Source organism: Gossypium hirsutum, chromosome A02 (genome assembly GCF_007990345.1).
Source record: "Gossypium hirsutum isolate 1008001.06 chromosome A02, Gossypium_hirsutum_v2.1, whole genome shotgun sequence".
Classification (NCBI taxonomy): Eukaryota; Viridiplantae; Streptophyta; class Magnoliopsida; order Malvales; family Malvaceae; genus Gossypium; species Gossypium hirsutum.
Genome location: NC_053425.1, coordinates 6,312,568 through 6,444,845, shown reverse-complemented (window position 1 = coordinate 6,444,845; position 132,278 = coordinate 6,312,568). Strand labels below are relative to the sequence as shown.

Below are 132,278 nucleotides of genomic sequence, written 5' to 3'. Positions count from 1 at the left end.
GTTGTTTTTTCTATTTTGATTCAATGTGATGATGTAGCATTCTGATATTATGTTACATTACATAATACTAAAATAGAAAAATTTTATCAAATTCAATAATTAATGTGAATTAAAAAATTTAAAGACCAAATTAAAAATTTATTAAATTTAAATTTTAAATGTTGTCTTATCCTAAATTTTAATCTTTAGACCATAATATTTAAGCTCCAAACATTTAAGTTCAACTTAAAGTTTCTTTAAATTAATGTATGGACGAATTTTTTTTTATATTTTTAATTTTTTTAGTAGAATAAATCACCTTTAAACGATTATATTAACACAGCACATTAACTCTTCATAGAAGTAATATAATCCGTTTGAATTAAATTCTGCATTGAACATAAGGTTCTTCAAACAATTAGACTATTGTATAATTTGTGACAGTAAACTTAATCATATTGATGATACATATTAGAGTGCATATTATTAACAAAATTTTATTTTTCAAGTTGAAAACTACTAAACAACAAAACTTTATTAAAAGAGTGAAGTAGGTAATTTAATTAATTTAAATAATAAATTAAAAAAAAAACTCCCCTAAAGATTTAAACTTGGTGCACAAAGTATTAAAATTTTAATTTATCAAATTACTTTATCAATAGTTATTAAATTTTAAAAAAATATATTTAATTTTTTTAGCGTAAAAAGTAAGTGTATCAAGTGATTACAAAATAAAGGTAAAATATACCATAAATATATGTACTATTTAATTATGAAATTTAATTTTTATATTTTTATTTCAATAATTTAATTCCTATACTTTTTATATTTAAAAATCAATTCTAATTATTAACATTATTAAGTTTTTTATTGAATGAAAAAATACTCACTTAATAATAATGTAACTAAAAATAATATTATAATAAATTTAAATTTAATAAAATAATTTTAAGAATATTAATATTAGTTTAATATAAAATTTAAATTTAGAAATGTATAAATACATATGGCATTAACCTAAAACAAAAATAAAACAATGGCTAGAAATTGAAACACGCGTAAGAAAAAAAAATAATTTATGATAAAGTAAAATTAATAAAAAGTTGTTAATGCAATGTCGGTAGTATTTACAATGGTTGAGGGTATATTAAACATTTAGGTTCAAGTATTATCATGCATAAATAATATGTGTCGGTTCACACGCATAATATTTTAAGTTAAAATATTATTTATTATAGTTTAAGTTTGAATATATTTTAATTTTAATTAATTAGCAAATTGTATTTATTGGCATTGTTATATATTTGTTGGCACCATAAAATTAAGACACTTCAAACCCAAATGAATAACTAGAAACTTCACGTATTTATATTAATAAAAAACACATTATTTCTCTTATTTTAATCAGTAGTCGAGGGTTCGATCATTATTTTAGGTATAGAATAGTTTTAAAACTCGTGGCCAATATCTACTCCTTAATAAGTCTATATAATACGAAAATTAATTACTAGACTCGCTTCAATAGATACAATACATTATTGGCGCAAGAAAAACTAAAATTACCTTAAATATTCAATTTTAATTTTTAATAATGATTATTACTTAGGAAATCTATTGTATAAAATATCAAATCTATGGTATTAGTAAAAAGTACAAAAAGATATTATCGATGTAATAAGACCTAAAAGTATGGGTCATTTTGTTTGCATATAAAAAGTTTTACAGAAAATATTTTTTATTTTTTTTATATTTGTTTCACAAAAAGTAACTTTGTCAACGAAAAATGACTTACAGTTCAACGTAAAGTAAGTCTTTTTTCTTATAAATTAGTTTACTCTTTTGAAAAGTGTAAGTCATTTTTCAGAAAAGAGCTCATCTATAATTAGATTTGTTTTTATATCAAAATTAACTTAAATTAAGCTTAATATTATTATATTGATAATAAATTTTATTTTTATTTTTAAAAATAAAATAAAATAATATAATATATTTCAATATTATTAAAGATACATATTTAATTATTTATATTTAGTCATGTAATAAAATTATTAATAAAATTTATTAATTTAATAAAATATTTAATATTTCAATTTTTGTTTTAATAGTAAAATTTAAAAATAATAATTTTAAAATTTTCATCACATATTATTGAAATTATTCAATATTAATATTTTAATAATAAATATATTAATAATAAATATTTTGTAATATAAATGTTAAAATATGTCATAAGTCTATGTATTTTTCAAAATTCTGTACTTTTATTTTCAATAATTTAGTCCCTCTATTTTTCATATTTGAAGATCAAATCCATTTGTTGATATTATTATATTTTTTTGTCAATTTTATTGATGTCACATTTTTGTCAATTGAAGTCTCAATATGCAATTTTCTAGATTTTTTTTAGGTTGCTCTTAACAATTTTATATTAGAAAAACACCCTAAAGTATCTCTATTATTTTCTAAAAAATAAATTTTGCTTAGTTTTTTAAGTGAATTTACGTCTGATTAACTAACTAATTTAATAAAAAATTATAAATAAATATAGATATCCACAACGAATAAGAAGTGAAAAAAAGAGAGGACAAAAATACATGAAATGTGGATCGTTTTATATTTTGTAAAATATGAAATTATTAACAAAATATTTCAAATTTCATGCTAATATTTTATTTTATTTTTTACAAATCAAACAAAGCTTTTCTTTATTGTAAATATCAAATATCACTTATAATCTCAAACACAAGTAATCACTTTACAATAATATAGATAAACACCTCAAGCCATCAACCGATAAGTATTATTGTCTGAATTGAACTATCTTGACTGGACTAAAATTTAGTTTAGAGAAAAGAATTAAATTGGTTAACTTAAAAATCGACACCAATATTAGATGAATCGAACATTGAATCGAGCATTTAATTGGTTGAATCTATTTTTTAAAATATTTTTAATAATTTATTTAACCAAATCGAATAAACTACCGAACTGGACAAGTTAGTTGGACCGCTAAATCAATAGCTTGAACAGTTCAATAATTGGTTTGATTTTGAAAAACTTACCAACAAGTAGTTGGAAGAGGTAAAATTGGACGTCCTCCCCCAAGCATTTGGATGAGATTTAAATCCTGAAATCATTATTGTTGACAGAACTTTACTTAAATATCATTCCGACCCTAATAAAACTAGACTCAAATCATAAAACCATCACCACCACCTGAAAAATATATATGTATATATAAGCACAATATTTCTTTTCCTTTTTCCACAATTGTCCTTAATTTGGTTGCTATTGTCACAATTACTCCACTTACCCCCCAATTGATTATCTTTTGTCACAATTGCCCTCAATTAATTAGGTCTTTACCAAATTACCCTCAATTATTTCCCCTGCTTTTATATTCTAAATTACCCCTTCGTTTGCTCTTATTTTCTAAATTACTCCTTTCACATATAAATTTTAAGATACGTATAAGATGTGACAGAAATACAATTTGAATTTCTTCAAATTATGATGAATTTAGAAATTAAAACAAATACCTTCAGAAAAAAAAACCCAAAAACAAACAAATAAATAATCACTAGTTTGGACTGTCCACGACAAATTATTTGTCTATTTGTAAGTTAAGACCCGACCGTATCGGAGGCATTATTTTTTATTTGTATATTTTTTAATTTATTATTAATCCGATACTTATTTAATACATATCCACATAAAAATAAAAGTAAACATTTTTTGAAATATTTTTTTAAAAAGTAAACTAAATAGATTTTGATATTCAAATTTGTTATCCATAAAAATAAAACAAATTTGGATAATATCTAAATTCGTATTCACTGTCCGCAAAAGTAAAATGAATTAAAATAATAAATATCCGATAATTGATATATGTACCTGCTTTAAATATATTACAAATAACAATTAGAAGAAAATCAATCAACTTTTGTCTGAAAATCAAATTTAATAATATTTTCTTATACCAATTTATAAAGGTGTGGAGAAGGTATATTACAAGGTTGAAATGAGATGAACTCTTGTAATAATAACAACAATAATAATAAATAATAATATATTATTTGATTCGAGAAATTTGATTTGCCTTGGAACTAGATTCCACTATATTAATATTAAAATATCTCTATAACTGAGGCTTACAAACTTTAATTTTGATTATTTTATATTTTTCATAAATTTTATTCGAATTTTCTACCAAAAAAACTTATTTAAATTTAATTGTTTTATATGTGATTAATATTTTTTTAACAATAATATTGATTTTGTCAATACTTATCAAGTTTTACAAATTTCATTGAGTCTGTCATAATTAATATTTAACAATAAAAAATATTTTTATTCAATGAAAATTATAAAAAAATAATCATAGCAATGTCTTTTACAAGTTTTAAAATCAATTAGAATTGGAATAGACTATACATGTCAATTATGACGATTAATTTAATTTTGACAAGTGATTGAAATAGACTATACATGTCGATTATTGATTACAAATTTTCATTGTTGAACCTATCGACTTAATGTACCTCTAATATATATTATTTTTATTCTTAATAGTAAAATTTTAATCAAAACCTAAACCAAATTCTAGTTATATTGTCAACTAATTATTGATATAGTGGTAAATGAATTGTATTTCTAAATTCAACCAGATACTTTCCCCTTATTTAGAGGTGGTGATTGAACAGTTTTAGATTAGGTTATTTCGAGTTTAGATTTTTTTAGATTTAAATCTATTTAAGTATAATTTTTTTTAATATTTTACTTGATAATATATAAATATTTATGAAATCTAAAACATCAAAATTAGAGAATAAATAATCCAGTATAAATTTATATTAAGCCAAATGCAATAACAAATAATTAAAGAAAACAACTTGAAAATCAAGTACTAATATCACAAACTTTTTTGTTTGTGTGATGTGTGCTAATCTCATTTTCAAGAAAAATATTTGAATAAAATTAATAATTAATTTTTTTATAAAAATATATAATCTTAGTTGGATTATTTTTTAATTACTAAAATTGGATTTCGGCATAAATTAATCTCAAGTTTAAGTTTTTTTAAGTTTAGATTTTCGACTTTTTAATTAAATCGAGTTTAAATAGATTTAGGTTTAGGTACTAAGACTCAAACTCATTTTGCCACCTCTACCCTTGCCCCTAATAAAATTTTTTTTCTATTCATGATTCAATGAAGTTAAGCAATTGAACGTTGATTAAGTCGATTAAAACTTAAATTGACAAGTTAACTTAGTTATGTCTATTAAAACCTAATTCGGCCAATTAACTGATTTAAGTATCAACTTTTCGATTTTTTTAGTTGAATCGACCGAATTAACCGATTGCTCTCTCTTAATCCGATCGATACAAAGAACAATCCTAATTATGAAAATTTTTGAAAATACAAGGGCATTTTAGTAAATAATATCCCAAAAATGCCCCTGAAGTTGACCAGAATCACAATTATGTCCAGATTTGGAACACAAAACCAGTGGCAATTGAGAAATTAAGTCATACTCAGATACTTTGTGTTCTTCCCCAAATTCGTAGTCCCCTCCCCCCCCCCCCGGTTCCTGTCCCGCTCTCAAAGCCCTAATTTTTTTTCCTTTTTTTTTTTTTGTTGTTGAGACTTTTCTCTCTTCCCTTTTGGAATTCTTAAAACAGGCAAGTTCCCTTTCCCTGCTTCTTCACTTCATCGGTTTTTCAAGTTTTAGGGTTTGTGTTTTTTTGAAAAAAACTTGACTTACGTTATTCTGTGTTTTGCGTCACCGAAATGTTGATACGTGTTCTTTCTCGTTTATGTTTGTTAGTGGGTCTTATGGATTTGGTTTATTTTTGTTTTCATAAACGTTGGTTCTTTTCTTGTGGGGGTAGAATTTAGGATTTAATTTGGGTTTTAGGTTTTCATTCCTGTTTAATTGTTTTACGGGTTTGAAATTTCTTAACAACTAGGGTTTTAGGTCTTAATGCGAGAAAGATAGAGGGAATTTATTTGGTTTTCTCTCATCATGGTAACAATGTCAAAGGAAATGATTACTTTATAACTCGTATTGATATGCATGGTTTTGTAATTTTCGTTTTGTCATTGAATTATTCTTATTCTTTGGTGTGTTCCATGGACTGTGGTCTCGGTTTTTTTTAGTTTCAATGTGATGATATTCTCGAGATATTTAGTTATAATTTCCGGCATGAAATTTGGTTTGGTTGGTTTTTGTTAATGACAATTATAAAGACTTATTTCTTTGAAGCCTTGAATTGAAAAAGTTGAACATTTAATTACTTATACTGTGGTATTATCTTTTAAATTCATGTCAAAGAGTGTTACAAGTACATTGTTTTTTTTTATCCCTTTTAGTTGATGCTTAATTTTTCGTAGAGACTTTACACGACTGAGTTCATGCACGCAAATAAATTTTTCTATGTTAAATGTGTCATTGGTTATGATATATAAGATTTTGATTTCTTGGGATTCCTGACTTTGTCAAATTGGGTTCTTAATTGTTGTAAATAAACTATTACAGGGCCCATGAGGAGGTGGGAGATGAGTTTCTTGTCTGATGGATGAGCGATCATCCATCTCGGAGGACTAGTACTGGATTCTGTTGTAATTTAATTAAACTAGCTTATCAAAGCAAACGTTAGTACTTTTGTGTCTGAAGCGTATTCAACCATCTCCAGTCTGGATTTTATTGGTGATGGAATGCAACAAGGAAGAGGCCTTAAGGGCCAAAGGCATCGCGGAGAAGAAGATGCAGAATCAGGATTTTTCAGGGGCTCTTAAAGTTGCAATCAAGGCGCAACAACTTTTCCAGGAGCTGGAGAATATTTCTCAAATGATAATGGTGTGTGATGTACACTGTGCTGCTGAGAAACCATTGTTTGGTAATGAGAAGGACTGGTATGCCATACTTAAGGTTGAGCCGACAGCTGATGAGGCTACAATCAAGAAGCAGTATAGAAAATTTGCCCTGCAACTTCACCCGGATAAGAATAAGTTTCCTGGTGCTGAAGCTGCTTTTAAGTTGATTGGGGATGCTCAAAGGACTCTTTTGGATCAAGGAAAAAGATCTGCACATGACATGAAACGCAGAGTGACTGTTAATAGACCGGCTCCAGCAGCAGCATGTCGTCCCCCGCAGAATCCAAGTTGGCACTCATACCCGGCTGCTCAAAATAATTTCCATACCAACTTTTCTGGAATGAATTCTCAACAGCAGCGACAACCAACTCAAGCAGGGGTCTCTAATGGCCAGCGCACTTTCTGGACCAAGTGTCCGTACTGTACAGTTAGGTACCAGTACTATACAGAAGTACTTCACAGATCTCTTCGTTGTCAAGCTTGCCACAAGAACTTCGTTGCCTATGATTCAGGTGCAGTCCCGCAGGCGAGTAACGTGACTCAGTCAAATTTTCCTCGACAAGGAGTTGCGCATAATCAGAATGCTTCCAGAGTTGATCCAGGAACTCAGAGGAAGTTTAATTCTGAGAGTGTTTTTACATCCTTTACTCCTAAGGCAGCTGGTACTTCAGATGCCAGAACTGAAAAAGTGAACGGGAAAAGAGGAAGGAAGCAAACTGTTGAATCCAGTGAAAGCTGTGACAGTGAAAGCAGCGTTGAGTCTGAGGAGGATGAGGTGATTGATGGAAATGGTGAAGTTTTATCTAAAAAGAAGTTTGATTCTCAAGGAGAGCAGAATGTGCGGAGATCTGAGAGGCGTAAGCAACATGTTTCTTACAAGGAAAATTTAAGTGATGATGAGGACACGGTAAATCCTCCTAAAAGGGCCAAGGGAAGGGAATTGCCCTCTGAAACAGAAGAAACAGCTAATGAAGATGAAGCGAAGGACCACAAAATGGGTAAACGTTCTGAGGCAAGCCAATCCAATGGTAAGAAGGAAAGTGGGAAAGGAGATAATCTTAAGAAAACTAGGGAAGCTTCTGCTGATGGTGTTAAGGGAAATTCAAACCCCACCATTGATGATCCTGTGTTGGATACGAGTTGCAAAGAAACAAAAGAGTCGGAGGTTTTTGTATACCCTGATCCTGAGTTTAATGACTTTGACAAAGAGAAGAAAGAAGGGTGTTTTGCAGTAGGGCAGATTTGGGCATTGTACGACACACAGGATGCCATGCCTAGATTCTATGCTCGGATCAGAAAAGTCTTCTACTCTGGGTTCAAGGTGAGGATCACGTGGCTAGAACCAGATCCAGATGATGAGAATGCAGTACGATGGGCTAGTGACGGTTTACCTGTTTCTTGTGGTAGGTTCAAGCATGGGGAGCCTGAGAGCATTGAAGATCGTCTTATGTTTTCCCATTTGATAAGTTGGGAAAAAGGACCATATAGAGATACCTATAAGATATATCCAAGAAAAGGAGAGGTTTGGGCCCTTTTTAAGAACTGGAATGTCAACTGGAAGTCGAGGACCGAGAAACATGGATATGAAGTTGTTGAGATCTTATCAGAGAATGGTGAAGGTGTAGGTATACATGTTGCTTACTTGAGTAAGGTCAAAGGCTTTGTGAGTGTCTTCTGTCCAACGAGTAAGGATGGAGTTAAAACAATTCTAATTCCGCCCAATGAACTACTTAGGTTTTCTCACAAGGTTCCATCCTTTGTGCTGACCGGTAAAGAGAGAAAGGGGGTGCCAAAAGGTTCTTTTGAACTTGATCCAGCTTCTTTACCTGAAGAAGTTTTCGTTCCCAAGGGCTTGAAGGAGGAAGGTGATGGCAGAGATCCTAGTGTTTCAGAAATGGAGGATCCAATGGCAGGATCAAATGATCCTGATCCTTCAGCTTCGGCTCCAAAATCCTTTGAAATTCCAGAATCAGAATTCTACGATTTTGATGCTGACAAAACCGAGGAAAAGTTCCGTGCTGGTCAGATCTGGGCACTGTATGGTGATGAGGATGGCTTGCCAAAGTATTATGGTGAGATCAAGAAAGTCGAGTCCTCCCCTGTTTTCAAAGTACATGTGAGATGGCTTTTTTCTTGCCCATTAGAAACCACGACTCAGTGGCAAGATTCAGACATGCCAACTTGTTGCGGGAGATTCGGGATTAGAAGGGGTTCCCAGACCTACACCTCCACCGATTCCTTTTCTCATTTGTTAAAAGCCGAGCCTACAGATACGAAGGGCAAATACAATATCATACCTAGAAAAGGTGAGGTATGGGGATTGTACCGGAACTGGACGCCCAATATCAAATGTTCGGACTTGGAGAACTGGGAATATGACATAGTGCAGGTTTTGGAGGAAACTTATTTCCTCATCAAGGTTGTAGTTTTAGATCGCGTCGACGGCTTCAATTCTGTTTTCAAGCCCCGAGTAAAAGGAGGATCAAATGTTACAATCGAAATCCCTCGGGTGGATCAGATTCGGTTCTCTCATCAGATTCCGTATTTCCAGCTAACTCATGAGAGAAAGGGCAGCCTAAGAGGATGTTTGGAGCTAGATCCTGCAGCACTGCCACCACATTATTTTTCGTTCTAGCATTTTGAGTAGCAAGATTATTAAGTTTAATGCCGTCGGTTTTTGTTTCTTACATTTTATATGTGTACTTTACATGATGATGATAATGCTTTTTCAGGACAGTGGTTCTAAAACAGGACAAGTTTGGTTAATGTCTTTTAACTACTTTAGGTGTAACTGGATGCTTATGTTCTTTAATCTCATTGAATCTTGTTTTTGCTATACCGGAAAATGTAACATCAAATATGATCTGGTAATTGCAGATCAGTTGCTTATATGTCCAGTTACTGTTTGAACATTTTTCAGTGTTGTTGAAATTGAACTGGTGTATTGGATTGAATTGGAAATCCATGATTTAACTAGCTTGGTAGTATGAAATGATAAAAGTATAGTTGAATTTATGTTTAAAATTTTTATTTTTGTATTAAAATGTAAGAACACAGTTTTTTTGTTAATTATTTATTATATTTAAACAAATTTAATATTAAAATTGTTTTTTAAAGAAGATAAGTTTAATCGATACAATTAAAACGATGTGTTTAATTAAAAGTAGTAGTTAAATTAATTTAATCAAATGATATGGTTAAAGAGTTTTTTTTATGCATTTTATTAATTTTTTTATGATTTTTATAAAATTTTATAATTTTTTTATTCTTTTATGGTTTTTATAATTTTTTATTCTAATTTTTAATAAAATTTTAATATTTTTAATTAAAATTTACTAATTTTTATAACTTTTATTTATTTTTATTTATTATAATTTTTTTTGCCGCATGTCACACTGTGATTGTGACACGAGATGGCTTTAACTGAAAAAAATTAAGGACAGTTAACTTTAATGATCAACTGTTAAAACTAATGGTCAAATAACCTTTTTGATATATTTTAACAGTTCAAGTACTCGACTGAATGTAAAATAAAAAAGAAAAAAAAGAGCAAGGGCTTAATTGTTTTTTTTTTAAGTTTGAGAGTCTTTTTGATGCATCTTGACAGTTCAAGTACTTATTAACTAAGTGCAAAAAAATGAAGAAGCAAGAGCTTAGTTACCTTTTTTGAAAAAGTTTGAGGGTTTTTTGATGCATTTTGAAATTTTAAGTACCCAATTAATTGCAAAAGAAAAAAAGTAGGGGCTTAATTGTTTTTTCTAAAAAAGTTTGAGGGTTTTTTTGATGCATTTTGAAAGTTAAAGTACCCAATTGAGTGAAAAAAAAGAAAAGAGTAAGGGCTTTTTTTTTTAAAGTTTGAGGGCTTTTTACACCATTAACTGATTAAATAAGTGTCATTTTAATTTGGATAACAAGTACTTATTTTTTTGTATAATGTTTTCGTTTTAAATATGATGAATTACAGCCGTCATCTGTTATGATGGTCAAATTTGTGACATCGATATTGGATTCGATTATGTACCAGCCTAATCTATAGAATTGATATTCAACCGGAGCATAAAATTGAACAAGCTTCAGTCAATAATTAAAAGGAAAGTGTTTACTTCAAACTGGATGAGAATCACGAGCTTGAAATATAGATATCTAATGTCACTAAACCCTATTAGATATGATATATTTGAGGTCAAAGGTGACATGGATGTCAAGGAAATGCTTAATAGGCATTGCTTTAGTGAAAATGTTATACTAGAGTTATATGTCCACTTTGTCGATGTTGAGGAAAGTGGTCCGAGTTTAACAACAGTTCCAGTAAATTTATTTTGGGAGCAAGAAGTAGAAAGTTGAACCACAATAGTGCAATTACAAAACTCCTATCAAGAAATAGCAGAATCATCAATGAGAAGACATTCTTTAGTTTCAGCCCTCGATTTCAGGTTTGGCGTACAGTAGGGGTTAGTTGGTAACCTGACATGAGATTTTATGAGTGCTTTTGATTTCAACTTTCGAATGCCGATGTTCTATGTTGGAAACACTTATGCGGGTATGCCATCAAGTTACACTGGTGGACAATATGCAAGTAGTATTGGTTTTAACATAAGGTTTACAAGAACAAATTATATACTCCCTACAACCTACACCGGTGAAGGGACATGCAATTGGATTGATAACGAAGAGGGACCTAAGAACAAAGAGAACGAAGATGGAGTTGAAAATGAAAAGGGATTTGAAACCAAGGATGATTCAATCTGAGAGTCTGGGCTGGATGGTTTGGAAATTGCCTTATTTTCTAAACCGGAGGCTATTCCTACTTAAGCAGAAGGGAGTGGTTCTGACTGTGAAGGTTCAAACAAGGCAGGAAGAAACCATCCAGATTTTACAACATATACACCTCCACCCCACATACTTAATGTTGGCTTTGATGTTGAAGGTGGGTTAAAATTTCCAAAACTTCCTCATAAAAGAATGAGCCATGCGAGTTCGTCTACAGATTTTGACAATTTACAAGTTGGAAATGAAGTTTTCCTGCAAAGATGTTTTTGTTGTTGTAGTAAAATGGTATAACATACAACATGGGGTCAACTTCCATGTTATAAAATCTTGAGTCGAAAAAATATGAGGCCAAGTGCGCAATGCGTAACGGTTGATGCCCATGAAAAATCATGACATCTCTGAGAAAGAAGACGGGGTTCTAGACAACAAAGAAATATAACGATCCACGTACTTGTGTTTACGTCATAAGATCATTTGAAATTGGATTTTGACCCGATCTCTGATATTTTCTTACATATGGTGAAATACTTGTGTTGTTGCAAGTATGTCACAAAATCATTCGAAATTGGATTCTGACATGATTTTTGACATTATCTTACCTATGGTGAAAGCGAGTTTTAGGATTCCAATGCCGATTTTGATTGCCAATATCCGTAGTTAATACGATTACATTGTATCGTACTACAATGCATGGGTTGCAAAACAGAAGACTATGAAAATGATGCATAAGGGGTGAGATAAATCGTATAATGATTTGTGGAAATGATGCAAGGTACTGAATCAGTACGTACTAAGTATTATCATTGATTTGCAAATGGAACCTGTGTATAATAACAATTTAATGGCCCAAGGGAAAAATAATTTTCCGTTGTTGTTTTTTTCGACATTCAAGCAAGTGGAAAAATATTTGGATAGATAAAAGGCAACCACATTTGGTGTGAAGAACTGATGAAAAATATTATAGAAATTGCAGAAAGAGAGAACTCTATATCTGTAGTGTGTCACTCACGCCCAAATCAAATATTTCATGTTACGAAGTTTCATAAACCCAGCGAAAGTTATTTATCAGGGGATCGTATTATGTATACTTGAGACACATGACTTGTGACAGCCCTAATTTGGCCCTAGTCGAAAAGTGGTTTCGGGATCACAAAACCGAGTCACAAAAATAATTAAATGTTATATTTTGTGTTTATTATATGTGAAAGTGCATGTGTGAAAATTTCATGCTTTGATTTTGTCATTTGAAAGTAAAATTATGAAATAAGACCTATGTGAAAATTTCTGAAAATGCTATAGGCCAAATTGTAGTGGCCAAATAATTTGTAGTGTAAAATAGAAGGATTTGCATGTCAAACCTCCCATTTTACATGTAGTGGCCGGCCATCATGTTGGTGGTAGACAACATGTGAAAATTTTTTTATTGAAATTATGGCATGAGTATGGCACAAATATTATATGCCATTTTGTGTCATAAATTGTTGGGTAATTAGAATAATAAGAGTAACAAAAGGAAGTGAAGGAAAAGTTTTGTCCATCCTTGTTCATGGTAGCTGAAAATGGAAGAGAAAGGAGAGGAAAAGACCTCTTGAATGTTCAGTCACTTGGGGAAGAAAATCCAAGGTAAGTTCATGGTGCTTTGCTTCTATTTTGATGTTCATGGGTTTTTCTTGTTTCTACCTTAACCCATGAAGCATATTTTTGATATTTGGTTGTGTTGTGAGTATTCGGTCATGAATGGAAATGAGAGAAATGGTTGTTGTTTCATGTTCTTTTGATGAAAAATGGAGAATAGATGAAGTTGAGCCAAGCAAATGAGCATGCATGTGCCTTAGATGCTAAGGGGAAAAATCGGCTAACATGTTGTGTATATTATGGCCGAATGTGAACTTGGATAATATTGAGTAATGTTGTGCTTTAAAATGATGAAAAGAAGATTATGCTTAAGTGAAGTTATAGGTATGTGATGATTGATTTGTGATATGCATGTTTAAATAACATGCATGCAAGGTATGTGTGAAAGAGTGAATTGGTAATAAATCTGCTTGGGACAGCAGCAGTAACGTGATTTTGGAAAATCACCATAAATTGTGAGAGATGAGTTAGAAGCTGAATAAATTATGTAATTAAAGCTTAATGAGTCTAGTTTCTTATAAAAGAAACCATGTAAGCAAAATAATTGCTGATGATGAGATATTTGAAGTGATGTGGGACAGGGTCAAAATGACTTATAGATCCTCTGTTCTGTTTTTATAAAATAATTATAAATTGTACAAAAATGTTTATAAGATTAAGTTTATATTATTAGACTCCTTAATGAGTCTAGTTTCAAATGAAATAAACGAGAACATATTTTGAATTTTTTACAATGAGAAATTTGATTCGTAGTGAAGAGTGGTCAGATTAGTCAAACAGTGAAATAAGGGAAACTTTAAGAAAAATCTGGTATTTATTGGCCAAACCAAAAATCCTGAAAATTTTATGGGTAAAATATATATGGGTCTATTTTCAGAGAAAATTAACGGAACTTGATTTGGATTTTTTTAGCTCCAGTTATAAATGATTTAGTGAGTATTGCTCAGGAAGACAGCTTGCAGTAAAATTATGATTATGTGGTAAACATTGACAAAAATTTGTTAATGAGCTGCTTATTGATTTCTTATAAGCTTGCTATGATCAGTAGGTGTGAAAGTTGAATATATATATATATATAGTATATTTTGAAAGTGATGCTTGAATAGTCGAATAATGACTAGTTTAAAATCTTTAAATTTTAAGCTCAAGAGCATAGAGGGGCAAATTCGGATAAGAGAAAAGAGAAAGTAATCGAATAGCCGTTGTAATCATTCAGCAACATTCGAGGTAAGTTCTTAAGTGTTTAAGCTTGATTCCTTTTTATATGCCCAAGAGTTAAATTAATATGGTAAAGGGAATGTAAATTTTATTTAGTTAATGTGCCGAATATGTAATGATTTAAGGCTATAAGCCGATTATGACTATTATGCTTAAGTTGAATTGGATTTGGAAATTTAATGCACTAAATGAGTGTTACAATGAATAAACTATGCCGTATATGTGCAGGTAGAGATATCACGATTTGTGATTATTAAATACCTAAAGGAAACCATGATGTGTATAAAATTATTATTATTAGTCCTTTGTGATAGCCGAATATGGCTTGGCACTAAAGTGATTAAATGTGAACTTCGATGAGGTAAACCATCAAAAGTGTGGTGCTATAAGACTATGGGCTAATACGATATGTGGATTCGTTCCGTAAAGTAAATTATTCAAGTATGCGATATGTACTTAGGCATGTTAAATCGATTGGAATTGAATCATGAATGTGAATTGAGAAGCATAGTTAAAAATACCTATGACATATATGTGAGTAAGGGTAAAACCATCGTAAATTATCGATAAGGATGGGCTATGTGCGGAACCATCTTATAATTGCTAATTTGAAAGGTTGTGTGCGAATCAGTGAGCAATATGTATATATTAGATGAATCGTGACCTTTTGGTTCTACTTGAACTAAGTTGCGCAATAAATAATTTATGCATATGACTTATAGTCGAATGGTCACTATGGGTTAAGTTTGAATGGTGAAATGGAAATGTGATATGTTGAATGAGATGTGTTAATATATAATTAAATATGCATGATATTTGATGTGTATCCGAGCTTAAAGACCCACAGGCTTCGTGCTGGTAAAATATCCGGGTTAAATCCCGCAGGCTTCGTGCTGGTATTATATCCGGGATAAATCCCGCAAGCCTAGTGTTGGTATTGTATTCGGGCCTTCGTGCCTAGCAGGCTTTGTGCCGGTGATGTGTATTCGGGCCTTCGTGCCTAGCAGGCTTCGTGCCGGTGATGTGTATTCGGGCCTTCATGCCTAGCAGGCGTAATGCCGGTGAAATGATATGTTATGTGAATTCGGTGTTCCTTGTAAGATAAGGGTTTAGCTGAATGTTAAAGATGAAATGATAGTGTATTGTATCATGCTTATATGGCCTAATGGCAAGTATAACATGTTGGTAAATATTGCTTTTATAATCGAATGATAAGTTTGAAATGAATGTGAGTGAAATGTTATGCATAAGCTATCAAATGTTAAGTGTGAAAATGAGATGAAAGAAAAATGTTTGAGATGTATAATTATATATATGTTCGAATGATGTTAGTACTCAATTGATATGAATATGTTATATGGAACTTGTTGATTTGATTATTCGGGCCTTTGAGCTTAGCAGACTATAACGTCGGTAAGATACTATTCGGGCTTTCGAGCTTAGCAGGCTATAAAGCCGGTGAAATGATATCGGGCCTCGAGCCTAGCAAGCGAAATGCCGGTGATTTGAGAAAAGCTTATGACTAAGGTACCTCGTGCTAGATTGTCAAATGAATACATTTAATACGTAAAGTGGGCCAGGTACGCAGTATGTACTCATATGTGAGTTTGATTTGAAGTGAATCATAAGGGAGTAATGTGATACGTACGTAAATAAATGTTAAAACTATACCTATGATCATTATACACCTGGTCAGGGTGTGAAAGTATGTGAGGGTATTTGATAAAAATATGTTATATGAATTCAGATTAAGTGGGATAAGAATGCTGAACGTGCATTATGTGCTTGTGTATATTAGGCCAGATGACAATATCCCTAGAATTTGGCCTCTTAAGAAATTAAATAATCGAAGTATAATGGCGTTTATTTGTTTGCATTGCTTAAGACTTACTAAGCTTATGAAAGCTTACTCCGTTGTTACATTTCTCTTTTTTATAGATTGTTGACTTCAGTTACCTGCTCGGGTTGGAGTTCGCCGGAGATATTATCACACTGTCGAGCTCACGTTATCGGTGTAAGTAAATCCTAGTATTTCGAGTCTATGGCATGTATAGGGTTTTAATGTTTTGGACCTCGTAAGCTCATATATATGATAGATTGCATGTGAAAAGAAAAGTTTTAAATTGATTGAAATTTTTCAGCACGGTTTTTGTGTGATTGACTGAGTTTAAGTCGGGAAACACCTCGAATCCTGTTCCGGTGAGGGATACGGGGGAGGGGTGTTACATAACTTGTGATTGTGAGATATTTCAAACACTTCATTTTCCATACGTGCATAAAATTGTTGCATGCACTTCGGCACATCTGGATTGCATGAGCCATGCTGATGAAGTGTACAAACTGAAATGCATATATAAAGTATGAAAATCTGAGTTACCACCGGTCCCAAATGAAAGTAAGTGGCGGCCTGCTTCGAGTATTTCATTCGAGTTGCTATTGGATATTACTTTGTATCGCAAACCAAAAAGTCAAACGAATTTTAGTCAAGCATGCAACAATATGGATATTCTAGAGAAGATAGACCAACGGAGGTTATGTGGTTATTGTAGGAACCCTAGGCATAGTAAGACAACATGTCCATACTTGAAGGGAACATTGAGAAGATGACCGAATTAAAAAAAAATATTCATTTTTTATAGACATACAAAAAACAAACAATTTGTTCATTTTTTCATTTTTGGGTAAATTATAAATAAGTATATTATTGGTGTAAAAATACAATAGAATACAATATAAACAATTTTTTCATTTTTTTTCCTTAAATTGTAAATAAGTATATTATTGATTTAAAAAAAATAAACAAACACTTTTTTGATAAAATGTGAAATAGTATATTATGGATGGAAAATTTTAATACAAACTAAATGATGATTTACATGACAAAAATTTAAAATGAAAAAATAATCTTCGTTGTTGGCCCAAATGTGTGCCGTAAATCAGTGGATGTCGGTTACGAGGAGGATTTTGTTATGGTTGGAGTTCCAGCTCATCATCATCATCTTCACTTCCATCTCCACCTCTACCTGGATCTTCATATTCATCTTCAACACTGTTTTCATCTTCATCTTATTCTTTCATGCTAGGATGCATTTGCATCCTAGGTTCCTATCGTATAACATCAGTGGTATTAATAGGGGTTGCAAAGATAACCTACATCTAAAGAACAATGATATTGGGAGTGTTTGCGAATCGGCGGAGAAGTATATGGCATTGAATAACCCCATTGTAGACAGAATGCTGGAATTATATGCGATGGCAGATACATTGATGTTGTTGACAACAGTGACGTGTAATATGCTCTTAGGGATGGAGGTGGTGCAAAAAATATTTCTGGAGAAGGTGTTGATACATGATATGATGGTGTATGATGTGGTGTTTGTGTGAAAAATATGAGGTTAGTAAAAGCATAAGAAAAATATGAACCACATTGATCAGGATGTGGTACATCTATTTGTATAGTATTTGGGGTTGGAGTTGATGATGATGAAATCGACACATGTACGATGGTGGCCTCATGCGGGATCGTGTTGGCCTTATATGACGAATTTATCTACTCCTTTCTATTAGAAAAAAGTTTGTGTTTTTAGATAAGTAGATTCTTAACGTTTTTCGACTTTTAACAAAACGATTTTCTTCGTTATTCTCGTACCACAAACTACTTCGAGTGTAGGCTCGAACCAATCAAATTAAAACACATGGGGTGAAAATGAAAATTCTCTCTTCAAAATAGAAACAGACAAAATTGTTATCCCATAAATATATATAATAATTGGGAATGAATTCTCTCTATTTTTCGGTAGAGTAACAATAAGTTTAAGTTATGTCAATAGCTCTACCGTTGTCATCTATTTATAGGGAGAGAAGGTAGAAATGTTGTTGAACTGTAGATGATTATTTCAAATAGAAAAATAACTTCCTAGTCCAATTAGGAGAGAAAGAGGGTTTTAGGGTGTGCTTCTCCTTATATGTATTATGATGGAGATTTGGACCTCTCATTGTATTGAGTCCAATTATATGTGTTTTCTAGACTTTTAACCCAGCACTTTATAATTTAATCTAACCCAATACATATTTTTCTATTTTCTAAAATAAACATTAATTTTCTAATTACATAATTTTCTAATCCCAATTTTACCCCCGATAAAATTATGACAATGTCACCCCTAGTAAAATTTTCAATAAAATATATCTAATATTTCACAACTCAACTTGTTTATTATGATCGAAAGGTTTATTTTCATTTTCGAGTACTAAACAACTCAAAAACATAAAACTCATTCTCTAAGTAATCCATGTACATCTGCAAATGAATCATTTCTCATTTCCATTCTGATAAAACCAAATTCATTTCTGAATGATTTTATTTTTCATTTCGGAGAAAACCATAATCATTTTTGAATGTTTTCCATTTCTCTATTTCTATTCATCCTGTTTATTTCGATTTAAGCACACAATCATTTATGATTTCAACGAGCTAACGGGGGGATCGATTGGGCATATGCAATTAGGTCTCAAATGATTTATAAATGAATTCTGACTTTTCGCCTATTAATTATAAACTCATTTAGTCACGAAGTCATTCCACTATAATATCATGACTGAACTCTCCTTAACGAGATACCATTACGAATGCATCAACTCAGTGCTCGTACATTATCATTGTCATAAGTGTATTACCAGGGGCGTAGCTAGAGGGGCTGGCATGGGCCCCGGCCTCCCCTAAAATGTAAAATTATATTTTTGGCCTTTTAAATTTTTTAAAAATTTTAAATTAGTAAAGGTAAAATTACACTTTGGCCCCCCCTAAAATTATAAAAATTTAATTTAATCTTTTACAAATTATAAAGATATAAACTATAGAAAATTAAAATTTCATCTGGCCCCCCTTAAAAAAATTTTCTAGCTTTGCCCTTGTGTATTACCCTCATAGGATATCCTTAATATCTTTGAGATAATATCCGCTTTTCCAATATGATCCTATTTTATCTCATTGTAGCAATTACATATTCTTTCATGAAAAGTCAACTACTATTAAATAGTAATCAAGTTGATCATCACAAAGACGAATGACTCATTGCAACGTTTACTTTTCATCAACCATGTAATGCCTATGAGATGATATCATTTACCCATGTCATTTACTGCAGAAATCGTACACCTAACGTACCAATTTTTGGTTCCTTATCTTTTTGAACTTAGGCTTTTACTTATATAAAAGTGCATGAGTCACGCATACATAATCCACCATCCACTCAAGATTTAGGTATGCCACACTATGAATGTCACAAGTGAATAAATCCATAAACGGATTCAAGATCTATTCTTTTTAGGTCCAGTCTGATTTACTGTCAGTCCAATCAGTCATATCTGTCTTTATCTTCTGGGAGATATTCGCTCTAATGACCAAGATAAGATATCTCCATAATTGGACTTGATAGACAACATATTAATCTTTCAATCAGTTTGCTCATTTTTGATTAGACTAATGACATGTTTAGGTTCGTCTATTAATACAAGCTGTCTCTTCGTATTACGATCTAACCACATAATACCGCTTAGTGCCAGTTAAACATTAGACAACCAATAGATAACATTTGCTTCAATTTTGCTTTGCGTACAAAAATAATGTGAGGACGATATACAAAATATTAATGTAATTTATGAATAATTTTATTAATGAATCTATTTGAAAAAATTACAAACGTACTTAGACGAAAATACTACACTTAGGGTACCAGATCCAACATTTTCCTCCTCCAGCAATAAATACGGCTTATAGTGAATTCTAAACTATATTATGTAATCCAAAGACGTCGCCAAATTTGATTAGACAAATGGTTCGCGCATAAGTATGAAATCGTACCTATATTCCCAGATATAGATATATTTGGCATGAAATTTAGGCTATTCTTCATTGGTTCTCCGCTGCAAGTCGATCTTGTGAAGTTCATTGAGCTCTTGGGGTGATGGCGAAATACTTTGTATAAACCTAAATTGGCACATCACTCTATTAGATTTGTGTATCGCAACCACTGCAAAAACTATCAATGACATATTGACATGCCAGATATTGTGATTCGCCAAAAATTTGATCGGGATGCATTCTCGAATTTTCGGATTAGAGTATGACATCTATTCAAACTATACTACAAAATTTTAAATTTTATTACGTACTTAATATTAGATTTTAAATCCTTATGTAAATATTATATAATAGAAAAATTCAAACTAACCTCGGCTTCTGATGGTTGATCTAACAATATCTGTATATCTCCGAGCTCGTTCAGTATACCCACATAACTCACGTCATTATTCTATTTATTCAAATAATATATTATTTAAAAAATATAATAATGAAAAAAAATATGATAATTATATTATTAAATGAATCTTACTTTATTACAAGTGGTAATTGATAAGGGAAATTTACTCGGAGACGTAGAAATGGTAAGTGGTACTATGCCCATGACTGAATAAGGAGTATATAACCACTGATTTTAATTTTGTGCTTTCGTTGCCCGACGTATCTCTCGATACAATATGATCAAGACAACTAATCCCAACTGAGTCACCTGACTTCTTTTAAGTCGACTAGTTGTAGGAGCCACCTTAAATGTACCAGATTTTGAGATTTGTCTAGCATTAGATGACCCTTAATTAATCCCAGTATGAATGCTTGAGCGAATTGTTGCCTTTCAATCGCATTAGAGGAGTTGCCGAGATGTGAGAAATTGTCTTCTAACCATTTAATTTTTATCCGACTACCACTAAACTTGATTGACACCTCGTCTAATAGTTAGTAGCAAAATCCGCTCCAATCGTTAATGCGTACTACTTTGTAACGACTAACCCATCAACTGAGTTATAATACTACATCCTTGAGTGTGGTCTCCAATTTTTCCAGCAAAGCGCTAATAAGCGTGGTCTCCAATTTGGTTCCTTCGAGCATACGAGATATGTATAAGAATCCCGCCTCTTCCAAGTGTTTTTCAATAACGCGTAGTGTCCTTGCACTTAAATTGTGTATATACATTTCGATAATCTGATCTTTAGTCTCATTATATAAATATAAAAAATATAAAATATTAATAATATTAACAAGTTAAGAATTATATTAATTAAAATAAAAAATGTAATAATATTTTTTTACTATTTGTAATTAGAAGTCAAAAATGTGTTTCTGATCCAAACGAATAAGAGTCATTGACATTTTTAAAATTATAAAAATTAGATAAAATTAAAGAAATTATAAAATAAAAAGTTGAGACAAAAAGAATTTAAGAAAAATTAAATGAAAAAATTTGAGAATAAAATAACTGAGAGAATAGATGAATAAGACCCAAGCGACTTTTTCAATACCTTTCCTAATTTAACTAAAATGATAATAATTTTTTTCTTTTAAATTTTTTCATCACATAATTTTTTTGTTCAGTCAGTGTGTTATTATTATAATTATTATTTACAAATAAACTGGAAAAGCAAAATGAATATTCTGTCGCTCACTTTGCAACACTCAACACAACAATAAAAGCTAATGTTAAAATATGGTGTTGAATTGTCTCCCCCTTTTTTTCCCTAATGTAAAAAGTGTGCTTTTTAGGGATTTGATGTCGTTTTGGCTTTTCTTTAACGAATTGACAGATGAATTGAAGTGAAAAATGGGCAGTATTGGAGACACGAATGGGGAATTCAAACCCTCTGATATTAACCCAAGCACCGATTTTGCAGATGGCGAGACTCAGCCTTTTGAATTTGACTCACAGTTTCCCGTCTCTCCATTTTGTGGTATGTTATCTTAATCTTTGACTTTTCACTTAATATTCTAGTATTAGTTATTTACGCTTTAAACCATTCGAAATTAATGTGAATTATTGGTTTGGAAAAAAAAAAAAGGTGACAGAGATGATAATGAGGATGATGATGAATTAAACTATCTACAAGATACGGTTCCTTTAGATGATAATAATGTTGCAGTCGAGGATGGTTTAGAGACCCAAATTCTAAACCTTGGTGAGGAAACTCAAGTGTTGGACTTTGGTGGCGAAACACAAGTGTTGGATGATTTAGATTACTGTGAAAATATAGAGACCCAATTGTTGGATGCAGTTGATGTCAGTGTTGTTCTTGATAGTGAAGGTGAAGGAACCGATGGAACTGAGGTTTTCGATGATGGTGATGAGGTCTCAGACGATGAGGTAGTAATTGGAGATTGTGGTCGATCAATTGGCCATGAGGAGAAGGAATCTTTAGAGCAATGTAGAGCATCAACCGAAGAATGCAGGAGTTCGGGTAAGTTATTCTCCGACTTTTGGCTAATATTGTTGTATTGGCTATGAGTTTCTGTATGTTATGTATGCCAGGAAGTTGATCTTGTTGTCTGAACTGAAGTTATGGTGTTGTGCTTGTGTTTCTTCAGGAATCTATGTTCCTACAGCAACACCGGATGTCAAAGCTGTGTCGGAAGGGAAACCTGGTATGTTTTCTATGGCCTGTTCATGGTTGGGAATGCATGACTTTCTCGATACTTTGTGGCTCTATTTAAATCAACTCCTCGTTGTTGTCTTAGGTGATTACTTTGACAATTTGATTAGCGGTTCAAAAAACTTTGAAGCACTTCTGCTTATCCTTTGTGTTCGTCCTGCATATGTCTTCGTAAAATTTGTTTGCAAGATTAAACTACCATCATTAGTCAATGCCCTTAGGAAAATTGCTGTGATAAGTTCTTTTTTTCATTGAATGTGATGACGAGTTCCAGATGTTGATAAAGTAACATTCTCTTTTGAAAGCACTTCTTAGAGCGATTTATTTTCTGTAGTTAATTCGCATTTGCAAGCATTATCGTTTCATCTTTAAATATTATAGGATGGCAGGAAGAAATGATTGGTCAATTGTATTAGGTATGTGGTCTTTCAATTTCTCGATTAACATAGCTTGTTTTCCATAGGATCTGTCCAAAGGTTTACTTCAGTTCGTGCAGCGTCCCTGCGGGCCTCTGGTCTTGCAGCTCGTAATGTGGCATTACGGGAAATGAACAACGAATCTTGTTCTAACCAGACAGATAGCCGGTTTTCAAACCAGTGCACAGTCAATAGTAAGGGTTTAAATCTGAAAGTTGTGGAGAACATTAGTCAGCGACAAGATCAGAACTTGATCAATTTCAGGGTTGGTTGTCCAACTGCAAGAAAACTTTTTGCTGAGGATTGTTTTACTGAAAATAAAGAACTTTCTAGGAGCAGTGAAGATGCGGATGCAATACAAGATTTGCTTGAGGCTCCTGATTGCGATGGTCCATTAGCAGGTTTAAGTTATATAGATTCTCAAGAACCTGGGGAGTTATCACAAGCTAATGCACTTGATTTCGTGGAAAGATTTGTAAATGACAAATTGATGGAACTTGATAACGAAATTGATTTTGGAAAGAGTACAGGGGGAAATTCGAAACTTATTTCGTGTGCAAAAGGGCTGCAAAGTTTGGCCAAGAGAACTATCGAAAGAAGCACTGCCGGTGAAGCAGGGAATTTTGAATGGGATGATTTTCGGGAGGACGAAGGAGGGGGTGACATCTATCGGAGAATGAAGGAAGAATTCTATGGTAATAGAAGCCAAGCACAGAAATCTTCTACCAACCTACGGAAGCCTAAAGGAAAGAAACTAAATGAATCTTGTAATGTAGACCAACCAAAGTCTGGTGATAAAAGGACGGCTCATTCTGAGTCAAAATTATTGATGTGCAAGTTGAAAGATAATGACAAGACCTTACAAGAAGGTCAAATGAATTTTGGAAAAAATCTTTCCAATGAGTTTGATGAACAGTTTAACTCAGATTCCTCGATAGGACAATTGGAACCTACTGGGGCTAAGACAGATGCTGCTGAAGAACTAAATGATGTAGGTTTTGACACCCAGATTGCTGCTGAAGCTATAGAAGCCTTATTCAATGGGGAGGCGGCTACTGAACCAAAAGCTAATCAAGGTGTCCAAAGCATATCTAAGGGCTCCTCTAAAGCTCCATTTAGAGGAAAAGAGGGGAAGAGAATTTCTTCTACATCCAGAAAGGGTGTTTCTTGTTCTGATGCTACTCGATTTACGAGACAATCCAAGAGAAGTAAGTTGAATGAAGATTCTTCAGTTTTGCTGGAGAAACATTCCAAGAATGTCGGGAAGGAATCCTCTGTCACAACTCCAGTCAGTGATTGTAAAAAAGGTAGAAAACGGATTAAAGAGGTTGGTTTCCTTCAAGAAAGTAGAATTGGGAGTACGGATGTTAAGTTATCTGGAATGTCAAATGCTAATGGGCAGCTTTCTATATTGCATTCTGATCAATCTGGGGAACATGGAAATGGAAATGTCAAATTAAGTATCGATGTTCATTTGGAACTGATTTCTAAGAGTATTGGCAATCATGTACCAAGTTATCCCAGAAAAAGAAGATCCTCTCGGAAAATGCCTGTTGGCCTTGGTGAGTCTGATAAAATGGAAGCACAGCCCCGAAAACCTGCTCAGCCTGATGACAATGGAAAACCAACTGCTATGCAGAAAACGTCGAGAGGAAACAATAGAAGCACATGCATTCCATCATCCACTAGGAGGACTGCACGATCATCTGTGAATACTTGCCCACTTCCGTATTTTTCAGACCAGAATTCAGAAGGGAAATTGTCTCATCAAAGTTTGGATAAACAGGGTTCAGACGCGGATGAACTTAATTGCAATCTTTCTGACAAGAATGGGAGGATGATATCAAAAAGAAAAATTGGGCCCAAGGCAGCAAAGGCAATCACACATGCTGGTGGAAATCCTGGTGCAATTTCTTTGTCAAATGCAGAAAATTTAACTGTTAATGTTGATTCTGAGAAATCACCAAAAGAGAAATCGAGATCACCTGGTTCTCTATGCACTACTCCAACTAACCATCTGACACCCATCAATGCCGCATCGCCTGTTTGTATGGGTGAAGAATATTATAAACAGTCATGCAAGAAGAACCTGTTAAAAGCTTCACTTATTAAAGAACTCAGAAGTTTATGCCCGAATGAGGCTGAACCAATTTCCCCTTTGAAAGATATGAGGAAAAGAAGGAATTTGGCCGATGTTCGAGTCTTGTTCAGCAACCACCTAGATGAGGATATACTTAAACAGCAGAAAAAGGTACTAGCTTTTTTGTTATTTCGTTAGACCTGTAAAGCTATAAATGCTCGTTTAACTATATTTTATTTCTCGATTTGTCATCAGATCTTGGCCCGCCTAGGTATTCATGAGGCATCAACTATTTTAGATGCGACACACTTTATAACTGATAAATTTGTCCGCACTAGGAATATGTTAGAAGCGATTGCTTCTGGCAAATCAGTTGTCTCACATTTATGGCTTGAAAGCATCGGACAAGTTAATATTCACATTGATGAAGAAGCTTATATATTGAGGGATATCAAAAAAGAGAAAGAGCTTGGCTTTTGCATGCCGGTTTCTTTAGCACGTGCACGCAAGCGGCCCTTATTACAGGTGAGGTTTTCTAGGTTTACCTATTGCATTGGTCTTTTGTTCCATCTCGATTTTCACACAATAGTGGAAGCTATGCAGGGCCGAAGAGTTTTAATCACCCCAAAAACAAAGCCGGGTAAAGAAACAATCTCACGATTGGTGACTGCAGTTCATGGTCAGGTATTTGGGCAGTTCCCTCAGAAATACATATCCATGGATATTTTATCATAAGAATTTATTTCCTATTCTATGTTTAATCAACAATTCCAGGCAATTGAGAGAACTGGCAGATCCTCTATGAAGGATGACAAAATCCCAGATGATTTGTTGGTTCTATCATGTGAAGAAGATTACGAAATTTGTGTTCCTTTCCTTGAAAAAGGTTATAAGGGTTTCTTAAATTAGCTCCGTCTTCTTTTTTCTTGTAAAACTCGGTTTTTATTCAAATTTCTCGCTATTATGCTTTCAGGGACAGCCGTTTACAGTTCAGAGCTGCTACTGAATGGAATAGTTACTCAGAAGCTGGATTACCAAAGGTTCGTATTATATCATCATGAAATACTGTTCTCTTTGATTCTTTCATTATGCTTTTGTTACAATGGAGCATGGCTTTTAATTATCATTTTGCTCTGACTTATTTTTTTTAAAGTACTCGTGTTTGATGCATATCCGGACATAGTTATTAGGATCTAAACCCTCCAAAACATGACATACATGTGTACCATGTAACATAGATACAGAAATTCTTGATCTGGATCCAAAAGGCTGTCAAGATAATTGTGCTAGCGATTTTATCTGATGATTTCTTCCCAATGGGTTTTCTTCATTGTTCCATATCGGCTATAAGAGATGATGAGCTTTTTGCTTTCGTAACATATATTGTATTTATCGGCAGGCATCGTCTCTTCGAAGATCATGTTAGACGAACCCGATCAACCATATGGATGAAGAAAGACAATAAGTTCCACCCTGTGACAAAAGCTTAAATGAAGCTTTCTGGTTTCTTACTTTTGTTTCTAGCTTCCTCTGAATTTTCTTCGTGTGTTTTCCGATTTCTTCGGCACATCGTTTTTGTAGGCATCGAATTTAGAACACACAGTGATCTGTACATGTCTTAGAAGTAGTTTAGCTGTGTAAATGCTTAAGATGTATGTTTCATTTTCTTTTCTCTTCAATTTTGTCCATAAATTTGACATCATGTATATTTTTTGGTGTTTATTTGCTGATCCATGTACTTGGGGTCAAGCAAATCGGTTCAAGCCACCACCTTCCAGGGAGATAAGTGTCTTGAGTTTCAACCTTTACAATATTTTTCTTCAAGTTGCATATCTTTTTTTATTTAAAGTAAAACATGACGTAATATAAAAGAATATTTTAAAATTAATACCTAATATGAACGATGAATGCATCAAATATTATAAATATAAAATATTTTAAACATAATGCAAAAAAAATATATATATATTTTAAACATAATTATGACTCAATAAGATAGAATGCTTAAAATGAAAATATATAAATTGTCGGTTTTTTTTTATTTTATAAATTTGAATAATGGTTTTTTTATAATTTAATATTATTATATCGACTTACTAAAACAAACCTTACACGATTTAATACTATATTTATTGATTTAACAAATTAATCTTATTTAGTGCAAGGATTGTTGAGTATAATAATCCCCTTGCAATGCTTACAACAATGATATTCGAGGGTCAAGAATTGTTTCCTTAATCATAGAATTATTTAACAATATTTATAAAAAAAATGTCAATATAAATACATATAATGTATTTTTTAATAATTTTTTTAAGGAGAATCGAGGAATTATGGGTTGATTTAATAGCTTCAATTAATATGATAAATTAAATATTTTTCTATCTTACATTATACAATTTTAGAAAATAAGTAAAAATAAATTTTAAAGAATTTAATTCCAAAGAATATATTAATTATGCTATTTTTTCTAGGAAAAGAAAAAAAAATTTACAATTTTTTTAATATGTAAAAATTGAAAACATTTTAATTTTTCGTTTCTCTTTCTGTTTACAGCTTAGTCCCAACATCGCTGATTTAGAGACCCAGCTCGTCAATTCATTAGCATCGCCGACAAGGGCTTAATCGCCGTCGGCGGCAGCGGCGCAGCCTCATTTTGCAATTTCTGGTTTCCGAGATTACTCCTGTTCAATCCTCTTTCTCAAAGCCACGCAAGGTCACTTCAATTTTCCTTTTAAACTTCTTTTTTAATGATTTGAAGTTTTTCTTTTTTAATGATTTGAAGTTTTAGTTAAGTATTAGATATCAGTGTTCGTAGTTTTATATTTCTATACTTAGTACAATTTAGCTGGATCAGAAATTAATTTTTTTGTTATTTTGAACATCTAACTAAGCAAAGAAGAAATTATTTGCAGCTAAAAGAAAAAATGGCAATAAAGTTTCTTGATTGGTATTTGAAGATTGCAATTGGGTCAGCTATAATTGGAGGTTCCATGGAGTTATTCATGATCAAGACTGGCTTCTGTGTGAGAACTCTCCATTTCCCCCCATTTCATTTCTGCATTTTATGATTTTGTTCTTTAAAACCCTAGAAAGGGTGGTTATTGTTTTTTCCTTTCTTTGGTTGCTTTTGAACTTGTCTTTGAGATTCATAAAATCCCGGTTGAGTGTCTGATACATGTATCCAGCTTATTTTAATATATTCGGAGGATTATAACCTATATAATGTCGGAATTTTTGTAAAAATAATGAGTAGGAGCAACACCCGATATTAGTTTCATGTTATCATTGTTAATTGGTGGATTTTTCTTGGAGTTACTTTGATTGTCTCAAATCTTAATGCCAATCAAATAAACTTTTAGACTCCAGGGTGATTTTCTTTTGAACATGTTCAAAGTTTTCTCTTTGTAATGTATGGTTAATTTTAAATTCTAGGTCATATAAATGGATATCGAAAGCCGGTTTCATCTGTGAAATCGTAAATATGGATCTAATATTCTTATTTCCAAGTGCTAATTTCTTAAATTTATGTTAAGAGCAGGGCTAATTTTATTGTCTTAATAAGATAAAGCAGTGTCTTGTTGCTATTAGCCTATGATTGTATGATTAGTGACAACAAGCATCAGTGAATGTTAGTCTCGATGGATGCTTAATGATGGGTTGAAATAGATCTGGTTTGAACTGTTATCTTCAATCCTTACTAATCAACATAAAGGAAGCTGGATAAGGTATCTAACTAGGTTGAGGAAACATAAGGGCTCCACTTTGGCCAGCAAATGGTTGTACAAACCACTTGGTCTGTTTGTAATGCCATGTTGATGCGTTTTGTGTATTACTCTTGATTGAACCTTTACTTTTCTTATGTTGTAGATGACAAAGTGACTGTTCTAGAGTCGGAGAAGCGAGCTTGGGAGAATTCCCCTGAAGCTCAGGCAATGAGAGAAGCTCTTAATCCTTGGAGAAATCATGATGCACAAGAAAGAAAAAGTTCCTAATGGAGGCCACCTCTAGGGACAGATTCTTGATGCTGTTTGATTTGTTTTGAATAATAGATGTACCTGGCAAGAAGTTTGACACACAACTAACTATGTTCACTGGCATTGATAATGAACTGATCCTACCATGTTTTGATCCCTTGTCTGAAATTATTTCGGTTAGAAAATTTCTTACTACCTGTCTTGTAGATTAGTTTTATTTATTGATAGGCTAAATTTTGGAATGAATATAGTCATGAAGGTTGATTTCCGCTTTCTTCATATTTTTGGCTATGATCTTTATCTGAGAGATTATTTAAACTACTGTGTTTGGTTTCTTTTGTTCGTACTTAGATTCAGCATGTGTTTGACACAAGTATGTTCGATTTTTTCTGACACTGATCACCGAATCTTGAGTAACATAGGTTCTAGAAAGGCCATTAGTCAATTACCATAGTTAAGAACATTACAATCAATTTTGAGCAAGAGAGTTGGCAATGGCATCCATATACTATTAGACAATTATAACTAACCAAGGAAAAGAACATTGAAAAAAATACATCCTTGCACTTCTGTTTATGTATAAACATTGCATGGCTGTATAATTTAACTTCTTGTTGTAAGTAAAACTACTTCACAATAGAAGTTAGAGTTTAGCTTAGCTGGTTCATGTAATTGTCAGGGTTCAACTCACATGTGTCTGCCCGAGCATGAGGCTCACACAACAGGTTCAGTACATGGATATGGGTTACAGGTTTCTTGACATTAGGACTGACCCACTAACTGAAGTATTCTAGAAGGTTTTGGAAGACAAAACTTACCTAGAGTTTCTAGAAGCCTAGCTGCTAAGTCATATATAGTTCTGCATCCTATTTAGTTTTGAGCTTCCTAGGAATCTATGGTCCAGAGATTAAGTTTCTTTCTAGAGGTTGTGTAGATCAAGTGTTATATCTTCCGTACACTTGTAACGATATGGGTTAAGGGGATTCAACTATAAATAACGGTCTTCCGATCCTCGTTCGAGCAGTTACTGGATTGAGACACAGTCACCCTGAAGAGAATGCCGACATGATCATTTTACAGTGCAAAGTAGGAATTGCTTCTAGACAAGTATGTGATTATGAAAGTGTAGTGTGGTTTTTTTTTCAAGTGGACAATGAATACTCGTTTGTTTCTTTTGGTCTTGTCTGTCATTTCTCTAAAGGTGTCTAGTCATGGTTTGTTGGTTGCTTGTGGCATCGTGTTTGTGTTTTCCTGTGTATTTTGTTTCGTTAAAATCGTGTTTAAAATATCTTGTATTAAAATAAATTTTAATCGTTTTAAAAATATTTTGTATTATTATATAAATACTAACCATTTCTTTTGAAAGATGCATAATGAGTTATTTGGTCTTTCAATTAAAAAAAATTATTTTAGCATTTCATTTATATTTTTGCATTTTTTAGTTCTTAAAACTTGCGCAATTTTTTGTTCAATCATCCAAAATAAATGAAATGAATGAAAAAGTTTATATTTTTTTAACTTTGTTGACGTTACATGGATTGTCACGTGGATGATAAGTTTACATTTAATTAGTTTTTTAAAATTTAAAATTTTAAAAATTATTTTTAAAATTTAAAATCATTAAAATTATTTAAAAATACATTTTTAAATATTTTTTAAAATTTTAAAAAATTAATTAAATGCTTATGTGTCATGTATGTTTAGCAAAATTTACAAATGTAGTTTTTCTATCATTTTAGATGATTTGACAAAAAATGCAAATTGAAAAGTTAAAAAGAGGCAAAAAAATAAATGGAGGATTAAAATGATTTTTTTTTATAAAGTTGGAGTGGGTTTGCATTAGAGGTGAGTAAAATCCAATTTAATTTGAAAAACTCGATAAATTTTTTAAATTTGAATTAAATAGTTTGAGTTATTTGAGTTAATCAAGTTATTTGGATCAACTAGAATAAAAAATTAAGTTTTTCAATTTAACTCGAATATGAATTATACAATTCGAGTTATCTGAAAATCTAAATAAGAAAATGTAAAATTACGCCGTTTTGATAAATGTTTATCTTTTCTAAAGTTAAAAGTAAAAAATATTAAGTTAAAAGCAAAATTATGTTGTTTTGATAAATGTTTACTCATTAATTTAAAAGACAAAACCATTATATTGTTTATATAGTTAAATAATTTTGTACTTTGTTTATTAGTTAAATAATCGGTTCATATAAACGCAATATTGAGTATAAATAATAAGATTCGTTAACTCGACTCGACTTGACTCAAAATTTTTTGACTCGATTCGATCCGATTCGAAAAAAATTCAAATTGAGTTCGGTTGCTAAAATTAGATTCGTCAACTAGACTAACTCGAAATTTATTGACTTGATTCGACTCGACTCAATTAAATACTCACCCCTAGTTTGAATCATGTTGAACATGCTTATCTTCTCGCAAAGACAATCATCTATATAGCCCAAATAAAAAATCGAGAATTTACTCATCTAAACAAAATTGGAATTTATTTTTTATTTAATTTATACTTAATTTTAATTTTTTAACTATGTAAAAATAAATATGTTGTGTTTGAAATAACTTTTTTTAAAGAAATATTTGTAGAAGGGTTTGAAAATTTATGTCCAAAAGTCATTAAACCGAATTTATTAAGTTAGAAATAAAATCTACAAAATCAAAATCTAAAATTAATATAAAAAAATCGAATCAAATCAATCCCATTCATTGTCTACATTAAAAGGAAAAAAAAAACAAAAATCCCAACTTTAACGAAAAAATGGTGCTCAATACGGTGAAAAGAAAAAACAACATCATTAAATTCTATGAATCTGATGTTTGTGGCTGTTCGTCAGTAGAACCCAATAGCTAATATATTAACTGTTTTGAAGTATTTCAGCCACCTTTATATTGATTTCAACATTATCTTGACTTTTATTATTAAAATCATGGTTCGATGGCCCAAAAAAAGTTGTTTTTTGCGATTTAATAATTTTAATTTCTCTAGAACATTGTTCGATAATGCCAAAATGTTTTTTTTCTAAAAAAAATAGTTTATTAATTTTTATACTTTATCATCAGTGACGGATTTAGAAATACAATTTAGAAATTTAGAGGGCGAGAATTAAATTATACATTTTTTATTATAGTAAAAATGTACTGCGTCATTTTAATAATTTATATTTTATAATTTTTATAGAAATAAATCAAAATTTTATTATTTTTGAGGAATCAAAAGACAATTTTATCATTTCTAATTTAAAATTTTATAAACTATAAGGAACTTAAATGAAAATTTTTTTATTTTAGGGGACGAAGCCCGTGCCAACCCCCTAAATCCGCCCCTGATTAGAGGACAACAATTCATTCGAATTTTTGTGATTCAAAAACTAAACTGAATTGAATAAATTTAAGTTTTAACGAAACCAAACTCAAATCAATCATTATGGTTTAATTTTTCAATTTTTTTTCTTAACCTGACTCTAATTTTTAAGTCAAAACATAAATTAAAATTTTATTAGAATAATATTCGATTATTCTAATAACTAAAATACAAGCAATAGGAGGGTGAGTCATCCTAGCATCATATTAGTAGAAGATTTACAAAGCGAACTGAAGCAAAGAACATTTGCAGTAAGTTGGAAATTTGGTTTCATTGAATAGGGTGGAAATAGACAGGTTTGGAAGTGATTAATTAGTGGATTATAATATTGTTTTAATGGAGATAGTCAATCCAATAATCATGTATCTTTAAATAAAATTGGATTGCTTCACTTATTAGTTAAGAACATATGTTCCAAGTTGATTTGTTTTACCTAACAAAAAACCCAGTGTTCTGTTCCCTTTGGACTTTTTGACGGTAAGAAGGACGACAAAAGTGGAAACGTGGGTCGTCACCACTTCCAGATAATAGTAGGTAGCTGTAATTTTTGTAAAATCAAATATGAATGTAAGTTTTATAGAGTTATATTAAGCTTGAACCGAAATTTGACTCGAAAAAAATTCTTCTTGTACACATTTCTAAAGACTCTTTTGAGGGGGTCTATAAGGGAGATATTCTGATTTTTATTTTTTCCTTGTTCCTCCCTATTCTAATTTTCTATCTCGTTGGGTCTTCCTACTCTAATCATCTATTTCATTTGGTGAGTAGAATTTGATTTGATTAGAAAAAATTAAAAAGAATTTCAAATTTCGAGTTATTCGAATTATTTGAGTCAATTCGAATAACTCGTTTCGAGTTCCGAGTTCGAGTTGAGTTGAGTTGAGTTGAATTTCACAATTCGAATAACTTGAATAATTTGAATAACAAATTAGTGTAAATACCCTTTTGGTCCCTGTCAACTTTGAAAAGAAGCAAATTTGTATCTCTTTCAATAAAAATTACAATTTTTTTTCAAAAATTTAAAATAATTTTTAAAATTCAAAATATTTATAAAAATTTCAAATTTTATATTTAAAAAAATCTAAATTTTTTAAAAAATTTCTAAAAAATATATAAAAAAGTTAAAATTTTAAAAATTTTCTAAAATAATAATTTTGAGACCTAATTAATGATTCAAATTTATCATACTATAATAGTATTTTTATTTGATATGTTTAATTTTTAAAATTTAACTTGAACAATTTAACTTAATTTGACTCGTCTCGAATTTCATTTTGCTCAACTTGATTTGAAAAAAATTTCAAATTGAGTTAGAATAATAAAATAGGACTTGTAAACTCAACTAACGTAAAATTTTTACTTGATTCGATCAAACGTTCGCCCCTATATGCAAAAAAAGAAGATGAACCGACCAACGGAGCGACCAACTAAATCTCGTACCAACAATAAGTATGTATATTTGTTCTAAAATCCAAATCCATTTGTTATCTATATTAAATCTGAGTGCATTATTTTAATAAATTAATGAATTTATTTTTCGAATATTTGAATATATTTAATAGGTATAAAAATATGTTTAAATGTTGATTGAGTTTTAGTTTTGTTGATATTGATATTGTTGTCAATGCAAGAGGACATAGATTCGAATATACTAAAACATATTTATCCTCATTTTTAAATGTTAGTTATTTAAATTTACATCTATTATTTATAAAAGTAAAATAGAGTATAATGAAATTTCATACCAATTATAAATCCACTATGATTAGTGATAAAAAAATTGAAATTTAAAATTGATAAAAAAACGAAAATTGAAAAAAAAAAAACCAAACTTTTGTTTATTATAATTATTTAAGATTTGTTTTTTGAAAAAATAGAGTTTTTCATTATGTATCAATTCATTCAAATCTTTAGTTTTTTTTATATAAATATAAAAATTCTTATATTTTCATATTTTTATTTTTCTAATTTTTAATTATTATTATTTTACATTTTAAAATTATTATAAATAATTGAATGAACAAATATCAAGCCCGGCCTTGGAGGTTGTTTTGAGAGTGTAGTTGCCCAATACTGGAAGGGACCCAAAAAAATATTTTTTCAGCTTTTAATGTGGAAAAAAATTCAAACTAAAATAAATTAATTAAATGTTTAGGGTTTTCAATTTTTCACCATACATACTTCATTTAACTTCAAAATTTTTTCAACTTTTGTTATATTACATTTTATAATTTTTTTAAAAAGGATTCAATTTATTATTTTATCTAAGATCCCAAAAATATCAAAAAAATCCTAAATACAATCAATTAAACCAAATCGAATTTTTCGATTTTCTCAACATAAGAATCTAACATCATGATTTATAGAGAGGAAGATGGATGGATGACATGAAAGCCCCCACTAATAAAAATTGGATGGCTCAAGCAAAAACCTAACACCCTTTTCAGCACCAAAATAAAAAATAAATGGGTATAGTCAATGCTTCACTTGACATTTGACAACAACACGTTCATTAAAACGATATAAATACATGAATAAAACATTTAGAACACACACACCCCATAACTTCTAAGTCTCAATAGAACAGTAGTACACTACTATTGAATAACCATATGGACGACAAGATGCTCGATATTTCTTGTTTCTTCCTCATCGAAGATAGCGGCGACTCCGAGCACGATTCCGAATTATCATCCATGGATATAACTACGGTCACGGTGGCTGGCAGTGGTGGTGATGAAGATGATGCGGAGTCGTGTAGCTGTGATACGATCAGTACAGAAAGACTCGATGATTTTTATCAAGCAATTCTTAAATTTCTTGATGATGATGGTGATGATCAAGATTTGATTGATTGTAATGATGATCAAGATGGAGATGAAAGACCTGGTTTGGGTATGGACTTGTGCGGGGAAGCCATGGATGGAATGGAAGATAGGCTGTTTTGGGAGACTTGCATGGCTGTTGGATACCCTTGATTTGAATTATTTTCTTTCTTAATTTTCCTTCTTTCCAAACAGGTATTGTTTGTTCGCTTTCCATTTTTGTTCAGGTTGGTCATCATTTGTGATGCATGTAAAGTATAGGTAAAATATTAAAATCAATATTTATATTGGCTTTGAGTGTTTTTTTTTTGGGGTTTAAATGAAAATTATTTAAAACATTGTATATATAATGTGTTTATATTCGATGCAATAATGTATATATATATTGGTAACAAGATAAAAACAATATCAACTACTAATTATAACAATAGAAGTAGGGTTCGATAATAGAAAATATTTGTCTATTCGTATTTAAATATCAACCAATGGTGGAGCAACATGAAAAATTGTAGTGCCAATGGAAAAACCTTTCATCATATTAGTTAAAGCATCAGCGGCAGAATTATTTTTTTTGACACTTGTTTAATTATCACTCTTCACTCGTAATTCCACAGTTCTTGGATTCGCAATATCAAATCTCTGTATATCAAATCTCTGTATAATTTTTTGAAAGCATAAAATAATCAAATTTGATTTGATGTATCGAATCATCTTGTACAAGTATAATTTGTAATTTCCTTTTTCATAATCATAGGTCGCTTAAAATTTTGCCAACTCTCGTGGGTATCCAAAGATTCAATTCAACATCCTCAAATACCCACAGAACCTCTAGTTTGTTCACATGTGACAAAATTGTCAATGAGTTTATTTATTTCTGGTTAAATTTTGTTATTAGTCTCAATACTTTGTAAAAGTTGTAGATTTAGTCCCTATACTTTAATTTGGTCAATTTTAATCTTTGTACATTTTAAGTTTTTTGAAAATTTAGTCCTAACCCAAACAATAACAGTTAAATCCATTAAGTTTAATTACTACTCCTATTCTATGCATATACAATTATAGACTTAGTTCACATTCTCCAATTGGATCATTCTAAGTTCCTATACTTCACTAATTTGATATTTTAGTCTTGACGCAAATGACGATTGTTAATCCATTAACTAGATTTTAGTGAGTAATATATGAAAATAATAAGCTAACATGACATTACACATAATATAATATGCTCATTGCATTAGATTTTGGAAATAAAAGAACTTAACTTAATGGATTTAACAGCAATCGTTTGGTGTGGATTGGAATCTTAGATTTTGAAAAGTATAAATATTAAAATTGACCAAATTAAAGTATAGGGACTAAATTCACAACTTCTATAAAGTACAAAGATTGATAGCAACATTTTAACCTTTAATTTTCTTTTTTATCCTTAAATATTTTTTTTATACAACCTTATTTCCATTTCACATCTCCACCTAGCTGATACACTTGGATCCATAAACAATAAATAATTAATCAGTAACAAAAATAAAGAAAAATATTATATATTGTTATTTTAATAAAATCATAATTTTATATGATTTTATAAAAATAAAATAATTTCAAACTTTTATTACATATAAATTTTAATCTAATATCTTTAGTAGCGAATTTTTTATCCTCACTTATATAATTATTTTTGAATTTAAGTACATATTTTATCATTAATTTTAATGTTTTCACAATTAATTTTATCAGTATTGTTGCTTTCAATCTTAATATATCATTGCTTTTAATTGGTTAGAATGTGATTCTAACCTTTGAAATGCAAAAGAAAAAAAAAGGTTTACTTTTCTTAGAATAAAACATACATTTATGAGATATTTTTCCACAAGTAATGGAAAGTGATTCCCTTAATAATTGGTGAGAAAATTAAGCTCCGTTTGGTTCCTGAAAATATTTTCTATTTTCATTTTTTGAATTGAAATACAGTCAATGATTGCAAGAAACAAAGTATGAGTATAAGTGAATGGGGAAGTTGGCACTTTTTCAAGCACTACGAAAAATAGAACAAAAAACAGGAGGTTGCAAACTGATTATACAGTTTTATTTCCCTACGTTTACGGAGCCTCACTCAATGATATGAATCCACAATCTTTAAAATGAATACAACCAGTGAACCTAGTTTCAACATTTTCTATTTTCCATGTGTTAGGATTTCGACCTGATTAAGTAACGAATAAGAAAATAGCAGAATAAATTGAGAAATTGAACACACAAATTTAACGTGGAAAAACCCCTCCAAAGAGGATAAAAAACCACGGCCAAAGATAATTTTACTATAATGGCAAAAGAACGAAGAGTACAAAATATGGAGATAAAAACTAAACCCCAAAAACCTGAAAACAAAGAACCCACAAAACGTAAACACAAAATTCTCTAAATGTGTTATGAGTTCTAATCTCTAATGGGTGTAACTTCTAAGGTTGTAAAAGAGCCTATTTATAGGCTAAGTTCATAAGTCAAATAATAGTAAAATAATCTAAATTAATCAGTGTTTGATTGAAACAAGTAAACAGAGTTTAACTGAAAGACTATTTTTCAAATTTGACTGAAAATAGGAGTCATATTTAACAAATCTCCACCTTGACTCATATTTCTACAATGCCATCTTTGCCAAAGCCCGCCACGAGCCTATCTTGAACTATGCAGAGAATTAACTGAGTCGAATTTGTGCTTAGAAACTGGAAGACTTCTAGCCTTCGACTTGTACACTGCCAAATCAAAACTAACCCGGGTCTGATTTTCACGAACACAGTGCCCTAACTTTTCAAAACCTGCATCTAAAAGAGAATCTCTCTTCAACGAAACAGTCATACCTTTTTCCCTCCTATGACCAAGTTGCCTCCGCTCCAAACAAGTTGACTTCAACTAGTAACGGACGAGGGACGTCCGATTTCACCGGTCACTGTATAACCTTCCAGAATATAAAGACTACCGGTTCTTTTACCTTTTAACAAAACGAGAGCTCCACAAGATACTTTAATACCCCTCGACTCGATGTTGATTTTGCATCCTTTCAAGTCTAAAATACTTAACGAGATGAGATTCTTTCGTAAATCAGGTACATATCTGACATCTGAGAGTGTCCTAATCGTTCCATCGTGCATCTTAATTTTAACAGTACCAATACCAATTACCTTACTAGATGAATTGTTTCCTATGCGCACAACTCCACCTTCAATCGAACTGTATGTGGAGAACCATTCTCTATTGGGACACATGTGGAAAGAACATCCTGAATCTAGGATCCACTCGGACGTGAGCTTGGTGTTATCACTTGTTGACACTAACAAGAAATCATCTCCATTTTCATCGGCCAAATTAGCACCAGCTACATCTTCCTCGTTACTCTCAGCAGTTTTTTTATTTCGCAGTTTATAACAATCTGCTTTGACGTGACCTAACTTTTTACAATAGCGACACCTTTTATCTCGTTTATTTGATGCTACCAAAACGGAAGCTTGCCTATCTGTCTTACTATCCAAATGAAGCTCATTGTCGAGTTTGTCTCTACTAAACAAATGACCCTTCACATCTTCGAACGAGAGTTTGTCTTTGCCATAAATCAGGGTCTCCCTGAAAGACTTGTATGAAGGGGGTAAAGAGCGCAATAATAGCATAGCCTGATCTTCATCGTCAATATGAACCTCAACATTTAAAAGAGTAATGAATTGACTGATATGATCTCTAAGAAGCTCACCTTCGTTCATGTGAAACGTAAATAGACGTTGTTTCAACACTAAACGGTTAGCCAGAGACTTAGTCGCATAAAGAGTTTCTAACTTTTTCCACAAGGTAAATGAGGTCTTCTCCATCAATACCTCCTGCAATACCGTATTCGTGAGGCACAACTGGATTGCAGATAAAGCCTTTTCATCAAGCTCTTCCCATTCTGTTTTATTTAGATTCTCAGGTTTTTTCCCGATAACAACCTTTTTCAAGCCTGATTGAACTAGAATTGCCATCATCCGAACTTGCCACAGATTGAAATTTGTCTCACCATCGCACTTCTCAATTTCAAACCTTGTCGTTGTCATCTCTGAACGGGCTGATCTATAAAAATTGAACTAGCTCTGATACCACTTGTTAGGATTTTGACCCGATTAAGTAACCAACAAGAAAATAGCAGAATAAATTGAGAAATTAAACACACAAATTTAACGTGGAAAAACCCCTCCAAAGAGAATAAAAAACCACGGGCAAATATAATTTTACTATAATGGCAAAAGAACAAAGAGTACAAAAGATGGAGATAAAAACTAAACCCCAAAAACCCGAAAACAAAGAACCCACAAAACGTAAACACAAAATTCTCTAAATGTGTTATGAGTTCTAATCTCTAATGGGTGTAACTTCTAAGGTTGTAAAAGAGCCTATTTATAGGCTAAGTTCATAAGTCAAATAATAGTAAAATAATCTAAATTAATCAGTGTTTGATTGAAACAAGTAAACAGAGTTTAACTGAAAGACTATTTTTCAAATTTGACTGAAAATAAGAGTCATATTTAACACCATGAAAATGGAAACAAAATGGGTCTCTATTTACTGAAACCAATCATTCATTGTTTCAAAGTAAGTTTTTATTTTTGTTCTTATTCCACAAACTTTACTTTGCATATCCTTTCCCCAACTTTTAATAGTCATACAAGTGTGGTATTATTAGGTTTATATGTTATATCTCACATGTCGTGATAACAAGCTATTTGAAAAGTGTCTGTAGCTAATTCTCTGATTCCACCCGGGCATCTTGATGACTAGCCACCTCGGATCTCTCGACCTAAGCATGGAACCTAGAGTACCCGCTCACTCCTTGGGGGCCTATACTACCCATCAACTAGCCACTCCCTTAGTAAGTGTCCTTGAGAGGCACCCACTTTATAAGTGTGAACACGCCTCTAATGATTAATGGACTCCACCTAAGCATAACAACCTCATACTATCATTAATAGAATGGGACATACGGCGCCCATCTCGCACCCATTGCACACTTTGATGGCAATTCTCTACAACGGCCTATCATGTCACATTAGCAGACAAGAGGATCTTCACTATATATATCCTCCCATATGATGATAAAGGGATCCTTTTCGGCCTCTCTAGTAACCTTGAAGCATTCTTTCTCTCTAGCTCTCTTCTTAGTTTTCAAACTATCATCTTATCCCTTTTCGACTGTCTGTCTCATTAGGTGAACCGATCTCTTCTCCACCACCACATCCTCCTCCTTATTGTACATTGTATCAACAATTCATATTTTCTTTTCTTATATTTTTTAAAAACATATTTTTCATTGATATCAAATTTTAGTATAAAGATAATTTCAAGACATATATACAATATAGAAATACACTTGAATTTTTACATACAATGCAATGAGAAAAAATGTTGCATATCTTCACTATCTTGAGTTAATATGCAAGCTATTTTTCAAACGCATTCATGTAATAGATTCAGTTCAAATGGAGTAAAATCATACCTTTTGAATTAATTTGAATATTTGTTAATAAAAATATTATTAAAAATATTAAAATACATGTGAATTATCTTTTATTTAGTAAGGTTAATTTTGTAAAATAACATTACATTTCTAAGAAAATATTGAAAGTACTAAACTATCATTTTCTTAAGATTTTAATCAAAATTTTTTAATATATCAAACATTGTAAATAACATTTTTAATAATATTATTTTTATCAATCACAATTTATTAAAACCATAAAATGGAAAAACACGAAACTCGCAATTTGTGTTCTTTGGGTTGAGAGTAAGCTTGGTCATTGTTTTGTTATGTTTGGGACATTTTGGTCTCTTGCTTTCGGGCCTTTGGTGGCTTTAGTGTTTATATTAAGTTGCATTTGAGTTATGGAACAAAATTTTTTGAGGTTTTTAGAACTATATATGTAATTTAACTCTATAAACTATTGATTTTCGATTTGATTAATTTTATTGATTTAATTAAATAAATTATTAAAAAAATTAAATAAAATCGATTCAATCTATATATCGATTCATAAATCAATCAACTTTTTTTTATTGATAATTCGACCTATTTCCTATCTATGGAAATAGTGGAATTTTCTTTTGGAATTTTTTTTTTTGAAAATTTACAACATTTTCGTCATTTCAAACATTATTTATTCATTTCACAAAAAATGAAGCAAAAGAAACACTAAAAGTTAAAAGAAGAAGAAGAAGAAGAAGATATTTTTAAAAATTAATTAATTAGACCAGACCTACCCGTTTATTCGTAGCGTCTCCGTCAACTAATCGAACCACCCACCTAACCTAACTAGGGTTTTTGTTGTCATGGAACAACCTGCATCTTCTCCCAACACAACGCCACGTGGCTCTCCTCGGTCTAAGGATCCCCAAATGGATGTGCATCTTCCGGTGACCGAACCCGACCTCTCTTTTTCCTCCGTTTGGGACTGGGGCGATCTCCTGGACTTCACCTTAGATGATCACTTCTCTATCTCCCTTGACGACGGTAACATGTATCCTCCCCCGTTTGAAGCGTCTCCTTCAGTCCCGGATCCGGATCCGGAGCCAGTGTCCGGACCCGATCGTGTCAGGAAGCGGGACCCGAGGATGACTTGTTCGAATTTTCTAGCTGGTCGAGTGCCTTGCGCTTGCCCCGAGATTGACGAGCAAATGGAGAAGCTTGAAGAAGAAGAGGCGGGGGCTCCGGGAAAGAAGCGAGCCCGAATTGGACGGGTCGGGTCAGGGACGTCTCGGTGCCAAGTTCCGGCTTGCGAAGCGGATATTGCTGAACTTAAAGGTTACCATAGAAGGCATCGAGTTTGTCTCCAGTGTGCGAACTCGAGCACCGTTTTGATCAATGGTGAAAGCAAGAGATATTGCCAACAGTGTGGCAAGTAAGCTCTATTTGACTCTCTTTTCTTATTTTTCTGCTAATTTTTTAACACTGCCTTAAGCTGAAGTTTATCTGCTTATGAATTATACTTAATTGTTGATTGTTGAGTGTTTTTTTTTGTTTGATTGAAGGCATAATTAAAATTACATTTAATTTTTCCGAAAATAAATAGAGAAAGTAACAATCGAGTGTTGCCATGAAGTTGTAATTCAATTTCTTGTCTTTCCCAGTCTAATGGCATTTGCAGATTACAATTAGGTAGTCTTTGGTAACTTAAGATTGGATTTTGATTCCTATAGATATTTAACAGAGTAGATAGTTGGATGCCTTTCAAATATATAATCTATTGAATCTCAATTAACTAATACATAATGTATGCGTATATTTCTCACAATTTATATAGCAAATGCATTCCAAATCCAAGCCTTCAAATTCATGTTCCTAAACATTGTATTAGGATGTGTTTGGATAACACAGAGTAATTGAATGACACTGTAATTACTATCCCCTTTTGTAATTACAAAGAATTGTAATTCCTTAGATGTTTTTGGCTGATAAAGTGAAAAAACATTGTAATTCCCAATATCATATTTGATAGTTCAAATTGTAATTATATAATTACATAAGTTATAGTTTTAAAAAAGATTAATTAATATAAAAAATTATTAGTATGATAAAAATAAGTTCTAAATAAATAAATATGCTACATGCTAATACGATCCAACCTTTTTTTTAATGCTAGACTAAGGTAGTGTTGTTAACATGGGAAGCATTTTTTTAGAACGATAAATCTCTTCTCAACCATATTTCGAAGCCTTAAATGTCTTTAAAGTAAATAGTTTGCGAGCTGTCTATGATGCTTGTGTCTGGCATCATTCTCTCAAATGGTATCATATCCCATGATGTGATGCAAGAATAACTTTTTCTATTTGCATAATTAGCATTGACCTTAATATATTTGGGTTCATAGTCTAGATAGTTTGTAGCTTTAATTATAAAAACTTAATTTGGAGAAAGACTTATACTAGATTATACCCCTTTTTATAATACGTAAATTAAGTAAAAAATGATATAAACTTTATAATATTTAACATTTATAAATTTCTTTTATAAATTGTTCAAACCTTTTATAACACTTCTTATAAATAATATAATTTTTGTAATAATTTTAGAAAGTTATTTTTTATAAATAAGTTATGATAAAAATAACTATAACAATTTTTTTATGAATAAGTATACTATTTTTATAATATATTGCATGGACATATAAATAAGTTATGTCCATTCTTTTTGGCCATGACTTTTTATAAATAAATAAATTATAACACTTTTATAACATGTAAATTATTTTTATAATAAACTTTTTGGTCATAACTTTAAATTTTTCAGATTTAAATAATATATATTTTTGTTATAACTTTATAAAAGACACAAATTATTTTTATAATAATTTTTTTAGGATTTATAATATAAGAAAATTTTTTCCATAATTATCTCGGACACTCATATGTGTTCATTCTTATAATATAATTTTTATAAATTGTATAAATTTTTTTTTTAAATTGGATTTGAGTGTAATTACTTGTGTAATTATTCTAATTCTCACCCTCCCCCTAAGAATTGAAAAGTGTAATTGGGGTGCTTCAATTACACCCAATTCGGTGGGACCCATCAATCACAATAGTTATCCAAACATACTATCATTGTGTAATTACAAGTAATTACACCCAAATCCAGTTACTAGGTGGTTTTCCAAATATTATCTTAGTGTTTTTGGTTAATGGAAGACTAGAACTAGAAGTGATATATATTTTTTTAATTTTTAGAGTTTAGACAATGAATGGTTATTTTTGGTTAAATGTTGCAGCTTGAACCTTACTGTATCTTTTCTTTCTTCCTTTATTATTATTTTTTTGTTATTGGTATTTCTTGTATTAAAATGTTTATTTGCCTATCAATTACTTGTCAGGTTTCACCTGTTGTCGGATTTTGATGAAGGTAAAAGAAGTTGTCGAAGGAAACTAGAGCGTCATAACAATAGGCGGCGAAGGAAGCCTGTTGGTTCTAAGACTGAAGTCAACAAAGAATCTCTAGGGGCTTTGCAAAGTGAAGACATTGGTTGTGATGGTGAAGCAGGAAAAGGTTCTATAAATTTGATTTATGGCAGCTTGTTGTGGAATTGAATGATCCTTTCTCGTAGGACCTGTAATTTTTCCTTGTTGAAAATAATTTATTATTTGTGATATACAGATGATTTAAGCTTGAGTGGCCAGACAGCCGAAGAACCTCCCTTTGAGTCTGAGGATGGGCTTGTTTCTGCAGATTGCTCAGCTCCCATGTTGCAGACTGTTAATAATGATAGCACTGTAGCTCTTATTGACACAGGAACTGATGGAGGGAAAGAGGACTTGAAGTTTTCCATTTCTACTTCTTACCATGACAATAGGACTGCTTACTCATCCATGGTGGGTTCTTTGATTTTTATATGCTAGCTGTGTTGTACATTCAATTTTGTTCATAGGAGGAAGCTTGCTGGTAATATATATACTGATTTTGTGTTTCATTGTAGTGCCCTACAGGCAGGATGTCATTCAAGCTTTATGATTGGAATCCGGCAGAATTCCCACGAAGACTTCGGCACCAAGTATTTTAAAGAATATTCTTACAGTTTAGTATTTAAATAAATAGAACCATTTTTGTTGTTAGAGACCTGAGGAATTGATTGATATATGGTTAAATTAATTGCAGATTTTTCAATGGTTGGCTGATATGCCTGTTGAGTTGGAAGGCTACATCCGCCCTGGTTGCACAATCTTGACTGTGTTTATTTCAATGCCAAAGAATATGTGGAAGAAGGTAATGGTTCAATCAGTTGGCTTTAATTTAAATCATTTTAGCTTATATCAGGTCTATATTTGACCAGGCAGACTCGTCATCACACACATCATAGTCGAATTTGAAGCCAATAACATAAGAGAAAATTATTTGTTTACATTTCCTTAACTACATGGTTTCTAGAAGTCTTGAGTTTTAATATGTATTTATCCGCAACAATTATTATTTGGTATTATGGTTTATTAGATTAAATAACTTAGAATGTACATAAGATACAATATATTATAACGGTGGAAATTTGATGCTTACTGTGGATGCGAAGCAAGAATTATCTTCATGAATATCTACTTCGTAGAAGTTTAAGAAAAATTTGTCTTGTTCTCGAATTTTTTATGCCCTGATTTGTATTCCCTTAATGTCAATAGTCAATGTGAATTCAGGCAAACATTTTGATTAATTAACCTCATTTTTTCTTCTTTCAAACCCTAAACCCAATGACCGTGCAGTTCTGTCCCTCTCTCAAGTTTTAGGCAGATTCGTCAGGAAATTAACCTCATTTTTTCTTCTTTCAAACAGTTATCTGAAAATCCAATGACCTACATGCATGACTTTGTCTTTACACCTGGAAGGATGCTGCATGGGAGGGGCCTCATGACTATTCATCTTAACAACATGATTTTCCGTACCAGTAAAGGTAAGAATAAAATGTAAATTTCACTAACAACCTAACACATGATTTCCATTTTATTTAACATTTTAACGCATTTGAAAAGCCTTTAAGTGGATGATTAAAATTTCTGGAAGATAATGTAGAGTGGGTGAATTTGATCATCATGTGTGGTCATTTGCTACCTTCAACCAAGATGTGTGCAAGTTGCAGGATTTAAGATTCTTTATAGTGGATTAGGCTTGATTTCATATCTATTCTACAATGCCTTGTTCCTGGTTTAAATTCTTCAGTCTTCTAGGTGGCTGCATTTGATTTATTTAGTCGTCTCAGTCCTCGAAGTGTGATTAAGGTCTCTTGTGTGTGTAGGTGGAAGTTCTTTGGTGAAACTTGACATGGGGGTGCAGGCCCCAAGACTTCATTATGTTCATCCTTCATGTTTTGAGGCTGGCAAGCCAATGGAGTTTGTTGCTTGTGGAAGTAATTTGCTGCAGCCCAAACTTCAGTACGGACAATACCTTCTTTTTTCTTCTCTTTCTTGCCTTTATTTCATTTTTTCTTTCTTTTGTTGGCAACTCTTCTATAATCCCTCAACTCCCGTATATGATCCCTTTTTTTCTGCATGAGGTTGAAGTTTATAGGTTGGGGCTATATGGGACATTTCTTTGAAATTTCAGGGCATCATTGTTATCATTAATGACGGTGGTTTTATTACTTAATATTTTTTTTGGGGAAGGGTGGCAGGTAGATCGTATTGGACCTATTTATATATTTCAACTCTTCTTTTGTGTTGTGCCAGAATGGTCTACTGTTGTAATATAATGCTTAAGAAAGATGATAATTATTTCCAGGTTTCTAGTATCTTTTGCTGGAAGGTATCTACCGTATGATTATTGTCTTGCTTCCGCACATGTCAATGCTACAGAGGGTTCTTCTAGTTGTGATCATCAATTATACAAAATATACGTCCCTCAAACTGAATCAGATCTCTTTGGCCCCGTATTCATTGAGGTGGGTATCGTGAAAGTTCTATCTCAATATTTGGGTTTCTTCTCAGAGAAATTTGACAAAGCATTACATTTTAAAATCCGTGCTTGTCCATCTTGTTAAATGGATAGAGGACTTGCATTCAATACTTTTTTTTTGGCTATTGCCATCAGGCTATAAGATTATTACAATTATATGAAATAACCTTTTTTTCTTCCCCAAGATGAGATACGACAAATTAGTATCAATCTGAGTGAGGTTTTAACATAATATATTTGTCATACTGGGGCATTTTTTCTTTAATAAAATTTATGGATTTGTTTTCTAGGTTGAGAATCAGTCTGGATTATCAAATTTTATTCCCGTCCTAATTGGGGACAAGGACGTTTGTTCTGAGATGAAGGTGATACAGCAGGGATTTGAGCAGGGGTTTGATGCCTCTCTTTTTTGGGGAGGATCACAGATTTCTGCCAATAAGTCGTCATGTGAAACATCAACTTTGCGACAAAAGGCATATTCTGAACTTGTTTTAGATATAGCATGGTTATTGAGGGAGCCTAAATCGGAGAATTTTCAAGAAACTATGGCTTCTTCTCAAATTCAGAGATTCAATTGTTTATTGAATTTTCTCATACAAAACAAATCAACGGTCATTTTGAAGAAAGTCTTACAAAATCTTAAGAATGTGGTGGAGGAGGCTGGGTTTAATGGAACCGATGATCCTGATACAAGGTTATTAAAGAAGTATATGGATTACGCTAGAGATATCCTTAAAAACAAGCTTCAAGAAGGTGAAAGGCCAGTGCTTCTTTCAAAGTACATCGAGCAAGAAGGAAAATGGAATTCTCAGAGCAGCTTAAAAAATGATGGCCTATTTGTCCCAAATGGTTCTCAGGTGAGGACTGAGAATTTTGTTGCATACGCCAATATAATTTTCTTTCTTTTAATTTAAGCACAATGGTTTTGTATATCTTTGTAATATGCATGTTGTTCTGACTTCTCTTTTTTATTAAAGTACCCTGTTCCACAGTCGTGTTCTGTGCTTATTAGGACATGGGTATGGAGATATGGACTGGAAGAAATTGTGTTTTGAGAACATACTAGTATCTGACACTTACTGCAAGTCCAAGTAACATAAGTTTGCATTGTCTTCATTTTGGCTACTGAGGAACGCACATGTTCCGTTATGAAAGATAAGACACCGTTGAGGAGAGTATTAGAGGGGTTTTGGAAATCTCCAATGTCATTTATACAGCTTTTACATATAATACATATTTTGCTTCTAATAATGATGTTTTATTTGCAGGACTTGGGGGAAAGGACTAATGCTAAATTCCAAACAATGATGGCATCAACTACTTTGACTCGAAGTGAGACTGTTCCGCTTTTAAACAAAGAAATTGTTATGAATGTGAACCTTAGCAAGGAGCGCCCCAGAAAATCGTGTAGTACCATTTTTGCCACCACAACATTGAGATCTTGTCCGGCCTTATTTGTAGTTGCTACTGCTGCTATTTGCTTGGGGATCTGTGCAGTCTTTCTCCACCCTACCAGGGTTGGTGAGTTTGCTGTAACGATACGCAGGTGTTTGTCGAAACGGTCTTACATTATCGAATGAGGTCTCGAACAAAATTGAGTTATGCACCGATCTCATATGTAAATACTTGAATGTATGTTCTTGATCCGGTGACATCAATCTGTCCGAAAGCTTCAGCCTTGTCATTTTGCTCCTCGACACATGCTACCTGGATTCAGAGTATCAGGTACAGGTATTTGCCCGTCAGGGATAGACTCAATTTGTTTCTCTTAAGTGTTTTCATATATTTAGAGAATCAGAGTTCGGGTAACATTGTCACGTGTCTGGCAAAATGGGGCATCTGGAAGCATGAAGGTTGTTGAATGTAATATGAATGAGGGTAATATTTGATATAACATTGTAAAATCTTAAAATTTATCATTGCTAAGCAAATTTGGGTGTATTATAACTAGTGTTGTATTCATAAATGATTAACAAAGCGTTCTCCATGTTCCGAGAGAAATAAAACAGTTGTAAACGAACTGCCCCTGAAGCTGAAACTGAATAGTATTTGCTCAGCCATATCTTAATTTTTAATGCTCTTAATGTACAAGTTCCTAATGCCACTCCAACTTGAAGTCCATTAATTAAAAATATTTAAATAAAAAGTTATAGTTGAACAAATGTTAATAGAATATGTAAAAATAATAAATTTATGAGTAAATTGTATCATTAGGGTGTGTTTGTGTGAAGAATTTGAATTTACTTATTTAGATAACTATATTGGAGAAATTTAAAGTTTTTTGAGTAATTTTATATGGGAATTTTATTTGTTCCAATTCCACCTAAGTAGGTGGTTTTTCAGATTTCCTCATAATTTTATTTGATTTATTACATATGATCCCATTATAAGACAAAAATTCAAACTTTAAAAATTATTTTAATTTAATTATAATATATTTAAAATTTTATTTTATTAAAAATATTTATAATTTTTTTTAAAATTTTGACAATATCCTTATTGAATATTTTTTATATTATTATTTTTAATATAATTATTTTTTAATTTGTAAATTTTCGTAACATCATTTTTTTAATCAATTATTTATTCAAACAAAGCAATTGCAGATCCTAGCAATTTGAAATTATAAATTCTAAAGTGCTAGAATCTTAAAATTCTTCATCCAAACACCATCCAATTATTAGTGTGTGTTTTTAGTCAACAAATTACAAATACTTTCAACTTCATCACTAATATTTTTGATTGGTTTTATTTTAGTAATTCTAATGGATAAATCACTCACCTTTAAATTGTTAACGAAAATGATGACATAATTTTTTAAATATTTATATAACATTTAATACTCAATGTTTATACAGCCTATCAATTAGATCTTAATTTTACATAATTTAACAAATTTAACCCTCAATATTTACAAATCCTATTAATTTAATTCTCAAAAATTTCTTTATCTTAGAAGTTATAAACTCAAATTTTAGAAGTTAGCCAAATGGAAGTGAAAATATAGGGAGAGGTTGAGCGGTGGAAAAAAATGTTAGGTTAGGTGATAATGAGAGTTAAACTTTGCTATTAGATTATTTAAGCGGTATCTATATTTTAATTTGATTAATTTTAATTTTTATAATTTTTAAATTTGTTAATTTCAGTTTTTATACTTTTATTATTTTTTAAAAAAATTCTAATTATCTTAAATATTTTAAAATTTTAAATTTAGCGATTTAATATTTTTAAAAGTTTCAATTATACCTCTAATATATTTTTTTTAAAAATCTAATTAAATTTCTCATAATATTTTAAATTTTAAATTAAACATATATATATGTTTTAAATTCACATTAAATTTCTTTAAATATTTAATTAAACCTCTCAAGACTCATGCTACAATTTGTTGCTGTTTTTTCTTTTATATATTGTAATAAACAGTAAAAATATTATGGAGGACTTTATATTAAGAGTCAAATTGTATTTTACTTTCTCTACTTAAAAAATAAAAAAATTAGTCTTTATGTAACGTCCCCCTACCCGAGACCGTTGCCGGAGTCAAGCAGGAGACATTACAAAACTTATCTTAGCACTTAAACAGTTTTCGTAGTAAACTATCCATCTGCATCACGGTCGCTAAAAAAATCATATCTAGAGTTACGAAACTCGAAATCCAATTCCGTAAATTTTCCCTGAAACTAGACTCATATATCTACTTACTAATTTTTTTTCTAGAATTTTTGGTCAGGCCAATTAGTACAGTTTATTAGAAAAAGTCTCCCCTGTTTCAGGGTTCGGCTACTCTGACCCTTGTGCACTACGAATCAAATTTCTTCCTGTACAGAAATCCAATGACTATGCCATTTGTTTCAATTAAAAATATACTCAATAAGGAATCCATACATATAAAGTTTGAGTCCTAATTCTTAATACACAATTTATGGTGAATTTCTAAAGTCAAAACAGGGAATCCAGAAATTGCTCTAACCCTGTTTCACCAAAACGTAAATATCTCATAAAAACAACTCTTTTACCTATTTTGTTTCTTCCATATAAAAATAGATTCATTAAGCTTCAATTACATATTTTATTCATCATCTAATTCACTTTATACTATTTTTGGTATATTTTCAAAGTTGGACTACTGTTACTGTCCAAATCTGTTTTAGTATAAAATATTGATAACTAAGTTTATAACATCTTCATTTCTTCTCTTTACAATATTTACCAACACTTCCTCTTATTACTCTTCACTAACATATCAAAACATACCATACTTAAGGTTTTGGTAACATTTACAAAACATACCAAAATATCACTTAACAACTTAGATACTTTCAAAATGACCAAAAGACATCCTAGGTACAATGCCATTTTCCAAAAGATAGAAACTTCACCAATTTGAGTTCGGGGATCGGCTTCTATGCTGAGTCCTTATACTTTCGTACCTAGCCTGCGCACGGAAACAAACCGTACGCTGAGAATACTCTCAGTGGTATTTCTATAAACAATAGCTTAATCAACTTTAAAACATGGTAATTCAAACACATTATTACTATGATTCAATATCAATCAGTACTTTAATAACCTTTACTTTATTTACCCTTATTAACATAACTCGGATACACGGATCCAACCCACACTCCGGGATAAGCACATAGTGCTTCATCGGAACAAATCCGGAACTTTAACAGTAGTCGACACATAGTGTCTCATCGACTCAATGTCGGAATATCCCAATACTTCCAATTCCTATGACATGTCAACTATATCCGGCTAGCCATACACTGTTAATAGGGTATTCAAAATCACATTCATTTCAATATGGTAAAAATACTTACCTCATTCACATTTTCATACAATATAAATATCAAATATAGCAATAACGATTAAGCTCGGTTTATAGAAATACAAACCACTATTTATCGAATTTAATCGATATCTTCGTTCACTTTCTCTTTTCCCTTCTTTGATGACGTATCCGGTGCTACGTTTGCTACTAACAATCATACAATTAAAATTATCAATATACTAATTCATAAAACACATTTTCACTTTCTATCAAACTTTTACAAAAATTCCAATTTCGTCCTTTTTCCATTACTAATCTTTTTCTTTAACTTAAGCTTCATATTCTCTTTTAATCAACTCATTAACAATTTCTAACTCATAAAATTCATTATAAAACATAAATTTTGAGCTCTGTTCAACTTAATCCCTATTTAAACCTAACTTAGAATTCTTTTAATAAATCACTCAATTTTCACTTCTAACTTCAATTTCTATCAATTTAACCCATAAAACCTCAATTTATTCAACTAAATCAATATCTAAAATTTTCTATTTTTCTTCATTTTGACCTCATACATGTAGAACTTTGAATTAGGCATCCATAAACATAAAAATTATAAGAAAATAAGCTAAAACATCTTACCAATCAAGCTTTAGGGCCGTAATCCTCAAATTTCCCTTTTCTATTGCTTTCTTTCTTTCTTTCTCACGTTTGCTCTTTGTAACTCTTTCTATCTTTCTTTTTTTTAACTTACTCATAAATCTATATTCAATATAATAATATTAATAATATAATATTATTCTAATAAAATAACTTAATCTATAAGAAAACCACTTTAACACATTTAATATCTTTACCAACTATTACACATGTTATATCATACATTCACACACATGGCACTTAGGGTCTAATTGCTAGATTAGTCCCTTTACTAATCTTTAATCTATAATTAAACTTTTATACCGTATGCAATTTAGTCCTTTAAACTAAATTCAAGCTACTTCACTTAATTAAACACTAAATAACCATTCAACTATAATTCATAAATATTTCTAATAAATATTCATGAATTAATTTCACGGAAACAGTACTCAAGACTCAATTTCCGATACCGTAACTTTCAGTTCATTACAATTCTCTCCCCCTTAATAAATTTCGTCCTCGAAATTTACCTGAAAAGAGATAGGGGTATTGAGATCTCATCGTTTCTTCTGGTTCCCATGTAGCTTCTTCAACACTGTGACTTCGCCATAGCACTTTTACTAAAGGAATATGTTTATTACGTATTTCTTTTACCTCTCGTGCTAGAATCTCAACTGGTTCTTCTTCATACGATAAGTCAGGTTGAATCTCTACATTCTCGGTCGTAATAACATGTGAAGGATCCGACCGATATCTTCTTAGCATAGAAACATGGAAGACATTGTGCATTTTCTGTAGTTCAGGAGGTAAGGCCAATCGATATGCTACTGGTCCAATTTTCTCAATAACTTCGTAAGGCCCAATAAAACGAGGACTTAATTTTCCTTTTTGACCAAATCTTAGAATTTTCTTCCAAGGTGAAACCTTTAAAAATACTTTATCCCCGACTGAGTATTCAATATCTCGTCATTTCAAATCTGCATACGATTTCTGTCTATCAAAAGCAGTTTTCAATTTTTCCCTAATTTTCTTAACTGTACTTTTCGTTTCTTGAACCAATTCAGGTCCAATCATCTTCTTCTCATTCAGTTCTGTCCAACATACGGGTGATCGGCATCTTCGTCCATACAAAGGCTCATACGGTGCCATCTGTATACTTGACTGGAAACTATTATTATATATAAATTCGGCTAATGACAAATAATATTCCTAGTTAGACTCAAAATCAATCATACAGGCTCGAAGCATATCTTCTAAAATTTGTATTACCCGTTCAGATTGACCATCAATCTGTGGATAAAAAGCTGTACTAAAGTGAAGTCGAGTACCGAAAGATTCATGTAATTGCTTCCAAAACCTTGATGTAAACCTTGGATCTCTGTAAGAAATTATTGATTTTGGAATACCATGTAATCTAATGATTTCCCGAACATAAACCTCAGCAAGTTTCTTTAACGACCAATCGGTTCTCACAGCTATGAAATGAGCTGACTTCGTAAGTCGATCAACTATTACCCAAATAGCATTCTTTTTACTTGTAGACGTCGGTAATCCCGTCACAAAGTCCATCGTTATTCGGTCCCATTTCCATTCAGGAATATTGATAGGTTGAAGTAATCCTGATGGAACTTGATGTTCTGCCTTCACTCGTTGACAAGTCAAACACTTTGCCACATATTCAGTTATATCCTTTTTCATTCCCGACCACCAATACAATTCACGCAAATTACGATACATTTTCATACCTCCAAGATGAAATACAAATAGACTATTATGAGCTTCTCGAAGAATTAACTCTTTCAACTCAGAATTATCCGGAATGCAAAGTCGATTCTGAAATCTTAGACAACCATTTCCATCAATGCTAAAATTTTCTGTTGTACTATTTTGAATCATCTCTCTTTTCTTTAACAACTTATCATCTTCTAACTGTGCTGATCTGATTCGATCAAACATTACTGGCTTTATTCTTAATTCAGTCAAAAGACTTCCATCTTCAGTGATACTAAGTTGTGCAAACATTGCTCGTAATTCAATCGCAGCTTTTCTACTCAGTGTGTCGGCTACTACATTAGCCTTCCCTGGATGATAGTCTATGACACAATCATAGTCTTTCAGAAGCTCTATCCAAAGCCTTTGTCTCAGATTTAATTCTTTTTACGAAAGCAGATACTTCAAACTTTTATGATCCGTATAAACATAGCACTTTTCACCATAAAGATAGTGCCTCCAAATCTTCAAGGCAAAAATTATAGCTGCTAATTCTAAATCATGAGTTGGATAGTTGCGTTCAGGCGGTTTCAGTTGCCGTGAAGCATAAGCAATGACTTTCCCGTTCTGCATCAGTACACATCCCAGTCCACTCAATGAAGCATCACTGTACACTACAAAATCTCTTTCTGATTCTGGTAAAGTCAACACCGGTGCCTCTGTTAACATTCGTTTTAATGCTTCAAAACTTTTCTGACATTACTCATTCCAAACAAATGGAATATTCTTCTGTAGTAGCTTGGTCATCGGTAAGGCTATCTTTGAAGATCCGTTGACGAATCTTCGATAGTAACCAGCCAATCCGAGAAAACTTCGTACCTCTGATACATTCTTAGGAACTTTCCACAGAATAACTGCTTCAATCTTCTTTGGATCCATTCTAATTCCATCCGCTGATACGACATGACCAAGAAACACAACTTCTGATAACCAGAATTCACACTTGCTTAATTTTCCATACAATTGCTTTTCTTGTAGTATTTGCAAAATAATTCGGAGATGTTGCTCATGGTCTTTTTCTGACTTGGAATACACCAAAATATCGTCGATAAAAACTATTACGAATTGATCCAAGTATGGCTGAAAAATTCGATTCATAAGATCCATAAAAGGAGCAGGGGTATTTGTCAGTCCAAATGGCATTACTAAGAATTCATAATGCCCATACCTCGTACGGAATGCCGTCTTCAATATGTCGCACTCTTTTACTTTCAACTGATAGTATCCAGACCTCAGATCAATCTTTGAAAATATGGAAGCTCCTTTCAGTTGATCAAACAAATCATCTATTCGGGGAAGTGGATACTTGTTCTTGACAGTCAATTTGTTGAGTTGTCGATAATCAATGCACAACCGCATCGACCCATCTTTCTTTTTAACAAATAACATTGGAGCTCCCCATGGTGATGTACTAGGTCGTATAAAACCTCTGTCCAATAAGTCTTGCAACTGTACTTTTAATTCCTTAAGCTCAGTAGGTGCCATACGGTACGGAGGTATCGATACCGGATCTGTACCTGGGTAGACTTCAATCACAAATTCTACCTCTCGATCAGGGGGTAATCCAGTTAATTCCTCAGGGAATACATCAGAAAATTCACATACAGTCCGAATTTTACTACACTGACTTTCAACTGAATCCGAATTAATCACATATGCTAAGAAAGCATTAAAACCTCGATGAAGAAGCTTGCTAGCTTTAATGGCCGAAACAATACGAATTGATCCACTAGTCCGAATACCATTTACTTCAATCGTATCTTCACTTTCATTCTGAACAATAAACTTCTTCTTATAACAGTCTAAAATCACTCCATGTTCTGATAACCAGTCCATTCCCAAAATAACATCAAAGTCGCCAAATGGCATAATCAACAGATCAACAGGGAATATTCTATCTTGAATCATTAACGAACATCTTCGACATATATGGTTCACTAAAGTAGTTTGTCCCAGTGGACTAGACACTTCTATCATAACTTTAGACAATTCAGACTCTAATTTATTTGTCTCAACTACTTTCGTATTAACATATGAATGTGATGACCCAGGGTCTATTAAAGCATAAACGGGTGCTGAATTCAATAAGAATATACCTGTCACCACATCGTGAGCATCTTTCTCTTCTCGAGTCCTCACAACATACGCTCGAGCTGGAGCTCTAGCTTTAGATTGTTGTGTAGCACTCTCACTAGTTCTTCTAGTACCACCTCTAGCAAACGAACTACTTCGGCCTGATCCCCGGCCTCTAGAAGCAAATTCAGATCTTTGCACTACTGTCGGTGTTGTTCCAGATATCTTTGGGCAATCTTTAATAAAGTGATCGGTAGCTCCACAACGGAAACAACCTCCAGTCAACTTTCTACATTCCTCTTTGTGTCGGTTTCCACAATGCTCACATATTGGAATTTCAGTATTCTGAACTGGACTTCGGATACTGCCAGTAGACACAGTAGTCTGTCTTTTCCGACCTCGATCACTTCTTTCCGATCGAGAACTAAATCTCTAATTACCTCATGATTCCTTTGACCGCTTAGGCTGCGGACTTGAAAACCATTCCGGGACGTTTTTCAATTGAACGAGCAATTTCAGACTTTTTATCCCTTCCGAGAATTTGTTCAATCATCTTAGCTCTTTCCATTAAATCCGCAAACTCAGTGATTCTAAGAGGCATCAACTGTAGTCTAAATTCATCACGTAATCCTCTTAAAAATCTTTTACATCGGTCGGCTTCAGTCGGTACAAACTCAGTGGCATATCTGCTCAATCTCAGAAATTCTCGTTCATAATCCACTATAAGCATCTCACCTTGTTTCAGTGTTAAGAACTCTTGTGTTTTGTCCTCTATGTACATTTCTCCCAAATACTTATTTTGAAACTCTTTTTGAAAGAAGTCCCAACTTATCTGTTCCTCAAGTACATTCTGAATCACTGATTCCCACCATACTAAAGCTTCCTCTTGCAGTAATGAGAAAACACACACTAAGCTTTCTTGTGGTGTACATTCAAGTTGCTTCAGAACTCTCTTTGTAGTCTTTAACCAATTTTCAGCAGTAGTCGAATCAATTCCCTTTGCACCCAAAAATTCTGTAGCTCCATATTTTCTTAATTCTTTAATTGGAGCTCTTCGGGTAGTAGGGATAGAGGACGTAGTAAGCATAGTTCCTACCTCTTTTTGAAGGGCATCGGCGATTATTCTAAAGACTTCAGTATTATCACTTCTAACATTCGGTTGATTTCCTACTGGATTCACACTTGGAGTTGTAGACTCCGATTCATTCACATTATACGATTCATCATCTTCACTATACATCTTTTGATCAGTATCCTCAATGCTTTTATCAGACATTCTTAATGCTATAAAACAAAAATATTCAACAAACATATCAGCATCCAATCCCAACTCAAATTTGACTCAGTAATGGCATGTACCTCTAGATTCACATTGACATTCGATTTAGTCCTAGAACCGACTAAACCTAATTAGCTCTGATACCAATCAATATTGTAACGTCCCCCTACCCGAGACCGTTGCCGGAGTCAAGCAGGAGACATTACAAAACTTATCTTAGCACTTAAACAGTTTTTGTAGTAAACTATCCATCTGCGTCACGGTCGCTAAAAAAATCCTATCTCGAGTTACGAAACTCGAAATCTAATTCCGTAAATTTTTCCTGAAACTAGACTCATATATCTACTTACTAATTTTTTTCTATAATTTTTGGTCTGGCCAATTAGTACATTTTATTAGAAAAAGTCTCCCCTATTTCAAGGTTCGGCTACTCTAACCCTTGTGCACTACGAATCAAATTTATTCCTGTACAGAAATCCAATGACTATGCCATTTGTTTCAATTAAAAATAGGCTCAATAAGGAATACATACATATAAAGTTTGAGTCCTAATTATTAATACACAATTTATGGTGAATTTCTAAAGTCAAAATAGGAAATCCAGAAATTGCTCTAACCCTGTTTCACCAAAACGTAAATATCTCATAAAAACAACTCTTTTACCTATTTTGTTTCTTCCATATAAAAATAGATTCATTAAGCTTCAATTACATATTTTATTCATCATCTAATTCACTTTATACTATTTTTGGTATATTTTCAAAGTTGGACTACTGTTACTGTCCAAATCTGTTTTAATATAAAATCTTGATAACTAAGTTTATAACATCTTCATTTCTTCTCTCTACAATATTTACCAACACTTCCTCTTATTACTCTTCACTAACATATCAAAACATACCATACTTAAGGTTTTGGTAACATTTACAAAACATACCAAAATATCACTTAACAACTTAGATACTTTCAAAATGACCAAAAGACATCCTAGGTACAATGCCATTTTCCAAAAAGATAGAAACTTCACCAATTTGAGTTCGGGGATCGGCTTCTATGCTGAGTCCTTATACTTTCGTACCTAGCCTGTGCACGGAAACAAACCGTACGCTGAGAATACTCTCAGTGGTATTTCTATAAACTATAGCTTAATCAACTTTAAAACATGGTAATTCAAACATATTATTACTATTATTCAATATCAATCAGTACTTTAACAACCTTTACTTTATTTACCCTTATTAACATAACTCGGACACTAACGGATACACGGATCCAACCCACACTCCAGGATAAGCACATAGTGCTTCATCGGAACAAATCCGGAACTTTAACATTATAGTACACAAAGTACTTCATCGGAACAAATCCAGAACTTTAACAGTAGTCGACACATAGTGTCTCATCGACTCAATGTCGGAATATCCCAATACTTCCAATTTCTATGACATGTCAACTATATCCGACTAGCCCGACAATGTTAATAGGGTATTCAAAATCACATTCATTTCAATATGGTAAAAATACTTACCTGATTCACATTTTCATACAATATAAATATCAAATATAGCAATAACGATTAAGCTCGGTTTATAGAAATACAAACCACTATTTATTGAATTTAATCGATATTTTCGTTCACTTTCTCTTTTCCCTTCTTTGATGACGTATCCGGTGCTACGTTTGCTACTAACAATCATACAATTAAAAATCATCAATATATTAATTCATAAAACACATTTTCACTTTCTATCAAACTTTTACAAAAATTCCAATTTCGTCCTTTTTCCATTACTAATCTTTTTTCTTTAACTTAAGCTTCATATTCTCTTTTAATCAACTCATTGACAATTTCTAACTCATAAAATTCATTATAAAACATAATTTTGAGCTCTATTCAACTTAATCCCTATTTAAACCTAACTTAGAATTCTTTTAATAAATCACTCAATTTTCACTTCTAACTTCAATTTCTATCAATTTAACCCATAAAACCTCAATTTATTCAACTAAATCAATATTTAAAAATTTTCTATTTTTCTTCATTTTAACCTCATACATGTAGAACTTTAAATTAGGCATCCATAAACATAAAAATTATAAGAAAATAAGCTAAAACATCTTACCAATCAAGCTTTAGGGCCTTAATCCTCAAATTTCCCTTTTCTATTTCTTTCTTTCTTTCTTTCTTTCTTTCTTTGTAACTCTTTCTATCTTTTTTTTTTTTAACTTACTCATAAATCTATATTCAATATAATAATATTAATAATATAATATTATTCTAATAAAATAACTTAATCTATAAGAAAAACTACTTTAACACATTTAATATCTTTACTAACTATTACACATGTTATATCATACATTCACACACATGGCACTTAGGGTCTAATTGCTAGATTAGTCCCTTTACTAATCTTTAATTTATAATTAAACTTTTATACCGTATGCAATTTAGTCCTTTAAACTAAATTCAAGCTACTTCACTTAATTAAACACTAAATAACCATTCAACTATAATTCATAAATATTTCTAATAAATATTCATGAATTAATTTCACGGAAACAGTACTCAAGACTCAATTTTCGATACCGTAACTTTCGGTTCATTACACTTTACATATTAGGTGGCATGTCAAGCATAATTGTTTGGTTAATTTATTATTTACACTAGTTTTTAACAGTAAAAATAAATAAAAATTTTAATATAAAGAATTAGTTTATTCTTTAATCTAACTTATAGAGACTAATTTATTCATTTTTATGTAAAGGGACAAAATGAAATTTCACTCCTAATACAATAGCTTTTATGATACTTTCACCTGTAATGAACTTATAATAGCTATAAACTTTACTAATGACAATCTCATCATTACCCCTACAGAAAAAAGAAATATCTTCGTTGCATTAATTAATTTTAAGATAAATTATACTCAATGTTACTAAATTAGTAGTAAGTTTATGTTTCGATTCAATTTCAAAAAGTTATAAACCGGTTATTGAACTATTTAAAAGTTCTTATTTAATTCACTAAACTATTTAAATGTTTTTATTTAAGTCATTACACTATTAATTTTCTTAAAAAATAAGTCCGACTAATGAGCTCCAAACTGTAATTTGATGATTGGTACGGTAAATCAATACTCATCGACGAGCTACACAATATATTTTAGATCCAAGTCAATCTAAAGGTCAATATTAGAGATCGAATAAAACTTTTTAAATTTTGGTTCAAAGATTCATAACATTTAAAATTGTTTCACAAAAAAAATGAATTGTAGAATAGAAAGGAAATGAGAGTTTTCGATTAATACAACTAATGCAAATAGGAAAGACCATATAACAATAATTCTAATAAATTAATAATTTTAATAATCATTTTATAATTTTTTAAAATTTAATAATTAAAAGGTAAGTTTAATAATAATTTAACGGAGGATATTTTGGGAAGCCAATCTCAATGGGATCCAAAAATAAAATTTTATTCACAGCGATGGTTTAGCTGATTCCACCGTCGCATCACGTTATGTTTTCACCCTACCAATCATTACAGGCCTCAACACCAAGGTTCTCCATTATTTCCTTTTGTCGTCTCTGGGTACATCTTGATCCACTTATTTACAATGATTAAAAAGATGAAATAAATAAAAAAATTAAATACCTAAACAAAGGTGCATTTATTTCAAATAAATATTTTCTATAACACACGGAATAGGGTTTTCTGAAAAAATATTTATTAATACAATATTATTTTTTAAAATAAAATGGTTTTGGTCACTTATTGAAAAAAAAAAGTTTTCAATTAAATTTTTTGACATAAATATTAAAATATTTATTAGTACAATATTATCTTTGATAAAATGTCAGTATTACATTTTTAAATATAAATATTAATATATTAATAATCTAAAATTTGTTTATCATTAAACTATTAATTTTAATATTAACATTTTAAAATTAACAGGTGATCAGAAAAAGTAATAGTGAACTTTTCAAGAATATATCATACCTGGTCTAAGTATAATAATTTTCTAAGTGTAAAATAGAAGGGAACACCTACAATTAAACAAAAAATAAATTATAATAATGATTAAATATTAATATTTGTATACTTTACATTATAACACATTTATTACTAAATATTTATAAATTATAATCTATATATTTATAATTAAAATACTAATATTATTTTTTTCAAAAAAATAATATTTCATTTAAAATAATTAGTAATGCTAAAATTTATTATTAAAAGAATAAATAGATTTAATTATGTTAAGAATTTATTATGAAAATAAAATAAAATATATTATTTAAATATAAATACATATTTAATTACATTGAAAACTATAATATTTTTATCTAATCTTTTTTTTTACAGAAAGAACCATGTTATTTGTAAGATGTTTTATTTGGAGATCGTCTCTTTACTTTTGAGATAAATATAAAAATTATATGTGAATTTTAATAGAATTTGTAATGTTATCCACTAATTTTAATTTGGTACATTTGTATACATTAAACTTTAATTTGAATTCAATTTTTATATTTCATTAACTTTGTTATTCATGAGGCATAATTTCCCGTTAATTCATATGTAAGTTATTGATGTAAAATTTTATTAAGTTAAAAAATAAACCAATTATTTAAATTATTTCCACCTAGATTAAAAATAGATTTTGAGGAATAAGAAACTATTTCACAAGTGTGTTTATTTTTTTAATCCATGTGAAAATAATTTAAATTTATTTATTTGTTTGTTATTTATCCTAATAAAATGTCATGTCAAAAATTTATATATGATTAAATGAAAAATTGTGCCACATAGATAGCTAGATTAGTGAAATGTGAAAATTGAACTAAAATTAAAATTTGATGTATACAAATGTACCAAATTAAAGATGATGTATAACATTACAAATTTTATCAAAGTTCATGTATAATTTTAATATGGTTAAACTATAAAAATAGTCACTTTTGTTTGCCTTAGATTACATTTTAGTCATTTACGTTATCATTTTGTTACAAAGTGATCACTATACCATTAAGTTTCGTTACCTCCCTAATGGCGGTCCTATGTGGCAGTGTAAATTAAACTTATTTAATTAAAAACTTATTTTTATCCCAGCAACTAAATATCTAAGTTGGCATTTAAAACTCACTTAAACTGCCACGTAGGATTGCTATTAGGGAGGTAGCGGAACTTAACGGTATAGTGACCACTTTATAACAAAACGATAACATAAGTGATTAAAACGTAACATTTCAAATATAAATGACTAAAATGTAATTTGAGACAAATAAAAGTGATTATTTTTACAATTTACCCTTTTACTTTTCACCAGAGGAAGATAATTTCCAGAGAAAAATACATTATCTTTCATTTACCAACCTCTTTTCTATGATTTTTTCTTCTTCTCAAAACCATTTTTTTGGTGGCAAAACAATCAAGCAAATTCCCCCATTACAAAATATTAACAAAATTCAGTGAAAAGTTAGGACTAAATTGAAAAAAAATACTTTTTCTACATATAAAAGAAATTCTAAATTGAAAACCAAAATTGAAAGAAAGATTAAGATGGATATGGACATTTATCAATGAGTGGAATAAAAACATTGGCCAAATTGGCAAATACTCCCATCAAGTTGACAATTTTAAAGATGTTTTGCGTAGGTTCTGACTCAGCATGTCTGCAAAAAAATTAACCTATTCACTTGCTTTACTCATATACAGCTAAATTTGTTTTGTTTTTTCTATTTTTTTGTAAAAAACAAAATTTTGACTGAATTTTTGTCATTTTGTTGAAAAAGGGACTTACTTTTTTAAAACACTGCGTAGGCTTTCTTTTTTTAGTAGTCTATCAATGATTTTGGAAAGAAAAATAATTCGTATTATTATGTTTTAAGTTGTGTAAATATAGTTTTTATTAATTTTTCCCAAAAAGTATTTCATATATCACTATTTTTAAAAAATATTATTTATTAATAATTTTCATATTTGAAATAAAAATAGTTTAATAAAAACTTCTTATAAATGTGTAAATCTTATTACGATAATACTCAATTTTAAGGTTTTTTTATGCGTTTAAATTTTGAAATATTAGTGTAATTAAGTTTAACCGATTTTAAATAATAAAAAACTTAATTGAAAATTCGAAGTTAAAAATCAATTTAATTTGAATTAAGTTTCATCTTTAAATTTTGAGCTTAAATTAAGATAATCATCTAACTATTTAAATTAAAAGTTAATTTAATAATTCATATTGCTTAAGTTTCTATCAGAATTGAAAATTTACAATATTGATTAAAACTAAAAACAAGATACTAAAAATTAAAAAAATTAATTTAGCATGTGAGCTACTCTAATTAAGCATGAAATACATGAAATTAGTTTATTAGAACTCGATAATGATTATGCTAAATTCTCATTAATCTCATTAAGAAGTTTAAAAATTTTAATTAGACTCTAATTTTTTTTAAAAAAAATTCTCATTAAACTTTTAAAATTTTTGAAAATTTTACTAGGCTCCAAAATTTAGTCTCAAATCTCACCGCTGCAAATAGATGAAATTATTAATAAAAAAATTAAATTATTTTTTTAATCTAATATATAAAGATTAATTTATCTATTTATTGAATAGATGAATTATTAATTATGAGATACTTACCTAAAAATTCGTTGAAACTTTAATTGAAAATATATCTTGAAACAACATATTTTTAAAAGATAAAAAAACAAGTGCATAGTAATTTTATAAGTTTGGTGTTTAAAAAGAAATCAAGTTGCATGAAGAAGGGTCCAATTGAAAATGGCGGCTTAATGATTGAACTTCCGTGGGTGAAACTACTACTGTTAATAAACATACGATCAAACCACGTCAGTGACAGCTTCGTGAAAATCCCAGCTCCCAGCTTATCTGCTAATGGCTGCCTAATCATCTTCCTTCAATAATACACAACCAGACAAACTAATTATTGAACAAATCTCGATAAAATATGGGTCAGTCAAGCAATGCACCATAAAATATCTAATTCCCACACCCAAAAAGTGAAAAAAATCTTACTGGGTGAATGTGTATATAAACCCCTCATTTTTTAGACCTTGTTTTTCACTCACACCATCTGTTTCAAGTTATTTCAAAGTCTCTCTGGTTTTTTTTTTTTTAAAAAGAACCCAGAGATGACAATTCGGCAGTTTAAAGATGTTGAAAGTGGTGAAATCAATGGGCTTGAAGATTTAGAGAAGCCATTGATTGTTGCAGATGATGAAACAATTGTTGTTCATCATGAAAATGGATCCATTTGGATGGTTTTGCTTTGCACATTCGTTGCTGTTTGCGGTTCATTTGAATTTGGATCATGTGTAAGTTCCTTTTTACTAAATAAATTCATGTTTTTTTTTTGTTATTAGAGCTTTTTTCAGATCAAAATTTTCTGTTTCTGGGTTTTCTTTTTCCTCTAGGCATTTCCATGTTTAAACAAAGTTCATGGTTGCTAAAATGTTTTTTTTTTCTTCTTCTTCTTTTTTTTAAATATTTTTAGGAACCAAAACTAGAATATGAAAAAAATCCCACACAAAAAAGAAAAAAAGAAACCAAAAAGGTTTGTTTAGTTTAAGTTTTCTTTTGGCAGGTGGGGTATTCAGCACCAACTCAATCTGCTATCAGTGAAGATCTTAATCTATCCCTATCTGAGGTTAGTTCCTTTCTACATCAATGCATCCATTAAATATTTTATTTTCAAGAATGTCACACTAACTTGTTATTGAAAAAAATTTCCAGTTTTCAATGTTTGGTTCTATCTTAACCATTGGTGCAATGCTTGGTGCTGTCACTAGTGGTCGGATTGCAGACATGATTGGTCGAAAAGGGGTATGTTATGTTTCAGAATTGAATTGAAAAAAAAAAAGGTTTATGTTATAGTTGTACTAAATTTCTGCAACTTTAATGGTGCCAGGCAATGAGATTATCAGCTGGTTTTTGCATCACTGGATGGCTTGCTGTTTATTTCTCCAAGGTTCTACACTTTGGTCCTCATCTCAATGAATTTATGATTTTTGGATAACTAGTAGTACCTAAATTTGCATGATCCTATTGCAGGGAGCTGTTTCACTCGATATTGGAAGGTTTTCCACTGGATATGGCATTGGAGTTTTCTCATATGTGGTACTATTTTTTTTTCCTGAGAAAATATGCATTTCTTGACAAATATACACTGGTAGATAATGTTTTCTAAAGTTGTGCTAATAATTTTCCCACTACACAAACAGGTTCCAATCTTCATAGCTGAAATAGCACCAAAGAATCTCAGAGGAGGGCTCACTACGTTGAATCAGGTGAGAAAGCCTGGTAGGACCGTATGCAGTGATTTAAATAGCGGCCATGAATGATATGCACTACCAGATATTACCCGGAATGCTGGTGAAATCGTAATTTAAATCCCTTTTCTTTTTCGTTTGCAGCTCATGATTGTTACCGGTTCATCAGTTGCATTCTTAATAGGAACAATTATACCATGGAGGGAACTTGCTCTAACTGGTAATTCTAATTAAGCCTTCATGATTTTTAGATCAAAACTGAAAAAATAAAAGACTATTAGAGACTAAATGTTGGTTTTGATTTTTGGAAGGACTTGTGCCATGCATTTTCCTGTTTGTTGGCCTCTGTTTCATACCGGAGTCTCCAAGATGGCTGGTAAGGTTTCAATGGAAATAAAAGCAAGATAGATATACACACATACATACATATATGATTGTTGAAACATTGTTGTTTGCAGGCAAAGGTTGGCCAAAACAAAGAATTTCAGGTTGCTCTTCGAAAAGTTAGAGGCAAAGATGCTGATATCACTCAAGAAGCTGCAGAAATTCAAGTATTTTTTTTTTCTTCTAACTATGTATATGCACCTATGTTAATCGGACTTGCCGACAACTGTTGGATACGGATGCTTCTTTTTAACTTCATACCTATATCCGAACATGTGTCGGTACTTTAGAAAAAACAGGTCCGGAGAACATGGATATGGACTGTCTTTGAAATTATATGTAAAGCTAAACTAACAGCTGATTATTTTGGTGTATAAACAGATGTACATTGAAACTCTTCAAAGCCTACCAAAAACTAGAATACTGGATTTGTTTCAACCAAAATATATTCGTTCAGTGATGGTGAGTTAATTCGTTCTATACCTTCGATGAATACGAGATTCTTGTTTAAATGGTTTCCATTAGAACTCATTTTTCTTTTTGGTATGATCTTCAGATTGGAGTTGCATTAATGGTGTTTCAACAATTTGGAGGAATTAATGGAATAAGTTTCTATGCAAGTGAAACCTTTGCATCAGCTGGTAAATAATAGTTTCCAAGTACCTTATTATAATGCCTTCTTTGTCATTAAACTTTCATATTAACTCTCTGAACAATTCACAGGGCTTTCTTCAGGAAAAGCTGGAACCATAGCTTATGCTTGTGTTCAGGTAATTAATTTCTGTCTTACAAAAGGGTCCCTAACTTGAGAATCGGGAAGGGTTGTTGATGCTGTGACTGCATGAACCGATTGAATTAAACATCGGAAAACGAATTCAATGTTATTTTCTTACTATTTAGGTCCCTATAACTGTTGTGGGAGCAATGTTAATGGACAAGTCAGGGAGAAGACCATTGATAATGGTAAAAAAAATTAACCCCAGAAATTTACTTTTACATTTTTTACCTTAAGAAATTTCATGGGAAAATTTGGGATGAAAATATACTTTTTTTTTCCCATTTGCAGGTTTCTGCAACTGGCACATTTCTTGGTTGCTTCATGTCTGGCACTTCATTTTATCTCAAAGTAAGCCTTAATAATTATCTATACATGAAATTGTTTCATGTTTTCTATACAATTTTTTGAACCTGTTTCATGATTTCTATGAATCAGGAACACAATCTTTTGCCTGAATGGGTGCCAATATTAGCTGTTGGTGGAATCCTTGTAAGTAAATCATAACATAAATATTATCCAAAGGCTACCTTTTTATTCATTTTTTTTCACTTTAGTTTTTATTTTTTCCTCATTGAAATCAGATTTATGTGGCATCTTTCTCAATTGGAATGGGAGCAGTCCCTTGGGTGATAATGTCTGAGGTGAGCATTACAACCCTTAACCCGAAATGACCCCCAAAACAAACCCGAAACAATTAACCTGAAATGACCCGAACTTGATGTTTTCGATGTCAGATTTTCCCTATAAATGTTAAGGGAGTAGCTGGTAGCTTGGTGGTCTTAGTGAACTGGTTGGGTGCATGGGCAGTTTCTTACACATTCAACTTCCTCATGAGCTGGAGTTCATCAGGTGACTGAACTAAAACACATTCAACTTGTCCAAAAAGAAACCTGGAATTATTTTTCAGACATGAACTCTGAAACATGTTTTTTGATTTTTCTGTTTGGTTTCAGGAACCTTTTTTATATACTCAGGATTCTCTTTAATGACTATCCTATATGTAGCCAAATTTGTCCCAGAAACTAAAGGGAAAACACTAGAAGAAATCCAGGCATGCATCAATTCATAGAAGGGGGAAAAAAGAGAGTTAAATATCGGTTCAAAAATGGGGTTGGGGGGGGGGCAATATGCCATGAATATTTGGAGAAGATTTTTGGACGAAAAATTTTGGATCAGTTCTTTTTACTTCAAGGATCTTCTCAATTTCTGACTGGGAAAATTTTCCAAGTCATGACAGAGCAATGAGTGGATTCCATGAAAATTACTTATGGTTAAAGATTATGCAGCTTTACCAGTGATTTCAGGCCTTTCCCCCTCTTGTTTTTTCAATTTCAGGATATATATATATTAGGGATCTAGTTTTACTGTTTTATTACATTAGTGATCATTGTAATACAATGCAGTAATTTTCAGAGGATAAAAGAATAACGATTTTGATTAAGAAAATATTGCCTTTTACTTCCAGTTACGTATTTGGATTTCTTTTAGGGATCTACTTTTGGAATTTTGTGGAGGAATTTAGCTTTTTTATTTTTCAAATTTTAAAATTCAGATTTAAGTGTTAACACTGCTAATTTTTTTTGTTAGATTTATTAGTCTAACATTTTGAAATTAAACAAAATATTTATTTAGTAGCAATGTAATTAAAAAATGACATCGTAATTAATATAATTTTAAAAAAAATTTAACAGTGTTAACAGTTAAACTTAAATTTTAAAATTTAAAAAAATAGAGAGGTTAAATGTCTAAAAATAAAAGTATAAAGATTAAATTTTAATATTTTAAAGAATATAAAAACTAGGTTACAATATATTCTAATAATTACAATAAAAGTTAACATTAAGTTAAAGCTACATTAGATATGTCTTTTAAGTTGGAATTGCTCTGCTATGATGTAAATGTTGATATCTCAAAGTTTGAAACTCATCACTTTCTCTGGTTTTTCTCTGTAACCAAACGGAAGATTTAATTAGTTGGAACAAGCTGAGAAGGCTTGAGTAACCAAACAGAAAACTGATGTAAATTAGCCTAATCATTGAAATCCCATTGAAAGTGAAAATTCTTAGGAGAGAATGAGCAATTTGGTTTCATTTTTTTATTTTCGAACTACACCTTTTTTTTGTTGTATTTTTAGAAGAAGTTCAAGTTTTAATTTTATATGAAAAGGATAGTCAAGAAATCTAGAAAAGATCAATCTATTATACTGAATCCCTCGAAGGCATAACCAAGTCAAACAGTTTGACTTCCATAAATTAGCTCTCATATCATCAATAAGTCAAATTCTTTAGAGGATGAAGCGATATCATATTAAATTTACACTAATTAATCATCTATCTGCAATATGCTTAAATGATCAAAGTATTTTATTTTACAAACACCTTCATACAAGTCTTAGTTAGGTCGTTTACGACTTGTCTTAAACTTAAAACCCAAAAGAGGCATTTTGTTATACCATGATGGGAATAAAGACGAATGTGAGACTAGTCTACATTCACCAATTAATAAGGAGTAACTTTGGGGTTTAAGTTTTACGAGAGCTCTCTCATATCCATTTTCATTATCTTCAACCTCATATTACTCACTTTCTCCATTATCAAACTCTGTTATTGACTTAAGTATCAGAAAGTGTCTCGAACCACAAGCTTTGACACTCCCATAATTTACATTTGTCAGGTAGGAACTCGAGAACCAAAGGCGGACCGTTTAAAGGGCTCAGGCTCCCCAAAGTTTTGGAAAATTATGATTTTTCCCCTGAAATTTAAAAAAAAATTAATTAGGCCCTCAATTTTTGAAAAATTTCATTTCTCCCTTGAAGTTTGTAGAAAATTTTAATCAAACCCTTAAAATTTTGAAAATTCTCATTATACCTTTTTTTTTTTGAAAATTTTAATTAAGCTCACTTAAAATGTTTGAAAAATCTAATTAATCTCACAAACATTTAAAATTTTTAATTAGACCCCCAAATTTTTTTAAAAGAATTTCTTTAAACTTCTAAAATTTTTGAAACTTTTATTATACCTCAAACATTAAAAAAAATTATTTTAATTTAATAATTATATTAATATAAAATAAAAATTTAAAATTTAAACTAGTAATTCGAAAGATATTCAAGACTAGTGTTTGGTGGCAAGCAATTTAAAGTTTAATAATGGAATTAGGTCCCCATAAACTCTAATACGTGCCCAAAGATCTCATAATTAAGGATTAAAAAAGTGACTTTTGACCAAATTTTAAAGAAAAAAAAAAGCAAATCTCCTTTCGTAAACACAAAGCCTTAGAACAATTATTACTAAAATCTTCTAATTAATCCTTTTTAACTTTTCTAACCAAAAAAATCCCTTTTTCTTTTTAATTTTGCATTTCTACTTCCTCTCTCACAAACACATATGTATATGATGAAATTATTAGTGTAAAATATTTTATGTAATTTATCAATATTTTTTTATTAATTTACTTTTTTACCATATTGATTAAAAATATTATCTTAATCAATATATAATGATTTAAGGTTTTTTATTGAACAAATAATTAAATATTTTTTATTTATTTATTAAGATATATGAATAGATTATAAAATATTATGATTAACTTGTTAAAATATTAATTTTATATGAATGAGCATGCACTTTTGGAGCTCCACCATTGTTGAAAAGAAAGTTATGTGGGGACTATTTCTCAACCTACAAAGCCAATTCTCATTTAATGGGTGGGAAATAAGGATCTTTCCTTTAGTGGGATTACCCTTTTGCAAGCTATCCAAAGAGAATTTAATTCTAAGTTTTATATTTTTTTTATATAATATTTAAAATTATTCAGAGTTAGTTTTTTACCGTTTAAATAGGATGTTATACTTCAACACACTTAAACTCATGTCCTCTTGTATTGGTAATAATGTCGATGCCAATTAAACTAAGACTTGAGTTCAAACTTTAATATTAAATGGGTTTTTGGAATATGTGGGATTCTAACACAAGTTAATTTTATTTATAAAATAAAAAATAAATTATTATAAAAGTATTTTTATCTTTTTATATTCTTGTATAAAATTTTTAAAAATATATATACATAATAAGTTTTGAACTTAAAACATAACAGTAATTTATTTTTGAACATGCTTTTATAAAAATATTTATTATTTTAGAAAAAGAATAAAATTTCTCAATTTTATCATTTCAATTAAAGTTTTATAATATATATATTTACAAATATATATATATATTCAGAAAACTTTCACCCACAGTATATATAAACATTTTCTTGACTAAAAATAAAAGGAATTTTTATTTATTCCATTTAGAAAAATAATTACTCAAAATTCATAAAGAAAAAATGTATATTTTTTCTCTGAATTTCTAATATCTAAAAATGTATATTAATTTGATTCTAAAAATAAAAAATTACATTGATGTGACTGGGCAAACAATGTCACATTCTCTTATTAACAAAGTATGCAATCTTTTTTTTATATATACAATATTCAGAATTATTCATAGTTTCTCTCCAACTCTTAAATATGAGGATAATATGTTTCAGCACACTTAATTTCACGTTATTTTATACTAACAACAATACTAATACCAATCGAACTAGCTCACAATAAAATATGTAATCTTTAATTATAATAACAATAACAATAAACGTTAAATTCAAAGTTGCAATTTTTCAAATAATTAAATTCCCATTTCATTTAATTTTTGAACATTTTCCAATTTGTACTCTGAAGATTCTTCGTTCTAGCGATGCTCCCAAAACAAAAATCCAAATTCATCACTTAGAGTTGAACTATTTTTAATAATTAAAATTATTATATTAATGAATATGGGTTCAAAGGGTTCAAACCAGAGTTTTTTTAATCACGATATGTTGTTTAGAAAAATATATTAATTTTTAATGTTAATTAATTAAAATACATCGTTCAGAAAAAAAAAATTACATTGAATTTTTTGACAAAAAATTCTTTGTTCCCTTCTCTACTCTTCTACCAACAGCTGTCTCAGTCTTCCTTGTTCTCTTTTGAGCTTAAAAAATGAACAAACTTTTATAATTAATGAAAAAAATGGTATGTTTTTCTAATTGTTCTTTTGATAATAATTATTAAAAAACCCCCTAAATTCAAGTTTAATCCATTATTCCAACCGTCAAAACTGGAAAAAGTTTAGCTTAGACATGGGCTGAAAATATAAGTCTATATGTTAACTTGATGGTTAGGATGTTTACTATTTTAAGTGTAGTCTAAGCTTAAATTGTATTAGTCGTGCTGCTGTTAGGACTTTACTCTCCCCTTATAATTCATAAAAAAATTAGTTTAATTTAAAAAAATAATTAAAATTACATTTAAAATTTAATTTTTATTTACTATATATATAAAAAAAGTTTTGACGAATAAAAGTGTGTCTACCCACTTGCGAATAGGGGTGTTCAAATTGAATTACCTGAAATGTAAAAATTTTAAATCATTAACCGAATCAAAAAAAATTTTAAATACATTAACCGAATTAAAATATTTTAAGTTAATCGAAATCTATATATTTTTATCTTTTGGTTAAAATAAGTATATAACATCTAAAAAATGCATTGTTGATGTCCATTTTTTTAATAATTCAAAAAATAATATTTAATTCGATTAATATAAAAATAACAATTCAAAAAATACATTACTAATATAAAAAATATATTATATATAATATATATTATTTATTTCAATTAATTCGATTAATTATTTGATTTCAAACTGGATTAATTAATAGTTAAAATTTAAAAAAAATTATTAATCAACCTTCAACTGGACTAAATTCAACCGTTTAGTAATGAACATAATTAAACCGGTTAATTCAATTTTAACTCAAGGTACCTTCTTACGAATCCAAAAAGAAAGAAAAAAAAAACACAAATCAAATCTCGGTCTCTTTTTCCTATAACAATAAATAAATAATAAAAGATTCTTTTTATAAACATGAAAAAAGATTTCAAGTTGTCAAATCAAACAAATTTAAATGTACACGTGGACCAATAAAATTCTCTTGTCGAATAAAAGTCAACAAATAGTTCAAAAGCAGATTTTTAACCCAAATCGGCTATTTTTTTCCCTTGTCCTTTTCTTTCTTTCTTTTTCGATTTAACGCACATGCCTTTTGTTTTCCTTTTACTATTTTTATTTGATTGAAAATATTCATTTTTAAAAAATGAAATATAATTTTTATAAATTTATCTAATTTTTTTAAATATCATAATGATATTCATTATTTTATTAAATTTATTTTTAAAATGTAAATTGAGGAATAAAATAATTCTAATTTAAGCTTGAAATTCAAGATTTTAATCTCATAAATATTAAATTTCAAGGTTTCAATTTAAAAATCATGAGATATCAATATAAACTTAATTTAATTTTAAATTGGGTTTATTTAATTATGTATTATTTATATAATTCATTAATATTATATTTAAATATATTTTTATATATTTGTTTATTACAAGAAGTGAGAATTTCCATTATGCCATCCATGTCTAAAAAAAGTGCTTGATTTTGTGATAGCTAATTAGACGACACAATCGATCAAAGTGAAAAATAGATGATTTTACTTTTGTAATTATAATAATTAATCAAAAGTTTACACTTTTTAATTTCTTGGTCTTGGTTTTTTGGTGTTAAATAAGATTCCATTATAAAGCATCTATTTGTTTTATTAGAATTATATTAGATTTTGACAGTCGGTAAATATGTCCGTAAATTTTTTAAAAATTTTATTTTTAAAATAAAAAATTAAATGTCTAAATTTAGGTAAAGTTAAAAGGGTAAAGTATAAAAACAAATAAATTTAGGTAAAGTTAAAAGGGTAAAGTATAAAAACAATCATTTTTGTTTGTTTCAGATTATATTTTAGTCACTTATGTTTGAAATGTTACGTTTTAATCACTTACGTTATCGTTTTGTTACGAAGTAGTCACTCTACTGTTAAGTTCCGTTACCTTCCTAACGGCAGTCCTACGTGGCAATCCAAATTAAATTATTTACTTAAAAATTTATTTTCATCTCAACAACTGGACATCTTAGTTGGTATTTAAAACGTATTTGGACAGCCATATAGGACTGCCGTTAGAGAGGTAACGGAGTTTAATAGTAACGTAAGTGACTCAAATATAACATTTCAAAGTGACTAAAATATAATCTAAAACAAACAAAAATAATTATTTTTATAATTTACCTAAATTAAAATGTACAAAATTATAGTAAGATTCAACTCATGAATTCATAACTTTTCAAAATAGTCCAAAACCAAAGGCAAAAGTATAAGCACCCATTAATTGATCTGCTTAATCTTGAAAATTGTTTTTTTTTTTTATAAATATGGGTTGAGCTACGAGTTATTTTTGCGAAATTCTTCATTTATTTTTCTCACCTACCACCAAGATATACATTAAATTTTCCTAATAAGCTATTTCTATTAGTAGTCAATGATAGTAACCATAGGTGACATATGATCAACTTCAACATTATGAAAACTTAATAATGTATAAAATCCATATGCTTTATTTATTTTTATTTATTCTTGCTTTTTCTCTTACATAAAAGTTGCAAGAATCTGATCCAGTACTGTTAGAGAAGACATAACTTCATCTCCTTTGTCTGAAACTGAGATTATGCTAACATGCTTTGGTAGCTCAGACTTATTGATCTTTTCTTAGTTGTTCTAAGGTTGATGTAACAGTTTCTTCTCTGAGAAATTAAGAATGTTTTGGCTGAGAAAATTTTGGATCATTATATTAGTTTTGGTAGTTGATGTTTTTGGAGCAAAGGTCTACGCTGTTCCGGCCAAACCTTGTCGGATTCTATTAGATACCGATGTTGATACCGATGATTTCTTCGCTCTTTTGTACCTCTTGAAGCTCAACCGATCGGAATTCGAATTGGAGGTTAAACTCTTTTCCTGCATCTTTTACGACATCCTTTACATGATGGGTCGCGACGACATAGCTGTTGGTGTCGGAGGAGAGGGTGGAATCCTTGAAGATGGCACCATATTACCGAACGTTGGTGGATATCTTCCGATTATCGAACAGGTATGCTTGGGATTCATATCATTTTTAATTGCGTCGTGTTTATCTCGATCGTGAATGCAACGGATGCTGAAATTTCAGGCTCGGAATCTTTGTTTGTAATTTACTTAATCAGGGGATGACAACAGCTGGAGGTTGTAGGTACAGGCAATTCCGGTAGGCCTCAGAGGACGATTGGATTTCGACACTAACTACGGCATCCGAAAATCATTTCTTCCGCAGGTACAGAAATTCCGACTCTATTTTTTTTTCTCGAATCCATCGTGTCCGACATTCTACATCAATGGAATCAGGGCAGCAGGAAATATTCTCCTCTTAAACAACCAACTGCTCAGCAAGTAATGATCGAAAAAACATCAGCCGGTCCAATAACCGTATTCGTGACCGGAGCTCACACGAATTTCGCTGTTTTTCTCATGAAGAACCCGCATCTAAAGCGAAACATCGAGCATATATATGTCATGGGTGGTGGAGTAAGGTCCAATAACCCAACAGGTTGTTGCCCCAAACATGGTACCCCACATTGCCACCCTCGCCAATGTGGTGACCCTGGAAACCTGTTCACGGATTACAACACTAATCCTTATGCCGAATTCAATATCTTCGGAGACCCTTTCGCAGCATATCAGGTACACGTTCATATCCCGAACAGTCTCGAGTTTTTTATATTCGAGTTAAGCATCTTCACCCAACCCGAATTTCAATTGCTATTTGCAGGTGTTTCATTCAGGTATACCGGTTACTCTTGTTTCTTTAGATGCAACAAACACCATCCCTATAACCGAGGAGTTTTTCAAGGCATTTGAACAGAGCCAATGGACTTACGAAGCACAATATTGCTTTAAATCCTTGAAAATGGCTCGGGATACTTGGTTTGATGACCGATTTTATACGGTAAAATCACCGCTACAACTCGATAGAAAGTGACATTTTTTCTTATTTGAGGGTTCATGTTTCTTGTAATGTGCAGAGCTATTTCATGTGGGATTCGTTCACATCAGGTGTTGCAGTGTCGATCATGCGTAATTATGGGAAGAACAATGGGGAAAATGAATTTGCTGAAATGGAATACATGAATATAAGTGTGGTTACTTCGAATGAGCCTTATGGAATATGTGATGGTTCAAATCCGTTGTTTGATGGGCTTCATTTTCCGAAGTTTAAATTGAATAAAAGTGGATTGCATAGCGGCCATGTCCAGATGGGACTTCGTGATCCATTTTGCTTTGTAGAGAATGGGAAAGGGAAATGCAAGGTAAAATCGTAAAACATTCTTCATTCTTATTGAAATATTGATGTTTAATATGTATGCTATTATGCATGAACACATGCATTAGAGAATATAATATTCCATAAGTCTTCCAAATTTGACCTATCAGTTGGGCAAGTTAGGTTAATTTTGGGTTGGTGAATATTAATAGGATTAATTCATGTTTTAAAGTAAGTTATTTTAGTTTGAGTTAATATTAAGTTCAAGTTATTTTAAGTTTAGATCAATTTCAATTCTGCATAGTTTTATGTTTGGGTCATTTGGGATTAAGTCATTGAGCTTCAAAACTCGAGTTATTTAAGTTGAGTCATTTCAAGTTCAATTCATTTCGAGTTGTACAAGTTCGAATCACTAATTCAAAAATCTCCTCCAAGTACATGAAAATTTTGAATTTTTTTTTAACATATTCGTATTAGATGCATATTGCACATAAAATCACACCCGAACCCATGTAACATATATCAATAGCAGTGATTAAGCTAGAGGGGTGACAGTGATCTTGCCCCAAAAGTAATAGAATTGCTTTAGACTCTTTTAAAAATCGTAAAAATACAAATTAATACAATGATAAAAATTTATTTTGACCCAAACATTTATAATTTACTTCTAACTCCTCCACGAAATATTCTCAGCTTCGCGGCTGCCCGGTAATACATACATACCTACATACTTACCTATCTTTTTCTTTTTTGTTAATAATCAAGTAGGATGGTTACACAGAGGAGGGAACTGGTCCAGATTCAGTTCGTGTACTTGTTGCAACAAAGGCAAAACCTAATCATGATCTTACCAGCAAACTCAACAGAGAATTTTTCACAAATTTTTTGGATGTAAGCTCTTATATAAATTTCCCACAAAATTGAAAAATTATTATTATTCTCGAATTTTGTCTGAAATTTCCTGTTGATATGTCATTTTTAAACATGCTGGAAATGAATACAGGTTTTAAATCGACCTGAAAATACAGCAAGGTTCAATCTCACAACAGAATTTCCTCATTTCAGACAAGCTTTTTACGAACCAGATTTTAAAAACAGAACTCTGGGGAAACCTGTCGTTTTCGACATGGATATGAGTGCCGGAGATTTTATGGCTTTGTTTTATCTCCTCAAAGTGCCTGTGGAACTACTCAACCTTAAGGTAACCTTGTTAATGTTATCAATATATATATATCATGTCTAACTCGTCCATATCTAAAATTTAGATTCGAATCCGAGTACCATAGATATGACGAGCGAATGCATTTTTCTTTATGCAGGCAATATTAGTGAGTCCAACAGGTTGGGCCAACGCAGCAGCAATCGATATCGTTTATGATTTGCAACACATGATGGGACGTGATGACATTCCAGTTGGTCTTGGAGATGTATTTGCCATGAGCCAATCTGACCAAATTTTCCATCTTGTTGGTGACTGTAAATATGCCAAGGCTATCCCACATGGGAGTGGAGGATTCCTGGATTCCGATACCCTTTACGGGTTAGCTCGGGACTTACCACGAAGTCCGAGAAGGTATCGGTTTTAAAAACCGAGATAATAGATTAATCGATTTGGTCGGTTAAACTAGTTGAAAACTGAGCTTAGAACTGAACTACATCATTGATTTTCTATTGCAGGTATACAGCAGAAAACTCTGTAAAATTTGGAGCTCCAAGGGATACAGATCAGCCTGAACTAAGACAACCTTTGGCACTGGAAATTTGGATTTCAATATTGAAAACTATGGATCCTGGATCAAAAATTAATATATTGACTAATGGACCTTTGACAAGTTTAGCAAAAATTATAACTAGAACAAATTCAACTTCATTCATTCAGGTACGTATCGGATACGGATACGTGATTATGTTTTTATATATTTAAAGAGTCCTTAGAGAATCATATCATCCTAATCACATTTGAGTATGTGACAAATATAAGTAATGGGCTTAAAGAAAAATATGATATATTCGGATGATTGTAAGTTATATCAATGGCATTGGCCTAAAATATTATAAAATTATTATTTAGGCCCTTTAAGTTTTCTGAAATTATAAATTAAAAAACAGTAAAATTGTACTTTAACCCTTAAAATTTATTTTTCATTTCTGACCCTAATTCTAGCTTCTCCCAGGATATGATATGGAACTTACAAAAAAATTAGAAGACCCATACCTGATACATACTTGTATCTAACACTCGCTCTCTAAGTCCGAGTAACAAAGGTTTTTGACGGTATTATTGGCCAATAAGATTGTTGTTTTAGGTAATGAAATCAGCTAGTGATTTTTTTTTTCTCAAATCAAATTGCAGAATGTGTATATTGTAGGAGGACATATCAGCAGAAGTAGCCTTGATGAAGGAAATGTCTTCACTATTCCTTCCAATAAATATGCTGAATTCAACCTGTTCCTTGACCCGATTGCAGCAAAAACAGTCTTCAAATCAGGCTTAAACATTACGCTTATTCCGCTAGGCACTCAGCGCAAAGTCAGTCGGTTCGTTGAGACCATAAAGCGGCTGCAGTTGACAAGGACTCCTGAAGCACGGTTTGTGAAGAGTCTGTTGTCCAGGCTATTCACTTTGAAGCAAGCTCATCACAGATACCGTCATACGGTAAAGTTATTATTCTAATTACGAACTTAACGAATGCTATTGCAATCAATAAATAACAACAGTTTCTAATCCCGGGTTTATCTAAAGCAGGATATATTCTTTGGTGAAATCCTTGGAGCTATATTAATGGCTGGAGATCAACGCAAACTGAAACCCACCATGCAAGAAATGCCCATCAAAGTCATTGCTGAAGGTACTGAAGCCATTGATGGGCAGATTTTGATTGATGAAAAACATGGGAAATTAGTACAAATATTAAAAAATATTGATCCAATGGCATATTATGATCAATTTGCTGATAGATTGGGTGATGAAAAGCAATCAGCTGTATTAGGAAGCTATGATGAACAGAGAAAAATGTGGAATACACCACCTAATCGAACTTAACAAATTCTCATTTATATTTCAGATAACATGAAACATAGAAGTTAAAGACTAAATATCTGTCTTGTTCCTTTGAGATGCACTTTTCTATGTTTTTTCTTACCAACCAAACATTGGTTCTATATATTATATAATGGCTTTAATAGGCAAATTACACCAAATAATGTCAAATAAATCACTAAGTGGAACAGATTCTTACAAACCTAGGGTAGTGTTTAGCTTCGGTTGATTCAATGGAGACTGCGATTAATCAGACCCTCGAATATTGCATAAAGATCTCTGTTATCAGGGCCAAAAATCTCGTTTGCCTTCCTCAAAGTCTCCTGGATAATTCACATAAACAATTAAGGTGAAAATGCTGCCACAAGAAACAAATGAAACAAAGAAGTTAATAAAAAAGAGGATTTTCAGACAAGGAGTTGCATACTTCTTTTGTTTGCTTGTGGGAATTCAATTCTTTAACATTTGCGAGGAATGCACCGAACTGCTCATAAGACAACCGGCTCCTAATGAAACAGAGAAGCAAGGGGGTGAGATAGGCAATTTCGCAATTACATTTGCTCGGTTTGTCTTGTAAAACAGGCTATATTTGCGCTATATTAGAAGATAACTTCTTGTGCATATTTAAGCGTCCACAACAATTTATTCTCTCGAATTTATGCTTTCGTGTTAATTTGTATTTACCTGGCTTGGCGGAAGAATTCTTTTCCGTCAACCCGAGTCCGTCCTGAAACATATCCAGAAATAAGTCATTTTAAATATTAAACACAGTAGCTTCCTCACAATTAGTTGAGCTATTTCAAGACACTTTCATCAAAAGAGGTTTCAGTATTATGGAAAAAAAATTTATCTGAGGTGCAACATTATATGATCATCAAACTTCAATGATGGCATTCTCTTTGAGTAAATGTCCCTATCAACTATCGAGATGGTTCAACATTATTCTATGTCGGCTGTTTATGTAGTATTGCAATCCACCACTACAAGCAATTAGATTCTAAAATAAGGTCTTATTCTAGAACAGATTTGAAGCTAACCAATCTGTGATCCGGAATCAGAGCTTGACATTGATGGCCTATCATCAAACATGCCTCTTGAGGTAGAAAATGAAACCAAATGTTTCCTAGGGGACACTGGCATTGATGTTCTTGTTGGAGATGCAGAACCCGAAACACTTGGCGGGGAACCTGGAGGAGTTAGCCGAGGGGTGCTTGTTTGTGATGCTAGCAACTGAGGTATGCCGGGACGTGAGGCTGCCATTATAATGGTTCTTAGTAAGAAAAAAAGATAACATATAGAGTAAGAAAAGGTGGAAAGAACAGATTTTCGTGCACACAGTTGCAAACATTTGCAATTTTTCATGATCCAACATATGCTTGTGCAAGCATCCACAAATGCAGAAGATTTTTATAGCCATGTTACTTGGACTCAGTTATGCGTGCGACACAGAACATTCAGTTTTTCAGGTGTCGGCAATGGGTACTTTAAGCAAAATGAATAGTCAAAGCAATATGGTTAATCATGGAAATAATCATGTTTATGAATCAAATCTACAGTCCAGCCAAAACCAACAAAGTGCAAAGCATTACCATCTGCCTCATTATCCTCCGCAAAAGAATTTCCCGTACTGGAATACTGGCTGCAGATAAAAGAAGATCCTGACGGAAAGGTTACATCATCTTCTGAATAAGTTGAAACAAAGCAAGGGTTATATCATAAGGGGAAAGGATGTTTAAGCTCTAAACAACAAATTATGCATCTGACAAAGAACTCTATGGAAAGGCACCCCGTAATAAGGCATAGCACGAAAAATTGGGCAAATAAGACCAACAAGCTCAACTCAGTGAATACTAAAGATGAAAAGAATACCCGATGGTGTTGGCTTCGCAACTATATGAGGACCCCCTGCCTGTAGCAAAAACAAGACTTAATCAAGAGTTAAACTTCTCAGCGTTATCCTAGAAAGGAATGCTCGAGATAAACAATAAAGCAATCCGGAAGACAACTTACTGAACTTTCCTCATCCTCTTGAAGTGACTGCATAAGCGTCTTTCTAAAGACCTCCAACTGCACAGTCACGGAAAAGTAAAATCTCAGACTTCATTATCTAATAAAACCCTCCTACACTAGCCATTTTTGTAACATCATTTAACTCGAACCACATCAGTCCTTGCCGGTTTCGTATCCAGAGATGAAGGGCACACTCAAATTTCCAAAATTCTCATTATTTTTGCACCACAAACACAAAATCCACAAAATGAAAAACATTCCAAATCAATCATGATATGATTATCCCTTCCCATATGAGCCATGGAACAACAAATCGGTTAGAAAATTTTAATAGAGCACTCTTGAATTTTCCGTGAACATCAAAATTTATTCACCATTTTAAGTTTCAACCATCATATCATTCAAACTCTTCATTTTTCTTGAAATATCTATATGCAACTCAAATTCAGACGTGAGTATGAGATATGACCCCCAAATACATTGAATACAACCGAGCTGGACACATTCTCATATCTGACACTCACACCAGAATCCGACTAATATAACATATTATACATACAGCCAAGAATGTACTTTCCTCTACTTCCTTTTCCTCTATTTTTATTCTAAGTTACAGATAGAAATTACAACATTTCCTAATTAAAAATCAAGTCCTATTAACAATAACTAAAACTTAACTATTGAAAACAAATACTTAACTTATTATTATACCACGATACATTAAGGACACCTATTACTATTTTCGACTACCCAAACTGACCAACCCCATTTCAGGATGTATTCAAGTCATATCTTAACCTGGATCTAAATTAGACTCAATACTTTTCTTATAAATACCCTATTAGCCTTCAATGTGCTAAAACACCTTACTATTCTGTATTACTTTAATTGTTATAACATAACCCAAATTTCATTCGAAGCTAAAAAATTTAGCAGCTTTAGTCAAATAGTCAACCACAAGTCAAAACCCCATTAACATTTACCTTGGAAACATCTCTCTGAAGATTCTTTACAGTACTAGTAAGTGAAGCATTATCTTTCAACAAACTCTCCTACCAACAACAAAAAAAAAGCTCAATTATTCATTTCATTTTTCAAAAAAAAAAAAAAGAAACTAATTGAAACCAAAGTCAACCCAAACCTTCTCCTCTTCGGCCTTAGCGAGTTTATCCGAAGTTTGAGACAAAGAAGCATCGAGGGCTTCGATCTGAGCATAAAGATCGGCAATTTGTTGATCTTTCTGGGCGAGTTTGAGTTGAAGGGAAGAAATTTCGGCTTCAAGTAAAGAGATACGAGCTGAGAGTGCAATGGAAGTGAGCTTACGGGCAACATCGAGTTGTTGGAAAGGATCAGAGGGTAATATTCGCAAGATTTCATCGGGAAGATCAAAGGTCGAAGTTGAACCATCCGATTCTTCAGCCAACATTGGTCTCTCACACTCCTACCTCTCTTAATTTATCCTATTATTTTACTTTTTTTGTATTTTAATGAGTGGTTTTTGTTTTTATATTGCATGATTTTTATTTTTATTTTCAATTATTAACTATTTTGATCTGGATAAAACAAAAAATTTGTGGTTTATTATGTTCCTTGACGGATAGGCAAAAGACAAAAAGTTTATATCTGTGTTTGCTTTTCCAGTTTTATTGCAGTGCCTGTTTTTCTTGGGAATTGAACCCATCTTAAATTAGGGTTTAATTTTCATTTTGGTCCTCAAATTATATATTTTATCACTTTGATACTTAAACTATCATTTTGGTTTAATTCAATTTTTGTAACAGCCTTAAAGAAACCGATATACATGCGGTGCCAATCAGAATGTGCCACGCACACGGCACATCCAATCACATGGCATTCATGATTATTAAAATTAAAGATTTTGAATTACAATTAAAAATATTGAAAATTAAATATTTTTAAAAATATATTTGATTTTCACCAATTATTGATCGAGCGTGGATTAGTGTTGACCGGCAGTTGAATTTCTAGAATTTATATTTTTTAAGTTAAACTTTTTCTATTTTTGAATTTTTACAATTTAGAATTATTGAAAAAAAATTGTAAACTATTTAGTTAGTCACTCAATTTTTAGGGTGTTTTTATTTTGGTAACCCAAAATGAAATCCTTATAATTTGCTCACTTAGCTTTTAGGACACTATCATTTTAGTTGTATAAGCCCAAATTGCTCGGGCCCGATGTTAAACCTTTACAAATTAACCCAAAACCCCTGACCCATTTACTTTACACAATACCCACAGCCCAATACATTACCCAAAACAACAAAAACCCATCAGACCAAATACAACTAACCCTACCCAAACCTTAGCCCAACTACCCAAGACCCAACACAGCAAACCCAAACCCTAGCCACCTATCCCCTTCCCACTTGCGCTGAACCTACCCACCTACCCTTTGCGCCCCCATGCCCCTGACTGCCGGCCACCTGCTCCATCGGCCATCTCCTACACACAGTAGAGAGAAAGGACAGAAATAATAGGAAATAAAATTGTAACGGCTATAAAAGCCATGAAATCAAATGTAAAGGGGTTCCCTTTTCTTTTCTTATTTTTCGGCAGTCAAAAAACAAAGAAATAGAGAATACGCACATTAGTTTTTAGGAACAACAACAGATCTGTAACACCCCCTAACCCCAAACCGTCGCCGAAACAGGGCTACGAGGCATTACCGGATATATCAGACAACTTATGGATATTTTACAATTATTATAACATTCATAGTATAATTGAAGAATTATGTCCCTATAATGGACTTTCGAAGCCCAACACAAGTATTAAAGTGGAATGAAACGGGACTTGTTCGAGTATTCAGGGAAATATATATATATATTTACAAAAATTTCGACAGCATTTCTTCTTAATTTTTACATAAAACCCCCTGCAAATTCAAACAAAAAACCACCTAATCCAAAACCAATGGCACAATAAAAAACAATTTAAACCTAAATATATCTAAATCATAACCAATTCATTAACATAGTCATTTAATAACTAAACATTCATAATATTAATCCAAATTAACTAATAACTTCATTCATTTTTTTTCATTCCAACTTATACCAAATTATATAATATAATATTTACCATTTTATCAAACTAATAACAAAATATGGTATACCATTCTTATAACTAACTTTACAAGTATATCTATATAACTTATAAATCACCTAGTACATGCCACTTTCAATTAAGAAAGAAAACATCACCCAAAATTTGCTGGAGTCGGGATCGTTCAGATGCTGGACCGGGGTATCAGACTCCTATTAACCTGCGCACGAAAACAACTGCACGCTGAGTATTCCGTACTCAGTGGTATTACCATAATTCAAATTATAATAGCAATAAAGAATTTTAATTACCAAACATGTAACTATCTAATTTCACAAATATCAATTCATTCTTAAACTTTCATTAATTAATAATAACGATACAATTTTTTTATCTATTCTTCAGTTTCCATCACATATTACATGTAACAATTTCAATCACTATATGAACATTAAGTTCATGCCTTTCATTTTCAATCTCAATTTCAATCCACTATTCAACTTTTTCGTTTCTTTCAATATTCAATAATATAATCAATCAATTTATTTTAAATTTCTCATCTTAGATATTCACCCTATTAACAAATCTGGACTTTGACGGATACACGGATTCCAACCCAACACACCATTACGGCACATTGTGCCTAAAACGGTACATAGTACCTGATCAGTAAACGACACATAAAGTGCCTAAAACGACACACGAGGTGCCTGATACGACACACGAGGTGCCTGATACGACACACGAGGTGCCTGAAATACGACACATAAAGTGCCTGATCAGTAAAGCCGGCAAATCTCGTACACTTCCATATCCTATGGCATGCCAATTATATCCGACTCAGCCCGACTAGTTAATAGGGTATTTCTATTCTCAATTCACTTTCATTTCCATTCCAAGATTACTTTTCAATTAAAACTTCCACATTCAAATCAATTTACAATTCAATTATACATACACATTCACCATTCAATTCAATTCTCATTCAACTCAAATATCAATACTTACCTTATAATTCACTTATTAAATATAGAATTGATATAAAACATTTAATAAAAAGTAATTTGAATTATAGTAATACAAACCGTGAATTTCTCGTTTTAATCCTCGATAGCTTTCTCCTTTTCTTTGTGCGCCGATGTCTTGGGTTCTTTGTTAACTACGAAAGCAATAATAATTTATAATCATCAATATAACACAATTCAATTTAATCCATGAGCCTAAACATGCAAATTTAACCATTTTTAATGTATATATATAATTTCACCATTAAGCTGTCTACTTGAGTCATTGTTACTAAATTATTTATATCTTGAGCTACGAAACTCCAAATTAATATCCATAATTTTTCGTTAAAACTAGACTCATATATCTTCTCACCATAAGATTTTCAGAATTTTTGGTCTAGCCAATTAGTACAGTTTATTCATTAAATACTCCACTGTTATTTCATTTGACAGTTCTGACCTCTCTCTACTAAAAATAAATTATTTCATTGTACAGAACTCGAATAAGGTTCTTGTTTACTTATTTTGAAACTAGATTCATTAAGGAGTTCACACATATAAATTACACTCCATAATAATTTTTTTACAATTTATAATGATTTTCCAAAGTTAAAACAGGGCATCTCAAAATCACCCCAAGTCAGTCTTACAAAATTTCAAATATCTCTTGATTCATCAATTCATTGCTTACAATATTTATACTATAAAAAACTAGACTCAATAAGATTTAATTACATATTTTTTTCATCCTCTAGTTCAATTTATACAATTTTTAGTGAATTTTCAAAGTCAGACCATTGCTACTTTTCAAAACTGTTTTGATGTAAAATGTTAATAACCAAATTTATAACACCAATTCACACCTTATGTCTATTCAAATTTCATTTAAACTCAATTTTAACTATTAAATTTTCAACATATTTTCTTAATTCCGAAATTTTCCTCAATTTAGTCCCTAAAATACAAAACTTATAGCTTACTTTGCATTTCGATCCTTATATCTATTTTAACTTGAATTTCATTCAATTAAACCCCTATTTCATTTTTTTTATTCAACATGAACAATATTTAGAATTCTAATAACTTTCAAAATATTAATTTAATTTCATCAAAACTTTGTTCTAAAGCTTTTAAAACATTAAAATTAAGTAAAAAGGGCTAAATTAACTTACCTATTAAACTTTCAAACCTTCAAACCCTAATTCTCCCTTTTTCTTTTCTTTCTTCTTTCTTTCTTTCCTTCCCCTGCTTTTCGTTTGCCTATTCTGTTTCTTTTCTTTGTTCTTTACTTTATTTTCTTTCTTTTATTTGTTTTAGTTGCTAATAATATATTATAATTTAATTTAATCAATCAATAACAAATATCTAAGAAAAGCCTTGGATTTTTTTACAGTTTATGCCGCCTCATCTATGCTAATTGGTAAAATTGCTAGTTTGGTCCTTTTTATTTTCTATTGATCTATAATTGAACCTTTGCCCTTTATTCAATTTAATCATTTTTACTAATTACTCTAAATTAAGCTAAATTCACCTAATTTAAACCTAATTAAACACATCGCTAGACTCATAAATATTTCTAGTAATTATTTCGAACTCGATTTACTAAGACGGAGGCCCGATAATGTACTTTTTCCGGTGCCTGTGAATTTTGGGTCATTACAAGATCAGTATTGGATATTGTTCAAATCAAAATACAGATCAAGGAAAAAGGTGAAAAACCTATTTTCTTTCCTATTACCGAATCGTTTTCTTCTTCTTTTTATTGGCTTTTCTTTTTTCTTTTTTTTCTATACTCTAATACACTCAAATATATATATACAATATTATAAAAAAATATAAAAAAAAAACAAAAAAAAAATCTTAAATTTTACCTCCTGGCCGGACCGGTGACCGCCCCCCTGGCCGGATCCCTTTTCTCTCCCCCTCTCTCTTCTTTTTTTTTCTTTCTCCCCTCTCAAATGTTTTTTTTTTCGAATTTTGGGCTATTTATAGCCTTTCAAAACGGTGCCGTTTTGGCATTAGAGTTCAGTGCTGAAACGGCGCCGTTTCACCGTGGATGGGGTCGACCCGACCCTACCCGCTAGGATCCGCGTGTTTTTTAATTGGAGGGGCTAATTGCGCTTTCAACCCCTCCGCTTTCTTATGATTTTACAATTAAGTTATTTTATTTCCAATTTAACCCCACAATTTGCTGCGCTTTGTGATCTGGTCCTTTGCCACGCGCTGCGTTTTAAGGGGAGGGTAATATTGCTGTTTTGGTCCCTTCACGTCTCTAGCGTGTTCAAATAAGCCCTCTCCTTTCCTTTTATTTTCAAATTTGCCTCACAACTTTGTTTTTAGTTTAATTTTAGTCCTTTTTTCATTAATTTTCATTTCTTTATTAAATATTCTTTTTATTTTTATATTATTAATATTATACTATTATTATTATATATTAATATATACTCTTATTATATACGTATATATATGTGTTTGTATTTAGCTTTTTTTGTTTATTTCATTTTATTTTAATATTATTAATGCTATGCTTGCTTTTATATTTCAATGTTATTATTATTATCATTATTATTGTCAATATATGTTTTAGTATATATGTATATATATGTATTTTTACATATAGGTATTTTATTACTTTGTTTCAATATCTTTATTGTATTTGTATTTCAATATTATTATTATATTTATTATTATTGTTATAATAGTGTATATTTTTATAGATTTGTATATACAGTATTTTTGCTATGTTACATTGTTCTTTTTTTTTGTGTTTTAATACCATTGCTATTATAATCATTAACCATAGCATATATTTTGCTATGTACGTATATGTTATGTGTATTTTATATATTATGTATATTATTATCTCTATTTTACATATTACATATATATTAAATATCGTATTATTTATGTATTTTATTATATATGCATATATCTTTAATGTATATATATAAGTATATCTTTATGTAATATTAGTATTATTATTAATATTATTATGTTTTTAACATTGTATTTATGTGTGTATATATTATGTAAATGTTTTAATATTATATTATATGTACATTTTATATGTTATGAACATGTATTTTCAATATTATTAGTTATATTTTTGTATATATTACTCTATGTACATATCTCCATATTATCCCATGCATATATGTTTTTAAATTCTATTATATGTATATGTTTATTTTTTACCATATTGTATATATTATTATTACATTTGTTTTATTCCTACTACATTTATCATTAATATTTGCACATATATTCTATTCTTGTATACATATTTTATATATATAGTTTTATCTTCGTATGTTATTATATTTATTATTTTCCATATTGTCACTTGTGATTTTAATATTATTATATGTTTTTGGTGTACATGTATCTTTTTATTGTTACTATTTTTACTATTATTATTTGTATGTGTCTGTTATATATGTTTATTTTTAAATATATTATGTACCCATATTAGTATTGTTTTGTAAACCTTTTTCATTCCTATATTACGTACATACTCTTAGTATTGTTATTACATATGCATATTCATTGTTTCTTTTTGCGTTTGATACTATTGTTACGTTTAATATATCGCGTGCATTGTCATTGTCTTTAATATTATTATCGTATGTATTAAGCGCCCTAATGTATTTCCAACTATTATCTTTCGTTCTCCGCATATTTTTATGTATCACCTCTTTGTTCATTGTTTTAAAGTGTTTATTCGTGTTATTTATTTCAACAAGTGAGGCAACGTACCGATTTAAACACTATGTCATCGATTCCATCGCTATGTTGGATGGATATCAAGTGACTCATGTTAAAACAGTATGTCCTTCTCAAAAGCATAAAAATTAAAAGTTCTCGTGTTTTGGTTGGATCACGATTAAATGTTACATTGAATTCGTATTTTTGGAAATCAAGACAACACATGTTTATAAGATACCAATTTTGGGCGTCACGAGGGTGCTAATACCTTCCTCTCTCGTAACCGACTCCCGAACCCTACTTTTTCTCTGGATTTTGACGTAGACCTAAACTCAGCCTCTTTTTTGTTTAAAAAATAAATTTATTAGGTGTCCGATCACACCTAGAAAAAGGATCGGTAGCGACTCCCCTTTTTTATAAAAACCGAGATTCCATATTTAATAAATCGCAACAATTAGCGACCAAGCTAAAATTTTTACGTCGGTACATTAGTCATTCAAAAATTAAATCTCTAACGATAGTTAAATTGTACATGTCATATCATGTTTGTACTTCATTTTGGTCACCAAAAAATATCTTTTTAAGTATTAATTGGGGTAAAAAAATAAAAAAATAAAAGTAAAAAAGCAGTATAAGCTAAAATAATACATAGAAATTATCAAATTGTATTTGTTTATCCTATTGCCTAAAATGTTAAATTTAGGTTTTGAAATATATATTTTTTAAATATTAAGATTCAAAATTATAGTAGCAAATCAGTTAACATTATCAATGGATTAAAATATTTTAACAATTTATTTAATTTTATTTTGATGTTTTGGAATTATTTTCAAAAATTATCAATGAAAATTATTCTCTTTAATAATTGTCTACGAAACCCAAATTTCTTTTAATTATATAATCTTGAATCTTCCATGCTAAGCAAAAAATAAAGAAAAATCCTTCAATTAATTAAATTAATTAATTATATCTTCCATTCCAAACAAAACTCATAATTTTTTCATTGCTTCTTTGCCCAAATGAAGAACAAATCATTAATTTAATTAATTGCAAATATTTATCCTTTATTTTTAGCTTAATATGAAAGATTCGAGATTATATAATTAAAGGAAATTTAAATTTTGTAAACAATTATTAAATATGAGTTATTTGAGTTAATTTCATTAATGATAATCTATAAATATAAAATAAAATTTTAAAATGTAAAATGATATTAAATTAATTAATTTTAATATTATAGTAACAAACTTGTTGATATTATCAATGGATAAAAAATTTCAACAATTTATTCAATTTATTTTGATGTTTTGAAATTTAAAATTTCAATATTAAAAAAAAATTTAGAATTTCAGCAATAGGATAAATAAGTACAATTTGACAATATTTTATGTATTATTTTAGTTTCTATCAATTTTCACTTTAATCCTTGATTTTTTTTACCACAATCAATACTTAAAAAAATATTTTTTGGGTGACCAAAATGAAAGCAACCTAAAATTTGAGTGACCAAAATGAAAGTGTAAACATGATGTGGCATGTACAGTTAACCGCCGTTAGAGATTTAACACTTTAAGTAACTAAAATAAAAGCACACTAAAAATTGAGTGACCAAAATGTAATTATCTCTCACTTTTAAATCATCAACTAAGTAGTTTACCCAAAAAAAAATATGAAATTTATTACAAATTTTCTATAATATATGCTTAAAAATTTTAAGCTTTTCTAAAATTTAAAAACTTTTTTTTTTCATTTTTATAAACTTTGCAATCTTTTTATATTATTTTTACTTTCTAAAATTTATATTTATATTTTTATCATTTTTAATTTTTAAAATATTTTTATTTTTTTGAATTACTTATATATATATAATATTTCTACTTTTTTTAACCAATATAATATTAAATATAAAAAATGATTGACATGGTGCGTACTAATAGCTATAAAACGTTACTCAATTATAAAAAATTATAAAATGATCATCCAATTATTTAATTGTCTTTTTTAATCACAAGCTAACTAACCGTGGCAGTTTATAAAAATGACATAATAACAAATTTAGCCCTCGATATTTATAAATTATGTCAATTTTGTCTTGATTCTATAAAAAATAATCATCAACATTTACACATTGTCTTTTTTTTTTCAGCTTTACTTTTCTTTGTGACCTTTTTTTATATAAAAAACTAAAAAAATTAAATTTATCAGTTAAATTTGATTAAAAATATACAAAAAAATGAAAACACCCAAAAATATAAGATAATAATTTCCATCTTTTCTCATTCTTTTAAAATTAACCCTCAGTGTCACAAAAAAAAATTACAAAAAAGACCAAATTACACAATGTGTTAATGTTGAGGGTTATTTTTTTAGAATGAAGACTAAATTGGCATAATTTATAAATGTTGAGGGTTAAAGTTGTTATTATGTCAATTTTAAAAGCTATCACTACTAACCATATGGCGATCATAAAAGACAAAATTAAATAGTTGGATGATCATTTGTAACTTTTCATAATCGGATAATTAAAATAAAAATTTACTAATAGCTAGCATTTTGTAACTTTGGTAATCAAAAAAAAATATTTTATATACATGAACTTGACAACAAATACCATAACAACTCTATAATAAGAGTAAAGTAGGAGGCAAGGAGAATCCTCAATATACAACTGGTGCAACAGGGAATTACAGATAGACTGAGATGGTATCCTGAGAGCCCCGGTAAGTACAAGGTGCAAAGTGGGTATAGGATCCTACTCAGGGGATTTCCCAAGACTCAGGAGGATAGTTACAGTTCCATCGATCAAGAAACCAGAAGTATGTACAGACAATTATGGCAGATACAATCATAGAAAAAATAAAAATTACAGTATGAAAATTTATAAATAATTTTGTGCTTACGAATTCCAATCTGTATCAAAGAAGATTACGGACGAATGCAATTTGCCTCAAGTGTGGTGAGGACTTTAAAACTAATATACATGCAAGTTGTGATTGTCTACTTGCCTTGCAGGTTTCGCAAGAACTTGGAATTAATTGGAGGGTGAACCAAAAAAAGGACTGTATGGCTAATTGAGTTCGACAATTATTTTTTTGGGAGTGGTAACAAACAAAAATTAATAGTCATAATCACAATCTGGGCAATTTGGCTTTCAAGAAATAAACTAGTGTATGAAGGAAAGCAGCGATCTAAGACTGAAACTGTTACCTTCATTTTGGGATACGTTCGTGAGTTGGAATTGTTGACCGGAGAAAGAGTTGAACAAGCGGCAGAGGAGACGGTGGTGTGGCGGTCTCCCTCGAATCCTTTCGTACAAGTAAATTTTGAAGCAGATTTCTACAAGGAATTAGAAATAGCACTAATCTGATAATTGGTGCAACTTGCCTATGGAATAGATATGTACGGAATGCGTTGGTGGCGGAGATATTGGCTGGTACCTAGACTTTTGGATTCGCACAAGAGTTGGGATTTTGGGCAGTGGTGGTTGAGGGGAATTATAGCTAGTACGGTCAAATTGCTTCAAATCAAAGCGATTCAATGTCGATTTTGGATATCTAAAATAGTATATTGCATGTGGTATGAGAGGAAAGGCCGTTTATTTAGACTAGCAAAGCCACAATTATTTTTGTTATTTAAAAGCTTTTTTTAGTAAAAAATTCATCTGAGTTTACAGTAAAAAAAAAAGGAAAGATTTTGCAAATTCTGGTCACAACCAGAAATTTTATTTAGGACTCCCTATCATGTAAAAATGTCATAGTTGATATTTTATCTTGATTATTTTAAATATTTTATTTAATTAAATTTTTTGAAAAATGCATTCAAAATTTATTTTATTTAAAGTTTTTATAATAATTTTTTTTCAAATTTTTATCTATAATAAAATTTAAAGAATAATTTATCAATGTTTAAAAATTTTGACCACCAAAAATCAAACTGTGACAAAGTCTAGTAGGACGGTAATAATTTTCTTTATTCACCTTTAATTTTAAAAAAAAATATAATTTTGAATATAAAAAGATTTCTTAATATTATTATATTTTAAAATAGTATTTTGAGTTATTAAGCATTTATATGATCACTTAAAATAAGGATGAACTTGAATTGAAGCAGTATCTTGCACTTTTAATGCAAATTGTCTCGGACTCAAACTGCAACTCAAATGCATTATTCAATGGAAAAGTTCCCACAAACATTATTCAGAGCACTCAACTCACTTTGATATTAAAGTTAAGACCGAGCATACCGGACAGGAATACGGCGCTGGATGAGACTCCGACAGGAAGGACAGTCTTTCATCCCTTGTTTCTTGTGGAGCTCATTGCACGTAGTGCAAACAACCTGATGCGCGCAGGGGACAAAAACCACAGACATCTCCTCCGACAAACACATCACGCATTCACGTTCACGTTTCACACCTCCCTCCCCGGAGAAGTCCTGGAAATCTGTCACCACTTCTGAGATAAAAGGGGTTCGAGATTTCTTCTGAGTCATGCTAATATATTTTACATAGCTTCCATCAATGCCCCTCCGAAGTGCAGCTATTTTTGAGGAGTCCATCTTCAGTCTCAATCGAGAAATTTCTTGTTCAAGTTTCTGAATACCCTCTTTGTATTTTTGCAAACTGGTTTCAGCTTTGGACTTAATCATGTCATCTTGTAGTTTTGTTGAAGCCTCGATTTGTTCTCTTTCCTTCCTTACCAAACTAGCCTGAGTAACTACTTCTTCCTTTGCTTTCTGTTCCTGTTGCCATTTAACCTGTCATAGTTTTCCACTTTCAGTGAGAACAAAGTTATCATAGAAAAAGCCATAATTACAGAGAAAAAAAAGCACCCATTTGGACTGCTTTTATTGAACTGGTAGCATACCTTAATACTGATACAAGAGTTATGGGTTGAAATCATACAACTGATATTGTTATACACAAGCGTATACCAATAGTCTTTGATGCACTTAAATGATGTAAATGTCAAACCAACACGAAATACATGACCCCCTGAGATGTCCATGCAAAAGATTTTATATCAACATTCCTGCTTCAAGTGGTTTGGAAACTTTTTTTAACCATTCAAAATACGTAAGATGCCAAAAAATATGAAATCTTATCAGGTAGATTCTCGGAAATCTGAGCCGTCTAATGAAACAATGGATGCCTTCCTCACCAAGTCTCATTTTTACAGAACTTGTAGAAGTTACTGATAGAAGTTTATGAAGTATATCAAGGATTACTACTGTTTTCTATGAGAGACAAAACATAAAAAATGCTTGAAACTTATACATTCCTGAAGACACATACCTCAAACTGTTCTTGGATAACTTTAGCCAGCTGTAATTCATGTAGAAGTTGGGTGACCTTGCGCTTTTCGGTCATGAGCTCTTCCTGGAACAAGTTTTTTTGCTTTTCCCAAGACTGAACTTTCATCAGAGTTTTCTTCTCCCTCTTTGATACCTCCTGACAACTAGCTGCCGACTCTGCAGCACGTAATTTTGCAGCCTCCATTTCCTGCCATAGTGCTGCATTTTCCACGTCAAGCCCGCGGACAGTAGCATTAGCGCGTTCCACCTGCCCGCTAGCCTTGGACAAAGCAACATCCATCTCGACGAGCTTCTTCCTAGTGTTTTCTTCCAAACTCAACTTCTCTTTCTTAAGCCGTTCAACTTCTTCTTTCTCTTGCCTCAAAGTCTTAAGTTCAACTTTGTCTTTACTCAATCGACGAGCGGCCTGCATAACCTTTTGATTAGTCCACTCTGTCCAGTCTTGGAGCTGATTTTGCAGTTCCCGCACCCTCGGTACCAGCTTCAAAATCATCTCATCCTTATTATCCTGAGGGACCCAATCCCCCAATGAATTACCCAATGGCATCCCAACATAGCTAGGATTAGCAACCTTGAAATGTGAAACAGGAGGCACTACAATTGAATTGCTTTTGGTAGGCAATGAAAGGGAAAGCTCAGTATCAGTAGTTGATATTGTAGGTGGGTTATTCATAGGTAGTAATTCAGGTGGCATGTTTACTGGGGGAGAAATAGTCGCTATATCGGTCTTAGGCACTGCAGAAATATTACTATCATTATCTAAGCAAAATGATGTAGAAGAAGACGGGCCCAAATTAGCCAAAAGATGACTCCCATTATCTTGAGAGACATCGGCTCCCATTGCCTTAATTTTCAAAGATGCGCCTTTTATATTAACAGTAGAAGAATTGGAGACAGATTTTAATTTCTTGTCCAAGACTAAACCTCCCAAACTGCTCATTTTAGCTCTCGATGACCCTTTAGATCCATATGTCTTGTAGTTTTTCTCCAGATGAAGTGACTTCTGCCGAAGAAATTCTCTCTTGGTAGAGTGAGTCTTTCTACAAGCCACAAACTTCTCTTCCATTGCTGAAAACTGAGAGGTTCCCACCGCACTGAAAGTTTTATCTGCACTATCAGCAGTGGAGTTTGTTCCCTCTTTCTCCGAGACTATACCACTTAGAACAACAGAATTCTTCGATTTTGTTGTGTTGCTGATTCCCATAGAAGGTACCTCAGGTGGAGAACTATGAGAACAAGGAAAGGATGGAACTGGTCTACACGGATTTGGAAGATTCAATTCAGAAGTTTTGGCTTCAGGCTTCAACTGGGGTTGGTTTGAAGAAAAAGAAATCCCATTAGAACCTCCATCACCAGCAAAACCACTCAAAGGATCACCATCCATAGCACAAGCATGCGACACATTCATATCACAAATCAATAAGCACCACATAGCATCCCCAGTGCTGAAGAAAGGCCGGACTTCTCGAAGAACACAAACCAGTTCCGTTAATATATACTTCTCCATCTGCTGGAGATCCTCGAAATAGTGGTCTCTTGAAGGATTATAATCTTGGCCACTACTTAGAAATGCTAAGGTATTATCCACTATATTTGAGACCATGTCTTTACAACCATAACAAAGGCCTGATCTCAAGACTGCCTTAGTAGCAATTTCTTCTGTGTAACCGTAAGCAACGATTTTCTTTATTGCACTCTTGAATATTGTATCCAAATTGCTTAAAACAAGTTCTTCTAGCTGAGATTCCGTGAGATCACTCCAATCTGCATCTTGGAATTCATCTGCCTCTAGTTCCTCTTTAGCCCGACTTGCCTCTAGTTCCTCTTTAGCCCGACTTGGCCCAACCTCTGAAGAACCTAACGTGCTAGACAATCTCAGGTCGAGTTTCAATCCGCCGGAATGATCTTGGCTCACACTACACAAGTCGCATGCACTAGCTTGACCATGGACTGGGGTGATTTCGAACTTCTCAGCACAAAACTCATAACTCGGACATCCACTTTGAGGTGTAGTTATAATCTTATTTTGATCACCTAACGGCAGATCAGCACAGAATTTTCGCTTATTTCGGCTACCTTTTTCTTGAATTGACAGCAATGGAGATACATGATTACCACTGCTACTACCTTTAAGAACCATTGACGCCATTTTTAAGCTGCATTGGGAATGAACAACAATATCAAATCATAGCACACAATGCAAAAAACTAAACTATCCAATGACCCATTCACCAAACCCAATCAGAAACACAATTCAAAATCCAAAATTAAAATTTGAAACAATTACATAATAAGCTCATTAGATCATTCACTAGTAAATTAAAAATAGTGATAATTTCATATTAGATATTAGAAAGAAAAAGAAAAAGAAAATCGTACCTTATAATCTCAACTATCAAATTTGACAATAGCAATAATCAAAATTCTGCAACAAAAAGAAAAAAAATCAATTAAAAATAAAACAGTTCAGGTTCCAAAATTAACCCAGCAAGTAAAACCGCAGAACTTGAATTCAATCTATCAGTATCCCCAATTACAATCTAAATTTTAAAAAATAGATCAATGAAAAATTAAAAGATGATCATAATTTGAGTTACTGATGAGGTAACAAAGCATCGTTTTATTTGATAAATGATCATATTCCGATGATCGGAAAACACACCTACCCGATTCAAAGTTCATTCGATTGAGAAAAAATCACCAATCTCAAAGCATCGGTGAAAAGAATAAGAAAATATATATACATAAGCGACGATTTTTTTTTTCTGAGGCTTTTTTTTTTGATCATTTATTGTGCATTGAACGTTTTTTAGTCACTCTTTAGAAAAATAATTTTTGGCTTGAGAAGAACATTTTATTTTATTTTATTTTAATTTCAATTAAATATATTGGCACGCTTTTATGTGGTTAAAAATATTTTTAGACGAAAGCTTTCTAAATTCTTACATAAAAAATTAAAACTTTTTTGTCACTATGGATTAAAGGATGTCTGAAGAGCCATTGTTGACTATTTTCGCTTTTTTGAAATTAATTAAGGTTGGTGAAAAATTAGGCAAGTATTTATTAGTATTATTTAAATTATTTTTAAATATAAATATATATTAACTTGTTGATTAATGGTTAACAATATTTGCTCACATGGTGGAGCTCCACGTATACAAAATTTGTAACTACGTTAACGTATAAATTTAAATTACAATTTATGTGTTTTTAAATCTTTTAAAAAATTTAAAATTAATAAAAATTAAAGAGATGTTTTATTAATTCAAAAATATTTAAAATTTTTAAAAATTAAGAAATTTTAAAAAAATTCAAGATATATAAAAAGGGAAAAATTGGAAAAAAAATACTTTTTTCGTTTAATTAAAGAATTTGAGGGATATATTTGAGTAATTTAAATAAGAATTTTATATAATTTTTTAAATTTATTATTTAAAATATATTAAAAATGAGAAGAGTTTATTTTTATTATTTTTATATTTTTAAAGACTATTTAAATTTAACTTTAAAAGGAACAGACATAATACACAAATAAATCACAAGTTGAAAAGCATTTAATTTGGTGCGGCCAATTTAACATTTAAATTTAACATTTTATATAATCACACTTCAATTTAGTGTCACCAATTTATCATGCTACATTTAAAAAAAAGCCTCACATTTCATTGTTGTATGATAAGTAAAACCTTTAAAAGTTTTTTTTTCTTTTATTATAGAAAAACCTTTAAAAGTTTAACTTCTACAATTACATTGAATTTGGTGACAACTTTAATGATAGAGTTTTTCTTTTTGATATAACACTTAAAATTACTTATAATTCCCTTAAATAAGAGGATAAAATATATGTGAGCACATTCAAACCCAAACCCTCAATAATGCCAATGTTAACAAAGCTAAGACTCAATTAGCTTTAGTAGTAGAGATGTTCAAATGGTCGGTTTGGTTAATAATTGAACCAAACTACTACTAACTAAATTAACCAAAGCTTTAAAATCATTAACCGTTAATTAAACCGAATTTTTTTAAAAAATAATAAAACAATATTTTAGGTCTTAATAAATAATAATTATATACTATACTAATATTAGGTCATTGGCTGAGTTGGTTTTACGAATTTACCAAACACCAACTCAATTAAAAAATTATTAAGGTATCCCTTTATTTATAAAGTAAATTATATTATTATGAGGGTATTTTTGTCATTTTATATTTTATAAATCAATAAAAGTTCGATCATAAATATAAGATTTAATCCCGTGACGTAATATAATTTAAACATTTAACTTTACCATTTTAACTAAAACATTATCTTATTTTTATACCAACCTTTATAAATATATTTATAAATATATTTGTTATATAATTTATTTCACCTTCACGGGGATGGTGCCATCATTATTGACCCAATAAGAACAATTTGCATTTGTGGCTGTCAAATTTAACATTTTCTACAATTTGGAATGAAAATGAAAGGGAAATGAAGATTTAGATTGGATTTCAGCTATGTTAAAATTCGCCATTTTGTTAATACATCATCACAACAAGCATTCAGTTTGCTTAGACACCACCATCACCTGTCGGATACATGAATTACACAAACATGCAGGGTGAAAGCAAATCACAAAATTATATATGCAAATCTCAAGACCATCTTAGCTTAAAATTCATTTCCAGTGGCGCTAAGGCAGCACCATTGTGGTAGCATTGTTGATGAATCCTGGCGGATAAAATGAAACAGCTAAGACAGATACCATTCCTGTAAGGAACCATATGGCTTCTACAACAACTCTCTGTTATCCTATAAAAATTTTATCTGCAAATATGTGAGTAACCTCTGCCACTTGCAATTGATATACATCTCAATGTTGGAATGACTGTGGTGATCAAATAAAAGGAGGTAGGGAAAGGAGCTTACCATAACATGAAATCTCACCGATGAAACTTGATACAGCTCGATTACAAAATCCAGATACAATAGAGATTGGAGGTGGTTTACATGACGAAATGGTAGGGAATTTCAAGACCATGATTTTGGTAAGTTAATTGAATCAAATGAACCCACAGCTGGATTCTGCAGCATGGTTAAGACTGCTAAGATAGAAAGTGGATGAATTCTACTGTATCACATAAAGGAAAGGAGCATACCGGTCAGTCTGTCGATGAAAAGCTTACAGCAATGAACTTCTTGCTTCAGTTTAAGAGCTGAAAAGGAATATCACCCTACAGTTTTATAACACATAAACACATACATGAACACCACAAAACAGACAAGCAAGCCTGCAGTCCAAGCCTTTGCATATATGAATAAATATCTAATAGTAAAACATACACAATCCCACCCACCCCCACATATATTTCCATAAATTAGTGTAAAACCTATACCGAAAGCAGCATAATGAAGTCACACGATACAGTGGAAACGAAACAAGAGAATGAATTCAATTGTATATTTGACCTGGAGTGCATATTGGGTACGGGTATGATGAATACTTGTATGCTTAATTTTTCTATGATTTGTATAGAGGATCATAAATCTAAGTGTAGACACAAATAGCTTCAGAAACAAGAACGAAACAAAGAACGAAGAGTCCTGATAATATAGGCTGGGATTGACATTTTTATCACTTTCAGAAACAGTTTTCTATTCTTTAGAGTCTGGATATACATTACGTATACAAGGGTGTCTTATGGAGTAAAAATATATAGAGGCATCTTACACAAAGGAGATTGAGAATCAGCTCGATTTAATTTTTGTTTTGAAAACTCTGCTCTTTCCAATAACAAAGCTTACACAACTTTCATGGATATATATATAATGATTTGAAAAACATCATTCAAACTTATACATATCAAGAATGATGAAATTCTACTATTTCAAAACTCAAAAGCCATTCCATACCTATAATCATTCATGCAACAAAAGATCAAAGATGGACATGTTTCAGCTATTTACATGATCGCATTCTGTTAAAAGCTTATATTTTCATCATCAAATTCGAAAACTCGTCAAGGATAAACACTGAAAAATATTGTCACGGATAAACACTTAATTAAAAATGTTCATTAAAAAACCCAAAGCTATGTCACTCAAAAAACCCAAAAAGAAAAAGAAAAACGTCAACGAAAAGATCAACATTTCTAAACAAACCCGGCTTAAAATGAAAAACCCACATGATCTACTTACAAATTTATTAAGTACCAAGTATCAGCCTCTGGTTTTCAAGAAATAACCCAAGTGTTGCCGTTTACCACCGCTGGAATTTCTATCATTTACTTGTGTAGAAGATTGCCATTTGAGATCAATTTGATCCAAATCTTTAGGGCTTTTTGTTTGGGTGTATATCTGAAAGAAAAATTGTAATAACTAAACCCCCACATGCAAAATAAAGAAACCGCAGCCCACCGGGAAAGCCCATTGATCACCGGGAAAGCCCCTTTGACCAGCATGAAACGTTCAGATATCAAGAAACAGAACAGAATAATTGCAAACACAAACGTGGGGAATTAGGTCTTTTACACCTTTGCCCATTTTTTGCCGCCTTTCTGCCGGTAAACAACAACTCCATTCAAATGCCCCGCCGGAAAACTATAGTTTAACGGTCGTATTTCAAGAACTATTATTTTCACCTGAAGCACCCTTTTCCTATTTATATACACTAGATAGGTAGATAGATATTACATTTATCTCAAGAAAGTAGCATTCTCAGCTTCAAGCAAATACAGAAAATAATTTGTTGTCGGTGAAAACGATAAGATGATGGAGCTTCTCACCCTTGTTGATTTTAAGGATACAAAGATTGATCCCAATTGGGGTCCTTTTGATTACTTGTTGCACGTACTCCATGTTGACCAACAGAAATTGCAGAAAAGCCAGAATGCACCCCCACCACCTCCAACCCTTTGCAAACAAGACCATACGGGTTTCAAGCTGAGGTCCAAGTTCAACAACAGCGTTGGACTGAAAAGGAAACGCAATCTCAAAGCAGTAGAAGAGGAAGACGATGGCGATCAGGTAGCACCAAAACTGAAGCCGAATAGAATCAAGAAGCAAGAGAAATCCGTTTGCCCAATCCCACCACCAGACTTACCTCCCCTATTCAGACAACTTATAGTTGAAGAGATGGGTGGTAGGGGTTTGGTTCTGGTCATACAAAAGACCATCTTTTTCTCCGACATAAACCCTACTGCCAGTCGTTTCTCCATACCCTTCTCGCAAGTCAAAACTCATGACTTTCTCAACGAGGCAGAGGCTAAAGAGTTAGATGACAAAAACTCCATGCAGGTGTGGTTGTTAGACCCATCCATGAGGGGAACAAGCATTACCTTGAACAAGTGGGTTATGAGGTCAAGTTCGCTCTATGTCCTCACTAACACGTGGAACTCTGTTGTGAAGAACAACCAACTCGAGAAAGGCCACATGGTGCAGCTCTGGTCTTTCCGGGTGAACTCCCTGCTGTGCTTCGCACTCGTAAAGCTCTAGCTTCCGATCATATTTGTCACTTTATACAACATTAGGGTTTTGAATTTTTAGTAATCGTTTTTGTCTTCATTGATTAATAGTCTTTCATTATTGCCAAGCATGTTTGGTGGTTAATAGTTATTGAAATTGCATTTTACTAGCTTTTTTTTTTCTCAATATAGTTGAAATTTCACTCAAACTGTATGCTATATACTGCTTCTTCTATACAGTGTTAAATCCCTTTGAAAGGTAATTAAAGATTCCCCAAAGTTTTATAATCTTGAGAATAATGGACAACCATCCATAAGTTTTAGAGAATGCTCATTGATATTACTTTGCTCAACAAAGTCCAGTAGCTAAGTATTGTTGCAGTCATGATAAGTGTGATTGGAAAGGGCAGAGACATCAGTGGCAAAAGATTCGATATTCATATCTCCAATGCCTCAAACATTGAGTTCGTGTTGTGTAGCGACAAGCTCTAATGTACTTACATCCGCTTTTGCGTCCACAAAAGAAATTGTATTTCTCATGAGTGATATCTGTATCTATATCTATGTAATTTTTAAGTCCACAAAAGGATCAGCTAAACACTCGTACGCCAACTTCAAATCATTTCCATGCAAAGCATCGAGAGTCTTTGAGAGAAACTCCTCTTCGTAATTGATTGGAAACACCAGTTTCCCGACAATATATCCACCGCGATAACCACCGTGCACTACTGTCATGTTTTTCCTTTGACGAAAAGGAAAAGAAACTCTCTGTGGAGGTCTGAGGGAAGTGATTTAATTTACCCTCATATCTGGGCCGTAATTGGCGTAAAAATAAACAAAAAAGGAAGAAGGAAAAGGTTCGAGTTTGTCGTCGTTGAATCTTGATTTTACAGTGGCCACTTAAAAATGTTTGGTTGAGCTAAAGGTTTCTCTATAAATTTCATTTTATTTATATTTTGGGTTAATTATATATTAGTAGTGTCAGTTCAGACTTATTTTCGAGTACATCAAGTTTCTTCATTTTTTCTTCTTCTTAGTTTCTTTTTAATTTTTTCACTCTTTTTTTGATCTATTAAGATAAATTGGTTGGAGATAGAATAACTTGTTAATGCATCTTATGGTTTTGTTATTAATTGTTCATTCTTGTAATTTTGCTTTGTTAATTTTATTTACTAAATTTAGCTTTAAAAGAAAATTCCTATTATTGATTTATTTGGATGGATTACAAAGTAGTGATTGATGATTAGTATTATAATTAGTAATAATTTTTTATGAAAATGATCTTTTTTATATTACTTGTCGCAGTAAATATACTTACTTATAAGATTTTCGTCTAACAAGTTGAAAGTAGACAATTTTTTCATTAAAAAATCCAATTTTTAGTGAGATTTTGTTATGGAATTAGATTGTTACTATTGTTTGATAAGTTTAAATAAAATGAGTTCTATTGAGGGAAGGTTTAGGGGTTGGGATCTCTAAACTTTAGGATTTATCATGAAATGATGAGATGATGAAATTGTAGATGAAATGGACAAATTGTGTCTCATGGCAACACTTAATTGGTTAAATAGACGGAATAAAAGTTCAAATATTAAAGTGAAAATAAAAATATCACATTAAAACGAATATTAAAATACAAGAGTTAATTGTACCGGTATCTCTTTTTTAAAATTACTTTTATATCACAAATCTCTAACTAATTATATTCACACGAGAAAGATATTATACACTTAACTTCACTTCAACCGACAACCTTAAAAAATCTTTAATAACATCGGTACCAATTGAATCAACTATCAGTTAAAAAATATACACATGATAAGTGAATGAGACCATATATTCTTATTAAATTTTTAGGGATAAATCTTAAATATAAATAAGAATTTTAATTTTATGTGATCTACAGATTTAGTTTTAATAAATGAAAACATAAATGTTTAAGCATGCATGGGTCCATACTAGTAACAAGAATGTATTTCAATCCTACAACAAAAAAATTATGTATATTATGTAAACAATGCAAATGTGCTTTGTTTTTTCTTTAATGGGGTTACAATTTTGATGATGTAACTTAAGAATGTGACAAGTACTGTGGTAACTTTTTCTCATGTGAGTGCTGACATGAAAATTTGCTAAGAGTGATGGTAGAAGGGTCAAAATTAAATTATAATTTTAAAAGATTGAATTAAATTTTTATCATTTTTAAAGAGTTAAGTGAAATTTATTTTTATTAATTTAAAATTTTAAAAAATTTAAAGTTCTAAAATAAAAAAATTTCATTTTAGGGGGTCGGAACCTGCCATCTAAGGGAGAGCAAAATCCGATTCGATTCGAAAAACTCGATAATTTTTTTAATTTTGAATTAAATAGTTCGAGTTGTTTGAGTAAATCAAGTTATTTGCATCAACTCGAATAAAAAATTAAGCTTTTCGATTTAACTCAAATATGAATTACACAATTCGAGTGATCAGAAAATTCGAAAAAGAAAAAGGCAAAACTACGCCATTTTGATAAATGTTTACTTTTTTTAAAGTTAAAAGTCAAAACCATTAAGTTAAAAGTCAAAACTATGTTGTTTTGGTAGCTGTTTACTCATTAAGTTAAAAGACAAACCATTATATTGTTTATGTAGTTAAATAATTTTATACTTCGTTTACTAGTTAAATAATATATTCATATAAAAGCAACATTGAGTATAAACAATAGGATTCATTAACTCGACTCGACTTGACTCGAATTTTTTTACTCGATTCGATCTGATTCAAAAAATATTCAAATTGAGTTCGGTTGCTAAAATAAGATTCGTCAACTCGAATAACTCGAAATTTTTTTACTCGATTCGACTCGATTTAATCAAATACTCACCCCTAACCACCAGCACCTCTGTAAGTATTTTGTTTTATTAATATGCTAGCAAACACTAAAAAATAAAATTAAAATTCTAAAAAAAATATTGAAAAAAATTTAAAGAATTATAAAATAATTAAATATCTCGAAAATGGAAAAAAATCTAAAAATTTAAAAATAAATTACAATTTTATTTCTAAAATTTAGTACAAAATTTTAAAATCTTCTAAACAAATTGTTAAAAATTCTAAAATATCTAAAAAATATAAAAAAAGCGCAAAAGATTATTTAAAATTTAAAAAAAATTAAAATTTAGATCAAAATACTGAAAACATTAATTTTTAAAAAAAATACAATTTATATTTCATTTAAATATTACTCATATCCAATAAAACTAAAATCATAAATAGTTAAATTACATGAGAAATATTTATATTACAGGAATTTGATTAAATTAACCAGATTTCATTTATCGAATTATAAAAATTTAAAAAAATAACTTTATTAAAAAGTAATTATTTTATTTAATCGTAGAAAAATGGATCTCTTCCAATCATAAACTCCATTTAATATGCGCTATAAAAGAACAGGCGCACACACACACACAAAAAAGGAGTGAGAAACGATGTCGAGATCTGGGATGCTTTAGGTCCTACAACTGCCTCCAAGATCTGTAAACCCATTTCAGTTTCATTCTGCCCTCTGCAATACCCTTCAGGTATTTTGCTTAAAACTTTGGATCTTATGGCTTTCATGTCATCTTTTGATTCTTTCGGTCTTCAAAGTTCAGATCTTTATGTTTAAAAGGAGGAACCCAAATGCAAAAGAGGGTGAATATTTATGTTTTCTTTGTTAGGGTTTTAATTGCTAACTAGACTACGAATTAATTTTGTTATATTCCAACTATACTATTGGGTGAAATCTAGAAGCATGTTACTGGATTAGTTGCAAGTTTTATCTTGTTGTAATGGTTAAAAACTTATGGATTTTGTTTCTATTACAGGGGAATTGAAGCTGTTGATACAGTGATGTCGCCGCAGTCAGCTTTTGAGAACTCCGGTCCTGCCGTGGCACATCTCATTATGGTGAGTCCAAGGGTAAGAACCTAAGCAAATCTGTAGCTTTTTTTTTATTATTTGTTTATAAATTTATTTGTAGTTTTAACTATTGTATTATATATGATTTGTTCTCAATTTCTCAGATTATTTACAATGGCAACCTTGAGACTCTGAAAACAAATAGGGAGACTTATGCGCTCCCACAAACCAAATAGAGAAGGTTGTGGCCTAATGTTTGGGAGCATCTTGATAAGCTTGAAGTAAATGGAAAGCAAGTGTTTGCATCAAATATTGTCATAAGTTGTTAATAGGGCCAAGCAAAAGTGGAACCACACTTGAAAAACCATTTGAAAAGATGCTTAGAAAAAAAAAAACCAAAATTAAGAAATGATGAAGCTGATATTTTCGGCTCATGCTAATGAATGAGGCTCAATGTTTAGTTAGTAAATGAGTTACCTGGATTTTACTTAAATGATTATTAAGCATCGATATTCATAGATACGGTTGAACAAGAGTCTTTCAATTGTTTTTTTTGTAAGAATTAGCACCACATGTTTGAGTTTCAATCAAAAGCTATCTTGGTATTTGACATACATTTTCTTTCCTTTAAGAAAGATATGTATTAGATATATTTTGTTCGATTTGCTTGTAACTTGAATATGATAGTTAGGAAGAACTATCATGGAAAGATTGCGTTTTGTTGTTTGATCATTGAGAGCACATTTTATTCTTTTGGAAACAAAAGATGAAAATTGTTAGTCTTCAAAATTTCAGAGCATTTCTATGACACAAACTTTAAGTGGAATTGTTAAGAGCTTGATTTTCGAGTGAAATATAGTTGAAGTGTCTCCTTCTCTTTCTTATAGATGTGATGTATGTCTATTAACAAAGGATCTTTCGGTTGAAACTCAAACATGGGTTGCAAATTTTTCACAAAATTTTTGAAAATTTTTGGTTCAGCCATATCCAATGGATATTGAAACTTAATAATCATTTTTGCAAAATCCAAGCGATTCCTTTTCTGATCAAACATTGAGCTTCTTTCATTTGTGGTAGTTGAATATATCAACTTCCTTTCTTGATTTCGTATTTTTCTTTCTAGACATCTTTCTCACTGTTTTTTCAAGCGTTCCACTCTTGCTTAACCCTGTTAACTTCTTATGACTCTGGAGATAAACACTAGAGGTGGTATTTGCTCGTAACGTAGCTAGGTTATTTCCCTTCAACTTTAATCGGCAATGGGGTGTTAAACTTTGTCTAACGATGTAAACTCTTAGCCATTCCTGGGCCTGCAAAACAGGTAACTTTTTCACAATCTATACTATATTCCAGTTTTGATCATCCCTACAGGACGGTTTTTTTGCTGTATTAGAATTTGACTACATTTTGCTCTTGTTTAGATTATGGCATTTACTCTTATGTGGTGTATAATACCTAGCTCTTTTCTCTTCTCTATGATAATTGGGGGTGATAAATTAAGGTGGTCTGATCAGTTATCAATACAGTCTCTTGCTAGTCTCCAGAGCAACAAGACTTCCCTATTACCCGTGTTGCGAGGTGGTTCGGGCTCAAGGCAATGTTTCTTGCCATAAGATGGAAATTACATTTTGTTTTTCAATCTTCGTGTTTAAGTTCTTTCCTATGTTTTTCTACTTCAGACAAAGTAATAAATATGATTATGCTTTAGAAAGTTTGGTGCCACAAGGAATGGTTGATGATTTAGCAGATAAACCTACATATTGAAATTGATAATCGGGACATAGTAGTGGATAGTCAACATAAAGAAGTTGCCCAAGCAAAACTCAAGTTACTCCTGAGGTCTGTAATAATATTGTTGATTTGATTTTGGCTGTTACCTAGTGTTATATTATTCTTATTGGCATCTCTCCTGTCAGGTTGTGGAGTTCGACAAGTTGCAAATGTCACGGGTTCGGAAGCAAACTTGAGTGTTTCCATATTCACCAGATTAAGTAGATGGGCCTTCAGTCTCTCCAAGTAATGGGTTAGTCTTGTTGGGCCAAATGATCCCAAGTGAACAAGATGGATCATCAAAGTGTGCTTTGGTCGCTGGTTCTTTTGCGCGGCTTGTGACTTAAAGCAGAAGATGATTTCGTGAACAAAGGTTGTTGCTAGCTGGAGCTGTACTAAGTTAATTACCACTAGGAATGCAGGTTCGGCCGAAAAAGAGCACTATTTGTTTCATTTTTAGTAGTATAATTTTTAGAATGCATAAGTAGTTCTAAGTTTTTCTAATCCTTTTTTTCTTTTATTGTGTAGCAATGGAGCACATTTGGTGAGTTTGACTTTGATCGTGCCACGAGGGAGAGCTGAAAAACAAGAAAGTTCATGGTCGAGGCTGGATGTTTCGGATTGTAGTGTCAGGTATCTAGGATCAAAGAAACCCAGATGCTAAATGCCTATGCTGTAAAATTATCTTTATGTTCTCCAGACGACAAACAATGAGATCAACCGATGCGGATGAGCCAGCTTGCCCTTTCAACAATATCGAAGAAACAGTTTCCTAGCCTGTCTGGTGCTGATGGAACCTGGTGCTTGTCTAACAGGCCACAGATCAAAGCCTGTAATCATTGTGCACAGAAAGTTCAATAGAAGCTTATATGCATTGGTGGTCCAGTGAAATATTCAAGTAAAACTAGAGTTACCAAGGTAATTAATGTAAATAATGTAAATTTTAAGAGATAAAGATGTATAAAGTTTAAATTTTTTAGAACTCTTAGTTTGTAAGTAGGCACAAATCTCGACCGTCAGTGTAGTTGAATCTATATTGTTGGTTTGGGAGGGGAGCTCAATTATAAATAGTGGCCTTCTTGTATTCACTCGGTTATAATCTTTAGCCTTGGTGACCTAGTATAACATTTAAGTAAAATTAGAGTTATTAGGGTAATTTAAATTTTAAGAGATAAAAATGTATAGAGCTTAAATTCTTTAGAACTCTTATATTATGACATAAACCTCGATTGTTGGTTTGGGGAAGCTCAATTTTTTTGTTTGTTGTAAATTAAAATTATGCTATTAGTCCTTATACTTAGCAAAAGTTGTGGATTTAATGGTCATTTTTAATTCTTGTATTTTTTAAATTTTAAAATTTTAATTCTCACTAAATAATAATTATTAGATTTATTAAGTAATTAATGATCTAATTGAAGAAATTGAACTAAGTCTACAATTGTATGCATGGTAGAAAACTAGTAATTGAATTTAATTAAACAAAATTAACTATTATTATTTGGACTAGGACTAATATTTTAAAATTTGAAAAGTGCAAGGTCTATAATTTATCAATTAATGATTAAATAAACATATAATGACTATATATATATAGCAGAATTTAACTTTTAAAAAAATATGAATTTTTGTTTGTTTTAAGCTTTTAATATACAAATCTTATAATTACAAATAAAATTGTGGAAAAATAAAAAAATAAAACCAGTTTTTTTATTAGTTGTGATTTTATATTAATAAAAATGACAATCTAAAATAAATGTATTATTTTCAACCTAAAACATTAACTTGAAGCTTCAATTTTATTACGTTAATCAAACCTTCATTTTGTTCTTATATAAGTTATTAATAAATATAATTATTTTCGGATGTAACACAATCTAATAGATTATAAAACCTGTAGGCTTTATCATTATGTAGTTTTTGTATCAATACAGTCATGAAATTTTCAGACAACATCGTGGGAAGTTAGCCATATCAATGGTATCATCATCCCTGCCTCACTCACTTATCACCCCAGCAATGCTGGAAACAATTCACATAGAAAGTACATGTTTTCCTAATCCCCCGACCCCCCGTTTCATCGAGTTGCAATAATCAACTTCAAGCTGGATTTCTCTGCATGTTTGGATTAACAGGTGCAATATCAGAGCTAAAGTACTTCACCTTGACAAATTTCATTGTGTTCCATTAGCAAGATGTCCTTGGCGCGCTGAAATCATTCGCCGTGAGAATCTTGTATGCCAAAAACGACTTCTGCTTGCTCCTTTCGGCTAACCCACATCCTGATACCAGCCAAAACAGAACTGTCGGTTTAGATTCGAACATCTATATTTGAAGAAATATGATGTATCTTTATTCTTCTCTAGACTGATAGCAAGACTCGTGATTATTTAGCATGGGTGCATATTAAAATGATGAAGAAATCGGTATTAAATATCAACTGATGCATTTTGTGTTTGCTAGTAATGACTCAGAGTCGAAGATTCCTTTTACGACAAAGCAGGAAAAAAAGGAAAAAGGAAAAGCTTCAACCCATGTTTTATCTCCTACCTTTCAAAGACATATTCTCTAATAGGTTTCATTTGAAAAAAAAAATCATCAAGAAACAGAGATAGTAAGACAACTCCTCACCCAATGGCTGTATGTATGCTGGAACAACTATAAAGAAAATGACACAAGTGGCAGAACAGAGAATCCATGTGTAAGGCAAATCAACTAATCTGGTGGCACAGTGAATGAAGAACAGATGGCTCAAATATATATATATAAACTCAGAAAACTACAGCTCAAGTGACCAACCGATTCCAAAGGCCTCTGATGCATCAGTGGTGGAACAATGGCAGCGCTTTGATTCATGGAACCGCCAGTTTGGCAGGGTCTGGAATGTACTTCACTATCAGTGGTGCCAACACCCGACTGCTGGCTCCCAGAGAACATTAGTTAATCACAATGCAATTAATGAAAAAAAGAGCAAAAAACCCCCCCTTAAATTAACAGATATACATCAAGAGATTATACAGAATAATTATAAATTAATCACACTTTTTATAATCCATGACCACTAAAAGAGTTTTTTCAGATTAGAACTTTCCTAAATTTTTCTATTAGGCAGTATGTACAAATGTACAAGTTATATCAACTGCAAGGCACAATAAGCAATTAAGTCCAAAATTCTGCTCCCTTCTAAATCAAGATATGACTCATCATAGTACTTCAACAGGGCTAATTGGACAAATCACTTTGAATTACGTACAAGGTGGTAATTTCTACAGCACAAATTTAAAAGATCTTCACTCACTTCTAAGAAAGATACAGGACCGGGAGACAAAGCCATACGACAAAAAATGTAACTTTAAACATTGAGAACATGAATAACCAGAGAAAGATTTAAATAGTTCATACATTTGATAGGCCTTTGATCTGTACAATTATGATTGTAATATCATCGGTTCGATTTTCAAGCTCCAACCAACGTTTATAGGAGTCTCCAGCAATTGCAGTACAAGCATCGCTGGGATCTTTGTATGCCGTCGCCTGAAATAAGAAAATTATAAATTTGTCAATGAAATGCTCAAGTTATGTCTCAAATATCTTTCGAAACCAGCTGGAACCATGGATTGTTACATCTGAGAGAAGCCACTTATAAACGACAATGAGTTAATTTACTGATAATATCAGTAATTGGAGCGGTCAACTAATAGTTCAAAAAGAAAAAGACAGAAAATTCTTTTGAACTTCCCTTTTCGGGTTTACTTATAAAACTCAATAGCGTAAAACAGGTTTACAAACATTGTTTTGCAATAAACATGCATTAAAATCTAATGTATAAGACACTTTAGCCGTGGCCTGCAAATCAAAAGCAAGTATAAGCAAATGGTTGATGTATAGATAGATATACCATGGCATTATAAAGCAAATGGGAAAAGTAAGGATAATTTATAGATTCCAAAGATTCACATGTATCGTACCATGTTGACAACAGTTTGGCTTGAGAGAAACTCGAAAACTCCATCACTTGCAACAACAAAGAAAAGATGACTGGGTGTAAGCCTAACAATAGAAATCTCAGGAACTGCAATCACACCAATCTTCTCTGCCGTGCTATCTCCTACACTCCTTGTAAATGCAGTCCCAGGATACATTCCGTTCGGAACCCACAACCTCGGAGGATCGCCACCATGACTTTCTTCATCACCCCAATGTTGAATATCTGGGTCTTTAAGGCCTTCCACTTGATCAACACTCAGAACCCTGGCCCCAAAGAGTTTCACCCGATCGTATTCATCTTTCCTAAATGGTGTCTGATCCACGGATAAATCCTCAGCCAAAATTCGATCCCCATCCTTAACAGCGATCACAGCCCTTGAATCACCCACATTAGCAACATAAAGTGTATCCCCAACAACCAGTACAGTTATCGCTGTGGTACCACTTAGAGCATCATCAATCTCACTATCACGTAACTCGGAATTCGTAGCTAAAAATGCTGAATTATAAGCTTTTAAAGGATCATCCAATAACGTGGGGTCACTGGATAATATTTCTACAAGTTTATCCTTAACAAAATTTGAACATTGAGCACCATATTGACCATGTCCATCAAATACTCCAAAGAAATGAACATTCGGGTTACCTTGAATTTGTGTTTTGATGCAGAAACTATCTTGGTTTTCCCTATCAGTTGTGTCTGGGTAATAACCATGTTGTGTTAAGCTTGAGTACTGCAAGGTGAAGTTGTGAGATGGAACATGAACTAACTCCAATGACCTTTGTGTAAGACCGTCTTTGTTTTTATAAGGCCTTATTCCTCTCTGATGATGACCTGCATCCTCATCTGATGTTGATGAATCTCTGTTACAACACTTTCCATGAGCACAACCCATTATTTCAAAACACACACTGACACACACACACAAAAGAAAGAAAGAATAATTCTTTTACTAAAAGTGCAGCTCAAGCGTTTGATAAAAGGCCAAAAAGAAACTGGAACTGAGACGGGTCGAAAGAAGAAGCATTTTTAGGTGAAAATGGACAGATGGGTTTCTCTTGAAGCTGACATTTTAGATTTTTATGGGAATTTGGTTAGAAAACATGCTTTAAAGAGAACAAATCGAAGGGAACTTGGGGAAAAAAAAACTCTAAAAAGAGGGGGGGAAAACGTGATTTTTATGGGGTCACTGCAAACTGCAAAACAATGGAGTTGGGGTTTTAAGACAAACAGGAAGAATAAACCCTTTAACAAGCAAAAACAAAAAAGTGAAACCCTAAATCGAGGCTAGGGAAAAGAAGAAATCCTTTTTAGGATTTAGGGGATTCCTTCTTCAATTCAAGGCAAAAGGATCTCTTTCTTGAGAAAAAAAGGAAGAAAGAAAGGGACCAGCTGCACAAGAAGGAAATTAAAGGGACTCAAACAAAAATTAAAAAACGTAAACCCTAAAAGTGAAGGGGGTGTGGGGGAATATGGATTTCTTGTGCTTCAAAGCTTACAACTTTAGAAGCAGAGAGAAGATGCAGAAAATCGATGTGCGTGCCGTACGTGCATGGATGAATTTGGCTTTGCCCCGTTCCCCGGCCAAAGGGAAAAAAGGGTAAACTATAAAATGGTCACCTAACTATTAGCGTTTTTCTGTTTTGGTCATCCAGGTTTAAAATTTTTATTTTAATCACTGAGGTTTTCGAAATTTAATATTTTGATGGCTACTCCTTAAATCAGTGACGTTGGCTTTTTATTTATTGGTATAATAGTAAATTTAGCCCTCCAATATTTATAATATTTATCAATTTAGTCTTAATTTTAAATCGTTCAATAAATTTCGTCCTCAACTTTACATATTCTATCAATTTAATTGTACTTCTTAAAAATTTAAAATTAAAAATTAAAAAACTTAGAAAAATAAAAATATTTAAAAGTTTATTTTTGATAAAAATACATACAAAATTATAAATAAATTAATAATCGTTTATTCTTTTTCTAACATGTGATTATTTATTAAAATATTATTTTTATAAATAAAATATTAAAAAACCCACAAATAAGACTTAAACTAGGATCAAGTTATTCCCTTGTTTTTAGTTTATATTATAAATAATAAGTTTTACTATACATCTAACCTTACCTCTTGGTCCTCATCAAATTTGCCAAACATTGGACACTGCTTTTGCCTACAATCACCAGCACCAATAACTCTTGCTCTAAACTTGTTAATTTTCACATCCTCCACCATCGCACCATCAAACTAGAAATTGATCGTGGAATTGCTGGCATGACTTTCCATCTATTGAGTCTCAAAGGCCTAATCCTCACCTATAAATCCTCATCTATAAATCCCTAATCATAATAAACCCATTCTGGGCAACAATCTAAAAACATTGATTTTCATTCTTTTCGACCTCATTCTGTAGTTTTTGACTCAATCTAAACATGATGGTCACTAATGTTGAAAAAAAGAAAAAAATATCCCTATAAATTGTTTTATTTACAAGATTATCATTTTATTTATAAATTATTTTAATAAATAAATTTCATGTTAGAAAATGAGAAAAATATATATTCTTTTATTTATAAATGCTTTTATAATTTTTATGTATTTTTATCAAAAAAATGAACTTTTAATTTTTTTTTACTGTTTACAAGGTTTTTTTTTATATTTCTAATGTTTAAGAATAAATACTAAATTGTCAGAATGTTTAAAGTTGAGTGTTAAATTTATTGAAATTTTTTAAATTTAAGACTAAATTGTTAGAATCTGTAAATATTGAAGGGCTAAATTTATTATTATGCTAGTAAAAAAGTTATCGTTAGCAATTGAACTTATGAGTGACAAAATATTAAAACTGGATAATATTATTGACTAAAATAGAAAATTTTAAATCAATGTGTTTAGAAAACAACATGCTAATCGTTAGGTGATTGTTTTTAGAGTTTACCTAAGAAAATATAAAAGCAAAGAAAGGAAAATAAATTTAAAAAATCCTTATATTTGATGTATAATTTTTTTACTAGAATATTGGATTTTTGTTATTTATTAGGGTAAATTACACTTAAGGTCATTAAATTATTAGTAATTTTACGTTTTGATCACTCAATTTCAAAAGTTATAAAATGGTCATTGCACTATTCGAAAACTTTCATTTAAGTCATTAGGCTATGAAAATCATTGTTGTATAACTTTTCCTATTCGCACTGTCTATATCAATCTAAAGCTCTCCTCCTCTTTTACAATTTAGTTTTTTTTTTCAATAAAATAGTTTTGAACTCATGAATCTACAATCCAAAATCAAAACAATTTTTTCTCTGATCTCTAACATTGATCATTAAATTGACTTGGATCTAAGGTGTGTTATTTTACTCGTCGATGGATATTGATCCACTATATCGATCATCGAATCGTCGCTTAGAACTCGCTAGTAAGACTTTTTTATTAGAAAAAAACCTTAACAACCCATTAACTTAAATAAAAAATTTTACATAGTTCAATGAGTCAAATGAAAACTTTTAAATAGTTCAGTAAATATTTTGTAACTTTTTGAAGTTAAGTAACCAAAACTAAACTTACTAATAGTTTAGTGACTTTAAATGTAATTTACTCTATTTTTTTTTGTAACCAAGCACCACCAACAACGGTGATGTGATTAATTCTCTCGCCGCAAGTACTCCCCTAAAAGGTAAACAACTTTTTTCAATTCCTCTTTTGTTTCCTTATTTTTCTAAGCGAGGTGCTTCCATTTTTCTTCTCATTGGAAGATAATGTGTTAAATTTTTTTGCCCCTAAAAACCCATTTGGCCCTAGAAAATCTTCTTTCTTTGCTATTGTTTTCCATTTTGTTGACCGAATTCTCAATTTAGTTTTGCTTTATATATATATACATTATATCTCTTACAAGGGGTGGAATTAAAAAAATTGGATTGTGGGGTAAATTTTTTAAAAAGTTATATAAATTAATGTAAATATTAACTATTGATAAATCGATATATATATATGATAAAATTATTACAAAACTATTAAAACAATAACTAAAAGAAAAAGCACATCGAATAAATTTGAATAACGCATACCTTTTTTACAATTGTCCACGACACTTTCTCATGTATTGAAATCATTGAATTATCTTCTCTTTGTCAATGTTGTTAGAAATTTACCCTTCTTATATTATCTCTATCATTTGCATGATAATCTATAATCTTAGTTCTTAATCCTAGATGGATCGAAAAGTTTTCAATATTAAACTCGACTTGACTCTTTTGATCTTTTTTCAAATTGATTTGTATCTCACTTTTGTTGTTCAATATTTTTTCTTATTGTTTTTCCTCTACTTCACTAGTAAACTTTCATTTAAAATATTTTTCTATTCCTATTAAACATTGATAATGTTACAGGCCATTTTGCCCGAGGCCCAATTAAACACAAAATAAAAGTCCAAATTACAGTCCATAAAGTCCAAATCAACAAGCTCAGAACCAGGACCCAATTACCATTAACCTCAGCTACCCAACTACCCAATTACAACACCCAAAGCCCAACAAATACAAGCCCAACTACCAACACACTAACCCAATTAGCCAAAATCAGAAACAAAACAATAAACCTAACCCTATGTGCGCCGCACCTAGGGTCGGCCACTTGACCTGCCGCCACCACCGCACGTCCCATCGGCGCCTGCACCGTTCAGCCACCTGCTCCACCTGCAAAAGAAAAGAAACACGCAACAGCCAAGACAAAATAATAAAAAAAATGCAAATGAAAAATAGAAAGGGAGAATCGGCTATATAAGCCGAATATGAACTGTAACACATGAGGGGGTTTTTTTTCTGAATCTTTTTTCTTTTTCGACCTTTGTAACGCATATTAGCAGAGAAGTATAGCAACAAAAAATTTTTAAGGTGAATCCTTTTATTTTTCTTTCTTTTCTTTCGTTTTTTATTTCGATTTTCATCTTCTTCTTTTTTTGTTTTACATATATAAATAAAAATAAAGGGAAACTAAAAAGAAAAAGAAGAAGAAACCTTACCTGTGCCGCGCCGGAGGAGGAGGAGACGGACGGATACTCCTCGTTTGGCGGGGTTGGGCTCACCTTTCACAAGATTCGACCTTGGATCCGTGTTTAAGAGGCCTTTGGCTTCAAAAAGGAATCGGAGAGGTTCCATTTTGAACCTCCGGCCGCCACATGCGGTGGCGCCTCGGCGGAGGTTCGCCGGAGCCCTAGACCGGTCCCTGGGCCGGAGAGAATGAGGGAGAGAGAGCTTCTTTCTGTTTTTTTAAGAAAAATGGTTTCTAAACTTTGTTTTTAGGTTTTTTAGTATTTATATTAATTTCAAAACGGCGTCGTTTTGGGTAAGGGTACCCGCGTGTTGGCCCGACCCGACCCGGAGGATCCGCGTTTTTTAGTTTTTGGATTAATTGCGCGCACAGTCCCCCTGATTTTGCAACGTATTATAATTTGATCCTTTTTCGTTGTTTTCTCTTATTTTTAATTTAGCCCTGCAATTTTATTTTTGTTGTGAGTTGGTCCACTGCTGCGCTGCGTTTTGGGGGCTTTGGGTTATTTACTATTTTGATCCCCCTCTTTCGGCGCGTCACAATTTAATCCTCTTTACTTTTTTTTTCATTTCGATTTTGCCCAATACTTTTGTTTTTTATTGCTATTTAGTCCATCTGTTTTATTTTTGTATCTTATTTTTTTACTCATCTATTCATTATTATATTTCTATATTATATTATTATTTTTGTATTATTATTATTATCGTTATTATAGTTGCTCTTATATATACACGTATATTTCTTTTATATATAAATATATTTTTCTATATATTTACATGCATACTTTTTGTACTATATATACATATACACTTATTTTTATACTTTGTGCATGCATATATGTTCATAATAATCGTACATATTTCTAATCTTCGTAAATAGTACATATTTTTACATACATATATTTGTATTACTTCTATTTTCATAATTTTTATGTATATCTATACACATATATATTTTTATGAATATATACACATACTTATGTGTCCCTTTTTATATATATGTAAATCTCCATATATTCTACATATGCATATAAATTCATATTTTTATATATTTTATAATGCATACACGTATGTATACTTTCATATTTTATAATTCTCGCATACATACATACCTATATCTATAAATATTATAATGTTATTCATTAATCATTGTTTCATTTGATGGTAATTTATTCATTTATTTACATGCTCTTTATTATTTTACATAAGTGCTTTATTTATTTTATTTTATTTTATTTTATATTGTTTCACATGTTATTGAATTGTTTTTTTATTTATTTTATTTAGTTGTTATGGCCTGTATTATTTTTATATACATTTTCGTATCTATCATGGTATTACCACGCATATCGATAATGAAATTAGTTTCCATCCCTTTTTTATAACGACTATATATGTTGTTTTGCTCAGTATGACAAAATTTGTTTTTTTAAAAAGATGGCATTTTGTGTTTAGATTCGTGAGGATTGTACCCTAACTTACTGGGTTTCAATTTTCACAATAAATCTAAATGCACGAATCCTTTTAAACTCAAGCTTTAAATGATCTCGAAATTAAAAGAGGGTCGCATCCTAACTTACTGGTTGTGATCTCATTTTTAAATTCGAGATGGCTAAAATGTCTTAAATAAACTTTTTCATTCGCGTATCGGGAATTCGAGATATTGTATTCTAACTTACTGAATATGATTATTTTTCTCGAATAGCGTGAAATATGCCCCTTTTCCTGAAAATTTTCAACGTTTTAATACAAGGATCGTATTTTTAAAAATTCTTCAAAGTTCTCAAGTTTCGACATTAAGACATTAAGTAGTCAACTAGGTACCAATTTTGGGCGTATCGAGGGTGCTAATCCTTCCTCGTGCGTAACCGACTCCCGAACTCGTTTTTCTGAATTTCGTGGACCAAACTTGTTGTTTTAATAAAATCAAACCGTTTATTAAAAACGACCAATTTTAAAGTGATCCAATCACACCGCATAAAAAAGATTGGTGACGACTCCCGTTTCTTTTTTCAAAACCCAAGTCGACCCCGTTTTCCATCAAAAAAATGGTGTCAACAGCTTGGCGACTCCACTGGGGACAATAAGTGAGTCGAGCCACGAGTTGATTATTTTTTGTCTTTTTATCGAAAATCAAAAACTTGGTTTAAATATACGATCCTTTCATTGCATTTCATTGCTTTTATTACAATTTTCATCGTTGTGGTTTATAATTGCTGTGTTAGTTTAAGTTTTTGTATCTTTCTGCATATTGCATTGCATGACCGTTGGTCACACCCTTTTAAGTGGGAGTGAGAAACTACGCCTTCGTGAGGTTTTCACCTCCGCATGGGATAGTGAATCGCTTTCGGGATACATCCGTACCTATGTCTTCGTGAGATTTTCATCTCCGCATGGCCGTAGGGAAATGTATCCCCCTGAATCGAACTTGGTCCGTATGAGCCTATAATGGGTGAGGATCGAGGAATTTGCTGGTTCAGGTACCCTACTTTAGAACCAAACCACATGTAATGAGCCATAGGAACCGACCTAGGTAGAGCTACTCCAAATTTTTAGTGCTTACCTAAATGAATGTTGTATTTATTTGTCGCTTATTTTAAATCTTATTCTGTGTTTAATGCTAATTTACTTTGTTTGTGATTGCATGGCATCTTCATTCTAAAAGAGGTGTCGATTTACATTCAGTTTCTCAGTAGAAAGCTTATCATGGAAAAGGGGTTTGTTGATAAAGTAGAGGATAATGCGGCTGTGCGAATATGGGCTGAAACGACACAACGGGAGAAAGGCGATAGTCTTACCAAAGGGTACGTGTCAGAATTGTGGGATTTTACCCGTATCAGTGTAATCCAGAATGACCTTCGAGAAATGAAAGAAGTCTGGGATCAATGGGATGTCGAGGCCAAGCAGCTGTTCTATTGTAACTACGGTGACCTACCTTATCTACTTAGTGTCAAAGTGGACAAGTATTTATTCCGAGCCCTTGCCCAGTTCTGGAATCCTGCCTACAGTTGTTTCACTTTTGGGAAAGTAGATTTGACGCCTACTGTGGAGGAGTATACGACCTTGCTTCGATGCCCAAAGATTCAAGTTGACAAGAGTTATTCCAGAGCTGCTTGTGTCCCTCCGTTGTTAAAGAAATTAATGAACATCACTGGGATGAGCGAGCAGTGGGTCGCTGCCCGGATACAACAGAAAGGCGACAGTAAATGTGTTCCTTGGAAAAGTTTGCGAGATTTGGTGCTTGTACATCCTGACTTAAAGAAAAGGGTCGATGTCTTCGCTTTAGGTATCTATGGACTAGTGGTTTTCCCCAAAGCTTTAGGACACATAGACGAGGCTGTATCTGATATGTTTGATCGGCTTAGTAAAGGGGTGACACCGGTTCCGGCAATACTCGCTGAAACTTTTAGATCCCTGAATGCGTGTCGAAAAGCAGGGGAGGGAAGGTTTATTGGATGCGCGCAGCTCTTATTGGCATGGTTCCATAGCCACTTCTGGAAGGTCGAAAAGGTCTCTTATCGGGTATTCTCCGATAGCTACTCCCCTCTAGGAGAATTGGTGGCCACGCCAAGACGGGATGATATTTCAGAAGAAAAATGGATAGAGATACTCCAGAATCTCCAGGATGAAGATATTGAATGGAGGGCTCCTTGGTTAATTCCTGATGAGATATTGTACCGATGTGGAGATTTTGACTGGGTTCCGCTGCTCGGAATATGGGAAGCTATCGGATATGCTCCTCTACTCGTATCAAGACAGTATAGATCACGACAATTCATACCAGCAACGCAGGGGTTGGCTTATAGTGATTTTTCCTATAGGGAGGACAATTACAAGAAGAAGGTTCGAGAAATATCTAGTGCCTGGAACCAGACTCGTCGAATGAAGATCTTAGCCGTGGGTCCGACAATTACCCCCGAGTATGGTCAGTGGCGTGATCAAAGGATCAACGACAACATCCCGGCGTCAAATTCCGAAACTGCTCGATCTTTAGAGGAACACTTACAAGTTTTGCCTTCTGAGATAGAAATCATCAAACAAGAATTCGAAAAAAGGAGTTTAGAATTGGGGAAGAAGATAGAACAACTAGAGGAAGAAAAAATGCAGTTAGGACTGGATGTGGACATTCAAAGGTTAGAGGCCGATAAATTGAGAAAAGGAAAGAACAAAGCAGAAGAAGATTTGGACAGCCTGAAGACAGATTACAAGAAGTTGCGTAGGTCGGTAAGAACTGCTGGCTTGGGTAAAATGCCAGAACAATGGCGACAAGAAATTCAGGAGGAAAAGACGAAAGCTAATCAATGGGAAAAGAAATTCCAGGATACTCGAGCTCGAGAAGTCGCCTTGGGAAAGAGTCTACTAGATTGCCAAGACGAGAAGACGGAGTTGAAGGTCCAGATAACTGAACTAGAAAGATCGCTTCACCAGTACTGTAATCATAATGCTACGGTTGAATTAAGGGCGAGCTTAGACAAAATTGAAGAATTGAAAAGACAAATAGGAGGGCTAGAGAATGCATTGCACAATAGTGAAATCCGGATAGAGCTTCTGGAAGAAAGTAATGAGCAGTGGCAAAGACAATTCCGTCGGTCTCAAGAGCAGATTGGAGAAAGAGATTATATTATGGGAGAGGCGGTGACTCAAGTGCGCGAGGTAGCTGATCATCTGCAAACTCTAGCGGTTCAGGCTGATCTATTAAGTTTGAAGTATGAGTTAGAGTCCGACAGGGGCCGAGAGTTAGCTTGGCTTCTTAGAAAGGTTAAGGCTTTGAGTGTAAGGGCAAAGCCATATATGTAGTCTATTTTATGTAAAGAAACTCTTTATCTAGTAAAGTTTTCTAATGAAGTTGAATGAGAATCAGTGCCTCTTTTTCTTTGCATTCTTTTCATGCATTGCATCACATCATATGCATTAATGACCATTAAAAACCTAATCGAATAAAATCATTTAAGTTAACCTGGAAAACCAACAAAGTTACGGTACCCGAGCTAAGACAAAAATTATGGACCAAAGGTTGGAGAAGCTAGAGCGACTTCAAAGAGAAATGCAGGACCAGTTGCAGGCGCAAATGAAAGAGCAAATAGAAAAGATTCAGCGTGACATGGTGCAAAAGATGGAGGAGTCCCAAAATGATCTGGTGGCTAAGATGACGCAATTATTGAAGGGAGTAGATAAGGGTAAAGGTCCTGTGATTGTTAGTGAAGAAGAAAACAATGGTGAACCACTTTATCCTCCAGGTTTCACGCCTCCTCATGCGCAAGTACAGACTGAGCTGCATCCGCGGAGACCCTCTGTGTCGGTTAGGCCCCAGCAGTTCCAAGGCGATGCTTCAATCCCAATGAATTTTCAACCCGGAGCGGGCTTTAATCCTGGTGATAGCCCGAATAATATTGCTGTCCCAGATCTTGACGAGATGGTTGAAAAGGACAAGGCGAAGGAGGAATTTCCAAAACAATTTGAGGAGAAATGGAAATGGATAGAAGAAAAGTTTAGGGCAATAGAAAGCATCGAAAGCTATGGAATAGATACAAAGGATCTGAGCTTGGTTCCGGACTTGGTGCTCCCTTACAAATTTAAGATGCCGGAATTTGAGAAATACAACGGGACTAGTTGCCCAGGATCCCATATTACTATGTTTTGTAGAAGAATGACGGGGCATATTAATAATGATCAATTATTAATACATTGCTTTCAGGAAAGTCTTACGGGAGCGGCGTCAAAGTGGTACAATCAGCTGAGCCGAGCTAAAATTGCTACTTGGAGGGATTTAGCACAGGCTTTCCTGAGACAATACAATCATGTCTCAGAAATGATGCCTGACAGGATAACTCTGCAAAATTTAGAGAAAAAATCGAACGAAAGCTTCAGACAATATGCGCAGAGGTGGCGAGAGGTGGCGGTTCAGGTGCAACCACCGCTTTTGGAAAAAGAGATGACGACGCTTTTTATTAATACTTTGAAAGCCCCGTTCATCACTCACATGTTGGGAAGCGCTTCAAAAAATTTCTCGGATATAATCATGAATGGTGAAATGATTGAGCATGCCATTAAAAGTGGAAAAATAGATGGAGGAGAAAATAATAGGAGGGCACCCCCAAGGAAAAGAGAAAATGAAGTGAATAATGTGAATGCTTATGGTAGGTCAATTACTTTGAATCAATCAAAGAAAGTGGTTGCTAATCAACAGGGATCATCAAGACAAGAGTCAAGAGCTAGGCAAACTACTGAAAAGCCCCAATTCACGCCAATCCCGATGTCATACAAGGAGTTGTATCAGACTTTATTCGATGCACATGTTGTTGCTCCTCGTTACTTGAGTCCTCTACAACCCCCGTATCCAAAATGGTATGATACGAACGCGCAATGTGATTATCATGCGGGAATTTCTGGGCACTCGATAGAAAATTGTACTGCCTTCAAGAAGGTAGTAGAAGGACTTATCAATTTAGGTGTTGTCAAACTTGACGACTCACCTAACACAAAGAATCCGTTACCTAATCACGCAGATAAGGGGGTGAATATGGTTAGCGAAGGTACGGGAGAAGAAGTCAAGACTGACATTGCTGAAGTAAAAACTCCATTGAAACGGGTCTGGAAAGAAATGGCGAAAAGAGGTTTGGTTATTTCAGATTCTGAGGAAGGGCATGAGATGGGAAATTATTGTGAATTTCACCATAAAACAGGGCACGAAATCCAAGAATGTGAAGGATTTAAGGCTTTGGTTCAAAGCATGATTGATAACAAAGATATGAGGTTTTACGAAGATGCGAAAGAAATGAGGAGCATATGCGCGACAGAGTTGGGAACAAAGGCTCCAAATCATCCTGTGGTCATTATCTCACGCCCTAAGGGTAATGAGGTTAGGGCCCAGGTAACACCGAAAATTGTAATCCAGAAACCATCAAATTTCTCTTATAGGGATAACAAAATGGTGCCGTAGAATTACGGGTGTAATGTGACCGTTTTGGGAAAAGAAGCAGAAAGAAATCAGGAAACAGGTTCTTACACGCGCAATGGAAAAAGATATGACGCTCAAGCAGAGTCGTCCAGGGAAGAGGATTGGAAGAAAGAACAGAGGAAAGGGAAGGCAGTAGAAGTTGAACCATTGGTAAATGAACCAATAAAAGAAGAGGAGGCAAAGGAGTTTTTGAAGTTTTTGAAACACAGTGAATACAGTGTTGTGGAGCAACTACACAAACAGCCAGCCCGCATTTCTGTATTAGCTTTACTCTTAAACTCGGAAGTACATCGGAATGCACTATTAAAGGTGCTAAACGAAACATATGTGGCTGACGATATTTCGGTAAACAAGCTGGATCGGCTGATCAACAATATTGGTGCTGACAATTTTATCTTCTTCAGTGATGATGAAATACCATCCGGAGGAAGAGGTTCTACTAAAGCCCTACATGTTACTGTCCGATGCAAAGGGTACACACTCCCGGGGGCCTTGGTTGATAATGGATCTGCACTAAATGTATTGCCTTTGTCCACTCTTAGCCGATTACCAATAGACAGTTCGCACATGAAAGCATGCCAGAGCATAGTAAGAGCATTTGATGGAACAAAAAAGGAGGTTATGGGGAGAATTGAGGTACCATTAAGGATTGGCCCAGTCACTTATGAGGTGGATTTCTTGGTAATGGATATTAAACCCTCCTACAACTGTCTATTGGGGAGACCGTGGATACACTCAGCAGGGGCAGTACCTTCATCATTACATCAGAAGGTGAAGTTGGTATCGGAGGATCGGTTGGTAACAATAGATGCAGAGGAGGATATTATCGCAATGATGACTAGCGATGCACCTTATGTGGACATCAACGATGAGGCACTAGAATGTTCTTTTCGGTCGTTAGAATTTGTGAACGCGATGTTTATTGCGGAGGGAAATAGAATTCCAGTACCGAAAATATCCAGGACCACTGAGATGGGATTGCGATTGATGGTAGGAAGAGGAGCCTTACCCGGGAAAGGATTGGGAAAATATCTTCAGGGAAGGATTGAGGCACCAATGCCGAAGGAAAAGTTTGATAGATTTGGTTTAGGGTACAAGCCAGACATGAAGCAGAAGAAGAAAGAAATAGAGAAGAGACAAGAGAGAAGAAGGGCGCGTTTGAATGGACATGAAGTTAAGTGTGAGCCTTTAACCTTTCCCCACATATCTGCATCTTTTGTGTCGGGAGGATTAATCCATTCTGAATGTGGAGTGTCCGGTAGCGGCATGGGAGGAATGTTGGAAAATGTTTATACCAACGCCATAGAAGCAACGGAAAGGAGGGCTTTGTTGGAGATCTGCCCTTATGAGCCTGGAAGCGAGCTAAACAATTGGACTGCTGAAGAAATCCCTGTAGTCTTTAGGGCTTATTCAGAGTAATGCTCAAAACATTCCTGTTGTCTGTTGGCCTAGAAACAATATGAAATTTTTTGTGAAATAGGCATGGGGCCTAAATATCATTATTTTAATGAAATACATGTCAACGTTCTTTTTTTTTAAAAAAAAAGAGACTTTGGAGAGGCTAAGGTGAAAACCCGTAAAGGGCACTTTGAGACCAAAGAGGGCTTGAGTCGAAAACCCGAAAAGGGCGACTCAAGTATTGGGCAGGATTGGAGCATCAGGATTTGAGCAGATCAAATTTTGATCAGGGGCATATGATGATCTTGCTTTACCAATAGGAAAGGATATGCAACATCTTGGAACATTGACAGAGTATTGCAGATCTCCTGAACACATGTCAAACTTAGAAGGGTCTTCGGAAAGTTTGTACAGAGAAACTCAAGCGGCGATAACTGGGGCACCTAGTTCTTATGTGTATTCTTGAAAATACATTTCTTTTATTTTCTTTATTTCTTCCTTTCCTTTTGTGAAAACGCACATTCTCAATCTACTTCTTTGTTACCTTTCTTTCGCCATCTTCGATGTTTTATTCGAGTTATGATCAGAACTAGCTTTATTCTTATCCATTGTTATGGTCTTTTTTGCAAACATATTGCATAGGAATAATGATTAACGAACTAATAAAACTTTCAGGAAAGAGGTTTTGCACATTACTCTGGAAAATTTCTAAATAATATAGGGACCTGAAACATGACTAATGTTTAGAACACGCCAATTTTAAAGGTTGGAAATCTAAGAAGAAAGAGTCTAAATTAAAGACTATCCTTTCAGATTTTGTCGTCTAAACATTGATTGAACAAAATGACAAGCTGTTAATTACAAAGCTTAAATGAACAAGCAAGCAATGATCATCAGGCAATAGGAAAAGGTTACCTCGGAAAAGAGAGCCTTCACTTGCTCATAAGACTTTGGTACGACACCTTGAGAATGGTGTAGGAAACCAGAACGGTTCAGATCCTATATCCCCGAATTGTGATAAAGGAGGATAGAGGAAAAGCCACACATTTCCACCCTTAGATTGCTGTGAGAGAATGATGGTACAAATTTTGGCGTCCCAGTGGATATAACTTTGAGGTTTACAATAGGGACAGTCTGGCTAAATGTTTCTTCAGAAAATCAGTCAAGCGAGAAGGCGTTGTAGCACATCAGTCACAAAACCTTGATAAACTTCGAGTAGTGATAACCTAAGCGAGATTATTCTCGGAAAAATGAAATTCTGCATTCATGCAAACACCATTCACATATGTCTAGTTAGGAGCATTTGTTTCATTTTGATCATGTCATCCTAATCATTAGGCATAATTAGGTTTATTATACAGGTCTTATCTCCCTGAGATTACAGTGGAACAGACCGAAGAATTGCAGATCTTATCTCCCTGAGGTTACAGCGGAGCAGATCGAAGATATAATCCTATCTCCCTGAAGTTACAGTGGAGCGGATTAAAATAAAGGATCTTATCTCTCTGAAGTTACAGTAGAGTAGATCGCATCAGGTCTTATCTCCCTGAGGTTACAGCGGAGTAGACCGAAGAATTGCAGATCTTATCTCCCTGAGGTTACAGCGGAGCAGATCGAAGATATAATCCTATCTCCCTGAAGTTACAGTGGAGCGGATTAAAATAAAGGATCTTATCTCTCTGAAGTTACAGTAGAGTAGATCGCATCAGGTCTTATCTCTCTGAGGTTACAGTGGAGTAGACCGAAGAATTGCAGATCTTATCTCTCTGAGGTTACAGTGTAGTAGACCGAAGAATTGCAGATCTTATCCCCCTGAGGTTACAGTGGAGCAGATTGAAGCCAGAGGTCTTATCTCCCTAAGATTACAGCGGAGCAAGTCGAAAACACAGCGGAGCGGATCGAAGACACTATCCTATCTCCCTGAAGTTACAGTGGAGCGGATTAAAATAAAGGATCTTATCTCTCTGAGGTTACAGCAGAGTAGATCGCATCAGGTCTTATCTCCCTGATATTACAGTGGAGTAGACTTAAACCTAAAACCTTGTCCTTCTGAAGTTGTGGCAGAGTAGATTGAAGCTACAAGTCGGACATCCCTGAAGTGCAATGGATTGAAGCGACAAGACAGTGGATTGGAATAAAGCTATTTGAAGAAAAGAAGCACTAGAAGAAGTCAAGATTCGGCAAGACCGGGCAAAATTGGCCTTTCTTGGTCTTTGCTCTGTTCTCGTTACACGACAACGAGCAAAGAGGGGCAGCTGTTACAGGCCATTTTGCCCGAGGCCCAATTAAACACAAAATAAAAGTCCAAATTACAGTCCATAAAGTCCAAAACAACAAGCTCAGAACCAGGACCCAATTACCATTAACCTCAGCTACCCAACTACCCAATTACAACACCCAAAGCCCAACAAATACAAGCCCAACTACCAACACACTAACCCAATTAGCCAAAATCAGAAACAAAACAATAAACCTAACCCTATGTGCGCCGCACCTAGGGTCGGCCACTTGACCTGCCGCCACCACCGCACGTCCCATCGGCGCCTGCACCGTTCAGCCACCTGCTCCACCTGCAAAAGAAAAGAAACACGCAACAGCCAAGACAAAATAATAAAAAAAAATGCAAATGAAAAATAGAAAGGGAGAATCGGCTATATAAGCCGAATATGAACTGTAACACATGGGGGGGTTTTTTTCTGAATCTTTTTTCTTTTTCGACCTTTGTAACGCATATTAGCAGAGAAGTATAGCAACAAAAAATTTTTAAGGTGAATCCTTTTATTTTTCTTTCTTTTCTTTCGTTTTTTATTTCGATTTTCATCTTCTTCTTTTTTTTGTTTTACATATATAAATAAAAATAAAGGGAAACTAAAAAGAAAAAGAAGAAGAAAACCTTACCTGTGCCGCGCCGGAGGAGGAGGAGACGGACGGATACTCCTCGTTTGGCGGGGTTGGGCTCACCTTTCACAAGATTCGACCTTGGATCCGTGTTTAAGAGGCCTTTGGCTTCAAAAAGGAATCGGAGAGGTTCCATTTTGAACCTCCGGCCGCCACATGCGGTGGCGCCTCGGCGGAGGTTCGCCGGAGCCCTAGACCGGTCCCTGGGCCGGAGAGAATGAGGGAGAGAGAGCTTCTTTCTGTTTTTTTAAGAAAAATGGTTTCTAAACTTTGTTTTTAGGTTTTTTAGTATTTATATTAATTTCAAAACGGCGTCGTTTTGGGTAAGGGTACCCGCGTGTTGGCCCGACCCGACCCGGAGGATCCGCGTTTTTTAGTTTTTGGATTAATTGCGCGCACAGTCCCCCTGATTTTGCAACGTATTATAATTTGATCCTTTTTCGTTGTTTTCTCTTATTTTTAATTTAGCCCTGCAATTTTATTTTTGTTGTGAGTTGGTCCACTGCTGCGCTGCGTTTTGGGGGCTTTGGGTTATTTACTATTTTGATCCCCCTCTTTCGGCGCGTCACAATTTAATCCTCTTTACTTTTTTTTTCATTTCGATTTTGCCCAATACTTTTGTTTTTTATTGCTATTTAGTCCATCTGTTTTATTTTTGTATCTTATTTTTTTTACTCATCTATTCATTATTATATTTCTATATTATATTATTATTTTTGTATTATTATTATTATCGTTATTATAGTTGCTCTTATATATACACGTATATTTCTTTTATATATAAATATATTTTTCTATATATTTACATGCATACTTTTTGTACTATATATACATATACACTTATTTTTATACTTTGTGCATGCATATATGTTCATAATAATCGTACATATTTCTAATCTTCGTAAATAGTACATATTTTTACATACATATATTTGTATTACTTCTATTTTCATAATTTTTATGTATATCTATACACATATATATTTTTATGAATATATACACATACTTATGTGTCCCTTTTTATATATATGTAAATCTCCATATATTCTGCATATGCATATAAATTCATATTTTTATATATTTTATAATGCATACACGTATGTATACTTTCATATTTTATAATTCTCGCATACATACATACCTATATCTATAAATATTATAATGTTATTCATTAATCATTGTTTCATTTGATGGTAATTTATTCATTTATTTACATGCTCTTTATTATTTTACATAAGTGCTTTATTTATTTTATTTTATTTTATTTTATATTGTTTCACATGTTATTGAATTGTTTTTTTATTTATTTTATTTAGTTGTTATGGCCTGTATTATTTTTATATACATTTTCGTATCTATCATGGTATTACCACGCATATCGATAATGAAATTAGTTTCCATCCCTTTTTTATAACGACTATATATGTTGTTTTGCTCAGTATGACAAAATTTGTTTTTTTAAAAAGATGGCATTTTGTGTTTAGATTCGTGAGGATCGTACCCTAACTTACTGGGTTTCAATTTTCACAATAAATCTAAATGCACGAATCCTTTTAAACTCAAGCTTTAAATGATCTCGAAATTAAAAGAGGGTCGCATCCTAACTTACTGGTTGTGATCTCATTTTTAAATTCGAGATGGCTAAAATGTCTTAAATAAACTTTTTCATTCGCGTATCGGGAATTCGAGATATTGTATTCTAACTTACTGAATATGATTCTTTTTCTCGAATAGCGTGAAATATGCCCCTTTTCCTGAAAATTTTCAACGTTTTAATACAAGGATCGTATTTTTAAAAATTCTTCAAAGTTCTCAAGTTTCGACATTAAGACATTAAGTAGTCAACTAGGTACCAATTTTGGGCGTATCGAGGGTGCTAATCCTTCCTCGTGCGTAACCGACTCCCGAACCCGTTTTTCTGAATTTCGTGGACCAAACTTGTTGTTTTAATAAAATCAAACCGTTTATTAAAAACGACCAATTTTAAAGTGATCCAATCACACCGCATAAAAAAGATTGGTGGCGACTCCCGTTTCTTTTTTCAAAACCCAAGTCGACCCCGTTTTCCATCAAAAAAATGGTGTCAACAGATAACAAATAAATCTAAGCCATAGACACAAGTGTTTTTATGAAGCCAACATACAATTAGTAATTTTCTTTCACAAAAATAAAAATCACTTAAGTGTTTTTTATTGTCATGAAAATGCTACATCTCAATATTCAACCACAAGATTCACAATAATCACAATAATGACAACAATTTCTAAATAAGAATGCTACAATTATGATCAATATTTTAAAATTTAAGATTATATAAATACAATCAATCTTAATTTCTTGAAGGATTTGTATTAGTTAAGTATTAAAAATAATTACCCAATCAAGATATCAGTAATATCATACAAAATCAATATCCCAAAATTATTCAATAAATAACTGAATCTGGCATAAAGATTCTAAACTATCACAAGAAAATCCACAATTCTAAAATTTCTAAAGATTAATCAATAAAACTAGAAAAGAAAAGAAAGTTATTACCAAATTAGAAGTCCTGCTTAAAAATATTAAAAGATTGATCACTTTCTTGAAGAAATTTTAGGGTGTTTGAGAGAATAAGATAAATTTGAGAGAAATATGATAATGTTAAAAGAAAATAAAAAAAGGTAAAGTACACCATTAGCCACTTAACTTTGTGTAAAATAACAAATCAGCCACTTAACTTTGAAAAGTTACAACTCAATCACTAAACTTTAGAAAAAAAAATAACAAACCAGTCACTGGTAATCATTTTCTGTTATGTCTATAACGGAAAGTTGACCTATCATGTTTAATGGTCACCTTGGCTTCCCATGATGGAAACAACCCCAATTTAAGAACCCTAGTTGGGTTGGGCAGTAGAAGAAGAAGAAGAAGAAGAAAAGAAGAAATGGAGATACCCTAGCTACGGTCGTTTTGATCCTCCGAGGTAGATTTACCACCCAGTTTGCTGTTGTCCCTTTGAATCATTGTGTCCTAAGCAACTCCGTTGAATCTTTGTCCCTTTTTTTTTTCTCTTCTCTTCTCTTCTCCTCTCTTTTCTTTTTCTTTTTTCTTAACTCTAGTCGTCGTCGTTCATGGCCTTCTCCGGACAATCATCATCTCCAAATGGCTCATCTTTGCCTATTCTAAAATTTCACTTTAGTTTTCCCAATAGGCCCTCAAAATCCAGAGATTAAAATCTCAAATCTTCGAACAAGACTTCAACAAATCTTTGCTGTCCACTATCTGATCACCACCATATTTTGGCCATAGCTTTTCTTCGACCAACCATGACTCTTGACCGCTTGGATCATCGAACTGGTGGCCTCCAACCCATAAAACCCGAAATACGTGTGGATTTCTTCTTTTTTTATTCTCTTTCTTTTTTAGTTTTTTTACTTCTCTCTTTTGATGCAGACCAATTTGGGATTCTTGTTCTCTTTTAGCTAGTTTGATTTTGGATGCTTGCTATTTGGTATTTTTGTTTTTAATTGGGATTTCACGGGTCTAGAATGTTTAGGGGTTGGGATTTGGTGGTGGTGTCTTAGCAAAGGAGTGATAGTGTTGGTGTGGTGATTAAATGATAGTGGGCTTGTGGAGGTGGCCAATGTCAAAGGTGGTGGTGTGGGAGCTAAGAGGGATGAAGAAAAATGGTGAAAAAGCCCCATGTTCTCTTTTTGTTTTTGTTGTTTAATGGGAGGTGGCGTGTGAGAGGGATGACAGGAACATGTCCAACATGGCAAGTTAATTGGCACGTCACCTATTCTGTTAGCTTGTAATGGAAAATATTAGTGGGTAACTGTTTTATTATTTTTCTAAAATTGAGTGACTGTTTTATTATTTTCTCAAAGTTGAGTGATTGTTGGTGTAATTTACCCATAAAAATTTAAAAATTTGTAAGGTTTTAATAGGCAGATAAACATTCTTTTATTTTGTATAAAAAGATTTATTTTTTAAATTTTTTTTAAATTAGGTCCGTCATTTTCAATTTTTTTGTCAAATCAGATTTTTGGTGAGGTAAAATTTTTTTATGGGGATCATTTTTCAATTTTTGGTGAAATAAATTATATAAAATTTAAAAATATATATAACTGAAAAAAGTTTCCTTTTTTTGATGAGGTGAATTGATCCCACAATTATTAAGTTTCAAGCATGATTTCTAGAGAAAATAAAGAATAATCATGTATCACAAAGTGGTCAAATAAAAAGGAATTTAATTGTTAAAAGAAGTAAAAAGTAAAAATAAAAATATTTAATTAAATTAAATTTAGTTAGTTATAAAATTATTCTTTTTATACAACATAATTCAAAATCAGGCTATTTCTAAAGAAATTAATTTGCAATTGTATTATATTTCAATTAATACATACAAATTT

At 32.0% G+C, this 132,278-nt stretch overlaps 8 protein-coding genes, 1 long non-coding RNA gene and 1 pseudogene across 22 annotated transcripts; 7 read left to right on the top strand and 3 right to left on the bottom strand.

The window, feature by feature from the left end:
• Positions 1 to 5,510: 5,510 nt before the first annotated feature.
• On the top strand, positions 5,511 to 9,768 carry LOC107949167 (uncharacterized). Its single transcript, XM_041089637.1, has 2 exons — positions 5,511 to 5,661; positions 6,519 to 9,768. Exon 2 carries the CDS (start codon positions 6,693 to 6,695, stop codon positions 9,489 to 9,491), a length of 2,799 nt encoding a protein of 932 aa, XP_040945571.1. The 5' UTR covers positions 5,511 to 5,661; positions 6,519 to 6,692; the 3' UTR covers positions 9,492 to 9,768.
• A 12,146-nt stretch (positions 9,769 to 21,914) lies between these two features.
• Positions 21,915 to 27,158, top strand: LOC107949168 (uncharacterized). Its single transcript, XM_016883895.2, has 9 exons — positions 21,915 to 22,264; positions 22,373 to 22,768; positions 22,896 to 22,952; positions 23,424 to 25,627; positions 25,712 to 25,981; positions 26,060 to 26,140; positions 26,231 to 26,342; positions 26,430 to 26,496; positions 26,856 to 27,158. Exons 1-9 carry the CDS (start codon positions 22,138 to 22,140, stop codon positions 26,944 to 26,946), a joined length of 3,405 nt encoding a protein of 1,134 aa, XP_016739384.2. The 5' UTR covers positions 21,915 to 22,137; the 3' UTR covers positions 26,947 to 27,158.
• Positions 27,159 to 41,870: 14,712 nt separating this feature from the next.
• On the top strand, positions 41,871 to 49,096 carry LOC107949170 (squamosa promoter-binding-like protein 7). 3 transcript variants are annotated; one of them, XM_041089634.1, is made up of 10 exons: positions 41,871 to 42,548; positions 44,517 to 44,689; positions 44,798 to 45,012; positions 45,117 to 45,191; positions 45,296 to 45,403; positions 45,959 to 46,076; positions 46,419 to 46,554; positions 46,901 to 47,060; positions 47,365 to 47,931; positions 48,087 to 49,096. In XM_041089634.1, the coding sequence occupies exons 1-10, from the start codon at positions 41,980 to 41,982 to the stop codon at positions 48,138 to 48,140; spliced, it is 2,175 nt and encodes a 724-aa protein (XP_040945568.1). In that variant the 5' UTR covers positions 41,871 to 41,979; the 3' UTR covers positions 48,141 to 49,096. The 3 variants fall into 3 exon arrangements, with proteins under 3 accessions (XP_040945568.1, XP_040945565.1, XP_040945564.1); XM_041089631.1 differs by having other exon boundaries at positions 48,052 to 49,096; XM_041089630.1 differs by having other exon boundaries at positions 41,874 to 42,548; positions 48,343 to 49,096.
• A 15,537-nt stretch (positions 49,097 to 64,633) lies between these two features.
• Positions 64,634 to 68,526, top strand: LOC107949171 (sugar transporter ERD6-like 16). 2 transcript variants are annotated; one of them, XM_016883896.2, is made up of 18 exons: positions 64,634 to 64,969; positions 65,239 to 65,301; positions 65,388 to 65,477; positions 65,563 to 65,622; positions 65,706 to 65,771; positions 65,876 to 65,941; positions 66,068 to 66,143; positions 66,235 to 66,299; positions 66,382 to 66,474; positions 66,689 to 66,769; positions 66,864 to 66,948; positions 67,031 to 67,077; positions 67,208 to 67,270; positions 67,374 to 67,433; positions 67,521 to 67,574; positions 67,667 to 67,726; positions 67,820 to 67,934; positions 68,039 to 68,526. In XM_016883896.2, the coding sequence occupies exons 1-18, from the start codon at positions 64,787 to 64,789 to the stop codon at positions 68,152 to 68,154; spliced, it is 1,443 nt and encodes a 480-aa protein (XP_016739385.2). In that variant the 5' UTR covers positions 64,634 to 64,786; the 3' UTR covers positions 68,155 to 68,526. The 2 variants fall into 2 exon arrangements, with proteins under 2 accessions (XP_016739385.2, XP_016739386.2); XM_016883897.2 differs by having other exon boundaries at positions 64,794 to 64,969; positions 65,149 to 65,301.
• Positions 68,527 to 74,575: 6,049 nt separating this feature from the next.
• On the top strand, positions 74,576 to 79,395 carry LOC107949173 (uncharacterized; annotated as a pseudogene).
• Positions 79,383 to 83,000, bottom strand: LOC107949174 (uncharacterized protein At4g15545). Of its 5 annotated transcripts, none has more exons than XM_016883898.2 (9): positions 82,544 to 83,000; positions 82,386 to 82,454; positions 81,403 to 81,459; positions 81,262 to 81,301; positions 80,982 to 81,074; positions 80,430 to 80,645; positions 80,077 to 80,119; positions 79,820 to 79,898; positions 79,383 to 79,715 (listed from the first exon to the last, which is right to left on the bottom strand). In XM_016883898.2, exons 1-9 carry the CDS (start codon positions 82,826 to 82,828, stop codon positions 79,623 to 79,625), a joined length of 975 nt encoding a protein of 324 aa, XP_016739387.1. In that variant the 5' UTR covers positions 82,829 to 83,000; the 3' UTR covers positions 79,383 to 79,622. The 5 variants fall into 5 exon arrangements, with proteins under 5 accessions (XP_016739387.1, XP_040945555.1, XP_040945548.1 ...); XM_041089621.1 differs by having other exon boundaries at positions 80,982 to 81,050; positions 81,412 to 81,459; positions 82,544 to 82,963; XM_041089614.1 differs by having other exon boundaries at positions 80,982 to 81,050; positions 82,544 to 82,960.
• Positions 83,001 to 93,320: 10,320 nt separating this feature from the next.
• Positions 93,321 to 97,330, bottom strand: LOC107936598 (putative E3 ubiquitin-protein ligase RF298). Of its 3 annotated transcripts, none has more exons than XM_041089592.1 (4): positions 97,156 to 97,330; positions 96,873 to 96,918; positions 94,474 to 96,649; positions 93,321 to 93,935 (listed from the first exon to the last, which is right to left on the bottom strand). In XM_041089592.1, the coding sequence occupies exons 3-4, from the start codon at positions 96,640 to 96,642 to the stop codon at positions 93,408 to 93,410; spliced, it is 2,697 nt and encodes an 898-aa protein (XP_040945526.1). In that variant the 5' UTR covers positions 96,643 to 96,649; positions 96,873 to 96,918; positions 97,156 to 97,330; the 3' UTR covers positions 93,321 to 93,407. The 3 variants fall into 3 exon arrangements, with proteins under 3 accessions (XP_040945526.1, XP_016724846.2, XP_040945529.1); XM_016869357.2 differs by having other exon boundaries at positions 97,160 to 97,330; XM_041089595.1 differs by having other exon boundaries at positions 93,911 to 94,173; positions 97,160 to 97,330.
• A 3,917-nt stretch (positions 97,331 to 101,247) lies between these two features.
• LOC107936594 (B3 domain-containing protein At1g05920) lies at positions 101,248 to 101,973 on the top strand. Its single transcript, XM_016869354.2, has one exon. The coding sequence runs from the start codon at positions 101,248 to 101,250 to the stop codon at positions 101,971 to 101,973; it is 726 nt and encodes a 241-aa protein (XP_016724843.1).
• Positions 101,974 to 105,346: 3,373 nt separating this feature from the next.
• LOC107936604 (uncharacterized) lies at positions 105,347 to 108,847 on the top strand. Of its 4 annotated transcripts, none has more exons than XR_005911026.1 (6): positions 105,347 to 105,507; positions 105,793 to 105,874; positions 105,991 to 107,147; positions 107,328 to 107,665; positions 107,743 to 108,018; positions 108,125 to 108,847. It is a non-coding gene; the product is annotated as an uncharacterized lncRNA (long non-coding RNA). The 4 variants fall into 4 exon arrangements; XR_001694431.1 differs by having other exon boundaries at positions 105,369 to 105,507; positions 105,793 to 105,886; XR_001694428.2 differs by having other exon boundaries at positions 105,354 to 105,507; positions 105,793 to 105,886; positions 105,991 to 107,665.
• Positions 108,848 to 109,476: 629 nt separating this feature from the next.
• Positions 109,477 to 113,158, bottom strand: LOC107936582 (probable protein phosphatase 2C 35). Of its 2 annotated transcripts, none has more exons than XM_016869342.2 (4): positions 111,562 to 113,158; positions 110,996 to 111,127; positions 110,393 to 110,512; positions 109,477 to 109,875 (listed from the first exon to the last, which is right to left on the bottom strand). In XM_016869342.2, exons 1-4 carry the CDS (start codon positions 112,474 to 112,476, stop codon positions 109,864 to 109,866), a joined length of 1,179 nt encoding a protein of 392 aa, XP_016724831.2. In that variant the 5' UTR covers positions 112,477 to 113,158; the 3' UTR covers positions 109,477 to 109,863. The 2 variants fall into 2 exon arrangements, with proteins under 2 accessions (XP_016724831.2, XP_016724832.2); XM_016869343.2 differs by having other exon boundaries at positions 110,393 to 110,509.
• Between the last annotated feature and the right edge of the window lie 19,120 nt (positions 113,159 to 132,278).

Excerpts from the sequence above, each read along its gene's own strand:
- LOC107949167 (XM_041089637.1), top strand. The coding sequence starts at position 6,693 with ATGGAATGCAACAAGGAAGAGGCCTTAAGGGCCAAAGGCATCGCGGAG.
- LOC107949168 (XM_016883895.2), top strand. The coding sequence starts at position 22,138 with ATGGGCAGTATTGGAGACACGAATGGGGAATTCAAACCCTCTGATATT. Across the intron at positions 22,265-22,372 it reads TCCCGTCTCTCCATTTTGTG|GTGACAGAGATGATAATGAG; the intron begins GTATGTTATCTT and ends AAAAAAAAAAAG. Across the intron at positions 26,343-26,429 it reads TGTTCCTTTCCTTGAAAAAG|GGACAGCCGTTTACAGTTCA; the intron begins GTTATAAGGGTT and ends TTATGCTTTCAG.
- LOC107949170 (XM_041089630.1), top strand. The coding sequence starts at position 41,980 with ATGGAACAACCTGCATCTTCTCCCAACACAACGCCACGTGGCTCTCCT. Across the intron at positions 45,404-45,958 it reads CAAAGAATATGTGGAAGAAG|TTATCTGAAAATCCAATGAC; the intron begins GTAATGGTTCAA and ends TCTTTCAAACAG. Across the intron at positions 46,555-46,900 it reads TTGCTGCAGCCCAAACTTCA|GTTTCTAGTATCTTTTGCTG; the intron begins GTACGGACAATA and ends AATTATTTCCAG.
- LOC107949171 (XM_016883896.2), top strand. The coding sequence starts at position 64,787 with ATGACAATTCGGCAGTTTAAAGATGTTGAAAGTGGTGAAATCAATGGG. Across the intron at positions 67,271-67,373 it reads GGAGAAGACCATTGATAATG|GTTTCTGCAACTGGCACATT; the intron begins GTAAAAAAAATT and ends TCCCATTTGCAG. Across the intron at positions 67,575-67,666 it reads TAGCTGTTGGTGGAATCCTT|ATTTATGTGGCATCTTTCTC; the intron begins GTAAGTAAATCA and ends CATTGAAATCAG.
- LOC107949174 (XM_016883898.2), bottom strand. The coding sequence starts at position 82,828 with ATGTTGGCTGAAGAATCGGATGGTTCAACTTCGACCTTTGATCTTCCC. Across the intron at positions 81,460-82,385 it reads TTCAGAGAGATGTTTCCAAG|TTGGAGGTCTTTAGAAAGAC; the intron begins GTAAATGTTAAT and ends GTGACTGTGCAG. Across the intron at positions 79,899-80,076 it reads GAATTCTTCCGCCAAGCCAG|GAGCCGGTTGTCTTATGAGC; the intron begins GTAAATACAAAT and ends CTGTTTCATTAG.
- LOC107936598 (XM_041089592.1), bottom strand. The coding sequence starts at position 96,642 with ATGGCGTCAATGGTTCTTAAAGGTAGTAGCAGTGGTAATCATGTATCT. Across the intron at positions 93,936-94,473 it reads TTATCCAAGAACAGTTTGAG|GTTAAATGGCAACAGGAACA; the intron begins GTATGTGTCTTC and ends AAACTATGACAG.
- LOC107936594 (XM_016869354.2), top strand. The coding sequence starts at position 101,248 with ATGATGGAGCTTCTCACCCTTGTTGATTTTAAGGATACAAAGATTGAT.
- LOC107936582 (XM_016869342.2), bottom strand. The coding sequence starts at position 112,476 with ATGGGTTGTGCTCATGGAAAGTGTTGTAACAGAGATTCATCAACATCA. Across the intron at positions 111,128-111,561 it reads GCCAAACTGTTGTCAACATG|GCGACGGCATACAAAGATCC; the intron begins GTACGATACATG and ends TTCTTATTTCAG. Across the intron at positions 110,513-110,995 it reads AGATCAAAGGCCTATCAAAT|CAGTCGGGTGTTGGCACCAC; the intron begins GTATGAACTATT and ends TCTGGGAGCCAG.